The sequence below is a fragment of the Ostrinia furnacalis genome, unplaced genomic scaffold (genome assembly GCF_004193835.3).
Source record: "Ostrinia furnacalis isolate ACB-3 unplaced genomic scaffold, ASM419383v2 OfSCF0890, whole genome shotgun sequence".
Taxonomy (NCBI): domain Eukaryota; kingdom Metazoa; phylum Arthropoda; class Insecta; order Lepidoptera; family Crambidae; genus Ostrinia; species Ostrinia furnacalis.
In genome coordinates this window covers 81646-195211 of record NW_021131129.1, presented here as the reverse complement: position 1 = coordinate 195211, position 113566 = coordinate 81646, and the positions used below count along the sequence as shown (strand labels likewise).

The following is a 113566-nucleotide window of genomic DNA, read 5'->3' as shown; positions in this document are numbered from 1 at the left end:
CTAATCTAATGAATACGCATGATTAGGTATGTCTACCTACTAGAAATAATAAATTATGGTTTAATAACTCACAAGATCACTGAATGATAATGCTCAATAAGTGTATGTTATCAATGTAAAATCGCATCTTTTAAGACGCTAAAGTTGGACTTGATGTTAATAGTGACCACAAGTTACCTACTGAGGTAACAATGAACGGTGCTTTTTGTATGGAGTTTGACAGATTTTTTACGTTTGTTAAAGTTAAAGTAAAATGGTGCAACCCGTCCTCAGTGATTCATTTACTAAAGTCCAGGTTTGTGCGCAGGGACGATCTCTACTAGTTTAGTTTAGCCCCTGCATACTGCCAGTGAATTACGTTATTTGTTTGACAGCATTCTAATACTCAAGTAGGTAGAGGCCCTACACAGGCCTACTTAACGAATCGTCGATAGTTAGCTTAGAGGGAAATAAATGTTTAAGTGGTAGGTATATATACGAGTAGGGAAGGATAAGGATGAAATCTCTCTAACAAACTTGATAAATCAAATTAAAGGAAAACCATGAAATCTTAAATTATTTTTATTGTTTACAGAAAATTGTATGGTAGGTATGGTGGTGAATTTTCGAAAATTTTTAAAAAATCTTTGAATGCAGTTCACTTTCTTTTCAAAAGTAAAGGAATGTTTTCTTTAAGTAAAATTTTCTATCTACAGTATTAAGAGTAATTTCCCTCCAGGTGGCATTACAAAATGCCACCCTGTATAAGTAATCATAAAATGTAAAGGAATCAACAGGAAAACTAATATACTTAGTCCAATATACGTAAGTTACTGTCAATAGGATTATTGTTGAATCGAAAGTTTCCTTATTCCTATTTGAACATTGAACAGGCTACAAACCAGTAAACCTTTTGATCCAGGTAGAAGTTAGAATAGGCGGTGAATACAGGTTTTATTCCATAGGAAATCCAGGAATCTAAAAGCTAAATCCGTAAGTTACACATAAAGTAAATCTGCATTTTAACGTTGAATTTATAAATTAAAGCCAGTTCCGGTCTGGGGTTTTATTCTCTACTAGCTGACCCGGCGAACTTTGTTCCGCCTTAATGGCAATAAATAACGGGATAAAAAGTATCCTATGTCCTTCTCCTGGCTCTAAACTACCTCCCTGACAATTTTCAGCTAAATCGGTTCAGCCGTTCTTGAGTTATAAGCGAAGTAACTAACACGACTTTCTTTTATATATATAGAAGATTTGCATTACAATAAGTAGGTACATTATGCTTAAAAGGATTTTCCCGCTAATTCCCGTTCCCGTGGGAATTTCGGGAATTCCTTTCTTAGTGCACCTCTACGGTACGTAAGCTATGTCCCTTCCAAATTTCAAGTGCCTACGTTAGCCGTTTAGGCTGTGCGTTGAATGTCAGTCAGTTTCTCCTTTTATATATGTTACGGTTAATGTGATAAATTGAAAATTATTAATAATAACCGGTTATTATGAATAATTCCCGACAGTCGCGGTAAAAGTGATAAATTAATCACATTTAACAGTGATTATTTAATAATTCAGCCTTAGTACTAACAAATTTCATAAAAGAGAACAACATCTTGTGTAAGTGTTCGTGTACAGCCAAACTTTTGAACGTTTTGATATCATATATTAATATAATTTGACATAATGAGTTTGGAACGTTTCTTGCATAATATTACTTTTCCATGATGCCTATAACATAATGTTTTGATTTAAAGTGAAAAATAGGTTAAGGTGCGGCGGGGGTGGCCCTTGGGCCACCCCTAAGCCGCCTATTTAGTTTTATACAAACATAAATGACCTCATATTAATCACATTTACCAAATCATGCGGTAATTATTCATAATAACCGGCGATTATTCATAATTTTCACATTTATCACTTTGACCGTAACATATATATTTAGATTCGTAGAGGTATCGAAAATTGCATAGGTAGGTAGCTATATTGACATTGACTTTGTAATTTGGCGGGACGAGTTTGTGCAGCTTTGTGCAGTAGTTTGTTGGTGTCGTGCGGTTAGGTCGGGTGTTAGAACGTTAGTTTAAACAGTAACATTGTTTGGTTAACCTTTCGGAGCCAAAACATTTGGCTGGCGTTAAAATGGCGCTAAGGTAAGATAATTTAAATTTAGTACCTACTTTTTTATGCAGAACTAGGCACGTATTTAACTGCAATCGCACATGAAGTTAAGTGAGTTGCAGTCTAGGATTACATTTAAAGAGAGAAAACGACATTTTTTTTTGATGATGGACAACTCCAAAAGATTTGTTGCTTGTGAGTAAATTTTGTTATAAGTAGACAGATAAAAAAGTTTTGTTCACATTTGTGGTGCATCAGGTATCGGGCAGGGCTAACTGGTTTTAGGTATTTTTTTCCTTTTCTAAGCTCGTGCAAAATTATCGTGATGGAATAAGGTAGAGAGATGATTTTTGAATGTGAATAACATGCAGAATTTTTTTCGTAAAGGTAATTTTATTTCGAATTAGATTACCTATAGGTAAAATTATTGTGTACCTTAGGTACGACGATATCGTAAGTTGTGTCGTATTCAGTTTATTTAGGTATGCCTAACTCTGCCTAAATACCAGGTAGTCTGGTAGAGATGGCTCCCAAGCGTTAGTCGGCCATTTTCCTTCTGATTGGCAGTAGGTATTATACTTACTGTGTAATAAAGATAATAATTCTGTCTACCTATAAAAAAATCCTGTTTTCAATATCTAAGTCATTGTTATAACTAGAGATGAAACGGATATCCGGTAACTATCCGGTAGGCCGGATATCCGGCCTACATTTACTATTCGGCCGGATACCGGATAGTAACTCACTATCCGGCCGGATACCGGATATTAAAAAACTACGACAAGAAGAACGGTCACGCCCCATACAAAAAAAACCCAGACCCGACAGAAACGAGACATACCTCAGTTTTTTTGTCATGTCTTAATTAGTTAAATTATATATTTTTTATATTCGAAATCTATGTATAACACCAAAATATTACCCTTTGTTTTCGTGCAGGCGTTATACAAAAACTAATACAAAATGCCTATTTATCACCAAAATTGGTAAATGTATGTACCTAAATGTCTATTACAGCTGCTATGGAATGTATCTAGGTGACCTGGAGATACAGCTGGATTATACAGGATGGTTATACATATGGAACGATAAGTGGCTCACTCGATTATTTCTTAACTATACAAGATATTGAAAAACAAGTTACTGATTCTGAAAGTGCTTCACGAGCTCTTTCAAACGGTACCAATAATAGGTTACAGATTATGGAAGCTGGTAACATTGTATTTTTGGATTTTGTAACTTCTCGTTTCCACCCTGTATAATCCGGCTGTATCTTCTGGTCACTTAGATACATTCCATAGCAGCTGTAATAGACATTTAAGTACATACATTTACCAATTTTGGTGATAAATAGGCATTTTGTATTAGTTTTTGTATAACGCCTGCACGAAAACAAAGGGTAATATTTTGGTGTTATACATAGATTTCGAATATAAAAAATATATAATTTAACTAATTAAGACATGACAAAAAAACTGAGGTATGTCTCGATTCTGTCGGGCCTGGGTCACAGATGACCGTTCTTCTTTCCTATTAATAAAATGAAATAGGACATTAATCTTTGAAGTAAACATCAATAAAATGGCTTATAATAATGACGGCTTTTATTTAAAGTTCAAAAAGTTACAAAAAGCTATATTAAGCCTTTAAAAAAACTAATTTATTTTTCTGGGCTATTCACTCTAATGACGAATGCATATTAATAATCTGTTAAAGTCGAAATATTGTCAAATAAAATAGCCGATCTTTTTTTCACTGATGGTCTGATGTCATGAATGATGCAGTTCAGTCAGATTATGCAGCAAGTAATTAAACTAATTGAAATTTCGCTATTCAATCACACACTCACGATGGCAACCGAAATCGTCCGAATTGATCTGCCCCCTAGACAAGTGGCAAAATCTGACATTCTATTCGGACTGATTCGATTTTCGAAAAGTGTGACTAGTCTAGTCTACTAATAGACCCACTGATCGCGTTCGAAGCACCTGTGCGGCGCTAAACTCGTCAAGACATGTAACGAGACAATGGGCCAACTATCCGGCCGCCGGATATCCGGCTATCCGGCCTAGCAGCTGGCCGGATATCCGGTATCCGGTATCCGGCCAAACAACTATCCGTTTCATCTCTAGTTATAACTATGTATAAATTTTCAGCCTACAAAATGTCTGAAAAAGTAAAAGTTATCAAAAGTACGCCATACATTCAACGAACAAGATTCAGAACAGCCAAAACTCTTTTAGATGCGCTAAGTAGTTGTGAAGGTGACCTGTCTAGAATTTCAAGGCTATTCCTTTATTCATCTAGAATCTAGATATTCAAAAGCGCTAAACGTTTTTAACTTAGTAGTCTTGGTACTTACATTTTTTCCAAAAACTCCCTTTTATTTGCGAATTTTATTAATGTTGTAGAATCATATGTTATAGAAAACCATACATGTGCACCAGTAGGTAGGTATCTTTACTCAAACTATCTCATTGTTTTGAGTTACTTTTTTTTAGATGGCTATCCCTTGTGATTTATAAATAAGTAAAAAAAAAAGTACTGAAGCCAAATATATTATTTAGTTTACAGTAACGAAGGTTCTTAAAATCTGTCTTATTAAAATTTATTTTCATTAAACATTGTTTTATTTTGTAAGTATGGTCACCCTACAATCTATAGAAGTACGATGCGGCTAAACGTGGGCCGCCGTATTGAAGAACGTATCGCAATGACAATCCGCCTAAACGTTGAACCGCCGTATTACAAAACAGAGCTGTAATGTAAAATGCCTAGTGGTAATGTAAAACGGCGGATTATACAATCCGACTGCGACATATACATAATTTATAGAGATTATACATAATTTTGCGGTTGGTTCTGGTAGAATAGATAGAGTTCACTCCCACTCTACTTACCCTTGGATGTCGTAAAAGGTGACTGAGAAACATCAATCAAAATCAAAAATCAAAATCAAAAGTATTTATTCAGTTTAGACCACAAGTGGCACTTATGAACGTCAAAATATTATTATAGAAAATAATAAAAAAAGAAAAGGTAGCCCTTATGGGGCACTTTACATGTCTCCTTATCTTTTGGGCCCTACCAATCAATCAAAAATCAACATTAACTTATTGGTGGTTTCAAGTAAGTACTTACTTAACTACCTACATATTAATATTTAAAAAGAAACCTACCTAATAATGAGCGGCCGCAGCAAGTCATAGTCATAGTCATATATTCTATACTAAGTATGTAGCTTTTGCCCGCGGCTTCACCCGCGTGAAATTTAGTTTGTCACAGATCGTCATAAATTATAGCCTATAAGGCCTATAATTATGTTATTCTGGGTTATCTATACCTACTTATAATAAATCTGTAGAGAGGTCAATTCTGTACATGAAATATATTTTCAAAATAACTATCAGGGGATGATTAGTGATCGATACTGATGCCAAAAATGCAATCAGTAAAATTTTTGTCTGTCTGTCTGTCTGTATGTTCCTTATAGAAACAAAAACTACTCGACGGATTTTAACGAAACTTGGTACAATTATTCTTCAAACTCCTGGGCAGGCAAAAATATAAACCGCTTAAGTTAGACGCTTGAAATTTGGCATGCAGGTACCTTAGTAAACTTGAAGCTTAGTTACAACAGGATATTGCAAAATTCCCACGGACACGGGAGTTAGCGGGAAAAAACATTAGTATGAAAAAATCTAAACCGCGTAAGATAGATGAAGGGGGTAAAACGGGATCCACGCGTACGAAGTCGCGGGCGGCCGCTAGTAAACAATAATACTGTAAAGTTTCAACAAAATCCGTTCTGTAGTTTTTGCGTGACAAACATCCAGACTTCCAAACATCCAAACTTTCGCATTTATAATATTAGTAGGAAACAATAACAAATCTGAAACTAATTAGGAATTCACTTGCATCTTGCAAAAAACATTAAATACGTAAATTACCAGGAACATAGTTTTTCTAGAATGAGAGCAAAGCCGGCATTGTCATAGTTATTAGACTTCATAGTCACTAATTTGTTAACGGTTATTGTAGCGCTACATTTTAGCGGCTCTTTGGTGACGCTATGGCGCACCGCTGCCACTGCAAGCGATGATAGCGCTACTTTATTTTACACCTAGGTGCAATAAAAAGTGTTTTGTGGTAAAAGAGTGAGAAATTCCTCGATTAAGAGGTTCCGGGTTTAATTCTCATGTGTTATTCAAATTTATGTATGCGAGTCATTTCTACTAGTATCTTAATATGTAAGTCTAGATATTAGCACGTCACTACCTTGTTTAATATACCACGCAATCTTGTATACCCATTCTTATAAGATACACCATACAAGAATGCATGGTAAATTCAGTGAACTGCTCCTGAATCGAATGTACCTACTACTACTATTTCTATTTATTTATATTAACCGGCAGACAGTGGTGACTGAGTTTGTTGCGGCGCTTCTTCTCAGCACTTGCCAAATGTTGGTCTCGAAGCGCTGGTAGGGTAAAAAGATTATGAGACATGTAGAGGCTCCTTAAGAGCAAAATGACGATTTGTAAGAACTATTTATTAGTCCAAACAAATAAAGAAATTTTGACTTTGACTTTGACTTTGACATGTGGGACACATAATTTAGTTCACGAGTACCTCTATTATTTTTTACCTGTTTTGGAAAGGCGTTAAGTAACGTTTAGCCTAGGCGCAGTCCACCGACTATTAGTTGGCCGATAGTTGGGCCCGATTTTAATTTGTATGAAGAATCGTCCCATACCAAATCGGTGTAATGTGCGCACTTTCATACATCTCCATACTGATTAACAGCCCGACTCAACTACCGGCCGACAAAAATACGGTGGTCTGCGCCTAGGCTGAGTTTAAGATTGACGTTTTTACTTGTGTTCAACACGCGTGTGTAACTTATTATTAGAACTTATTAGGGTTTGAATTAGTTCTAATCGCTTCGCATGTGCAGTGTAGCACTACCTCTACTGACACATTAGTTTGTTTTAGATAACAAGTGACACTCGACCGGCGGCAGTCGCGACATGCTGCGAGCATGGCCACGAGCCGCCTGCGGGTCCTGTGGTCGCGTCTCGGTGAGGACATTGGACTTTTGTTTATTTACAAAACATAACAAACGCGTGCTTATGTTGTGTGCTAAAAAAATGTAAGACTTAACCTTGCTTGGTTTAATTAGATAGATCTATGTTTTATTATTCGTTATGCAGAACGAGGCAGGTATTTAACCGCAATCGCACTTGATGTTAAGTGAGATTCAGTCTAGGATGGTACATATCTGGCTATCTGCCCTGTAAGTGCCTATTCACTCTCACCTTGAAAAGGCCCGGATTAGGTATAGGTACGAGTAGTGTTCAGGAAAGTTTTTTATACGAGGAAGCTCTTGGCCTGTATCTCACCTGATGGTAAGTGATGATCAGGAAAGTTCAGGAAAGATTGCTAGCAGGAAGATAGCAAAATACCATGGTATATTTTTTGTGCTTTTGTTACAAATAGGTACGTGTTGATGAGCTAGGCTGTCTATCTACAAGTATAATAGTTACACGATTTAAAAATAGTGAGTGTAATGAATTAGGTAGGTACTCGTACGTACCTATAATACGAGTATGTAGCCAAAAACCCACGCAAACATTTTTAAACGTAGCAAAATACTTCACCTAAACTACATATTAATACAATTCCTTATATTTACAATCTATCTGCATAAAAGTACTAGTAAAAGGGGCCCACAGAGATCAATAACTATGCCCATTTAAACCGTGGCTATATCTACAGAAGTAGTGCTGTTGCCCATTTAGCCGATAATCCGGGCCTTTTCAAGGCGAGAGTGATTAGGCACTTACAGGGCAGATATGTACCATCTTAGACTGCATCTCTAACACCAGGTGCGATTGCGGTCAAATACCTGCCTTGTTATGCATAAAAAATAACAGCCTAGTTTCGACCAGTTCTCGACTGGAGACAACATCTTGTTTTGGCCAAAAATTCCTCAATATTGCAGGTCGTCGCTACCAACAGCTGATTCTGCTGCTGGTGGTGGTGACCGCTGCGTGCGTCCTGTCCCAAGCATGGTGGATCTCAAGGGTCACCAGCGCGCTGCTGCCGCCATACCCTCAGGGCCAAGACCTCCGGCATTACAGGAGAGATAGGAACTTGAAGCGGTACTTGGACAATATGTAAGTCTTGATGCTGAATTAAATTCAAATTCTTTATTAGATAGGGACTTTGCAGGGCATTTAAACACGTCGCAATAAAGCTTGATCTATCCCCACTTCGGGACAACCAATGATGGTTCTAAGACAACTATTTCCTGTGACTACTCAACCTTCACTGGTTGAGTTTCATTGAAGGCCAAACTGTAGATCCGGGGTAAACAGGATCTGCAGTGGTGGGAACTAGAGATGGAAGCAGTCCCAGGATTCATTCAATATAAGCTTCAAGACCTGGTCGCTATACTTAGAGGTGTAAAATGTGATGAAATAAAGAAGATAAAAATACCTGAAACATTATTTGTATTTATAGAAGATTATATAGATTATAGAAGATTATAGAAGCTTGGCAGCTTTTCAATCAATTAGAGTTAGCATCACGCTGTAAATACACTGATATCATGGCCGAAGATTGTTTTTTATTTGCATTCAAAAAGATATTTGTTTCAACCTTATGTTTTCCAGCCAGTTGCTGATAGAACCTTCGTCTTCCCACCACTCCTGTGAGGGAACCGAAGAGGTTCCCCTACTGGTGCTGGTCTCCAGTGCTCCCTCCAACCTGGACAGCAGGCAGGCAATCCGGCAGACCTGGGCGAGACATGTACCGACATTTTTCGTGATGGGCCTGGATGGGCCAGATGTGGATGAAAAGCTGGTAAGAGTCGAAGAAATTCTTCAGTTGTTCACACAATCTCCGTTAACATAGTTGAAAAGGAATGTAACATATTGGGACGGGTTTTTTTTGGTATAATGACGTAAAGTCAACGTCGGAATCACGAGAATCTACGAAATAAAACATCTGAAAAAAAATATCTTGTACACACGGCCACACTGTTAATTTCCGTTTTTGCTCTCGCTCTAATCATATGGCGATTCTTTGCGATTAGAACGAGATGACATGACTGGCAATGGGCAGTTAACACTGTTGCCGATAGTACATTCGCCAATATCGCCTTCCCCTGTTCCGTCTAGGGTTGCCAGGCGTCCGGCTTTAGCCGGACATGTTTGGCTTTTTAGGGTCTTGTCCGGCCAAATATTGCCTTGTCCGGCCTGTCCGGCTTTTGTTAGGCTTTTTATTTGGTTGCCGCGCCAGGCTAAAGTCGAGCCACAGAATCATATGAAGCGCCCGCATCAGGATGTTGGTTAACAACCGATGATGATAGTACTCACTCATGAGCTGACACTAATTGCACCCCCCCCCCGTCATATGTCCGGCTTTTAGGGTAAAATGTCCGGCCAAATGAAACACAAAGTCCGGCTTTTGTGATTTTGGACCTGGCAACCCTAGTTCCGTCTCGTTCTATCGCAAAGAATCACTATTTGATGAGAGCGAGAGCAGAAACGGATAGTTAACAGTGTGGCCGTGTGTACAAAGACCCACCTATCTAATTAAATAGAAAATTTGTCTTCAGGTAGACCCATCAAATTAAATTCACACCAGTTATCTCCAGGTAGACATCTATATCGAGGCGAAGCAGTACGGCGACATGCTGGTCTACGACTTCGCGGACAACTACCAGAATCTGACCCTTAAGACGGCTTTGATGCTGGAGTGGTCTTCGCGGCGCTGTCCGCAGGCGCAGGCGCTGTTCAAGACTGATGATGACGTGTTCGTCAACCCCTGGATGCTGGGGAAGGTGGTGAAGGAGCATGTGAATAGTCAGCTTATAGGTGAGACTTAGGGCTGTTTTTAGAGCAGACTGAAATTATTAAAATATCCAGCCTTGTTTTATTTTATTTTATTTATTTATTTAAGGCACAGCTACAGAGAACAAACAATAACAATACAATTAACTCAACAACATAGCACAATATTAAGTCTGAACTCCGATTAGAGCCAGGCACAAAAAAATTATTAAAAAATATTTGTGTAAAAATAATTACCTAATAAAATATTGTTTGATATAACCAATCAACGAATGAAACATTTATTACAGTGGTGGACATCACATAAAGACAAAAAAGTACCTATTTAAAACGAGTCGGGCTCGCGCACAAAGGGTTCCGTAGCAGCAAATATAACCAAAATTACAGTTAAATCAACCTATCTCAAAAACTATAAGAGATACTTTGATCAAACCAAAAATCGTTGAAAGAGTTAATTAGCATGCATCACCTCTATTTTTTTTAGAATTTTATACCCCGTAGTTATAAAAATAGAGGGGGGGGGACATACTTTTTACGACTTTGAGAGCTGATATCTCAAAAACCGTTCACTTTAAGAAAAATGTTTTTTAGAAAACTTTATATCATTTTAAAAGACCTTTCCATTGATACCCCACACGGGTATGTACATCGAAAAAAAATTTTCATCCCTCAGTTACATGTATGGGGGGCCCCACCCCCAATTCTTTTTTTTACTATTTAGTGTCATAATTTTGTAGCGGTTCATACAACACATATTCCCATCAAATTTCATCACTGTAGTACTTATAGTTTCCGAGTAAATCGGCTGTGACAGACGGACAGACGGACAGACGGACAGACGGACAGACGGACAGACGGACAGACGGACAGACGGACATGACGAAACTATAAGGGTTCCGTTTTTGCCATTTTGGCTACGGAACCCTAAAAACAAACCAACCGAATTGAGAACCTCCTCCTTTTGTTGAAGTCGGTTAATTAAAACACATGAATTTGTATTTATACGCGTGTAACAGAAGAAATAAATCGGTGAGAAATATAGTAATCGAGTGGGTAGTTAGTAGTTATAGCTGTGGTTATAGTAACTAGGACGTTTGTAGTAAAAGTTTCATATTTCTAGTACATACTAGTAGTGTTTCGTAGAGGTTTAAAAAGTATGTTGTAACTGAATTTCAACACTTTTTTCCCATAATTTTGCTGAATTCTGAAAAAAACTGATGAAATTTCATTTTTGTGAACTTATTCCAGGGTACAAGATCAACAACAGCCTGGTGCACCGGGACGAGTATACCAAGTGGTACCTGCCTCGCTGGCTGTACCCTGACGAGGTCATCCCGGAGTACCTCTCTGGGACGGGGTACATTATCAATGGTAAGATCTTTACTCATGATGAACATTCGATTTTGGCACTTATTCATTCATTACCTACCTACCTAATATCTTTTGGCATAGAGAGATAGTGACGAAATTTGTTTAGAATGGGTAAAAACTAAAATGGGAAGGAAACAGTGATAATTAAAAAAAATAGTTATTTTCTTAGTTCTTAGTCCCTTAATCTTCTGATTAATTTCGTTGCGGGTTCCAAGACAGTAACCCAGTCCCTGGGACTATTCAACCTTCCCTGGTTGGGTTTCATTGCAGGCCACGTTGTAGATCCTGGTTATATTATACAGGATTGCAGTGGTTGGGAGAGAATGAGAAGTGGAATTAGTCCCGTTTTAGCATAGATTGAGGATTACTTTAAAGAATAGCCTAGGGCTGAATAAAGTTTGCAATTGTAACCATTTTATTTATATTTTCAGGGGAATACATCGAAAGAATACTCAAAGCGGCGTACAAAGTACCTCTCATCAATTTAGAAGACGTTTACCTTACACACATCGTGGCAAAGAGGAGCCTGCATTTGACCCTCTCGCACGACCGAAGGCTGAGTCCCTACAAACCCTGGATCAGGTCTGCCTGTTCCTACTGGTCGCTGGCCACAGCCCATAGTTTAAGTCCTGACGAGGTCATATCCGCATGGTCTAGCATTTTACCTTTGATCAAGCAGTTCAAAAATGGCGACGATGTATGTAACCTCTTTAGGTTCCTCTCAAGTTATATGTTTTTATATTAATTTGTGTGTTATAGGTGAGATTATCATAGGATCTAAGGGTAATGTAATATGTGCTTTCAGGCACGTTTGTTTTAGGTTTGTAAACGAAGGCCATTATGCGTCAGGAACGTGTATTATGTTAGGTTAAGCAAATAGAAACCAGAAATCAATATTGTTGATGTATCTTTTTAATAAGTGTTTGTTGTGGAAGAACGGGGTCCCGTAGCACTAGTAGGTAGAATACTTAAAAGGAGACCTACCTAGCATAAGTATTAGTATACAAGAAATAAGATACAGATTACAGAGTAATTATTATTGAATTTTGCATTTGACCAACATTTCTAAGGTAACTGATAGAAGATTGTAGTCTAGTAGTTTTGAGTGGCATAATGTAACTAAAACTACAGAGTATAGAAGTGCTCCGTCAAGGCACTCGCAAAGTTAAGATTTTATCGGCACACATCCTTTATCTGATATTTTGACATTATTGTTTTGGATTTTATAGTCTTACTAGCTTTTGCCCGCGGCTTCACCCGCGTGAAATTTCGTTTGTCACAGATCGTCATAAATTATATCCTAAGATATGAGTTATAAACAATAATACTGTAAAGTTTCATCAAAATCCGTTCAGTAGTTTATGCGTGAAAGATTAACAAACATCCAAACTTTCGCAATAATAATATTAAGTACCTACCTACCTAGTAAGATATTTTCACTATTAAAGGACTCGAATCCTCGAGGGAGTAGTCATAGTCATAGATCTTTATTGCATCATGTTGGTAAAGTTGGTTAACCTATTAAATCGATTTAACTTGTCATATTATCTTTGTTCAATACCCAATGATTGGCGTTTTGTAGTTATGGGTTTACCAGTCGCATGTTTTGGTAAACTAGGATGTTTCAGTTAGGCCTAATGTAAAATTAACACGAATGTCCTTGGCTTGTTTAATTACATTCATTAATATGCACAAAGAGACCATAATAACATGTTTGATGTAGGCTGATCATTCCATTATTTGATAATTACAACATTATAATAACTCTTATTAATTAAAATGAAAGGTAGAGCGTATTAATAATTTCTTTCTAGATTAAGACTAGGCGCAGACCACCGATTTTTAGTTGGCCGATAGTTGGGTCCGATTTTAATTTGTATGAAGAATCGGCCAAATCGAATCGGCGTAATGTGCGCATAGGGTTTCTGATTTCTCGACTTATTTTTTTTCTCGAGTTTCGGGAATTCTCGAGGCCAAAGTCTCGAGTTTTCTCGGGTCTCGAGTTTTTTAATTAAAACTGTTGAAATCGGTTGAAATTAGGGCATGAATATCGGAATCTCGGAATCTCGTAATATCGGAATCTCGGACTGCGAGATCCGATATTTCAATTCCGATATTGAGCGACCCAATATCGTAATATCGGAATCAGATAAAAGTTTTAATTGAGATTTTAAACAAAGCGTTTAAACTTGCCACAACCTGCCATAAAGCCCAAAGTACATGATTGGCAAAGACCAATGATTTTCTCATGTCTCTCACCATCACTTTTTGTTCCACTGCAAATATTTTAAATCTTTACTATTTACGGTTAATTTAACTTGTTCTAAATCAATTTTAGCATTTGTCATAGGTACTTGGTCAACAAAGAACGACATCTCAACTCCCTTTCAAACATTAATTTTACTGGACATGGACCGTCAGTCTACTTTCTGCGTACTATGTGCCCTGCACATTGCCACTTCAGCTTGCTAATCCGTCGGGCTATGTCAGCGACCTTAGTTAGTTTACGGAGCTCCTCATTTCTGATTAGATCTCGTAAAGAAACACCAAGCTTATCCCTCTCCATAGCACGTTGTGCCCTATATTCAAAGGCCACGTTTTCGAGCCGTATATCATCACTGGTAACACACACTAATTGAAGACTTTCGTCTTCGTATTCGACGATTTACCTCTTTCTCGAAATTGCATCTAACTACCTAGCTGATCGTTTGTCCGAGATAGACATACTTACTTGTCAACAATCTCGAGAATCGAGCTCCTAACCGAAACTGGGTAAGGAGCAACATGGACATTCGACATAAGCTTCGTTTTTTCCATATTCATCCGAAGGCCTACCTGTTGGGAAACTCGATTAAGGTCTTCGAGCATTGTGATAAGGTCTTCCAACGGTTCTGCCTTAGTACGCAAAACAGACGGACGATGAGGCAGCAAGGTTCTGAAGTGGAGGCCACGTACCGGAAAGCGCAGCGTAGGACTCATAACCACAAGGTGGACCGACGACCTCATAAAGGTAGCAGGAAGGCGCTGGATGCAGGCCGCCACCAACCGGCCATTGTGAAAATCAGCATCGGAGCCTGTGTTCAGCAGTGGACGTCCTATGGCTGACATGATGATGATGATGGCTCGTGGTTTTGTGAGTTGTACATCGATAATCAAAAAGGAACAAATTACAAGCATATTTAAGTTTTTTACCACTCTTTAAAATTTTTGTAACACGTGATTGAATGACTCTAATTCGTTCCGCCAACATAAAACAGGGTAATAATGAAGGAGTAAAAAAGTTCGTTTGATATCTGTGATTTTACAAAAACACTTTAATTATTTGCTAGTCCATATAGGCTCATTATCAGTAACCATTCATTATCAGGTGATCCGTCTGCTCGTTTGCCTCTTGTCACATAAAAAACCAAATTAATGCAATGGATACCCATAACGTAAAAATAGTTTTAAAATACTTCAATTTTATGCTGTTTTGTACCAAATTAAAGATTTTGATTAAAATCATTATTTTATTGTAAACAATCCAGAATTCTTACGAATATAACCAAATATTAATTTTATAGCACATGAACTCAATTCCGATATTAATATCGGAATTCCGATATTGAGATCTAATATCGGAATCCAATATCGGAATTGAAAACCTTCCGATATTACATGCCCTAGTTGAAATTTAATAAAAACACGGGTTTTTATTAATGTTATAATGTGTCTGGGTTATAATCAATGATACTGTAAAGTTTCAACAAAATCCGTTCAGTAGTTTTTGCGTGAAAGAGTAACAAACATCCAGACATCCACACAAACTTTCGCATTTATAATATTAGTAGGATAATAATTATAACTTAGTAATTAACTAAAGGAACAAAAGTCACAAAGTCGCGTGTACTTTAAGGATTAATAACCATAAATATCTGGAGCTCCAATTGAATCACTTGTTTTCCAAAGAACACAAGTCCAAATTAATTGAAAAATTACGATAATAAACCTGCATTTACAAAAAAAAAACATTTAAATAAATTTTTAAACTTAAAGATAACGACTTGAATAAACGTATTTACGAGTACCTAAATTAACAGATAGTTAACAAAAAATTTTCAGTCTTTAAATCAGTCAGTTATACAAACATAATAAAATATAGCATACTCGTAGGTGATTATTATTAGTTTCGGTTAAGATCATTACTTGCAAATCAAATTAGTTAAAAAAAGGAAAGACTAGGCCAGTCTAAACGCAACATTAACCTATTAAATAATTAAAATCTTACTTTTGTCTAAGAAAATAGGCTTTCAAGAATATTAAAGCTTCAAAATCGAAACTCGAGAATTCTCGAGCTCCGGTAATTTTTTTCTCGTCTCGAATGAAGCCAAATTTCTCGAGTTTTCTCGAGTTCGAGAAAGCTCGAGCAGAAACCCTATGTGCGCACTTCCATACATGCTCATACTGATCAACTGCCCGACTAAACTATCGGCCGACGAAAAATCCGATGGTCTGCGCCTAGGCTAACGCCGCCGTTTCTCCGCTCGCCGGTCAGTATTCTGTGTATGAAACTCCATATTGCAATGCGCACTTATCCGTACCGTAACGTAAACACCTCGCCTCGCAATGGACAGCGCGCAAAAGGCGATACAGCGTTGATCCCTTTCCGAGTTGATAAGTCTGCTATGAGCTTTACTTGGTTCGCTGATGATAAGTTATTATATTCCAGAAAAATATCCAGTTTTGTTCAAATGTTATGTTCAATGGGAATGTAGGCACTAAATTGATTTTAAATGAAAATACTGTGTGTCTGGTGATAAAAATAGATGACATTATAACGAAAGCCAAAGACTTTAAAATCAGTACTAAAATATCTAAAATAAGTACTTAAGGCTTACTTATATAGGTTTAAGTATGAACAATTTAATTTTTTATTGATTAGTTAGTCTTATTCATTGATCGAGCATAAATCATGTGAATTGTAAACAATAATGTAAATAATAGTTACCAAGTTTTGTAATACATTACTATTTTTGTGATATTAGTTTTCATTTAACCGTCAAGCTTGATCTGCGTGATAACAGCCTTTTAAGTTGGTAAAGTCTTACCAAATCATACTACGGATTTTTGGATGCCCCTCCCCCTTTTAGTGAGATATCGTGAGATTTGCCTCGACGCCCTCCCTCCCTGTAATCTCACGTGAAATTTTCTAATTTTTAACACGCTTTTATTAGGTCATCGTGTATGTAACTATGTAATGGAATCTAAGAATCTGAATTACACGCACTTCTAATAATTCTTGTATCATCATGAAACTTTTCAATTATAAGTAGATTATAGATGACAACACAATATTATGGTACCATCGAGGTGGTCTGATGATGGGAAAGGAAGGTGGCCATAGGAACTCCTAAACGAAACGGCGGAATCGCATCGAGTTTGGGTATATTGGAATTATCTTTTCGAGCACTTTAGTGCTAGATGATGTCCAGGGTCCTGATGGTGGAGTCTGGCCTTTCAGTACAGTAATTAAAAGCGTGTTTTTAGTATTTTGACTATTAATTTTTTAATGTTTCTTACATTCCTTCTAGGTCCAAATTAACAGAAGATGGACGTAATTTGATTGTGTGGACCGAGTAGTATGATTATGTAGGCAGTCAGGTGCAGCGATAAGGATTATACGTTTTCTTATTTCATCCATTGACATTGTGTACCTCAGTCTTAGAACACAGAGATGTATTTGGTTATGTGTAACATTTTAGTAGTACAGTCGCGCATACTGCGACACTTTATACATGTCAAAAACAACTCCATAGAGCGATTTGTTCGTTCAGGGAAAGGTTGAAGGGCTCCTATCGCATGGACTGACCTAGTTTTTTTTATGCAGGACAATTTGACCGCAATCGTGCCTGGTGTTAAGTAAGATGCAGTCTAGGATGGTAAATATTATCTGCCCTGTAAGTGCCTATTCACTCTCGCCTTGAAAAGGCCTGGATTATAGTGTTCAGGAAAGATAGCAGCAGGCAGCGAGTTCCAGTCCCTAGCTGTTTTATAAAGGAGTCATCGAAACGCTTAGTGCGAGCTGGTGGAATGTCGACAATGTAGGTACGGTACGCTAACCTTCGTCTGGTTTCTCGGTGATGGAAGGGGGCTGGTGGAATTTCTTTGCGCAATTTCTTCGATCACCATCGTCGCTACAGGAGGCCTGCAGCAGCCTAGACGGGCTGCTCGCCTTCTGGGGGGATCTGGGGTGGTTGGAGTCGGAAGATAAACCACAAATCGCGCACAATGGCCCAATCATGTGGCTAAGTGCGGTATTCCATTGCCCTGCAAAACTAACTAACTAACTAACCTAATGCGATAGAATAAAATATTTTATGTAAAGCATTATTACAATGTTAGTACTTAGATAAGTTTAAAATCCACCCGGAAGCTCATTAGTGAGATAAACTTGATTAACGAATACACAGAGTTAGGGATATGATGTTTCTGTTTTTAATTAAAATGCCATACAATAACTAGTTGGTCATATAACAGTTGGTGGACCGACGATCTGGTTAAGGTCGCGGGAGGTGCCTGGATGCGAGCGGCGCAGGACCGGCCTTTATGGAAATCCTTGGGAGAGGCCTTTGTCCAGCAGTGGACGTCTTTCGGCTGAAACGAACGAACGAACGAACAATAACTAGCTCTACTTACTTTACTTCGATGAGTTCACCTTCAGTCGTTCCTATTGAGTTTTAACAGAACTTTATGGGTGACTCTCTCTATGGTGGCTCTTAAAATCAAAGATTCTACTATGCTAGTTTTTATTTCCGACTATGATACACAATATTACAGTTAGATTTACAACTAACCTCTCACTCTACATAAATTGTATTTAGAAAAACAAGGTACCCACTGAAACTCAGTGTTTGGCAGCTATGCCGTCAAGCTAATACTGAGTGGGGGACCTTTTTGGCAACTTCTTTTCCTGTTTGTTAAATTTCTAAATTGTCTGTGTATGTCTTTTGCTGAGTTATTTTCTTTCTTTCAAAAATCTAGAATATTCTAATTTTTCCCCTAAATCCGTCCCCGAACCTGCAAACAATGCATCAACGCTTGCATCCGAGCTTGAAGCTATAAAACGCGCACGCGCAGATGGTCAGCATCTCACTGCACCATGGAACTCAAGTGGATCGTGCTGGCTGCCCTCGTGCTCATCATGGTGTACCAGGTGGAAGCAGGTTCGTCTAATGTCTAGTTTGGCAAGGGCATCTCCAGTTTGGAAAATGAAGAAGTTGATGACAAACGGACACTATAGATCAGTTAAAACAGTTTTTATTTTTCGAACTTTATGTAGGTACAGTCTGCGTCAGATAAATCGTGAGACCCAAAGTGGCCAAGAAGTAGACAACATAACCTTATTCCTATTGTAACAAAGACGTGTTGCGAACTTTTGCTATTTTGGGTGTCAAGAACTATTTGACGCTCACTGTACTTACTAGAAAGAAATACTACCTACATGTAGGCTATAGCCTAAGCTGTTAAAAGTGTGATAAAAATTTTAATCATAAATTAATTTAGAGTAGGTATTTATCATTAAATATTTCTTTTAGTAAATAGAATTTAGTAAACTCGTAGAATAGAATGGTAATAATAAAGAGAATTTGAATTGTACATAATCATATCAAAATAACGATAAAGAAGTAGGTAATCATTTAACAAGTCAAATGATAATGTTCTCCGAGTTTTAAAATCGTTATTGTTATTGTGAGATTTGTGAACAACGAAAGAATGACAACTTTGATTAAAGGAATTGTTTAGCAATGTCACCTTAGATATACTATTTTTAACTACACAAACAATTTACAATGTAAACAACTTTAAAAAATCCTGACTGGATAGAAAAAAGATATTATTTAACAGTTTGAAAATAAAAACTAAAAAAAAATTATACTGTAGCAAGAGAGAATCAAGAATGAACATTGTTACGTGCGCTTAAAGTTTTTGTGGCAACGTTTTCCATTTCCGCGAGTGATATGAAACAAACATTCAGGCGTGGTTCTTTTCTTTATAGAAATTGAATCACGCCCAGACGTCTGGAGCCACAGAAGTAAAGATCACAGGAAAAAAGTTGGAAAACTCAGTGCGTGGGACAAAGTCTTCAAGAATTATTATTTAGACGACAAAAATACTGAAGAAGAGTCTGGTATGTACACACACATGTATAATACTAATCATATTTAAAAACACATTATTTTAATTGAAATAGCTAATGAAGTAATTCTTTTTCTAGTGGCACAACTTCAAAAAAAGTTTAAGAGCGAACGAGATTGCAACAACGAGAAAAATAAAAAGAGAACCGCTAGAAACATCGAAAATCACAAGAAAATTGTGATTTACGACATACTTTCACTTCTGACACCACTGTTCGCTACAAAGTCTGTTGATTTTCATGACGAAGCACCGGCCAACGTGATCTCACAAGAAGAAAATCATAACAAAAAGCCCGAAGACGGTCGAAGGGGTTTAAGATATGAAAATAACAAGACAGCTGATGAAGAATCGTTATTTGAAGTCCTAAGTAATAAGCTTCATAATGATATCGACAAAAAAGTAAGCAAGGCCAAAGAAGACAAAAAGATAGACCCTGCTAGGCATTTCTTGATGTCACTACTCGAAGACTTTGAAGCGATACCAAAAACGTTAAAAGTTGATGCTAAATTCGAGATCCTGTCGGTTTTGAGGAAGTATAATAAATACTATGAGAAATCATCTACCCCAATACCAGCTGTGTTGATTCCTTCCTATAGAAACCCAGAATCAACTGATTCTGATTCTTCTGTTCTATCGGACTTATTTTCCGATTAGCGATGATCACTAAAGAATTTTATTTTTTTAAATGTAACGTAAGTTTAATTTTTGTACTTTTTATATTCAATAAAATCTACCGCAAAGATTTGTCTTATTTGTTTAATCTTCTTTGCTATCTACAAAAGTCTTGTTCTTTGCAATCGTTTGTCAAGTATATCGTTCAAGTATTTTGTATACTTAGGGTGAGTTGCACCACCTAACTTTGACCATAACTTTAACGATAACCGGTGGTTTTTGTATGGAGTTTGACAGATTTTTGACGTTTGTCAAAGTTAAAGTAAGATGGTGCGACCCAGCCTTAGTGTATTAGGCAAAATAGATTTGTAACCCTCGCAAAAGTCATTGTAGCAAAATAAAGCTCAAAATTAAGAATAGGATAGGTATTTAATTTTTACTTGGTCTAACGCTGCTCCGAATTCCAAACTTTTTTAGACTTTTACTTCAACCACATCTGGCCGAAGGAAGATGAACTTGAGGAAAATGACCTTAAATGCGTTCCTGGTCGTACCATCATCAAGCTCATTGAAAAACCGGCTGAACCTGTGGAAGTAAACTCATCAGACGACGAGGATGAAGATTTCGGCAACGCTCTGCGGTCTCATATGAACACCAAGATCAAAGAGGATTACTGTAAAGTGTGTGTCTGCTCAGTGGAAGGCAAGGATGAGTACTGCAGCGGAAGACCAGCGATGAATGTCAATGAGTGCCTCAGGATGAGCACGTTGATGGAGCAGTTCCATAACAACGTGCCTTTCGACCACAAAAGGACTTTGGCGTACAGAATTAGGAGAGGTTCGTCTAGGATACAGGGCGGAATCGGTGTAGCTGAAATTTTCATGGCATTATGAAGTTTCAAAACCCTAAAAACGAGTTTCGTCAATATTATGAAATAAAGTTGTATTCAATAAGCTTGTCAATATTTTAGGCACATGTTGAGTGAGTCTATCTCAAATGTAAATTATATGTATTATACTCATGTACAAGTAGCTGTCAATGAAATAATTTTCAACTAAAACAGATTACCTATGGCACAACGATGAGATCCCGTACGAAGCGAAAGCGAAGTGCAGACGAGGAGTCTCTTACTACAGCAACTCTGTCACCGCAAACGACACCGACATTGACGTCGCGTCTGACGTCGAGTCTCTGCTAGACTACTCCAACAAAGACGTGTGCTTCTACTGCGTCTGCGCCGTCCACGGCCGAGGAGTTGGCTGCATCAAACGGGACACTTGGTTCTGCGAATACTACAGAACCATCAGAGAAGAGGACGCGTCCAGAGACATGTACACAAAGCTCTTCAATGAAGACAGGCCGACGTACTTTAGGCAGCTGTCGTGGAGACTGAGGAGGACGATGGACGATGGGCTGTACGACTTGAGGACAGCGGGTAGGGTGCCGCAGGGTTGCACTTTGGGGCCAGTTTTGTTTCTTGTTGCTTTTTGGGCTGTTTTAATCACATATACTTAGGTATTCGATAGCAATATTGTCTGTGATAGTGTTTTATAAGTTAGTGATATTTAGTGTACCTATGTGAATACATATTATAATTATAAAATGTGTCAGTGTGAAATAAATTTCTTGAAATGCTGCCAAGTCTTCAATATATCGCCTTCTGCAGCCAATCATGGTCACTTAATTTTGAAACTAAATTGATTTGTTCTGGAAGTTCATGTTCTCCTGGTAAATGAAGATTGGTTGTTGCAGGAGGCGATACGTTGTGCTGCAGCCACCCGGACGGCCACCGAAGAAACATCCACAGCAGCGTGAGGAGCAAGCTCAGGCAAATGAGAAGGAAGGTGCCGAAGGAGAATCTGTTAGGAGGTGGACCTGGTGGAGACTACGCTGATTTCGTCGTCAACAATGATTAGAAGTTGAAGCTGAGAAGAAGAGAGATGTTGATGATGAAGATTTCGAAATTTTGTTAAACTGAGAGAGATTAATGATTTTGTGGATCTTCAGATCAAAATCATTGTTTTGAAAAGCATATTGGAAATGATACGGCTTTCTCTTGTGTGTGAACGTGAAGAGTGATTGTTTTTATATTTTTTTACTCAAACAGTGTTGTTTCGAAATAAAGTGTTCAATCTGTAAAAGTGTTCGTGTCTACATTATTAATATTATTCGTCGTAGGCTATTATTTTGCACATACATTTTAAATTATTTTTAACCTTATTTATCACAGTTTAAATTGGCACATGCACATTACTTTCAGCTGCACCGAATTCACCATGAATGCACTCTTAGTATTTTTAAGTTATTTACGTAATTATAATTAGGTTAAGAAATACCAGCTTCATTCTGAGGTGAGTTTCAAGAATGTTTATTTCTAAATTTTATATTTTCATATTTCATGCAGGCCGCTACCAACCGGGTAACATGGAAAGCATTGGGGGAGGCCTATGTTCAGCAGTGGACGTCCTATAGCTGAGATGATGATGATGATATTTTCATGATTCAATTCATATGTAGAGAGCGATCACATGACATGCCTGTTAGTAGAGCCACCAACCTCAACGTATGAAGAAAAGCACCTTTGGGTTGTCGGAGGAATTTTTCAGACAGATGTCTTATCATTGAAGTCACAAGTCTCGTGTGATCGCTACTTTAACGAAAGTTCTTAGTTAAATTATTAAGAAAATTAAGTGTAACATGAATTATTATAAGTGTGTGTTGGTATTTCAGTGGGCAGCGACACCAATTACGACGAGTCGACGTCGTGTGTTCCTTTCATATCAGAATACACTGACTGTACTTCAGGTAAGAACATTGTTTTCCAATTTAAGTATGATTACCAATTTGTTCCTCATTTTCGTACTTACATAATGACAGTTTAACTTTCTCCAGTGTCTAACTTAGCCCTCAATGGTTAGGGTTTTTGGTGTTCATATGGATAATTTTTATTTTAAAGACTAATTGGGACTGAACAGTCGTTCCCATATTGATTTCGGGTCGTTAAGCTGACGACAGATAGTTGAGGTGCTTTCGAGTGAAAATCTCACAACGATAGACCATTCATTTTTAGAGATGAAGTAGATCTTTGTATTAAATTGTAGTTATTGGGTTGTAATAACCTACCTATGATTTCAGAGAACCGATGCAAAGGCTGTGTCAAATGCTTATGCCTGGCCGACGCCACATGGTCATGTACCGACGTCCAGGAGTGCCCCGAGAAAGAATCCGAGTACCAGCTCGAGGACTCTAGCATAGATGACGTGCTCAACGAGATCCAATACAGTTAGTATTTCCTTTGTTTTCTCAATGAGGGCTAGGTGTACTTAACAGTTGGAAACACTGGTGATTGAGTTGTGATTGACGTGACCCTACTCATCGTGGCGCCATCCTGGTTTTTTATTGGACAGTGGGCAAGAGGGAGAGGATAGTGAGTGCAAATGTTGGCGCATACTATACTCAACATCAAATAAACCGCACCTTCCGCGACGCGAACTTTAACGATTTTCTTCTGACACAATCATGGTACCCCAACAATATTGGTGTTATTTGAAAGCCCAATAAATATCCTTAAAGAAAAACACATTTAATTTCTTAATAAATGATTAACATATACCATAAATGTGACTTGAAAAAATACCTCACTTTGGGCCCACCTGTGGGATCAATTAGACCAATTTTTATGGTTATAAAACCAAATAATGATTTCACGTGTCCTTTTTAACAGATGGATAGCAATTAAACCCAACTTAACAGTTTTATAGCCATAAAAGTTGGCTCTAGCGTAACTACATATTTTTTGAAGAAGTGACTCTGGATTCTTCTAAAGACACATTTTTGGGGTAAAAACCTTTCCTTTAATGAAATGAAGGTTAGAACTAGGCTTTTAAATGGTACCAATATTGGTGGGAAGTGGGGATGCATACGTTTGAAAATGCTTGTCGCGGGAGGTGCGATTTATTTGACGTCGAGTGTAGTTGGCGCCACTATCTTCACCACTAGCATGTGACAGTGACCTTACTCTCAGCAGTGGTTCTTAACCTTTAAGTTATGAGACCATTTTACCAAATTTCTGTCTTGTCAGGGACCACCTCATAATCGGTCAAAACCAGTTTCACTGCAAAAATCAGTTAAAAGTGGTTTTGACCAAGGTGTGCAAGTGCACATCGTGGACCACTTGGAATGCCTCCAGGGACCACCAGTGGTCCGCGGACACCGGTTAAGAACCACTGCTCTACAGTGAAAGAAATGAAATCTTAATTATCTACCTAAAGAGAACTTGCGTCAATAGTATTGAATTTGATAAAGTACTTAGTGTAGGATAACATTGCTGATTTTGGAAACAAGTTCCATCAAAAGGACTTATTATATGAAAAGATATTATATCGAACATTCTTAAAATGTCTGAAAAATTAAATATGATGATATTTTTTACAGGAATGAGTAATAATTACAATCCGAATAACATGTATATTCCGGGAGCAGCCAAGGGTAACTCCAAGACATCCTTCGTGCCTCGTCCTCCAGAAAAGGATAGCGATCTTCTTTTAGGTAAGAAAGAAGATTCAAAACTATCTTCTGTTTTTACAATAATTCTGTGTATTATCGGGCACAGTTCCAGCTACGCAATTCCGGTCATGTCTTCTCGTTTTATCGCAAAGAATCATCATTTGATGAGAGCGAGAGAAAAATGGAAATGGGAAGCTGGAACTGTGGCCCACAGTATGCACTTACATTCTATACGTCACTGTCGCTGCACTCGCTGCTACAACCTTTTCTCTGTTACTGAACTTTAAAGGACTTTTTGAGATTTCACTAGTAAAATAAATTATGATTTAACTGCTTTCAGGTTATATCATTGCCGTTCCTAAATAAACCACGATGCACGCATTTTCTATAAAATACAGCACATATTGCACGAAAGTCTAATATTTCTTTCACTTCCCTTAAAACCTAAAGGAATATGGTAAGATTGTGTTTCTGATTATTATGAGAATAATTCTTTTAATTAATGAGGGTAAGGAATTTCAGGTTTTGGGCCAAAGAGTTTGGAGTCAAGCATAGCAAGTTTGTTGCGCAACAAAAGATCAATTGATAATGCTAACAATACGGATGCAGTCAAATTTTTTCACACTGTTGATGAAATAAATGAAGGTATGTAAATTTTATATGATCCTTTTGATATGAAGCTAAACTAGCCTGTAGTACTTGACAAATATGGTGATAATAACGAAGTTTCATTGTAATTAACTACTTAGTGATGTGAAAAAACACTGTCATTAAGACAATACTATTTGTGCATTGTGATACATTTCTATAAGCAAAATATTGTATATCTTTATGTATATTTTCAGATACTTTGAAGCTCGGGAATGTATCAGGGACTCTCCAAGCGCACAAAGTTGACGGCGTTATCTCTCCAAAAATATCTCGCAGGACCGGTGTGTTGAGTGACAATGTGTCTCAGAGTTCATTGCACATAGAGTACAACGAACCCAATGACCCTCATATTGCAGATAACAAAATAGATGCGGTCCAGCATGAAGACCAGTTCGAATCATTAAGTCATAACAAGATTCTCACAATAATCGGCAATCACACCCAAAAACAAAAGGATAAAGATCTGTCCAAGCTAGTCGTCAATGAGCTAAAATTCGGCCAAGAAATAATAGGAGATGAACACGCTAAAATCATGTCCAACATTACCTTCACACCAGAAAACGATACGCTTACAGCAATGGCTTTCATTGCTGGTAATCTTTTAAACAAACTTTGGAATATGGAGAGAGATTCTGGGGAAGATTCAGTGGAGACCGAAGTATTAAAACACGAAAAAATATCTGATTTACTAAATTTGTTTAAAGAACCATTGAATTTGAGACAAGAGAACTTCTTAAAAAGTGCTTTAGAACAATTATCAGAGGCTATTGATAAGGACAAGACTCTCAAAAATGTGACGCTCTGTGAGAAAATGGAAAAATCAAAGGGAATTTTAAGGGCAATAAATGGTTCAAACGAAGAGGGAACAACTGAAAAGCCTCATGATAGTGATAATGTTGACAATAAAGAACCTAGTTCAGAAAACAACTCTGAGGTTGCTACAGAAGCAATTACTAAGATAAATAATGTATTAAGTCTGATTAATAAGTTTCAAAAAGTTCAACAAAATTTGAATAATTTGAAACAGAAATCAAAAAGTAATAGTGGAAATGTCAAAAGAAAAGCTAATAAGACCAAAATACCTACGGAGCTAAGTTTATCAAAAGATGAAGCTTCATCACTAAATATTTTTGGTACAATTTTAGAAAAAATCACAAAACTATTGATGCCACCTAAAAAGAGTAAAAAAATGGCAAAAAACATACGGAACCAAAATGTTTTCAAAAACAACAACGAAATAGCAGCCACATTGAAACATCTGTATAATATTGATGTAGATGGTTCAGATTTGACATCTAAAGACAAACTTATATTTGATTATTTATCTACGGTAAAGAGAAACCCCAACTGTATTCTAGAACATTTAAAGGAAGGCAAACAGAGTCCTATAACCAAAACAGAAGGGGATATATTATTAAATCTCTCCGAATTTTTCAAAATTAAGTCTTTTGTTGATTTGCTGAAACTTCTTGAACCGGAAAATAAATCAAATGTACGGAGTTCCAACTTAACAACGACAAGTAAACCAGAAACCACCATCACCTCCGAAAGAACTACGACTAAAATTACTACTACAACTGAAATCTCGACGAAGCTAGCGAATACTAAACAGAAACTCAAAGCTCATCTCAAAAATATTATTGATGATTTGATTGAAATTCAAAATGCTAAAGGCCATCCTACAAATAACATAAGCATTGTAGATGCGTTACCTTGTATTTATAATATGCTCAATGCTGATCAAAATGTACAGAAAAAGTCATCGAAAAGCAAAGCAAGTACTGTATCACCAGTTGATAAAGTAACAGCGATATTTCATGCTTTGAAACAGGACCTGATGTCAACCCAAACTCGCAGAAGCAACGTCATAACCGGTGAAAGACCGAAATCAGCTGTCGTTTGGGAAAGAATTATCAAAAACTTTGATAACAAAAATAAACAGAGCGCTAGACGCCACTTAGAAATTCAAGAGCCCAAAACCTTTGAAGAACTTAAAAATCTAGTAGACAAAATTGAATCAACTTCAAAAACCTACAAAAATGATGCTTTAATGAACGGAGTGCCGCCATCAGAGCGATTAGTTTTGCTCAAAACTCTATCAGAAGATGTCAAACAATACATAAGTGTCCTAGAGGATATTGATAACTCTTTGTTCAACTTGGAAAATATACCTGTAGATAAGAAAACTGAATTGAAAGATTTTATAGACAATTCAGCAACAAATCTAAATCTGAACGAAAGAATTGCTAAAAATATTAATGAATTAAAAGTGAAAAGCAACACACAACAGGAAAGTTCGGCTAAAATAGTAAATAATCTTAAAGAAAAATATGTTCAGAAACACTCTATGAAACTTTTAGATATAAAACCATCGTATGAAAGGAAAAATGTTAAATTGTCTAGAGATTCTATCATTAACCAGTTGATCAAGAACCGAATGGAATTGTTCATCAAAATTAAAGAATCCAAAAACGTAGATCTTGAGAGTGATATGAATTATTCTATTGCTAAAAAGATTTTGGTGTATCTAGAGAGCGGTAATTATACTATAGCAAGAGAACTGTATAAAATCATTGTGTCCCAGAAACAGAAAACTAACGATCAGCCGCCAGCTGATAAGAAAACAGGTATTTGATTCATAACTTTGTTACAATAAAAATACTATATTGACACGACAAATGAGTCCCACCATGACGCGGTAATTTCCAGTGAATTGAATTTGTTAACAGGATTTCCATTTCTCATAACTCTAATATAGGTAGTTCTTCTCCAGGTAGACTTTCTCCATCATAATCTTACATAGAAAACATCGCTGCAGCCTGAATAATCTCTTAATTTCACATTTCAGTGCTAACGTCAGGCAGAAGGTCATCAATTCTCACCAAAGAGCCCGTGGTGCAGTTCCAAGAGCCAAGGGGCCAGAGTCAACTGCAGTGGCTCAACCAGGATATCTGGTTGAAGCAGCTTACTAACTTGAAGAACATGAGATCATAAAAGTTTTTGTATTTTTATACGTTTTTGATAAATGTTTTATAAGAATACCTTGTTTTATTGACCAGCGTCAGAATAATCCACACTAGCTACTCGTACCTATCTAAACGCCTAAATCCTACATTATTTGGGTGTTTGAAATAAGATGGCGGTTAAAGTTATAAATGGTTTAAGACCTATTAGGCCAGGTTTTCGATATATTTAGTGGACTGTATTTCTGCGGATGCCTAAACAGATGTCTAAATAAAGAACGCAGTTGTAAGCTTGCAAATACTGAACTAGGACGAAGAAAATCAAGAAAATAGCGACAGGAATGAAAGGGAAACATGTGCACTTATAAGCTTGCAAATACTGAACTGGGACGAAGAAAATCAAGAAAATGGCGATAGGAAATTTGGAAGGGCAACATGCACTTACCAATAATATCTTCGTCTGGTACTCTTCAGGTCTTGTCAGTCACAAATCACAAAGTAAACAAGGGCTGTAAGCACTTGACAAATTAGTGTACTTCAGACAGCTGTCTTGCACAAAATCGATAATATCGGTCACGCACAAAATAAGGATACGTCTGTCTCAGCGTAGGCGCAAAATTGTAAGAGGACGATGTCCGCTGTATGAGTTGCACTTTCGAAGACCGCGGCGAAAGATAAAGACGGCCATAGCAAAAGTGCACATGTTGGAAAGGAATGGGAGATGACAGGATTGAATTTTAAATACTTGCAAGCTTACCCTACAGTATTTTTATTTTTGTTAATAACCTGTCCTCGCAGACTGCAAACTTTTTATCGACCAATAGTTTGATCTTTAACGATTGTGTACAGTGCGATTGCAAAATTGTTACATAGTACTTCCTTAAACACGTCCTCTGTTTTAACATTCTAGTAAATAAAAATATCTTGCCTTTGTAGGTTAAGTTTAATGTTTAATTTGTATTTATTTATTTATTAATACAATCAAATAATGACGAGAAGAATCTAAGAATAAAGAAAGATCATCTATTGAGTCTTTCGGATATTGTTATCTGTCTTCATCGTTGTAGCAACCGACATTATTTTGTTTTTCTTATTAGATTCTGAAAACAAATGTAATGTTATTGGAACCACCAGTTTTTGTATTTTTTACATTAATTAATTACTTGCGGAAATGTATACTTACTTTTACTTTTCCTCTTTGCTGAATTTGCTCTTCCACCTCTCTGATTAGATTTAGCTTTGTGTTTGGTAGAGTTCATACCAGAACTAACCTTGCCTCTCAGGTATTTCGGCAAGATATTTTTTATGCGAGTTCCTAAGTTCTCTAAACCAAACACTGATCTTCTTTTTCTAGTAATATCTAGATTATTCTGCCACTTCTGCATCACACGTTCATATTCCATAAGTTTCTTCTTTGTCATTTCGTTTAGTTTTTTCTTTGCAAGTTGCTTAACTATTTCTGATTTAGGTACTTTTCTGTGTAATAGATTTATGATGTCTCTCTTAGAATTTTTCAGTAAATCCCTTATGTGTCTCAAAAAGGTTTCTTTTTTGTTCTGTTTGGTGACTGTGAAAACCTTAACAATTCCATTGTCTCTGTTATTAAACGATCTCAATTTAATAATTTCATTGATTTTGCCATGTATTGATTTCAAGTCGTTGTTGATTCTTAATATTTCGTGATCGCTAAGTTGGTCTGGCAATGCAATCATACGTCTGCTGTGAGCAAAGTCGATCAACGCAAGTGCATCTCTCATCTTGTTGATGTCCGAATCTAAGACAAACTGCAACAACTTCATGTGATGTAGCCGATCCCAAGGTGAGCTGTTAGAAATCTTTATCGTCATCTCCTTCCATTTGGAACCAATGTTCTTCAAGTCATTAGTTAAATTGTAATTAGAATCGTGAACTCTAAATCCTAAGACAGATAAATCTTTCAGCTTGTTATTTTTTATCACTCTCTTTATTATCTTTCTTGTTTTTATTGAGAGCGGAGCTAGAGCATTGCTTTGAGGCATATTCCGATCTATAAGTAGTAATATATTTATCAAATAGTTTTTAGCAAAGTTTTTAAACGTGTAGGCGTTACTATGTCTTCTTAGATCATAATCATCATTTAAAGATCTAAGCTTATGTTTCTTGTGAGTTTTCGTGTGGTTACGCATAAAATGTTTTATAGCATGTGTCAGTACTTTTAAGTCTTTAGGAAAATCTTCTTTGCCGGTTATTGTTTGAATACTTATAAGGTCTTTTATCACGACATAGATATCTTTTCTAAGTTTCTTTAGATAGTTGTCTAAAAGGTCGATTCCGGCTCTTGTTGCGACGTTATCAGTTTGAGGCACTATCTGTACATTATAAAAAGAAATGTATGAATTGCTGCCATTCTCAGCTTTTTCACTTTTGTTTAAAACTAAGTAATCACTGTTAGGGCCAAGGTTCAAAATTTCAATCAGTTTTTCTCTAACGTGTAGCAAGTCTTCCAACTCCTTTTGCTTTTCTTGTATAATAGAAGTTAAGGGGAGATAAACGTTATCTTTAAGTTCTATACTACTATTAGTGATATTAATTTTCTCAGTAATAGTGACGTTAAGATTATTTTCTGTCACTTGTTGAATGTCTCGTTTCATAAGATTAATTGCATTGAATTCATATACACTATCATTGTTTTCAAACCCTGTATCGTTTAGTAGATTTATTTTGATATCTGTCTCATTTAGATCTAAAATAAAAATGATATTGTAAATACAGAAAATAAATAATGGAATCTTTATATTTAATCAAATAATTTATACATACCGTTCCCTGTTGTCCCTATTCTTTTCCTGGCTAACTCAAGCAGATCTATCACAACTTTGGTGACAGCCTCTGTTGTGGTAGTTTCTTTGCCTTCTTCTATGGCATTTAGGATGTTTATGAATTGGTTTACTCCTCTCATTTCTCTAAAATCTTCAACTGTTATATTTAAATCGTCAAGTTTCATATAATCGTGTTCTAGAGTGTCGTCATGAGTTGTATTTAAAGGTTTTCTTCTGCTGTAGTTCTTGCCTTCGATAGCTACGTCGTGAAGTACATCGTCAAATACTACGTAATCTGGTACCATGTTTATAATTTCATTGTTCTTGCTTGTAGTGGTATCTGGAAATTAAGGAACGTGTTTGGTAATTGCATAGACATCATTGTTTTTTATACGTGTAATAACTCTACTTCATTATGTTGATTTTTTTTATATGATTCTTTATGACGATAATAAATAAATTAACGTTTTGTACCTTACCTTCGCTAACTGTAGTTAGTACATCAACTTTGCCTTCAGTAGTCCTGTCTACAACACTTGCTTCTGTTGTGATACTGCTTCTAGCATATTCTTTATATTTTAACGGTTGTACACCGTACAGCCATTCTGTTAGCTCTTCGAATGTTATCTTTTGTTTGGGAACTGAGGACGTGGAGGTATTCGTTATGGATCTTTTCAACCTAAATGAAGGGTTTCCATCTGGAAAAAGTAAGTTGGAATTAATTGGATAATCTATTTTACAATTTGCAAGTGTTCAAAGTAATGCAGACTACCTAAGTGCACTATTATTAGGTTGATGTAGTAGACCAGATGATTTTTGACCATTTTGCAAGGACTCGTTTAATGTTGATGATAAACATGATTTTTGTGTTACAGATGTTAAATATAGGGCTACAAAAAAATGGAAGAATCACTTTCGGGGAAGAAAGTTCCCTGCTTTACTCCAAGATTCTGCGTTGGTAAGCGATCCTTGAGTTCTGAGGGACTACACGGAAGGCCTATGTTCAACAGTGGGCTTTTAGAAGCTGATGATGATGATAATGATGTTGCTATGAAAGAACCAATAACAAATGTTTATTATACCTCCCCTTAAAGTCTCCACGGCGATGACAAGCGCGCGGTGGTCCACCTCCAGAGGCTGCTCGGGCCTACAGCGCCGCACCGAGCTGCAGTTCCACCGGCCGGCCTCGTCGCAGGCGCAGGAGTGGCAGCCCAGGCAGATGTTCTCTGGTTGTAGGGCAAATAGAAATGAAATTAAAGATAAAGATAAAGATACATTTATTTGTTCAAACATGTGTACATAAGGTGTTAAGTCAGCATTTAAAATGGTATCAACATGTCGTACCTACCTTTGCGGTGTACAAGTTAAATTAAAAATAAAATATCAATTACAATAATACTGCATAATCAATCAAATCAAATTAAAGTTAAAGTCAATGTTGCATAATCAGATTAAATGGAAAAAAAAATATTAAGAAGTAAATCAAAATTTGTCACTTAGGAAGTCCGTCAGATTATAATAACATTTTTCAATTAATAAATTTTTAACCTTCATTTTAAATTCATACAATTCTAATTTTTTTATTGTTAGGGGATGTTATTGTAAATTCTAGGTGCCATACATAATATAAATTGTTAAGTCTTTATTAAAGGACAATGTTCGTTCTCCATACATTGTTCGCCTAAGAACCAACAATTTTGACATATTACTACCCGAAAGCGAAATAATACGATTCTGTGTGTAAGAACAATGATTCCTGATGGACACTTGCCATAAAATTAATGATTAAGAATATTAAATCACAGCGATTTTATAATATGTCGTTTATGACAACATGGCGTCTAATGTATTGTGTGAATGTATGAACACCGATTCGCGAAAAATGTTTTGTATTGTCGTCACGCCGAGTCGCAGCCAAATAGTATAAAATAATAGAACAAGTTTTAGAAATACAACTCGGCATTCCACTTTTATAATATGCCCACATATTGCACGTAAATAAACAACATGAATCGTAGGTTGTTTCCACCCTTGTCATCTGACACATGAAATAAACTCCTATTGTATTATAGATATCGAAGCCGAATCGTATATATGTCAATATCTTTTTAGCTTTTAACGCAAATCTAGTCTTCAAAGCAGTTTAATCGATTTATTTTATTTTCAAAATCGATATTTTATTGTCTATGATGGCCGCAGGAACATCACTATACATGGACTCCCAGCAATAAAGTACGGTAATGCCTCGTACAGATTTTATCGGCAAAAATTATGGAACTTGATAGGTTTTAGACCATGCCACGCACCAAAACGTCCGGAAGTTGTAATAGTATTATAGAATAAACGTTAAAAGACTTATTTATTTAATTTTTCAATGCTTAAGTGTCCATTAGAATGAATGGGTGCTTAATGTATTAAAAAAAATAGAAAATAATTATGATGGGTTAATGTTTTTGGGCGGTTTTTAGGCGGTTTCTGACAATGTCCTTTAGACCAAGAACACTTAGGTTGGTAGGTATGCTGAGTTGCACCAACTTACTTTAACCGTAATTATAAAAATAACCCGTGGTTTATGTATGGAGTTTGACAGATTTAACTGTGATGATTCCCGCCTTAGGCAGTTCGATTTTTTCAAGTTATTTATAATTTTCAAATTAACTGTGACGTTTGTTAAAGTCAAAAGTATGATGGTACAACTCAGACTTAGGCCGCCTTCAAACCAGAGGCATGAGAAAGCACAGTTGTAGTGCCACTACCGTGACAACAGGCAAGCAGCAGTGGCGCTGCAACTGCCAACGTAAAAAAAAAACCTTAAAAGATTCTTTACATGAATATTCTTATCTTTTGGGCCCTACTTGGGTTTCGAGAAAAGAATGACGAGTTGTACAGCAGCCTAGCTGGTGAGATTGTTCCTTTATTATGTTTTTCTCTAATGTAAGTACTAACCTTTAGTGCAGTCTGTGTATTCGGAAATAAACGGCACACAGTCTTGAGAAGGGGCAAGGAGATTGGCTGCTGAAACACAAAATACCATCTATTAGAAGGGAGCATTGTAGCCACGGCCAGCCCATTTGTCCAGAAGTGGGACATTATAAACTTTCCAATATAAGTGTTGTTCCTACTTACATTGTTCAGCCATCCCCATCATCAAGGAGTCCACCTGGATCTTCAGTTCAGGGTTGGTGGACTCTGCAGGGCTTTCATCATCCACCAGCATTTCACTGGTGACAATATAGAACTCACATCTGTGGAGATATTGTCACTTAGGAGTTAAATTGTTTGATGGAGGAAATAATTAACCAATTTAGGATTCTTAATTAAAATTCGATCAACCAGTCATTATGGAAATCATTGTGAGAGGCTTACGTTCAGCAATGGACGTGCTATAGCTGAAATGATGAATGAAAATTCATATTTTAAGTTTTCAGTAAGAATCTTTCTGCCACTTACTCCCGAGTGAAACCGCGGGCAGTAACTAGTAAAAAATATAACACAAAATGTAGTGGTTCTATTGTATAGTATAGCTCTATAACAGTGCTTTGTAACGATGCCGTAACTCACGGGCACACTGTAAGCCTAAACTGCGATAAAGTTTGTTTGTACACCAGTAGCAGTGTTAGGCTTGATACACGTGACGAGAATGTATGGGAAACAGCGAAATATTAACTCTTCATAGGAAAATACTGACAGAAAGAAGTAAATACAGCCAGAGATGCATTAGAGTCTAATGATTTGACCATCATCATTATCATATGGGTCCACAGCTGGCAGTTCAAAAGAGAGATGACGATTTGTGCTTTGGACTCTTCCTACACAACAATATACATGTTTTGATTAATTTCGTTGTGGGTACCAAGACAGAAACAATCCTCCAGGACTACTAACCTTCACTGGCTGGCTATGAAGGAGTTGCAGTGGTGGAAAAGATAGATGAGATCAGTTCAGAGTCTTAGAAAGGCTTCCCTAAACTTGCCATGAAGATGTATTAGCTTTCCACTCTTGCCTTAGCTAGCAATTTTGAAACTTGATGCTCTAGCAGCTGTATTGTCTTTAGCATCTTCGAAAAAGAAACCAAAAGCACATCTAATGTACCACTTATAGCAAAAGTTTTGGACCTGGCTTGGTTCATGCTCAGACAGTCGTTCTCCCCGTAGCAGATTCTGCAGTCCTCGTCATCAGCTCTTCGGTTCGAGTCCGGTTTGAAGTATGTGAACACATCTTGCTGTGCCGCCACTGACACTAGAAACAAAGTTATACGTCATATAAAAAAAACATTATACAGGATACTTGGGCTAAGTTCTTTGGTTACTAGGGCTTCGTTCTGTGGCACTACTTAGCGCATTCTAGCAGTATATTCTCTATGTGTTGCAAAGCACCACAAGTTTTCACAAACAATGCTTGCTTAAGTGAAGCAGCAAATCGAATGCACAGCGTTTAATAGAGCTCTGTGATTGGTTTGTGTGTCACACTGTGCGTCCACGCGCACTGTGAGACCTCATAGTAATGTTTGTGAATACGGGCGTTAATCTGTATGAATATAAGCGACTATATCCACAGCACGAAGTTAAAACGCAACGTAATCTCTTCTAAAACTTACCGTAAACGGTCAAGCCAAGCACGGCAAGCGCGGCAGCCATGGCGAGTGAGGTGCGCGCGCGCCGCGATAGCGGCAGTCAACCGGGCACGGAGCGGACTTGGAGATGAAGGAAATACCAACCACATGGCAACCGCTTTATAGTGGGTAAACATGGCCAAACCCACAACTTCCCGATAGAAAATATGTCTGTTGGTCATGAGACACTCCTCAGATTAACGCTGAGTGACAGAAGTTAACAGTAACTGTAACCATAACCGGTGTTTTTTTTTATGGAGATTGGCACACTTTTAACGATTGTCAAAGTTAAAGTAAGTAAGATGGTGCAAGCCAGCCTTAAAGATTTCTGCAAGTGAAAATCAAGTTACGATGATTATTAGCTTTCACAAAATGTCGATCTCTCAATTGAAAATCTCTCCCAACTTTAAAGATTGATAATGATACAATAGTATTTGTTGTTCATGACTATTGATTCAGGATGTTTGTTGTTAGACATCCCAAATCCGGCTCTGGTGGGCAAACGTGAAATTTTTCAAATGTTTACAAACAGCGCGGCGGACGCGCGGCGGCAGCGCGCCACTCGCTCGGACGATGCTGATCCTGCTGGTGGTGCTGTGGCTGCTTGGGGTCCTGGCGAGAGGTGAGTGGTTCCAAGAGATCGGCGACAATCACTCAGGTGAGCGAGAGGTGTCCAGGAGACTTGGGGTTATCATTAGAGGCAAATGAGGAAAGTGGAATCAGGACACGTGTTGTAGTCGTTTGAGCAGAATGGCTTTCAGGAGAATTGGGGCAATTGCTCGTGGTGAGTGACGAGAGTGGCAACCAGGAGACTTACATAATTCGTTCGGACTATGCCGATCCTGCTGGTGGCGCGGCCACACGCTCTTTGGCCCGTTAGCTAGAGGTGAGTGGCTTCCAGGAGTGTTGGAGCGAACGCCGGAGGTGATTAAAATAAGGAGACGTCCGGTAATGGCTTGACACGAGCGAGTAAAGTGACATCTTGGAGTTTTTCAGCACTCACTCGGACTATACTGATCCTGCTGATGGTGCTGTGCTGCTCGAAATGTTGGAAGGGGTGAGAGGCTTCCAGTAGTGTGAGTGGCTCCAAGAGATCTACGCCAATTACTTAGGTAAGCGAGATAAGTGGCATCCAAAATATTTGCGGCGATTAGAGTGGCTTTCAAATCAGCAGACGTGAATGGGGTAATCGCTTGACACAGATGAGCAAACTGACATCCATGAGACATCCTGCTGGTGATGCTGTGGCTGCTCGGAGTCCTATTGGTGAGAGGTGAGTGAGAGTTACAGAATCGCTGGAGATAAGAAACGAGAGTGGATTGAAGAGCCTTGCAGTAATCCCTGGAGGAGAGTAAAAGTAAAAGAGTGGCTACAGGAGACTTGCAGCAGTTGTTCGAAGTGAGTGAGGATAGTGGTGGCAGGAGAGTTTAAGCAAATGGTACGAGGTGAGAGAGGAGGGTAGTGGCAGAAGACTTGCGGATTGCCGCACGTCTCCTACCACTACACTCGCTAGCTAGTAAGTAGGTAAGTAAGTAATAAAGTCTTTATTGTGTATGAAAAAAGGTTACAAGGGTTCTTATAAATAGCTATTGAGCTAGAGGCAAATGAAGTCAAGACTGGCATAATATATGGAGACTTGCGCCAATCACTCGAGGTGTGTGAGAGAGATACCAGGAGAAGGACTAACTGGAAGTCAGTCCTGAATGAGATATAACATTTTGGGAGCCGTTTTAGGGTTCCGTAGACCTGACAAGGAAATAGTCCCGTTAGCCCCTGGCCTCGTGGTAACCTAAATATGCTTGTGTTACGAGTGGGTTCACCACAATACTCGAACGGGCTGGGATTAAATCCGCGTTCCTCGGATCATAAGTCGCCCTGACCTTCACTATTCGTCTATCATCGCTAAAAGATCGTCCCGTTGCAAGAGAGGCATTATAAATCAACTAAAATTCTTTACGTAGTAGGTAATCTCATACTTCTTTAACCAATAACAAAAATGCATATCCGGCATACGAGTACGTCTGCCGTTTGCACGACCGCGTCAATTCGAAGAAGTAAATAGTAAACAATCTTGCCGTAGTGGTTGTTGTGCAACACCACATTGTATCTCGCGTCATCAGTTGTCATTGATTACAATGGTTGCATGTAAACAAATAAACAGATTACGATCGTACACTAAAATACTACGCTATGACCAAGTGAGAGCCGGAATTGAGTAGAGTTCTGTATGGCTGTACAATCTATCACCAAGGTTGAGTTACACCACCTTATTTTAACCGTAACAAAAACAATAATCCGTGCTCTTTGTATGCAGTTTGACAGATTTTGACGTTTGTGAAAGTTAAAGTAAGATGAATTAATTAACCATTTGTAAAGTACACCGGTGTAAAAAAACTTTTATAATAATTATTATTATCTGTAGTACAGATTCTGTACATCTTGAAGGACATTTTTATTTGGGGCAATAGGTACAGGGAATATAACTTATTCTTTTGGTAGTAGGTATGGAACCCAAGACGGAAGGAATTGCTATCTTCCAAATGTAGCGCTTTGTTCGTGCATTTACTTGTCCGAAGTTGCTATTATACCTACCTACTCTATATTTATTCAAGTAGGTACCTGTGTTTTATCTTGCCCCAGTAGCGGCGTAAGGGGGGGGCGGTGCCGCCCCGGGTGCCAACCTATGCTACGCCGCCACTGTCTTGCCCTTCTAATCGCAAACTGATAGCTTGGATATTAAAAGCTTTGCTTAAGTAACTGGTGCATGGTGGTGTGATAAACATGTATTCAATAACTCGTGTGTCTTTAAATCGATTGTCTTACAATTGACAATCAATTTGAATACTTTAAAATCGAGTAAACTGACAATGTTAGTAAAAAGTGCGGAAAACCGCGGGTGTTTTAGAAACAGATCACACAACTCAAAACAATAGCTACTTACAAATTGTTGGTTTTTCGTGACACAGTACCGGGTTCGATTCCCACGGCGGTGAAGAAACAATGTTTTGCGTAAGAATCCATTTAACGGATTATGTAGTAAAACTAGATTGAGGAAGTGATTGATTTTATTGAAGAAGCGTTTCGGATTGTGTAATAGTTGTTATAATTTAGAAAAGGAGGACAATTAGTCTGTTCTCGATCCTATTTTTAGGGTTCCGTAGCCAAAATGGCAAAAACGGAACCCTTATAGTTTCGTCATGTCCGTCTGTCCGTCTGTCCGTCTGTCCGTCTGTCCGTCTGTCCGTCTGTCCGTCTGTCACAGCCGATTTACTCGGAAACTATAAGTACTACAGTGATGAAATTTGATGGGAATATGTGTTGTATGAACCGCTACAAAATTATGACACTAAATAGTAAAAAAAAGAATTGGGGGTGGGGCCCCCCATACATGTAACTGAGGGATGAAAATTTTTTTTCGATGTACATACCCGTGTGGGGTATCAATGGAAAGGTCTTTTAAAATGATATAAAGTTTTCTAAAAAACATTTTTCTTAAAGTGAACGGTTTTTGAGATATCAGCTCTCAAAGTCGTAAAAAGTATGTCCCCCCCCCTCTATTTTTATAACTACGGGGTATAAAATTCTAAAAAAAATAGAGGTGATGCATGCTAATTAACTCTTTCAACGATTTTTGGTTTGATCAAAGTATCTCTTATAGTTTTTGAGATAGGTTGATTAAATTGACATAATAAGTTTATTATATTTGCTGCTACGGAACCCTTTGTGCGCGAGCCCGACTCGCACTTGGCCGGTTTTTTTTATTATGTGAACATCGTTATACATTTTTATAGTCGATTATCATCAAAAACACCAAATATTTAGTCGGTTTCGGGGCTGAAGAATAGTAGAGCACATTTCATCTTGTGCTATCGTTTGTCTGTTTATGAAATGTGTTACGGTGTGGAAAGGTTTCAGATTTAGACTGTAGTCTACTTTCGTACGATGTATGTATTTTGTGCCCCATGTGTTAACATAATAAGACTGAAAATATGCATAACAGTGACTTTGCTATTATACCTTACTTCACTACCTAGATTTCTGGGTCTGTTTAATTATGTGATTCCTGGTTAAATGTGAGATAGTCTACTTAGAACGGTACTGCAAGTAATAAAGGTACTATTACAGAAGGCCTGATTAAAAATGAGCTTCATTATTTCCAGATGACCCCCAAAAAGACAGCAGATACATGATAAAGCAGATCAGGTCGTGTCCCGACGTGGGATACTTCTTCAGGAGAGAGGGCAGCCCCAACGCCCTGGATGCCCTGTGCCACCTTTGCTTCTGCCAGGACGATGGCACTGCCGTCTGCTGGCCCCGGGAGAACAGGCGGTGTGATGCAGCGCATTACCAGCACGGCGTTGGAAAGAGGTGAGGGGAAGTTCCCACTTATTTCTTCCCACTTAGACGTGGGATACTTATTCAGGAGAGAAGGCAGCCCCAATGCGCTGGATGCCCTGTGCCACCTCTGCTTCTGCCAGGACGATGGCACTGCCGTCTGCTGGCCCTAGGCTGGCCCCGGGAGAACAGGCGGTGCGATGCGGCGCATTACCAGCACGGCGTTGGGAAGAGGTGAGGGGAAGTTCCCACTTATTTCTTCACAGGCGCGAGGGCAGCCCCAACGCGCTGGATACCATATGCCACCTCTGTTTCTGCCATGTTTCTTAGGGCACTCCGCCTGGCCACTGCAGAGAGTGTAGGCGAAATCCTCCATCTGATTGTGGTAAGTATATTATAGAGGTTTATGCTCCTACAGTAGAGACTTAGTAGCTTTTTCCGGCTTTGTCCGTGTGAATTTCGCTCTGTCACAGAAATACTTTGTTGCTCCCTTTAAAAATCGGGATAAAAAGATGTCTTTAATTGTAATGTATTGCTGCCAGTGCTTCTAAATCCTTAATGTTTCAGAGATGCAAGAGTCCGCCGCAGTCCCATAGGCCTGAGTGATATATTCTTCCGCGATGCAGCACGAGACTGTAAGCACGTTATAAAACAAAATATCTATTTTTTATATGTTTATATCTATTGGTAATAATGATTTGTTTCCAGTGTTCAACAAGCAAATGCCCGAAACTTGTAAGCCGTACGAAAGCACTTTCAGCGAGGGATGTCCACCGGGTATGTACCTAATAACAATCAGGGATTTGAATGAGAATTTCAGGCCATATAATAAAATTGGATACTTATTCATTAGATAATTCAATTTATACCTTGATCCTTTGATTTCATTTTAACTGAGTATCTACCTACATACTTTTGGATTAATTGTCGAAATATTCTTTAAGAATATCCACCACTGGTTTTTCTGATTTTAGCGGACTGGTGTACCGGCTGCACAGTGTGCGACTGCAACGCCAACGGCCGCTGGGACTGCCACATCCTCAGCTTCTGTCCCGACAGTAAGCATTCCTGGGATTACGCCCACAAGTTACGCGATTCTTTCAAATCAAAAAACTGCTCTTTGTGCAACGTTGAATCTTTTTTTGCAGAAAAAGATAAAAAAAAACTTAAGACGAGCAAAAAACGACTCAGGGATGGATCTCCTCCTAAAAGAACAACTGTCACAGCGTCCAAGTCTGTCACACCAAATAATAAAAACACTAAGAACCATCCGAAACGTACCCCCACACCTACCACTCCCAAAAAGCCGGCAGTCAACAAAAAGCAAGTGAAAAATAACGGTAAAATTTTACAAAAAGAAAAACAAAACAATGGATATACAAAACAAGTAAGAAAATGGACTCCCAACGCCACTAACACAATAGAGAAAAGAAGCAGTGCATCTCCAAAACCCTTGATTATAAACAAGGAAGTACCCAAGACACCAATTTTAGTAAATGTACCAAACTTAGAAGGGAAAAATGCTGAAATATTTACTCAAGAGGTGTATAAAAAAGTCGTCTTAGCCGTGGAAAAGATGTTAGAGAAAAGAATAGCGGCTGTGCCTAAACCAACAAAACCTACGGGCACACGGAGTCGAAAAATGGTGAAGAGGAGCACAAAGAATTTGAAAAATATAAAGAACGCAAAGAAAAAAGTTGACGGTCAGTTTAAGCCTGTCCCTACTAATAGAAAATATACGAAACCCATACGGCCAAAGAATAATAAGAAAAACGTTAAAAGGAAGTCACCAGTAAAATCTAATAAAAAAGTTGGGAACGGGAAACGTATCAAACGAGATATCAGTGAAAACAATACGACAGAAAAGCTAGTGATTGAATATAGCACCTTCAATAATACAGGTAAAACATTTTAATTGCGAGTAGTATTTCGTCTGTTTGCTCATTCTTAATAACTAATAACTGTTTGAAAGGGTTGCGATACAATTTTATGAATCATAATCACGCAAAAATAGTGGAGGAATGTTAAATCGTATGTTGAAAATATGAACACCACAATGTTGATAAGAGATCTTTGTAAACTCACTAGCATCACATTCTTTCATGATCATGGTATAAAACTTTAAGAGATCTTAGATTACTTGCTTACTTTACTTTGTAGCTCATTCATTTATAAATTGTTTTCTTTCAGACTTTACCGTCACAATTTTACCAAATGCAACTTCATCAGGAGTTGAAGAAACCGTGACTAATGTAACAGGGACGAATAACTATTACAAATACTCAATGATAACTCCATCGCTTTCAACTGCCACTGTAAATTCAGAAGAATACCAAATTGTGTATGCTTCAGAGAAAAATAAGACAACAGACTTCAATAGAACACATACGCACCAAAAAAGAGATAAAGAGAAACATTTCGATGAAATTCAAGCTGAAGTGTTAAATAATAATACCATTATCATAAAAAATAATACAATATCTGAAAAACCCAAATTTTCTCTTGAAAATGTTTCTTCTGACTTAAATGATTTGAAATTTAAGGAATGGTCTCAGATCAAATTGCTTAAACACAGAATTATGAGTGCAAAACAAGTTGGCATCAATGCTACAGTTAGTGGAAATAAGACGTCGAATTTCTCAAAAGCTTATGAAGACTCAGGTGTGAACCAACCTAAGGTTAAAGCAAAGGATATTGCACGAATAGTAAGCCCAACAACCAGAAAATACAATAGGAGTAAAGTTATCAACACGTCAAGATGTAACACAGCGAATTCAAAGAAACGAAGTCCTGAAAGTTTTAGAGAAAGATTTTATCATAAAATTGATGATCTGCAAAATGTCCTGAAAAGGCTGCTGAGTGAATTTCATAAGACGAATAAAACCAACATCAAGCCCAAACCGAGAAGATTTAGTGTAATAAAATATTTGAAGAGGTTTTTTACTAAAACATTCAAAAAATACAAAGGAAAAGGCAAAAATGGAAGCAAATATCAAAATGAGCTCAATGATCACATTGTAAATACAATCTGCGAAAGCTTTAGTGATTGCGACATGAGTCAAAAGAATAACATAAAACTGAGAAATAAACTAAGAGAGTTGAACAATGAATCGTATGTTATTATACGAACTATCAAGATAATAAAAGGATTACTGCATCTATTAGACGTTCCTTCTGAAAATATAATTGATGGTGATAAAAAATTGAATAGCCCTAAAGATAATTCAAATTTTAAAGAAGACATTCATAAACTAAATTCGGTTCTGAAAGATAAATATATAAACAACAATACTCCATTAACGTCGACTCAAATGACTCAGATAAAGTATATCAAAAACAATACTCAATTATTCGTGCAGTCAGTCAGTAGATTTGCAAATATACTGAATGAGATCATAACTATTTTGACAAAGAAACAAAACATCGAAGACAAGAGTAAACAGTCTTTCAAAACGGCTAAAAGAAGTTATGATAACATCAGGAAACTGAAAAATGATACCGACGGAGATTTTAAAAGACTGAAAGGTTTGCTAGTAAAATACAATTTGATTCAGAATACTTTTGTGCGTAAAATGTATAATCTATTGACGAAATTTGAGAAAGTACAAGAGAATAGTACAAAACCGAAGATGAATAAAGAAAACAAGTTGACGACAGCTACCATAGAGCGTTTTTCAAGGAACATTATCAATAACCTAAGGAAACTGAAGAATTTAGCAAAGATGCTAAATTCTAGAAGGAAGAAGAGGAACGCCATGAGAGATGACGATGCTATGGAGTATTTGTTGACTTTGATGGAGTATTTACTGAAACAAAACTATCCGTTAGATGCAGCACCAGGTGAGATTATTAGGTTTTATTTTATTATTTTTATCCAAAACTTATGAATTGATACAATATTACTGGGTTTATTAGAGAATAAATTTTATAATATTACTTAAATTTATCTTATGTTCTTCATATTTCAGTAAACGATGGCATTGATCTATTAATAGAGGCGATAAAAAGTGCACCAGATATCAAACCAATTAAGAAGAAAGTGTTACAATTGCCGGTTAACATCAGAATTTCTAGAACAACGGAGCCCATTCCCTATGGCATGTCCAAAATGGACACCTATTCAGACTCGAGAAAGGCTAGTGATGATAGTGCATACAATGACACCATATCAGATACGAGAGAGCATAGCAGTAATCAAGAAAAAGAAAGTGAGGATTTCAAATATCAGCCGGGTAAAAACATATTTGATAGTGGAGCAGCAGCAAATACTGAAGTTTACTACGAAAAAGGCGAGCCTTCAGCAACTCCAAAGAAATTGATGGATACTACAGTGCCAGGTGGTTTTGGTATCTTCGGAAACGTAGATGAAACTACGGAATATAACAAATTCAAAAAGCTTGAATCCATTGCTAAAGAAAGTAATAAGAAATTCGAATTGTTTAACAGTGATTTAGATGATGACGAAGTAGAAGTGTCTAGCACAACCGTGGTATCGAATCCAGAAACTGAGATGGATAATGCTGTCACTGTCACTATTCCACTGGAGACAACTGAAGGTAATGCTGATGATAGAAGTAAACAATACAACATCAACAGTGCAGATGTATCCGGGAATAGTGCTGGTGACAAACGGGTGGTCTTAGATTGGCTAGATGACGGCTATGAAGACAATAAAGAAGTGAGACAGACTAAAAACGTAACTGTTGCACAGACTGTACCACCAGTGATCACTACAACTAAAGCAGTTCACGTCGATAATGTTAGCACTTTGACGAAAGAAGCGAGTGATGAGGAAGAGAAAAAAAGAATGATGAAGATCAATGTTCATGATGTCATGTTTAAGAAACAAATGGATTTGCTGAATTCTCTGGATTATGGCACTGAAAGATCTGAAGCTGATGACACTGAGTCTAAAGAAGGTGATGAGAGGTACTCCGGCGATGTATTTCCTTCGTATTTTGCGTAACTATGTTACAAAACACACCTTATTGTTTACGTAATTGATCTTATTATCTAATTGGTAGATAACTCATACTTGTGTATACTTAGAAATAGTTGCTGTTTTGAAGAACGTGTGTTTTGATGTTGAGTGTGATGGCATGTCTTTTTGAAATTATGTGAATAGGCATACTATTAAAAAGACGGTATTAAATGCAAGATTTCAGAAAATCGGCACATGAAAAAATTGGATCCCCACGCAAAATTAAATTACGAGAGATCACTTCTTAAAAATCGGTTCGTACACTTACTAAATTGGTCAACTCTTTTACTGATAAAAAGTTGATCAGTTGCTCTACTATTTTCATTAGATAATATTAATTTAATTAAATTGCATTTATAAACTCTATAATATTGTCTGCTGAAAGATTGATTTAAGTGACATAATATTTATAATTACTTGTTTTCAGCGAAGTTTCATGTTATTTCATTATGTTTTAGTTTTATTTATTGTTAATTTAGATAATTTAATGTAGGAACCAAATAGCAAATTAGATTGTAGACTTGTACATATTGTTATTATCCCAGTAATTATAAGTATCACCAATAAACATAATTACAGTTTGTTTTATTTTTGATATTAGTAGATTAAGCACCTTTACTTTTCAAAGATATAACTAAAACCACTAAAACTATGATACTAAACAGCGGGAAGCACCAAGATGCTCGCAACTCAGGATTGATCGCTGTGAAAATCCTTGTGAGATTTTTTTGTCCAGCAGTGGACGGCTTTTAGCTTCAGCCAACGTTTGTTTTAACGTACGAACGAACGGTGGACAATTTAAAGTTTTTTACAATACAAAAAAAGTCAAGAATGAGAATGTCCAGACCTCTACACAATACCCTCAATGTTATTAATAATTTTAAGTGTTACTGAGTACTGTCGCCGCGCCGTAATTTAAAATAATGGCGAAAATAATAATGCGATACCCATGTTTGTAAAGTATAATGTTGTAATGGAATTCCAAGCTCCAATTACAGAATTTATCCGTTCATTTGTGCATTGTGGAAGCCAAGTGGTCGGCCTTGGCTCATATCAGCTAGCAGGTGTTCAGGCCGATCGTTTTGCTGTGGAGGTTTTCCACTTAAAACCGGGTCCTTTAAGACCGGGTCCCCAGCGCGGTTTTGCCCTACACAACCGACAAAAACTTTAAAACATTCAACAAAATTGCTTACAAAAATGTTGAATCTATACTAATAAATGCGAAAGTAACTCTGTCTGTCTTGCTTTCACGCCTAAACCACTGAACCGATTTTGATGAAATTTGGCATAGAGACAGTTTGAGTCTCGGGAAAGGACATAGTTTTTATCCCGGTTTTTTAAACAGGGACGCGCGCGATAAAGTTTTTCTGTGATAGACAAAATTCCACGCGGGCGAAGCCGCGGCTGGAAAGCTAGTGTGGACAATATGTTTTTGGTGACCGTGTAGGGCAAAACACGCGCTGGAGACCCGGCATAAGAAAACAAATTTCCAGTATTCAATTAAAATAATAAGCTAATCTAAGATTTAGTAGTTCTGAAATACAGCATGATAGACAGATTCGGTAAAGGTAGGACTAAAGAACTGTCAACTTTTTCAAAAGCTTGTAGAGCTCCTTTAAGCTAATTTTAAAAGGCAGTACTCAGGCACGGACTCAGGCCTTATTATCATTTAAATTGGATCAAGTTTTAAATGCAAGTACTAAATGCAATCACACGACACTGAGGCAATCTCCCAGCACGTCTTGACACGACACGCCCAGCAGGTATGAAATTTGGGATTTGATAGTGACTATGGGTTAGGTATGTAATCTGTGGATCTATTGAGGCGATTCCTGATTTATAGCCTGACCAGCCCCCCTAGACAAAACGCACTTTTTGATCGAATCGAAAATCGAATCCGTCAAAACTCCATACAAAAAAGGGGCTTTTCGACCACTTTTCGACTGGTTTGCGATTATAATTTGCACTTTGTCTAGACCCACTGGAACATAAAAACCCTGGCATAGAGGCGCGTCAATTGCATTTGATAGTGCAACACTGAGTACAGTCGTACCTGTGTTAAATTAATAGGCTAACTTTATGTATCAGGATTCAGGATTACGGGCTAATTTGATATTTTCATAAATTAACGAAAAAATATTATTATAGGTAACCTGGTTTAAATAAATTAAATGAAACCATCAATCGAGCTAGTAGGATTTATTTTATTATTCATCAATAATCAAATTCAGAACTTGAATATTCAACTGCAATGTCTGCTCATGAACGCTTCAAACTCGGTACTTCTTTCCCAATTCCATAAAATTCAACACTTAGAAAGTGACAAAAAATTTTAAAATAGGTAGTTGAAACAAACCACAGCTAATTTTCATAGTGGACTGTACTATACGATAAACATGTCAGTCAATTTGACAACCTTTGTCGGAAACATTATTCAATGAAAATATTGTCCGAACCCTTAGTATTTCTCTTCGACAAATACTTTAACACATTGTGAACCACTTTTCTTTCACGACTATAAAAAGATTTTAGCAATTTTATTCACAAAATCAATTGCGCAAATTTAAAATAAAGTTTGTTTACACTTTGACAGCAATAGACTGACATGCAAGGTGACATTTCAATTAAGTTTTCAGTTACTATTGCCATTAAAAGAAATTAGTACCATTAGTTTTCCGCAACATGGCGAGGGTTTTTATGTTCCTGGTCAGGCTTATAAAAATGAATATTGGAAAGATTTTTAAATTAGATAGGTAGGTATCTGTAGAAAATACTTTTTTCAAATTTTTAAAATTTTATTTTGAGAAGCATTTCAAACAAAATATGCAGAAAATGGCCAGTATTTGATTTTTATTAACTGTTTCTCGAACAAAAGTAAGTTGTATTATAGCCTGACCAGGAACATAAAAACCCTGGCATAGAGGCGCGTCAATTGCATTTGATAGTGCAACACTGAGTACAGTCGTACCTGTGTTAAATTAATAGGCTAACTTTATGTATCAGGATTCAGGATTACGGGCTAATTTGATATTTTCATAAATTAACAAAAAAATATGATTATAGGTAACCTGGTTTAAATAAATTAAATGAAACCATCAATCGAACTAGTAGGATTTATTTTATTATTCATCAATAATTATAATCAAATTCAGAACTTGAATATTCAACTGCAATGTCTGCTCATGAACGCTTCAAACTCGGTACTTCTTTCCCAATTCCATAAAATTCAACACTTAGAAAGTGACAAAAAACTTTAAAATAGGTAGTTGAAACAAACCACAGCTAATTTTCATAGTGGACTGTACTATACGATAAACATGTCAGTCAATTTGACAACCTTTGTCGGAAACATTATTCAATGAAAATATTGTCCGAACCCTTAGTATTTCTCTTCGACAAATACTTTAACACATTGTGAACCACTTTTCTTTCACGACTATAAAAAGATTTTAGCAATTTAATTCACAAAATCAATTGCGCACATTTAAAATAAAGTTTGTTTACACTTTGACAGCAATAGACTGACATGCAAGGTGACATGTCAATGAAGTTTTCAGTTACTGTTGCCATTAAAAGAAATTAGTACCATTAGTTTTCCGCAACATGGCGAGGGTTTTTATGTTCCTGGTCAGGCTATACAAGTAATTATGCAAAATGTAGATCAAGGAATGTTTTCATACATTAGGTATTATTTTTTAATGTCAAAGGAAGTACAAATATAGAGCCGAAAAAACTACCACTTACTTTACAAGGTGGTAATCGAAAACCAGTGCAACAAAATACTTTCCGGATTCTATACAATTACTGAGTGGCCTTCAGCATCCGTTGAATTAGCTATACCGATTTAATAAGTATGCCCCGCCATAGCAGCCTTTCGCGGCCCGCGCGTTTGACATTTCACTGCGTTTTCGCGCCAAAGCCGCGCGGGTTTGTGTATCCGAACGCGTTTTTGTTTTTTAATTCGCGATCGAAATTTGAATTTGGAAAGAGGGTTGACTGAAAAAAGTTTAGTTAGTTTTAATGGCCGCTGGTGTGATTTGGATTTTGTGATAATGTTTAGTGATTAATTTTTAATGTGAATTTATTGGACTTTTATTGCTGATTGGAGATTTTTCTGGTAAGTAACTTATTATCAAACTTTTATAGACATTCAGGTTGCTTTTGATTTAATGATAAAGGTCTTACATGATACGATACATAACCCACAGGACTAACATGGCTAGGTATTTAAATCACTAGGGCTAATTTTTTATTTTCATTTGTTATCAATATTATTTTAATCAATCTGACTATAGAAATTGATATTGCAAATCAATGTTCGTGCAATTTTTTCCTGAATGCCTCGATGCGAAGGAGGGTAAGTAATGTGTTTTGAGATATTTTATGTAGATTACAATTTTATTAATTACCACGATTAAACGTATTTTATAAGTAGTTAGGTATTATTCCTTTTACTCAAAATGAAAATAAAGGAGTTATAAGCATACCTAACACAAGATTTGTTCTGGAACGTAGGTAGCAAGTAGGTCTAGTTTAGGAATGTAGGTACCTACTATAGAGTGACCTGACATGTAAGTTTGTGAAATTTTCGCCAGTTTCTTGTAAATCTTAACATCCATCCATATGAAATTAGTATGTTAGTACATTACATACCTACTTACATTGTTATGCTTGAGTCAGGTGAACTTTACCGTATCTACATTTAATATTAGCATAGTTTTTATGCAATGCCGGTAGTTTCGAAAGGCTTTGTACTATGTATTTACAATTAATGAATGAATTCGTTGCCTTTAATGGCGGCTACGCTTTGTTTTTTCATTTTATTGTTTATTTCGAATTGTGTAAATGTAAATTAATGTGTACGATTTTACATTTCCTATCCTTCACATAATTATGTTTTAGACAGTTATTACTGGTATTGCATACCATACAAAATTTATTAGGGAAGACAAGATTGATACAGCAAAATTTAGGCGGTCTTATAGCTAGAAAGCAATATCTTCCAGACATTACAGTGGAGGACAGTTTTATTTCCATTCATTAAAGATTACTTAGATGTTTTCTATTTAATCGATAGATCATTATTACATTATCACCTGTCGAGAGTAGCTCATACACGTAAACTATTAACGAATATTTCAAGATGAGCTTTTGTAAAAAAGTTTAGATTTTTAGGTGCTTCGTTAGCAACCTCTACTCTAGTTTACTAAGCGAATTGTCGGACCTACTTGTCCGATGTAGTTACATATCTACCTAGTCTGTCAAGTGAGTTGTCGGACAAGTAGGTACTAGCACAAAATATAACAGAAGACAAATTCCATACTAAACGCGCTCGAGCCACGCACACATAGACACCGCTCCTAGCAAGACTGTCTTGGACGAATGCGAGAGCGACGTGGCGCGACAGACGTTCGCCACACGTTCGCTGTGGTTCGCTTGAGTCACGCGCCGGTCAACCGTCTGTAATATTATTTTGTTTTGCGAAATTGACGAAAATGAGTGAACAGAAAAAGTCGTATCATAATTGTTCGGTATTTGGTTGCTTAAACTCATTATTAAATACTGAATTTTCATTTTTTAAATTACCAGTTGATTCGGGTAGGTAAGTAAGTTATTTATTTGAATTTCAATTGAAATTTAAAGCCAACTCAATTACTAGGAATATCGAATTGTTTTAGAGAGGTTTTAGGAATTATTGGATAACTAGCTTTTGCCCGCGGCTTCACCCGCGTGAAATTTAGTTTGTCACAGATCGACATAAATTATAGCTTATCTGGGGGCACGGCAATGCCCCCGCCAAGTCGAGCGCGAAGCAAACACTGCCGTACCATCCTTTACTGGAACCATTTCGCCGCATTTTCAGGCCCCTATTTGAGAACCTCTGGATAAGACCAGAACGCAGAAATTTTCGTTATCTAGTAAGCTATAATCACATACTTTAAATCCAAAATTTCAAGTCTGTAGGTCATTTAGTTCCGAAGTTAAGCGAAAGCAAAGTTTCGCATTTACGACACTCACTCACTCACTGATGATCATCAAAATAGAACTAGTACTTCCCATTAACTCAGAGGGCTGAAATTTGGTACAGAGTTAGGGTTTAAAGGCCACATAAAGGGAAAACTATAAAAACTAGGAAAATCGAAGATCTGGAGTAACCACATTCATAATCAATACTACTCCGGCCCCGTGGTGTTCGCCTGTATCGCTCACCGCTAGATGGCGCTAGCGCTAGCAAGCGGTGTCCAGATTTTTTTCCTTTCTAGAGAAAGTCGTCGATTAAGTTGAATGTTGTGTAATTTGCATTTCGTTGATTTCGTTTATTATACTGTAAGGTTCGCTTAGGTTATGTTATAATTAAAAACAATCTGATTCGTTGTCCATTTTAAAGGTCGTTGAGTTTATTTGTGTTTAATATCGTAAAAAAATGTTGATAAACGACGACGTTAAATAATTTTGCCACGTTCCACAAAAAGAAGTGAAATCCCACCAAAAACATTCTGTAAAAAACTAGCCAAGTCTCGATGGAGCTGCTTGTTTATCTCTAAAAAGTAATGAAATCTAGACAAAGTCGTGCCAAGTCTATGGTTCCTTACTGCGATTTCTTTATTATTATAGTTAATGTTGTGTGACTTGGCCGTTGAACAATCTTTATTAAGATAATCATACATTATAAATACGCAGCTTTACTGAACCTACAATTGACTGGTTATTGTTGAATCAACGTTTTCCAAGTGGCAATTTTCCATCGTCAGTGGGTAGCGGTTCAGGCGACTGATTGGTGCAATGGTGTCATGGAGCACCTGGTTTTGTCACCCTTCAACGGCCAAGTCACACAACATTAACTATAATAATAAAGAAATCGCAGTAAGGAACCATAGACTTGGCACGACTTTGTCTAGATTTCATTACTTTTTAGAGATAAACAAGCAGCTCCATCGAGACTTGGCTAGTTTTTTACAGAATGTTTTTGGTGGGATATGTTATTCAGGGTTATAAACAATAATACTGTAAAGTTACATCAAAATCCGTTCAGTAGTTTTTGCGTGAAAGAGCAACAAACATCCAGACTCGCATTTATAATATTAGTTGGATAATAGTGTCAACCACTCAACTAAATACTACTTCCTTCTCGTGTATTTGTTTGCAAACTATTACTATTATAACGTACTAAATATAAATAAGTATACGTGGATATCTGTTATTGTCTTTCTTGCATAGTATTAAGAGTAACATTTTTCTATCATAACGAAATAAACACAACACATGACAAGAAGACAACCCTGGCGCGACGGCCGAGCGTGCGAGCGAGAGAGGTATGCAAAGCGAGGTACATACATGAGTTTACCTTCTGTTATATTTTGTGGTAGGTACTAGTTAGATAAAAAAAAGTAAGTAAATTAATTGATTGGTCATGAACTATCCGATTCTTATCTTCGATGATGATGAAGATGATGCATGATTAACTTTGAATAGCATGTTGACGTTGATTAATATCGCTACTAGCTTCTTAAAACGCCTTGGCAGTGTTTGCCCAAAAACTGTCCTTAGCCACCAACCGGTCTTATTGTGGTAGGGCGCCCACGCTTTATGCATATCGTGGACTGGCAGACCACCCACTCGGTTGACCGACGATCTGGTGAAGGTCGCGGGAAGCACCTGGATGCGGGCAGCGCAGGACCGGTCGTGAAAATCCGTGGGAAGCCTTTGTCCAGCAGTGGACGGAATCGGTTGAAACTATAATAAGACTGAAAATTATGGTTATGTAACAAATTGCAAATGTAGGATTTTATCAGGAGTTTCGTGACTTAAAAGGTTGCTTCATCATATTCGGAACCAACCTTCTTCCTAACCAGCGAAAAACTGCATCGAGTGGTCATTATATCAAATCAAAAATCATAAATCAAGCAACTGCACTCAGGAGGATTTGATGAGTGCTACTGACAACGCCACTCTTGTGGCAGAGTTTTGGGCTGACACTGTTTAGGTTTGTTGTCGACACGAAAAAAAAATACGTTGGACAATTAAAACAAAAGAAACTGTTAAATTAACTTGCAGATAAAAAAACTCATTCTTAAAAAGCACATTTAAGATTAGGTACTGTGACCATTAATTGATGTCATGATTTACTTTAATACAACTAAGTACATCTTGCGTCTTCAACAGTCCTGCAATTCTGTACACCGTGTGGTCACTGTACCATGGTGTGCTATACGAGTCCACAATAACATTATTGTCGGTCCTTACGCAATGAAAGCAAAGTGTAGCAGGTTGTGTTCTCGGGGTGGACCACTAAATTAAAGAAATGCCTTATTTGGGCGAAATATGTGACCATGTTTCAATGAAAGTATTTGCCAACAAAGTTTTTATCATTCGAGACTAGGGCTAGCACACTTATAACGTGTCTAGAGCTAATTATGTAGGAGTACCTTATCTATGAACTTTCCTGCCCCAGCGGCCGTCAGCTCTACGAGCTATGTGCCCCGCCCACTGCCACTTGATTTTAGCGATTCTGCGGTGCGGGCTATGTCAGTCACTCTGGTTCTCCTACGGCCGGAAGACGTAGCGTGGGCAGGCCTCCCACTAGGTGGACCGACGATCTGGTGAGGGTCGCGGGAGGTGCCTGGATGCGAGCGGCGCAGGACCGGACTTTGTGGAAATCCTTGGGGGAGGCCTTTGTCCAGCAGTGGACGTTTTTCGGCTGAAACGAGTACCTTATCTAAATATTAATCGAACCCACAACCGAGTTAAGTTGAGGCCGATATCAAAGTATATTTTCGATTTTTAGGGCCAAGACCACTTAAAATATTTCAGAAACTTGCCCACATTGCATCGCACCAACAAGGTTACATCGCGCGTGCATACGAGTACAATATAATAAGTAAATAATTGTATTATTATAGTAAACATTGCAACGGTTACGCGATCCTAAATATTTGTTTCACAATAAGTTGCCAAACGTCGCCTTGGCATTTTCGATGCATGTTGGAACTTGGAAGATGTTATTTTAATTTTGGTTAGTAAAGGTCAATGTTAGAATCATCGCTAGAGGCAGAATCATCATCATGAAAATGCTCAGCATGACTCAAAAGTAGAGTTTGTACACTAGCAACTAGATAAGTATTACTTGTAAACAAATATTTAAATTCAAAACAGCAGCTTATCTAAACTTTCTATACTATAATATTATATGCGAAAGTAACTCTGTCTGTCTGTCCGTCCGTCTGTCTGTCTGTCTGTCTGTCACGCTTTCACGCCTAAACCACTGAAGCGATTTTGATGAAATTTGGCATAGAGATAGTTTGAGTCCCGGGAAAGGACATAGGATAGTTTTTATCTCGGTTTTTGAAACAGGGACGCGCGCGATTAGCTTTTTCTGTGACAGACAAAAATCGCGCACGCGGGCGAAGCCGCGGGTGGAAAGCTAGTATGTCAATAAATTATTAAATTTGCCTACTTAACCAAAAATATAAAATATGTATTACAATTTTAACACTAAGTACTTATGTACCATCTCTTTCAAACTATGTAGTTTCTAGATTTGATTCACAGCCATCAAGACAGGTGAAATTAATTTCAAGATTTGAATACTTACATAACAAGTAAGTAATTCCTGTTATTCTCGATTTTAATTGCCCATCATATTGTGAATAAAAATTTTATTCCTCTTCATGATATAGACCGATGTCAGGGTGACTAGTTCTAGGTGACTGGTAAAGCATAAATAAAGTCTTACGCAAAATTTCAAAAAATTAAGGCTAGCTGTGCCTGTTCAATAAAGATTGCCATCTCGTCTCTACCTGCTGTTGTTACCGCCTCGAGCATTTCGTAGTTTTTCTCAATAATCTAAATAATAGCATGCAATTGGTCAATCAAACCGTCTGCGGTCTCGAAGGTAAAGTGCCGCAACCGGCCCTTAGAGCGTGAGAGATTATACGCCGCTTGCGCAGATTCGGGCAAAGAGTAACAGAAGGACAGAAGTGACTCTCCATTTACTCTACATCGTTTTCCTGAGGATAGGTAGGCATTAACTTTGCATAATGCTCCTATAGCTTATACTTGATAATTCAAGCCAATTTAACTTCAGAATGTTTTATACCAAGGTATTAAATGGCTTGCTATTATTAAATGAGTAGAGAACGAAGTTTGTATGTAAACTAATATTGAACCTCTGTAATAAACAGCATTCATCCAATTTATGTATCACCTATTGACCCTATCAATAGATCAACACAGCCTCCAGGCAATTACTAAGATTATTGTCTGTCATAAAATTATGCTCTACCTAATAATCTAAGTTCTTGACTTGCGTAGTATAATTATTATAATATCATTTTACATTAGAATAAGCGTCTGTATAATTCTGTGTTTTTAGGGTTCCATAGTCCTGACAAGGAACCCTTATAGTTTCGTCATGTACCCGTCTGTCTGTCTGTCCGGCCGAGGATTTGCTTGGAAACTATTGGCACTAGAGAGCTGTAATTTTGCGGAGGTTATTATAATGATGTTTGGTATTTTATTACTGTGTATGATACTGGTATTTTATTATTCTAGAGATTTTCGCATGGTTGGTTTGTGGCCAGTCTTTAGTCTTTGCCAAGATTTAGTATCGAGATCGATCGCCAGTGAACGGTTACGAAATCGATACGGATTCTAATAGTAACATTATACAATTGTGTTAACGTCTCGGTATCATTTATCAATTGACTTATTATAGACTAGCGGCCGCCCGCGACTTCGTACGCGTGGATCAAGTTTTACCCCCTTCATCTATCTTACGCGGTTTAGATTTTTTCATACAATTTTTTTTTCCGCTAACTCCTGTTCCGATGGGAATTTTGCAATATCCTGTTGTAACTAAGCTTTAAGTTTACTAAGGTACCTGCATGCCAAATTTCAAGCGTCTATATTACGCGGTTTAGATTTTTCATACAAATGTTTTTTCCCGCTAACTCCCGTTCCCGTGGGAATTTTGCAATATCCTGTTGTAACTAAGCTTTTAGTTTACTAAGGTACCTGCATGCCGAATTTCAAGCGTCTAACTTAAGCGGTTTAGATTTTTCATACAAAAGGATTTTCCCGCTAATTCCCGTTCCCGTGGGAATTCTTAAGTATCCTATAACCTGCCCAGGAGTAAGAAGAATAATTGTACCAAGTTTCGTTAAAATCCGTCCAGTAGTTTTTGTTTCTATAAGGAACATACAGACAGACAGACAGACAGACAGACAGACAGACCGACAGACAGACAGACAGACAAAAATTTTACTGATTGCATTTTTGGCATCAGTATCGATCACTAATCACCCCCTGATAGTTATTTTGAAAATATATTTCATGTACAGAATTGACCTCTCTACAGATTTATTATAAGTATAGATTAATTTACCAGATCAATTTAAATGGGACGTTCTCAATGACGTGAAAAATGCGATACAAATCTGAGTTAGTTGTAGAAAATAGTAAATATCTTATTATTAATTATTATTATTAAATATCTTCTTTGTCATTTTGTCTTGTACATTTTATAATAGTCCCGTTAACCCCTCGTGCTTGGTTAAAACGGTTGTGTTATGAGTGGGTTCAACGCGATAGACCAGCGGGGTTCGAACAAGCGTTCTTCGGATCTCAAGTCAAATTCAAATTATTTGATTGCATATCACATGAGTCGGCCAGCCTGACTGATACCTTTATATCTGGGCTATTATATTCCATGGGGCATATCTATAAACAGTACTGATACTGCCAGCAGCGATATAAGAACCGGTTGATCTGCGTTAATCGGACGACTCAGGCGCTCCCGTGACAATTGCGTAACGGCTCCGATCCGATTACCACATGAGTAAACACAGGTTAACAGGCTGTGGTATGCGGCAGTTAAGATAAGGTGGATTGGTTGGTGTCAGGGGTCAAGCGATTTTACTTTGACAGGCTTTCAGTTTCATTATAGTCTATCCAATATAGCTTGATTAGAATGACAGCTGCCATCAAAAGTAACGACATAACTTTGTAGTAGCGATCAATGAGAGCTAAATATTGGCGGACAAGAAATAATTCACGTCTGACCTACAAACAATATTTTCGACGACAGTGCTTCCAATAAAAATGTTAATTTCGTGTAAATGCAGCGTTAAATTACACCAATAAGTAGTAATTCGAAATTATAAAAATCAAGCTAGAGTATTAACGACGTCTCTACAAGGTTATCTCGAGTTACAAAAATGTTAGTGTAATTTCGTGTAAATGCAGCGTTAAATTACACCAATAAGTAGTAATTCGAAATTATAAAAATCAAGCTAGAGTATTAACGACGTCTCTACAAGGTTATCTCGAGTTACAAAAATGTTAGTGTTGGGACATATCGACAAATGTCATATTAAATTAAAACTAACTTTTTAACATATTTAACATTTTTTTTTCTAACTAATTTTTTAACATATTTAAGTCAAGTTATACGTTTTTCTAAATGTTCACTATTAAAGCCCAAAAAACATTTCATTCTTAAATAATCAAACATCGGAAATCAATCACCGGTAATTTTTTGGGGATTCATAGCACCGTTGCTCTAGAAGAGATGCCCACCGCCCTCTAGCGAGAGGAAAAAACCACTGAAGAACACTGATGATAATGACTACGACTTAGGTTGTCATGAATTTTAAATTTTACTGTCTTTCAATTTAAATCATAATTGTCATTTTTATGAATAAAGATTATGAAGAAAAATTGATTGCATTTTTTTATATCATTTTTTCGAAAACTTATCGATACATCTATGTGAACCGTACGAAACATACCCAGCACTAGTCACATTCGTTTGACAGCCGTCATTCTAATCAAGCTATGTTGGATAGACTATAGTACCTACTTGAGTTATAGGGTTCAGTACCCAAAGGGTGCCAACCAAGATTCTACCACTTTCCTTTATTATTTTAAAATGGCTCGTATGGCGGTAATTTACGAGACCATTATTATTTATCATTCTTAGGCTGAGTTGCACCACCTAACTTTGATCGTAACTATAACGATAACCGGTGCTTTTTGTATGGAGTTTGACAGATTTTTGACGTTTATCAAAGTTAAAGTAAGATGGTGGTGATGGCCTTAGAGTTAACTTTTACACATTTTGGAGTTTGACAAGATTAAGCCAAGCCACTCAGCCGATTATCGAAATTAGTCACCTTCGAAACTTCCAACGCACTTTCATTTGTACGCAACACTCTTGAATGTATCTGGGGGCACGGCAGTGCCCCCACCAAGTCGAGCAAAAAAGCGGCACGGCCGTACCATCCTTTTCTCGAAGCAATCCAAGCCATTTTCGACCGCCTGNTTGACAAGTATTGTTTTTGATGGTGTAAATTTTACTAAATGTCACTTGCAATAGTCTGTCCAGCGCTGTAGTGCTAGAAGTGTTTTCAATAGGCACTGCTATACAGGGTGTCTCAAAGTCAAACTATAGTTCTTGTTCCTATTTAAAATCTCAACAGAAAAGTGAACAGGCTATTTTATTTAATGATTAGTTTTGCAAAATTGCGAATGGTGAACCACAGTTTGAAGGTAGAGTCATGTATAGAAGGGTAATAAGGTGGGTACTCGTTACTTCGTGGTTGGGACGTGTAGAAGTGCTCTGAAAAGGGCGTACGTACTAATAAATAATATGAATTTGAGTTATTTAGGTAATTAGGTGACTTCAAACTAACGAAGTAGATAATACCTACCTGGTATACTTTATTATACTTTATTATGTGGATTACTGCAGAACATAAAAAGTAGATCAATTACTACGTGCGTATAAAATAGTATTACTATTACATCAATTAAAAATTTTATAAAAAAAAATAAAACCGACTCCAAAAAACCTACACTAAAAAGTAGAAAAATAATTACTAATTACCTACTTATTTATTAGGACGAATTATTAATATTTATGTAGGTATACCATGATTGATACTTCTGGAGTCGGTGCCAAGATTATGAAACATGTAAAGTTTGCCTGCACCGACTCCAAAAGTATCAATCATGGTATACCTACATAAATATTAATAATTCGTCCTAATAAATAAGTAGGTAATTAGTAATTATTAAAAAAAAAAAAAAAAAAAAAAAAAAAAAAAACATACGGGTCGAATTGAGAACCTCCTCCTTTTTTTGAAGTCGGTTGAAAATACATCGTTTTTACCGTTAAATAACTTTACGTGCGTTTATAAAAGCAATACTATTGCAGCAGTTAAAAATAAATCGTTTTTGCCTATAAATAACTTTAGAGATAATTCACAAAAACCAAAACTGGGACAAAGATTGGGCAAGGCAATTCGTTGCCACCCTGTATGGATAAGTTCTCGAGTTAACTCTCACGCGTCTACAACTGCACTACAATACGTTACAAAATTATCGCGTACGTTTTGCGTAAGTAATTCACACTTTATTCACAACGCGGCATTATGTGTTCCATGATTTTACGTTTTTTTGGAAACGTTATACGAGGGTAACCTGCAGCGTTTGGCACATGTTCTTATTTATTCATTTATTCACATGAAAAAGTCAGTCTTCGTGATGGTTGGTATGTCATAGTACCAGGCCTGTTCATGTCCGCGAGTTTACATCGAAAACAAAACACGCACGATTGCCCCCTACAAGAGTACTATTCGACAAGGCCTCACATACGAGCGAACATTGACTCACGCACGCGTATTCTTGTGTATGATGGAAAAAAATAAAGAAAATGGTGTACTAAATACTGTGCAGTATTTAATTGCCTAAATAATAATAAAAACACAGAATGTACTTTTTTAAGTTGCTTCAAGACACTGAGAGGTAAATAAGTAGTTAATATTATTCATGATAATTCATGCTAAATCATGTATTTCCTCCGCCATTTTCTGCAGATTGGCACCTCACGTCACATCATTTTACCGAAGTCAGCCCTATAGCTTCGGCGCAGTACCGATCACTGACGTTTGTCAACAAAACTTCTGACAAACTTGCTTGACTCTTGAGACAAGCTAAATTACACCATATTGTTAATGAAATTGAGCATAAATTTTTTTAAATACCTTCGCGAAGTAAAACTTCTGTACGTAGTACTTATTATTATTCTGTGATAGTACCTACGAGTACCTTAGTATTAAGTTGTTATTTAGTTCTCTATTTCGAACTCCTTTATTCTTCTGATTAAATTCTTCGCTAGCTCCAAGACAGTATAGTAAGGCTATCTCCCGCAAGGTTCCTAACCAACGCTGGTTAGGTTTAATTGGACTGTAGATCTTGGATTCTTGGCTAGTAGTTGCAGTGGTGGATTAATCTCGTATTTCAGCAAATGCCGTACTGCTCTTCGTCAAAACTTTTTTATTTTTTTATGCAGAATAAGGCAGGTATTTGACTGCATATCCTGATGTAAGTGAAATGCAGTCTAGGATGGTGCATACCTGCCCTGTAAATACCTATTAAAGAAAAGGCCCGGATTATAGTATTCGGGATATAAATACTGGCTATCCACAGGAGTTGCAGAGGCGGGAAAACGACCACCATCTGTAGATTAGACCTTTATCACTGCTGTCAAAACTTACCTCAATTCAAGCAGCATCTCAAAGTGGTCACCCCAGCGCCGGTTAAGATCGCAGGCATGTCGAAAACGTCAACAAAACTTAATAAAACATCGGCCGCGGTCAAGGGCGCGCCTTTCGTTTGAATATTCATGGCTGCTGTTTACAAAATATTTGCGTTATCGTGATTACTCGCAATGCTGAGAACCAGATGGATTTGGGAAAGATATGTTGATTATGATTGTTAACCTTTTATGGGGTTCTTTATCTCATATAATTGCCAAACTTCTCATAATAATATAAGGTCGATACTTAATTAATGACAATATTATGTTGTGACTTGTGTATTCAACCCTTATAGGGCTGAATCATCATTCATCATTATCGCCCGATTCCCATATTCAATCCTTGTCCAAATCCGGATTACAACTGTCAAATTGAATTCAGTTTTAGATTATATTTCCAAAATTTTCGATGCATTTACACTTTAATATTGTTTAAATAGTCTTATAAACAATATAAAAATGTAAAAACATCAAAAACCGCAGTTATTTTGGCCAAAAACATATTAAAATTTGACAGTTGACAATCCAAATCCGTATAATTTGGATTAGGATTGAATATAGAAATCCAGCATATATTAACCAACGGCATTCCACTGTTAAACATAGCTGTGGCATATTTTTTAAAATATGTAGTTGTAGGCCCATTCATTGTACGTAAGTATTCATATACTTCCCAAATATAGCTTGCCTTACGTCTACTATCTAATTTAGTAAGTGCACTGTATTTTTTGCTGTAAATATAACCAATAGAATATGTTTACATAAATTGCTGGTTGCCCATACCTACTTATAAACATTTAGTTTAGTTAGTGGCTACGAGAATCTAGACATTTTGCTTGAGGCTCACCATGGAGCCGCGCGGCGTCCAATATGACATTTTTTTCTCTCCATTAAATCATATCAAATCAAATCAAATCTGGCTGAATAGTGTCTTCTCGGTAAAAATGCGATAGCGCAACGAATCGCCAATGATTAACATGCTAAGTGGATTACCGGCGCGCGCGCACGGTGAGGCAACGTCATGCGTTGCTGGCTTGCACATTTGGGAACCTTCTAGAGCTCCTGGATTTCAGGCATTTGCAATCTGACTACATTGTGAAGGTTACATTACATTGTTGCATTAATTGGTTCAGGTATTTCTATTCGTATTCGTAAAACTTGAGCTATTTTAAAACCTCGTTCAAAACCTTGCAAATCTGGTTTTAGCAGGAACTTTACCTTGCTTTAATTTGCTTAATTTATTCAGATAATTTATGTAAGGAAATATTAATTTACAAAAACTAAAGCAAACTAACTTTTATAATGCGAATAGCTAAGGACTGGAATTCGCTGCCTGCTGCTGGCTTTCCGAACATAAGTTATTCGCCTCTTCAAGGCGGGAGTGAATAGGCACTTACAGGGCAGATATTAGATGTACCATACTAGATTGCATCTCACTTAACATTAGGTGTGGCATCATGAACACCTTTAAAAGTTGATCTTTCCTGATCTGGAGGGTTTCGGTTCGATTTCTAGACGATTAATCGAATTATCGAAGAATCACTTTTTGTGATTGTTCTGAGTTTAATTCCAACTGCAGAAACTCAAAATCGAACTGAACAAGATAATAACGAAGAAATGCGTGTAATTATTATGCGTGTTCCCAGAGAAGTTGCGTAATCGTGACATAACAACAAAACGTCTTATTACTGTGGTTGACAGAAAGATAGAGTCGGCATAACATGTTCCTTATTGATGGGAATGCAGTTTTTTTAAAGTTTTCTTAGTGATATAATATGTAGAACGTAGGTATACCTAACCCCCCTTATTAATAAAAGTTACACCATAGTTGAACCCTGTTTTAAAGTGACGTAAAAGTTACTCTACAACAGTGTTCATCTAGGGTGTAACTTTAAGGGGGAACGAGCACAAGCAGACAAGCATGTACCTATGTAAAGTTCGCAACATAACCATATTCCAATGAGGGTTTTCGCGAATGAAAGATCCGCTAGATGGCGGAACTTGGATGTGGGGTCTGACTGCTGCGTGATTGGTGGATTTTGACATATTATCTGTCAATGTCATGTCAAAATTAACCAATCATGCAGCATTTGGACCTCGCGTCTACGTATTGCCATCTGGCGGATTTTTCGTTCGCGAAAACCCTCTCATTAACAAAGACGTGTTGCGAACTTTTTGGCTACTTTGGGTGTCACGATTGACGATGACTGCACCATTTATCCGACTGCAGAATGTAGGGCAATGTTTGACAAGTTTCTTTGTGGCCGTCCTTGTGTCATGATGAAACTCCATAATTGAGATAATTCTGTATTTTTTCCAACTCTACGACAATTTAATTTCCCAATTCTCTGAAAATTATTTAAATGCATTATTACATTTCGCGTACCCTGTAATTGCTGCTTTTGATGACTTAATGTATCATTTGTTGACATTTAAAACCAATCCCATCAAAAACAATACTTGTCAAAAAAACCAAGTCTCGCAACTCAGTTGTTCTACGGTAAAAAGTTGTGAGATCCATGTAATACCAAGTCCAGGCCAGGAAATCTTTAACGTTTTACATAAATTATTGACTTGGCCATCGCACTAAATAATTTAATTTACACGTGTTTTTTTGACAAGTATTGTTTTTGATGGGATCTCATTTGTTTTTGTATTTTGTAGACAGCAGTTATGTATCTAGAAAACTGGACCGAAATTGAAAAATTTTACTCGACTTGGCGGTTGCACTACCGTGCCCCCAAATATTTTAGTTTTTCCTTGATTCATACACCAAACACTACTTATATTCCAAATTTGAAGCTTCTAGGTCTGCTAGAAGTGCCTTAGAGTTTTGATGATCGGTGAGTCAGTCAGTCAGTGAGTCAGTGAGTCAGTGAGTGACAAAATTAAGTAACTTTGACCCGTTGTAATTCTTAAACTACTGGTTCAAATTGAAGGTAATTTTAAATATACCGTGTCTTTACAATGCCTGCATAGCTAATGAAAATTCAGCCTTCTAGTTTTATCCACAACGAAGTTACAGGCGGTCGAAAATGGCCTGAATTGCTTCGAGAAAAGGATGGTACGGCCGTGCCGCTTTTTTGCTCGACTTGGTGGGGGCACTGCCGTGCCCCCAGATCTCGCGGTTGCATCACAGTTGATTGTTGGAAATCAATTCGCGACCACCGGGGCAACGAGAGTAAAAAACTGTCTGTCTGTCTGTGACATTGTTGGCTAGATCTAGCCCGTTTTAGTGTCTCATTGACAGTTTTTTACTGGATATAGAATGTTGAAATGGCTACTTTGCGAAATAGAAGCAATTAAATACAAATAAATAAACAAATAAGAATTTTAAAAAAAAGGAGATTGTCATCGAATTTTAATCTTCATAATTAGTTGTTGGCTTGTTTTCATGAAAGTAGCACTAAAACCAAAAATTCATTTATTAATTCTGCTATTAAAATAGCATATAAAATATTATTAAATTCGCTTTTGTAGTCTGGTGCAATAAAATTTGAAATAAGATATAAATTCGTGTTGTTGCAAAAGTGCAATTTTCCAAAAAAGGGAATTACCTATTTCAATTTCAGTAACTTATTGATTGTTACGAAAATTGGTACACAGAAATGTAATGAAATTTTAAGTTTACGTTAATTTATGCAAAATAAAAAAATACAAAGTATTTCAAATCGTTAAATATCTTATTGATCGATAACATCGCCTTTGGCAACTCTTCATAGAGCGCTTGACTGGCTTTAACCAACCGTGTAATTATCCAAATAATTAATATCAATTATATCCTCACACAATGTAGATAGATTCAGTTAGATTAATTTGAATTCCCTGTTATGCTTCAACCACACCAACGCGTTTTGATCGCCATCGCCGGCGCAATCACAGCGCGATCAAAGGCCAATCGCGTGAACTGTCATAGGTCGCTCGACCTGTCATCGGTCGCTCGACCTGTCATCGGTCGCTCGACCTGTCATCGGTCGCTCGACCTGTCATCGGTCGCTCGACCTGTCATCGGTCGCTCGACCTGTCATCGGTCGCGCGACCTGTCATCGGCCTTTGATCGCGCCGGCGATGGCGATCTGCACACGTTGGTGTGGTTGAAGCTTTATAGGGCCTCACAGTTTTAAAAATCCACCGTTCAATTGACATATTTAAAGGTCTAGCACCTAGTCATTGCGGTACGGGAGGGGTGACATTGACATATTAAGACGTGATAAAGCGTATAAATCTGAAGTCTCGCTCCTATATCTCAGGCACTGAGTCAGTTAGCCAGACCTATACTTTAAGAACTATCAGAAAGCGATTCGTTTGTAGATTTTAAATAGCAGGAAGCTTGGACATTATCTACTTGATGTCTACTTGTTGTTAAAACAAAAAATCTAATTTTACAGTTTATCTGAAAACTAATTAGCTTTTCAAAGTTAAACAAAGTGTTCTAAGACAAGTTATGTTCTGCAATATAATTGTGCCTTCGAGCACTATGTAAAAAGTTCTGTGATGAAAAATGCTTCTCAGCTCTGGCTCATTTATTGTCCCGTAGCAGTGGTAGGGTTAATAAATACTGGGACGTGTGAGTCGATCCAGCGCCTGATATCTAGAAAATGGTAAAAAATACATGGACATTTTATACAAAGGGGGTGGGCAAGGGCATACTGTACCTTGCTATCGTGTACACGTTTATGTAAGAGCAAAATAAAAGGTTTGCACACATCCTTCAGTTATCTGTGTAACGCGCAGTTCCTGTGTTACGACCGGCTGGACAGATGTTGATAGAGACTACTTTGATGCGCTTACTCCACTTCCGGAATGCATTATAATTACTTAATTTGTTTACTACTGCTAAACTATTGCTAGAAACGGCATTAAAATCCGCGCTAGTTTAATTGATCTAAGAGCACCTCACAGCGACAAAGATTTTGTTTTGAACTGTGTCGTTTCAGCCAAATGACGTCCACTGCTGGACAAAGGCGAACTCAAGGATTTTGGTTGGTTGGTTTATGTCACAGGTGTAGATGGTACTTATTATTATTTTGGCCTAGAGTGTTCTGCAGATAATCTCAGTACGTGTGTGTATGACTGATGACTGACTGACACAAATTGGGAGTTTAATACTGGAAATAATGTTGGAAAGTAAAGAAGTCCTGGAGTAAAACCAAAACCAAGGAAAACCGCGTGCATAGGCTAGTACTTCCAATGAAATATATTTTGTATTCCAAAAGTACGAATAGAATCAATATCAATTGGCCATGATACAAGTTTCATTCTTTTTGGATTGATTTGACTCTATGATTTGACAGCATTGTGGTTTTTTGCTGTGACGGAGGTGATTGATTTGTTATGTCATAATGCAATAAATAGTGGGTCAATGATTAATATTATTATCGATATTATTATGTAACAAGCTTGAATTAATTGATTGAAAAATACCATTTGGTCTGTAACTAAATTACAATGGGATCGACAAAAGCACTTATTAACGGTAGTATTTATGTTTTAACAACTTAACTCTGATTTATTTTAAACCCTAAGGCCGCTCGAGGATTTTTCATGGTAGAAGCTCAGAGTAGAAGATGGTATAAGCAATCGAGGTCCCCAATTATTCCATCAGAATGTAGAGCCTCATCGAAGTTCTTATTTTTTGCATGTTCAACTGAAATTATAACCATGGTGTCAAACTTCGTAAACCCCATGCTGCTTCATGAGCATTTAACCTAGAGATTAGTAACTAGTATTTATTATTTTAATGTTCTGTCTTTTGTTTCAGATGGATACAATAAAATGTATCATCGGGTAAGACGAAAAATGAGACTTGTCGTATGTGCCATATTACTTTTAGTTCCAAGTTCACCAGCTCATGACAACACAGCGCTGCCGACTCAAAGCACAGAACCGGTCGACGACAACTATGAGAACAATATCATAGACTTTGATGAAGAATACTCTGTGAAATTCAACAAACGATATGGAGCCATACCCTGGAATTCTAATAATCAGAAGTACTCCAAAGAATCCCACAGATACACGATTGTCAATGAACAGAAGAAGAATAACAACCAAAATGAAACTGAGATACATAACATGAATGAAAACCTACAAATTATTAGTGAAACCACTGAAGCAGATTTTAGTGTAATACCATTAGAACTTGTTAGTACAACTGAGAATTATTTAGTTAGTATTTTAGAAAGTACCACTGATCCTGATTTGTCTGTTATACCTCTATCGACTACTGTAAGAAATGTGCCAAATGTGCAAATAAATCTAACAGTCACGTTGCCTTCTTCGACACAAGATACTGAAACCACATACACTACGGAAAGCATTCCAACTACTTCTGATAGTAATATAAATATTACAACAGTTATAGTACAAACCACGACGTCTTCTAACTTTAGTACGACTACTAATGAACCAAAACTATTAAATGAAACTTCAGATGAGTCTAGTATAAGTACAGAAAGTCCTTCTACTACAACAAGTGTCATTACTACAGGAACAGATTTTGACTTTGAAACTTCAGCTACTTCTGTTGACACAGAAAGCACAACTGAAAAAGTGAATGTTACAACAGAAATAACAAAATCCAATGTAACACTAGAAGCAGGAAATGTAACAATAGCCAAAACAAATCTAACTTTGACAGTTAACGTAACTAACGCAAACGCAACAATAGCAAATCAAACCGATGCTCTGAAAGTAAATTCGACTAAGGAACCTCGATTCAACATAGACAGCATAGAAGTGGACGAAAAAGACGTGCCAATCTTCACTGAGCTTGACTCAGAAGATGAGGAAGTTCCAGAAGATTATTACGATGGAAAAGACGTGATTCCTACAACAGCCCCCAAGACTAACGCTATATCGGTGTTAGTAGGTCTAGCTGGGAGTGTGGTGGAGAGTATGGTTGAATCAGTGGCGGAGAGGGTCGTCCCGAAGGGGATATTCGATTTGTTCAAGAGGATGCAGAAACAGAACGAGCAGCTGGAAGCAGAGAGGCTGAGGAGCCGAGAGGAGAATGGTGGATTGGGTATGTAAATAAAAAGTAAATTATTTCTTAGTAAGTTCAAGAAGTATGAAAAGACAAGAATCATGGGTACATGTTGTGCACTCTATATGAATAAATCTTGTCGTCATGCCTTAAACTTGAGAGTAGGCATAATGGAACTTGCAAACTTAACTTATTTATTGCTCTTTTGAAATTAAATTTACTAGCATCTCACAGAGTTGTAAATCTTTAGTTCATGTTGTTGAAACTTGGACATTGGACATGAAATATTCTTACGTAACTTGAAAACTGAACAATCATTAAAATTCAAAATTAAATACAATCTTTCATATTTGGGAATTCAAATTCAAATAGTTTATTCAGTACATTGGCCCTTTCTAGGGCACTTATACACGTCCCAAAATAAAGATACTCTTAACTTACAGTCTCCCAAATGGAAATTCAGAATTATTTAGTATTTCAGACCTTTAAAAAAAAACCAACATTATTCTTCTGCGAGTTGTCATAAAAATCTTTGTCTCAATTTCCTGGATTTTGTCCTGGACTAGTTTGGTTCAAAGAAATAATTATTTAAACTTATTTTAATAGTGTAGTATGTTTAATCAATATTTTCAAAGATAATCTAACATTAACATGTACGTAACGTACAACCGGCGCTTTAGTTCGATGGCCGGTTTTGATAATGCACTGTGACATAACGCGGTATTGTCACGGATTACGTAATAAGGCCGGAGACACGACTGCGATTTGTCGCGAAGGAAATGAAGATTTGTTATGATAGTAGGTAATGTCAATAAGATTGTAAAGTGTCTTTCGAGGCATGAAATGTTGTCTCTTATTTCACTGGACAATTACATGAATTAGCATTTAATTACTTATCGAACACATTAAATACTTACGCGATTGATTTATTTTATACACCGAGATTCGTCTTGAGATGATTTTATTTAGCTACGTATTGTATAAAGCTTCCTTGTCGACGTGTCGCCGGCCTAACCACAAATCATAATTTTAACGATCTACGCGACCGTTTTCAAGAGTGTCTCTGCATAGTTGTGGGAAACAGGCTTTGACGCCTATAAAATATTGTGTTTAAATGCGTTTATGATTGCTCATATTGTTGATTTGTCATTCAGTCTGATGATGATCATCAGCGTTTATTAACCTTTTTTGTCAACGGACCCCTTAGGAAATCAAGTTCAATTTTAATACGATTACGACGCAGCAATACGATTACGACTTTTATTGAAAATACTGACTGAGTTTCTTGCGCTGCTTCTTCTCAGCACTGGCCCTTTTATTGTCCCGAACTGGGACGTGTAAAAGTTTTTTTTTTAATCCACAATGAGGAAGCTCATGGCCTGTATCTCACCTGATGGTAAGTGATGATCAGGCCGAAGGTGGAAGCGAGCTTCACCCGGAATCCTCAACCACGGAGGAACTGGCTATCTTACTTCTAACTGCCGGAACACAACAATGCTGTTAACATTGTTGTTATGGCGACAGACTTAGGTAAGATGGTGGTAGCTAGCCAGGCGGACTTAGGACAAGCCCTACCACCAACCAAAACGAACAGAAAAATATGCCCCCACTGGGAATCGAACCCGGGACCTCTGCGTCTAAAGCAGGTGGTCTTACCACTAGGCCGCAGAGGTGGTTGGTGCTTTTTAAAAGCCTATTTGCAAAAATAAATAATGAGTTTTATGAGTTTTAGACTTTTATGAGTTTTTTGGTGGCATTTATTTATGATTGTTAAAAATAGTCCATCCATAGATAAGGTTGCAGACCTCCATACATAAGCTCACGGACACCCAAAGATCCACAGACCACAGGATAAGAGACGCTGCTCTATATCTTACAGGTCAACTCGGTCGAGGTATCCTGAAGAGCATCTCCTCAGGGCTGAGCAAACCCTTCACCCAGTTAATGGCGGGTGCCCGGGACATCGGCTCCTTAGACAGTGACCGGGGCTTCGTCAGCAGCCTGGCCTCAGGGGTCACTAGCGTCGCTAACGTCGCCAACTCCTTGTCAGATGCATTCAAGGATAGAGTGCAAGCTATTTATCCAGGTGAGCTGGTTGTGGTATCCCTTCCATTACTCAGCTCATGGCGGTTACCCGGGACATCGGCTCTTTAGACAGCGACCGCGGGTTCGTCAGCAGTCCGGCTTCAGGGGTCACAAGTGTCGCTAACGTCGCCAACTCCTTGTCAGATGCCTTCAAGGATAGAGTGCAAGCTATTTATCCAGGTGAGCTGATTGTGGTATCCCTTCCTTTACTCAGCTCATGGCGGTTACCCAGGACATCGGCTCTTTAGACAGCGACCGGGGGTTCGTCAGCAGTCCGGCTTCAGGGGTCACAAGTGTCGCTAACGTCGCCAACTCCTTGTCAGATGCCTTCAAGGATAGAGTGCAAGCTATTTATCCAGGTGAGCTGATTGTGGTGTTTCTTCCTTTACCCAGCTCATGGTGGGTGCCCGGGACATCGGCTCCTTGGACAGCGACCGGGGGTTCGTCAGCAGCCTGGCTTCTGGAGTCACCAGCTTCGCCAACTCCTTGTCAGATGCCTTCAAGGATAAAGTGCAGGCTACTTACCTGGGTGAGCTGGTTGTGGTATTATAATCATTATTTCAGCCAGTGGCAGTGAACTGATGAAAATAAGCCTCCAAGGAACTTGTAAAATTACGATCTCCTGCTTTTACTACACAGTCACTGCCTTCTTTTTGAGCTCATTGGTCCTTGATTTACCTCCTCGAGAACTCATTTACTCCACTTACAATCCAACAGATATTAGTATCCTTGAGGTAATTTATTTAGATTTTAGCAACTCATAAGCAGTAGATGGACTACTCTTGGATGGATATCCATAAGAGATTTTTCCTTCCTTCGTCTTCATTCAAAGCTTTTCTTTTTACTCGTGTCGTGATTTGATGATTTTATTTGATCTATGGCTTTATAACAATGTTATCGATATCCCAAGCTCTGAAGCATACCTGTTCTATGCAGGAACGGTGTGTTTACTCGTGTCGTGATTTGATGATTTTATTTGATCTATGGCTTTTTAACAATGTTATCGATATCCCAAGCTCTGAAGCTTACCTGTTCAATGCAGGAACTGTCTGGTGCGGAGACGGCCACTCCGCCACGGCGCGCTCGGGCGAACTAGGCCTGTTCTTCTTCACGGACACCTGCTGCCGCCAGCACGACGCCTGCAAGATCTACATCAAGGCCGGCGACACCAAGTACGGGCTCACCAACACTGGACTGTTCACCAGGTATGGCAGGAAACCATTTACGAATGATAATATCGATTGAAGATAGAATTTTCATAATTCTCCACCACTTAAGGAGAAGAAACGGTTCTTCAAAGTGACCCGTCCCTGCTTCGTACAGGTACAATGTATTATACTTTAAACTCATGAATTACTCTATCTTTTTAAAAAACCACATCAAAATCCGTGGTATAGTTTTAAAAATAGGGACAGACAGACAGCGAAGCGACTTTGTTTTATATTAAGTAGTGATGTATCAATTGCATAACCATAATTTATAGTGCACTTGACCGCCCCTTATCTAATATCTGCATCATTTCAAACGCACATGCCGACGCGCAACTTACGTCACAAGTTGCCGTATAGATGGTAGATCCAGTTCTGCGTGGATGTTTAGTTAACCAGCTTTTAGCCAATCACAAACCGTATTTGGTAAGTGATGGTATCTTTGCAGTCAGGTCAAGTTGAATTGAATTAAGTAATGATACATGTTACAAAAATATTTATAAGATGTGCAAGAAACATCTGATTTGAAAGATTGTTCAATTTAATTAATTGGGTGTAGAGGTCAGTTTTAAAGCTTTATATGACTTTGTAGACCAGCGGTTAAAGAGTTAACTAACGGTTTAAGTTTAGTGCTGAAAACACATCGGTTGTGGTTTTCTGTCAGTATGGACTTATTGTGATAAAGTCAAAGTCAAAGTCAAAATTTCTTTATTTGTTTAGACTAATAAATAGTTCTTACAAATCGTCATTTTGCTCTTAAGGAGCCTCTACATGTCTCATAATCTTTTTACCCTACCAGCGCTTCGAGACCAACATTTGGCAAGTGCTGAGAAGAAGCGCCGCAACAAACTCAGTCACCACTGTCTGCCGGTTAATATAAATAAATAGAAAAAGCAGGTAGTAGGTACATTTGATTCAGGAGAAGAATAAGATATAATAACCCTCCTTCTGGCGCAGTCGGGTAATAAGAAATGAAATTATAACTATACCAAATCTTAGCACAGATGTTCTAAATTGAAGATCTGTTTCCTGACCCCCTCAGGAATCGAGCCTGCGATCAAGGCTCGACTATCAGTCACGTTTGTAGTAGATATTGCGCGACCGGTGTCACGGAGAGAAAATATCCGGAGGTGTCGCAAGCGGCGAGATTCGGCTAGGTTTTAGAAATCGTGGAAAATCTAAAATAATAGTACTAGCTAGCTGTAGGTCAGGTTCGTCGATAAATATTGTGTAGGCATTCTTCAGGAAAATTACGTAGTTAAACCCGGGATTTATAATGTAACTGGAGTCTGAGAGGACTATGTAGGTTGAGGGACTGTTTCTTAGCTCTATTTTGGTTAAATCACTTTAAAAACCAGTTCAATATACTGTTTTTGTATTACTTTATGAGCTACCATCTATTTAGGTTAATGAGACTAAAGGCTTAGGAGTATATCTCACATAGAACTAGGATGTGCGCCGCGATAAGCGGTTATCATGCCATTTTATCGATTTTGCCCATACATTTTGACGTCAATAAAGTATATGCGCGCATCCTAGCCCGGCTGCATGGTGTTAACAAACCAATTTATCACTCTTTTAATGAAAGACAACTGAAAAAAAACCTTCGTTATCAACATTGATTAATCTTTTATCTGGATTTCCGCTCTTGTGGTAAAACAAAACGAAGACTACCCGCAAAATACCGTGAAAAAACGCAACCGCAATGACCGCAATACGCGTGTCAAAGTGCGCACGAGTTGATTTACTACAGACCTCTTTATTTCCTTACTCATAGAGATCACTTTCTCTTGGCTTGGATTTCAAGTCAGATTGGAATTCGTAAAATTAGTAATAGACTTTATTTCTTGGTGATGAAAGTTGACAGTCTGTCTTCCATGTCAGCAGACTTAAGAAATTGAAACGGATGAATACAAGAATTCATATGCGTTCGCAATGGACACTAAGATGAAAGTCATAGAGTTGAAACTGATAAAAAACGTGGAATGCAGCATTGTGATACGCATCGGTTCATTTGCCTAATGGCGCAGGTACACTATGCGCGAAATTGATCGAGACAGATAGTGTAAACACGTATTTCAGTTCGTTTCGCCGTACTTCACCCATACTTCGGTGTGGCTGTTCGATTAATTTCCCGCATAGTGTACCCGAGCCATAACAGTTGCAGCGAGTGGTAGGCGTGGCGTGCATTGGTGGATCAATTTGTGTTTCTTCTACTATAGTGTGGGCTTAGATTAATAAAGCCTAGATAGATAGTCAGTGCACGAAAGGTGAGGCAGTTTTTAGGAAGCCGGCACGGCTTACCCGTAAACGTCACATGAACTGTCAAAGTGAAAAAATGGTAAACACGTCCGACGAATTTTAATTAATTAAAACGGTTTGTGCTGTGAAAGGGTGTCTAAAATACATCAGAAAAACGAAAGAAAGTGACCAGTGTTACATTTCATAAGTAAGTACTACAATTCGACGCGTATTTTGCTTGAATTTGGCTTTCAAAAATTAAATACGGGAATGATACCAGTAACAAGGAAATTTATTTCCCAATTGTTCGCCGTACAAATACACTTCCTTTTTTATGAAATCGAGACTTTTAAGTCGATTTATCTTATTGTTATTAGGTAGGTACTTTGAATTCAATAAATAAGTAAGTGCATGATGCGTTTTGTTTTTGTTAATTATAAAATAATTAAAAACGTATTAAAAATTTCCCTACTTTCGGGAAAATCGCCTTCACTGTCTACACTACCCAACAAAATTGACACTAATGACATAAGATTTTTGCCTCACTCTTGACGAAGCGTTTGTATGAAGACTATCCATCTAGGTTTTATTAATCTAAGAGTGTGGGTCAAAACAGAGGTTATAACCCAGTGCCAGATAGTGTAAGTTTTAATTACAAATTATCGATTTAACATGTAATGTTTTACGTTGAATTCAATACATTTGATGGATTCTTTTTTGTAATTTCTCGTTTTGCAAGAAGTCAACAATACTCACTTTTACTTTTAATTTAAATGCAAAAGAATCGGGCTCAATGTCATAAGTTTCGTCAACTTTAGCTACAATGATGCCAAAGTCATTATAAATGTAAAATTATATTATTTACAATGCATTTATCCAGCGAATTATCACATTTCCCCTTCCGACGCTGTAACTCCGGTAAGAACCGGTGTTATCCAACCGGTGACCGGTAGGAAGCGGTTTCGTTGTCGCCGGGGAATGGATCCTAGCAATTTGAATTAACGGTCCTATGTAATAGGTTTAGTAATCATTTGAACAATTTTGGACGCCGCGGTTTGCGTAGAATTACTAGCCAAGCATAAGCGTCCCCTGACTACGAAACTTGGATAAATGTAGGTACTGCCATTCTTAAGGGCTCCATCAGAATTGGGTATTTCACACAAAACAATAGGTGCCAGCAACAATACATACAGATCCCCAGCTATTTTTGTACCGCCATCATGGTGGTGTCTAGATAATAGTGACTGAAGATACAATTAACTATTTGTTGGTGAACTCCAAGAGAGTTTAGAGGTTGGAAGGGAGCTGTAGTTCCAATTATTTACCGATCAATTTGGTTGCAGGTATTGTAATTTCGATAGGGTTAGCTTTTAGAGTCAGGACTAATCTAGCCTTTAAAGTTTCAATTTTATATGGCGATTTCCTAATTCATCTCTTCATAAACCCAATTCACAATTAGCTTTTAGCAATTCATTCAATATTATTTAAATACTCGTGTATTTTAAATTATTAATGTCATAACAATTAGATATATAGTTTTTATTAATTGTACAACTTTTAAATACTCGTATATTTTAAATAATTTAATGTCATAACAATTATACAGTTTTTATTAATTATACAATTCTTTCAACAGAGTCTTGTGCTGCATATTACAGATATTATGTTTAAAATGTGCTAACTAGCAGCCAGACTGTCCTGCGATGTTAGATAATCCGTTGCGTAAACGCTGCGCGGGCGCACGCCATAACGGATCCTGGATGCAGCAGAACCAATCCATATTGTACAGACGAGATCACATCAGGGATTTTTCAAATCCTCCAATTTTTTACTTGGTAAGTAGGAGACTCATGTTGTGTTCCTGCGGTTAAAACATAATGACCTGATACTACAAAATCGTTTGTATAAGAAGTACTATATAACCCATACCATTTTTAGCCCATACCATACCATTTTTAGGTTTCTCTAGAGTAGAGGGTGTATTTGTCACGTCGAAATGTCAGCGAAGCTTGCTGCAGAAATTATGATCCGTGATATTTCTATAATCCGTGTTCCGTCACATGTTATTTGTTCATAAGATGCCCCTGTTGCTTTTTACTGTTTCTCCATATCTTCGTATTTATTTATTTATATTAGGGAAACAAACAATTTTGATATAGGTACAGACAAATAATCACACAAAAAATAGGACAGAAATCAGCAAAGTTCCCACAGTTAAAATTAATACAGAGTGTATCTACGAATGATTTCAAATGATTCGATACAACTATTTCTTTCTATTAGGGAAATACGTCAAACAACACGAGCCCACTGTACACGATGCTTGAGAAGATTTGAACTTCTTACTGGTTTGACTGGATATTGATTCCTGGGATACAGGTCAGCGTGTTGCAGACTTGCAGTGGACGTTGCTGCGCGTATCAAATGTCTATCACTGGATTATTGTGCCCTATAATTTATTATAAGGCGCATGATTAGTATAGCGGGAAAGAAATGTCACTGACGAACTGAAAACAATTTTATCGGGAAATGACAGGATTTAATTAACGTTGTGGCTTATTTATGAGACATAAGAATCACATGCTTAATCCGCCCTTATACGAATTCGTTCATTCGTTTCAGCCAAATGACGTCAAATGCTGGACAAAGGCCTTCAATGTTTTTCACAATGCATGGTCCTGCGCTGCCCGCATCCAGGCTCTTCCGAATACGAGTTGCTTTAAGCTTTGTTAAAGCATTTACTGCGCAAAGTTCACAACTCATGTCCCTTTTGTTATGTTAGTAGCTCCTCAAACGTCCCTCAAAACACTTCTTCCTTTCCTCAAGCCATTTCAGGCTTCTCAAACATTCATACACGTATGGTTAAGCTACAAACCCTATATCATGTTCCTCAAACGTGCCACTGATCAACCCATGTGTCTTCAAGTAACAAAATCGGATGCATGCAGGTCACACTACATTTGCGACAAGCAGTTATACATTCAGTGCAAAAAATGCTTGATTGTTGCTCCACAAATGTCGTTGTTGCTCGTTGTTCTTAATCCAAAATCCAGTTGCACATGCTGTTCAAGACTTCAAGCTTCCTATATGAATAGTACCACCTACATCAAACGCCACAGAGATCACCTTATTATTGGTTCCTCACAGGTCTCCCCATAGTTATTTAATTTTTAGCGTTAAGAGTCGCATCTCAAACCAATTTGAAAATTATAAATAACTTAAATAAATCGAACTGCCTAAGGCGGAAATTGAACTCATGACCTTCCGCTTGCCGGGCGACTGCTCTTCCAGCTGTTTAAGGGTAGGTATACCCAACATTGATGAAAAAAACGCTGACCGTAACAGCGTATTACACTTGAAAATTTCGACAGGTTCATCCAGTGTCTAAGTAGCTCAGTTAGAAGAGCAGTCGCCCGGCATGCGGAAGGTCGTGGGCTCAATTCCCGCCTTAGGCAGTTCGATTTTTCAAGTTATTTATAATTTTCAAATTAGGTCTCCCCATATTCTCAAGCCACCAATCTTCTTGCAGGTCGCACTGCAGCTGCGACATGCAGTTCCGCGAGTGTCTGCGGCGCACCAACTCGCTGGTGTCGGCGCAGATCGGCCTGACGTACTTCAACGTGCTGGGCCCGCAGTGCTTCAGGAAGGCGCATCCTATCGTCAAGTGCGTGAGGAGGACCAGGTGAGACATCGGACATCTTCCCTATTACACTATTAGAAAGACCTCAGTGAGAAGCCACAAGGTGCGGTGCGGCGCCGCAATACGGCACCGTCTCGCTCAATCGAAGTGCGGTGTGACTTCATTCTCATTTCAATCTTCAACTGAAACATTGTAAACGCTTTATTGTAAAGTAATTAATCCCAGTATATCTTCAAAGTCGCCTGATTTACCCGTGTTGATCCATACACACAAGAAGATTAGGAGTCACAGACAATAGCTAAAGCCTGGTCCGTAAGCACGTAGAATTTTGTCCAATGATCCCAAGCTACCCATCCTTATCGCTCGCGCGTAATTATGTTGCTATCGCGCTCGCACACTCACTGCGGGCGCCGGTCGCACAGTCGCGACAGCAATATAATTACGCGCGAGCGATAAGGATGGGTAGCTTGGGGTCATTGGACAAAATTCTACGTGCTCACGGACCAGGCTTTAGAAATTAGAAGCCTAGGAACACACTCTGAACACGCAAACATTGGTGTCAGTCATCAGCCAGTATGGTGCTTGTATGCAAACTCCTTTGGTCTTTGGTAAATTAGAGAGGGCCGTCCTCCTGCGATGAAGATTAGATGTCCTGGATGATAATGATGATGATGGATGGTCAGCTAAATGAAGAGCCTTGGGAGTCTGACATGTCTTGTACCTGAGCTACCAAAAAGCTACTAAGTCGATTCAATTTATATGTATGTTGCACCTAGGGGAATTGAACCTGGGACCTCCAACTCTACCCTTGAGCTCGTAATCTTTCAAATCCCACTAATGAAAATTATAGTAGTTTCTCGCTTTACTCCAAAAGTGTATCAAACTCATAGAAATTTCATGTATTTCAGGATAACAGGTCAGAAATGCGAGGAGTATCAGCTGGACTACACCAAGCCGAAGATGTGGCAGTGGTTCGACAACGAGACCTTCTGAGTGGCGCCATTTACCTCACATTCGAGGCTAAATTGGTGTTTTTTGTACATACCTTACTTTTTTATTTTGTTCTACAAAGAACCGACTAAGGTAATCGTTGCAGCGCAAGAATCTTCTGTGAAGAATATTCTGTGACGTAAAAAGAATAAAATATCAACCCTTTGTTCAGTGCAGGACAGATATCGAGATTATATTAAAGCTAAATGATAATAAACTTACAAAATCTAATAGCCTATCCGCTGAATTACGAATCTCTCCAATACTGAATCTGCTCTACACCGAACAAAGAGAGAAAAACCTGCTTAAATGTTCCATGGAGATTTTTTTAAATATTTGCTGTGACTTTCAAGTGTGAAGACACTGGCGACATCTATTGGCAGACAGGTAATTGTGAAAGTACAATCGCGTTCATAACGCTTATCATTTTGTGATTTATTTATCAAATTATACGTATTCGTCATATTTATGACGAGTAGTTGAAGTTGCTGAAATATTTTTACAGTGTTCGTGTATATTTTTTCAGAACCGTTGTTCTAAATAGTTACGTAATATTTAAATTGCAGTATCAATTAATATGATACGTTCATATATTTTTCTACTATTTTGATTAGTTCTTACTAAACCAACGAAAATATTTTTGACCATAAACTTTTCGATTCGTGTTAAATTATTTTATATAATTGGAAAAGAAATTGGAAGGAAAAACGTAGTCATTTTCGTTTTGAACTTAAAATTCCAGATTATTTTGAGGTGTTCTATAAATACTCAAAGGTATCATATATTTTATTGTAGGTACATAATATTTACTTCTAAACAACAAAGTTACCATACACCATTAAAAAGATAAATTATATTTTACATAGTTAGGATTTTACATAAAATTATTTTTCCATAAGATTTTATTGAAATAAAGCAATATTTTGTTACTTAACTATGAATATTTTTATTTCAACAGGACTATCTACGTTCAAACTGTGGGTGAACTACGAAATAAAACAACAATATTAATTAATTTATTTCTTTTATAAGAAAACATCAGAATATATTTCGAAATGTCACATTTAACAACAAATAAACTATCATTATTTACCATTATGGTACACATTGAAAATAAATTCTAATACAAAAACTAAATTGAACCAAATTACCTGGATATCCAGACGATCTACGCTGTTTTATAATTTCATTGATATTTTTTATTTACTGTGCGCAAAAATTTTTCAGAAAAATTGTGTATAATAGATATGTCAATATTAGTATAATATTCAAAATGATATTCCGATGGACACAGTCAGTTGGCAGATATAAATATGATTTGACTATTATAATATTAATATGAAGATGCTTGAATGCGATTAGACAGGACAAGCCGAGTGACAGGGTTACTGTAATATTACGTTCAAAATGTGTACAGTTTCAAAAACATGTTCACGGCTGTTCATGAACCATCTTTTTTACGTCATATTTATGGCACATGAACATAAATTTAATGTGAATTCATCTACAATGCTATACTACAATGTAGCTTATAATGTTGTAGAATTATATTGAGCTGTTGCCGATACTTTTCGATGTAAATTCATTATTATTATAAACAGTATAATATGGGTCTTGTTTTGCACAGTTGATTACAATTTTACAATACTACAAGTCAATCTAATTTAATAACACATAAAATCTTCAGAAAATTCTTATTTCATAAAATCACACCAATAATGATGATGATTCGAATGGACACACCATATCTTTGCGATTCCTTGCAATATCGTTTCACTGATGGTTAGTTATGATAAATATAAAATTCTACGGTAAGCTACGCCTACTAAATTCTATGAAATCTATGGCCCTATCAAATATATAGATATATTGCTTAACATGGTCCAAAGGGATTATAATTAGGCGTGAACTTATGTTAGGTTCAGACTTGGGGACCTGCAATTATTATAATAATGAAGTGGAACATGACTGGCTGATTCTACCGCCCAAGTCTTGTATGAACACTTTGGTAAAGCATGCAAGGGGAGGGGAGGAAACAGCAGTAGATTTAGTTATACTGAAGATATACTGCAAATTCCTTTTATTTAATCTTATTATGCATTTTTCGTTCAAACAATATTCTGAGAGTATTTCATGGAAAAATGTGATTTTCTGTTCTTTCCTAGGCAGATAAATTTTGCTACAAATAGCAGCTGATTCGTGAAGCTAAGGCATGACTTTATGTGGCTATTATTATGAACCTTCTTATTTTTTCAAACATTTTATTGTCTCATCCCTGAAATATCTACATTTCTCACTAGATTTCTGTTTGTTTCGTTTAAAAAAAAAACTAATTTGACTAAAATGTGCATGAATAGTTGCAAAATATACATTCAAGCCTCTGCCAGAGCTGGCGTGACTGCAGCGCGACGTCAACGTGACGAGACGTTTACTATATCATTTAATAGTCACGCTGAGCTATTTTACTATAGACGGACACTCCTTTACAGCTGTCGATTTGTATAGAAACGTGGCATCGCATTCACGTCGAGCTGCTACTAAGCTGTATATAAAAGTATTTTTTAATGTGTATGATTGATTATTATTTATATATCGTATAAAAAGTAAATATACATAATTTCAATAAGTTCTTTAACGGCTGATGGTGTTTGCATAACCTTTTTATTTATATTTTTCTTATCAAGCCACTTATATATTTTTCAATGTATATTTTTTTAATATACCTTCATAAATGATTAACCAACTAAGGTCTACTGCTGATAGAAGGCTAGGGCTAGGTATTCCAGGATAGTCCAAGGGCTAAGTGAAATTGGTGTTTTATATTGGACCCTGGGATTTAATAAATACTTAAATGCTCTCCGAAGGAATATTCGAAGTTTTACATAATAATATAAGTATGATTTATACAATTAATGTTGGAGGCAGTTTGAATTATTAAACTTCAATAAATAAAAAAAAATACGAACAAGTTTAGCGGAGAAGTGAAAAAATAATTAACATTATATGTACAGTTTCTAACAAACTTATATGATTTCTTCAATTTTTTTCTTATTTTTTAAACTCAAAAAAAATGTGTTGTATTTTTTTTTCAAACGGTTAAATTGAAATTAATGAATAAACAAGTTTTCGCGAAAATATTACTTCGTAGTTAGCAAATAACCAAACTGCCCGAACGTATACACTAACGTCGATAATGATCTAATGTTAACATCAAATAGAGAAGATAAAATACACCTATTTATCAGCTAATAATTCATATAATATACTAATAATGTAAACACTAATTATATTTATATAATATGTTCTAGCGTCTATCCAATCGCTTCAATATAAAACAATGACACTAATAAAATAAGGCAAACAGGTTTTTTTCGGAGGGATTAAATAATTATATTCCGTCTCTAAATATGAGGCACTGAAATTGAAATAATTTTCATTTAAACCAATATTACGTCTAAAGGCATTATTCCTACAAAATAACGAAACATTTTATGGGATTTAACAAAAGAAACATCTACGCATTACGTCTTTTGAGATATAAGGTTCGTTTGTATATAATTTTGTTATGTATTTGGCAATCTCATTATTGGATGGACTCAATTTTTGTTCCATACTTCAAATCCTGCCTTTTATATTGCCTTTTTGTTTCAAGCTCACTTCTCACTATTCTTGCCTCATCTTGTTTTAGCTAATATAAACATACATACTAATGTTTTACCTCGCAGGGCTACTTTAAATGGACTCTTCTGTTTGTTGATTTTTTGATAATAAATAGCTCGTGATGTTAATAAAATTGCAGATGTGCAGATTATCTGTATAAATCAAATGAACGGATAGATGTGAAAAGCATTTGATGATGGCTAAAGTATGTATATAGTGTTGCGAAAATATAGCTTTGAAGAGCCCTGCGAGATAAGGTACATACTAACCTTACACACTGATAATTGCCTTTCTTTATATTAGCTGCCCATACCCGTACACTCTAATTATAATTTCGCAAGCTACTTGGCTCTATCCCACTTCTACTTTAGTGCTACGAGCCTGTTGATTTATCTTCAAAGGGATCTTTCTGACACAGTTCCAATATTTTTTTGCAATGTTGCTTAGTAAGTCCATTTTTGAATACTAATATACAAAGTTCTATCTATATAAGTTGCAGCACTAATATATCTTTGTTTAAACAAACTTAAATGAAAATAATAATATGAGCTTACTATAAATATCTAATTCGTTTCGCTCAAATGTCGAAGCTGTGGACCCAATTGGTGTTTTATTAATTTAATTTGAAGAAGAATATAAGTACATTGAAGACTTTACTATTAAAGGAGTGTCAATTTTATGTTGCAACTTGGTAAAGACGTTAAAATACTACTGCTGAATGGTATACTTAAGATAAATAAAATAGTGCTATATTTTTGTGCAAACAATAGTTTCTAGAATAACAAAAAAGTAAATGCATAATATTGAGACCGTAGAAACGTTAGATCATCTTACTAAATCGAATATACAATACTGAATCATACAATCACTATAGTGTCCAATTCATGTAATATACATCATATACCTATAATTAATAATAATATCATTCCAACACACGCAAAACAATACTTTTCTGCTATTATCTTATAATAATTGTGAAATCAATAACGAAATGCTACATTTTGTGAGATTACTTATGTAAATATGAATGGATGAATAAATTATAAAAATACTAATATGTCTTATAAAATGTAGAACTACTTACACGTAGGTTTAGGAGACACATAGGGATCACATATATTTTGTTACAATGTATCCTTTTGTTATACAATAGTAATAATATAAGTTCTTATTATAAAAGCAATTACACCTACAAAAATCATGCCGATCCTATTACAATAATAATACCGTTCATTTTCATATAACACATTTCCCATTTTAACGCATTTGAAAACGTCTTTCACGCACATTACATTATAAAAGTATTTTCAATGCTCAAAAATCATTACAATACAAATAATCATAGTTTATTTGGCATAGTTTTAAATGACTATTTATAATTTTAATTAAATACTGTTTTTAAACGTGAATTAAAATTCGTGTGTAGTGTTAAATACTATCGTACGTCAATTTTCAAAAAATGGCGCTGACTTTAATAAATAAAAGCTGTCAAGCTAACATTACAATAAAAAAAAATACATTTGACTTATAAACCCAGTTACATTTCGGGACTAAATAAATTTATCGTATAAATAATTTATTATTTTATCATACTTTTTATTCTCGCCGACCCGTCATTTCCCCCGGTTTTGGCTGAAAGCAGAAAGCTATTCTACTACTACAAATGAAAGTATAGGCATAGAAAAGCAGATGTGCATTGAATTATGTAATTATTTGACCCAACCCTAACTTATTCATGGCAAAAAACTGTTAGACGTATTTTGATATTGACTGTACCACCACTAGTGTTTTATTAGATTTTTTTAAATGAAATCCAAGGTCATGATGGGGTCTAAAATTCTTTGATATAAAATGATTATCTACCTTCTTATTATTGATATTGTTGATCGAAGTTATCTATTACATTAATGCCAAAATAAGTTCTTGAAAGCTGCTAGCAACTACTTCTAAATAGTTTTTTAGTTTAAAAAAATCTGTTATGATATTCATATTTAGTGTAGATATTTTATATATTTTTTAGTAAGTTCCTTCTTATTATAGAAATATAATTGGCTTAAAAATATTATGGACTTAATATTTTTGGCTTGACATTCACAAAAAATATTGCTTAAAATATTTCTATGACCACTAAACATGAATGTTGTTACGAACTGAGATATTACGTTATCATAAAGTAATTTAATCGATTACTATAATTTTCGATAAAATTTTCGAAATTAAATGCGAGATTTGAAAACAGAAAGCAATGCCGGTGTAGGATAACAAGTAGGTAATGAATGCATAGCAGAGAAGCTATTAGCGTATCTTCTTAGAAAGTAGATGGTTGCCTGGTGCTTGGTATCTGACGCCTGGTGTCTGGTTCCTCGTGTCTGGCCTGGTGTCTGATGTCTGATACTTGATGATTAGTATGGTGTCTGACACCGCGAACCTGATATCTGTTACGTAGTATCTGAAGCATGGCGTTTGGCCTGGTATCAGACGCCTAGTGCTTAACACCTGATGGCTGACACCTGATGTCTGATGCCTGGTGCCTGACGCCTGATGGCTGACACCTGATTTCTGACGCCTGGTGCCTGACGCCTGATGGCTAACACCTGATTTCTGACGCCTGGTGCCTGACGCCTGATGTCTGACGCCTGATGTCTGACACCAGATGCCTACGAGTAGCTGACAGCGCAGTCGAAGAAGGGGAAGCACGCGACGGGGTCGGCGGGCGCGTGTTACAGCACGTGCAGGTTCTCGCACGACTTGGACTTGGAGTCGCGCGCCCACACGCGGCCTAATAGGCCTCGTACCTGGAAACGTGTGGAGCTTGTGTTACACATCTATTTTTAGTAGGGTATGAAGGTTAGGGCGGTAAGCTATTTATAACTCTTAGAATAGAGGCTGTAGAGGTAGAAATTTTCTTGTAACAAAAACATGAAAGCAAACTGCACATTTACTGTACTGACAGCTGATGGGCTCTTCTCCAGGCCATTTATCTCACATAACATTTATTATTACATCTGTGCAAGCGTAGTCTCAGATTTTGCTGTCTGGGCTAGTCTGGAGAGGAAACTCGAGGAAACCTTTTAAAAAATCGGTATGTCTAATTAAATAGGAGCGATTATACCTTCATAAGCGGTCAAGCTGTAACTTCTGGCTACACAGAAGTTGAGGGAGAACTACGAGGTGGGAACAGTCCCGTACACAGTAGTTGCAGTGGAAACGAGATGGAAAAAGCCTCGTACCTTGACGCTAGCGGAGAGCCGAGTCCGCTTGCGGGGCGAGCACCATTCTAGTTCGAGTTGTTGAGGAGGAACAACAGGTCGTAATAGTCCCATACCTTGACGCTAGCGGAGAGCCGGGTCCGCTTCCTTGGCGTGCTGGCAGCGGAGACGGTAGCTGGCGGCGCGGGCGGCGGCGTCTCGGTCTCAAGCGGAGAGCGGGCGCGCGTGCGGTTCTTGCGGGAACTGCTGCGCTTCCTGGAAGAGTTTGCGGCTTGATTACTAAGTATTACTACACTATATCCCACTTGGTGGACAGTCAACCTAGTGACTGGTCGCAGGATGCACCTGGACCGGACTTTGTGAAATACTAACATTTTTGGGTTCGATTTCCACCTTAGGCAGGTCGATTTTTTCAAGTTATTTTTCATTTAGTTTGAGATGCGCCTAAGAAACGAAATCTTTATTCATCATCATCATCATCATTTCAGCCACAGGACGTCCACTAAATCTTTATTATTATATTATTAATTGCTTGTATTTATACATAAAATATCAAGACACAATGAAGAGTCTAGTAAGGGCGCAACAAAATATTTACAAAACAAGCACTTTTATTTTAATTTTCAAGTGGATCTCCAATGTTTTGAAAGGCTGAACATCAGCGCTGAGTATGCTAAAAATAAAAACCTAAAGAATAATGTCTGCAAAATGTAACAACAATGCTTTCTTCAGAAATTCTTCATTCATAACACCATTCAGAAAGCTTCTGAATTTTGTATCGAATAAACTATTTAATTCAGTAATTTATAACAATACAAGAGCCCTCGCAACCACAAATTCGGGCAGATAAAACCCTCGAGCACTAGGTATTATTCCACAAAATTATTCTACCTCAAGTTCAATCCACGTTGTATCAACCCAGAGCACTCTTTAGCAATTTCGATCCGAATTACTCGATGGCAAATATCCGCTACGCACCGTGTTGAGGACCCTTCGTTGTGTACACTTTGGAAGGACGATTTACAACATACGACCAAAGTTTTAAGCCACGTGGTTTCGGCACAGAAGAAAACCACTTCTAATCTTCTGTGGATGTTGTAAAAGGCTACTAAGGGGCAAGATTGCGAACATCAGGCCAGTCAGTTGGGGTATGTAGGGCAAATTCTCCATTTCCCCCCAAAATGACTTGATTATAATGACTAAGTTTTAAAGCTGCAAATAAGCTTTTATAAAGCGCTTTTACACGATCAAGAAGACCGTACCCAGAATAACATATAACATTTTATGACGATCTGATCAAACGTAATTTCACGCTGGTTTAAGCCGAGGGCAAAAGATAGTGTATAATCTATATCTATATACAACGTGTCCCAAAATTCAAGGATAAGCCGGCGCCGCAGGATGGACATAGTCATGACTACTTTAGGAAAAATAAGAAAAAAAATCTATCTCAATTATTTTTTAAGTTACACAATAAATTATGAAANAAATGACACCGACATCAAGGTTCATCAATTTAAGTTTAAAATAATAGGCAGTGTAATGTATGAAGAAAGAGCTTCTATTCTGTATCTACCTATGCCCGTGTATTTTTGATCGGTGTCAAATCGGAGTTTTTGGTGCGGGGTACGCGGGTGTTGCTCGCGGCGTGAAGGTCAAACGCCCAAGGTCATTGAGGACTCTAATCGCCTTAATGATTCAATAAGGTAACATCTATCGTGTGAATTACAACTGGGGTCACCCTGGTGGTGTTAGATTTGATGAGCCCATGGCCCATGCCTTAACGACGTGCCATGTATTCAATACTTTTGAAAATTATAATGCATGCTTTAGCATGTTATAGACATTGTACTGGGGCAATGTCTTTAACTTTTTCGAAATCTGAGTATTTTAAAATTAAAGTACTTTTGGAAGTCCTTCATAATAAATATTTTTTTAATTATAAGATTAAGTTAAAAATGCCTAGTTCAAAACGATTGATGTACCTAACAGTAAAATGACTGTTGATTTGTGCACATTCACTCTGAATTCATGTAGATAAAGTAAGCGTCAACAAACGGTAACAAACAGGCGAGAACTGCGTATCTCATAGCATTATACAGGGTGTTAGGTAAATGGGTATATGAGCCGACACTAGCCCATGCTAACATGGGCATATAAATGGTATGGTGAAGTCAGAAATTTGATATCATCATTTTATTTTTTTAAATTTTCATACAAAATAAATTTTATAACATCCGATTTGTATGAAAATTAAAATAATTAAAATGAAGATATCAATTTTCTGACTTCACCATACCATTTATACAACGTGTCCCAAAATTCAAGGATAAGCCGGCGCCGCAGGGTGGACCTAGTCATGACTGCTTTAGGAAAAATAAGAAAAAAAATCTATCTCAATTATTTTTTAAGTTACACAATAAATTATGAAATTCGTCGAAAATTGACACCCCTTATGATATTTTACATTACCACGACTACAATTTTTCGAATACTTCCGTTTTTTTGTTTGTATCGGCAACTTAAGTAGTGCTGCTGTCCACCCCAATTCTTAAAACCCTCAGAATCCTTGCAGTTTTTACACAAAAGTTAATCAAAATATGATATTTCCTTAAAATTTTGTACGATTTTTACTTACACTCCACTTTGACTCGTCTTTTTGTAAAAAAACAGTATGAACACTACTGCGGCAAGTTTTTTATAAAGTTGACGCAACTATCCAAGATTCCAAAATGGTATAATACACTATGAAAACTAGTCGCAAAAAGATATGCGTACCATTTTTACAAGCACTTCGCTTGTTAGTTAGTATGGGATAAATCTTGCAACTGAATTTAAAACCAGTTCTCCTTAACCAATTGAGCTGAAATTTGGTATACTTGTGTAAGTACGATGACAATGCAATATTATGGTACCATTGAGCTGGATGGAGTATGGAGGTGGCCATAAGAACTCTTAACGAAACGGCGAAATTACATCTAGTTTGGGTTCGTTGGACTTGTCTTTTCGAGCACTTTAGTGCTAGATGATGTTCAGGGTCCTGATGATGAAGTCAAGAGGTGGCAGGAGCTGGCCATAGGAACTCCTAAACGAAACGGCGGAAGCTTATCGAGTTTGGGTTCGTTGGATTTGTCTTCCCGAGCACTTAGGCCATGAGATTGAGAAACAACTAAAAAGCTTAAAATAAAGTTGTAATAAAAAAAACTTATTTAAAAACAAGCTTGACTTCGTTTGAAAATTATAATTGACTTCATCATCAGGACCCTGGACATCATCTAGCACTAAAGTGCTCGAAAACACAAATCCAACGAACCCAAACTCGATAAGCTTCCGCCGTTTCGTTTAGGAGTTCCTATGGCCAGCTCCTGCCACCTCTTGACTTCATCATCAGGACCCTGAACATCATCTAGCACTAAAGTGCTCGAAAAGACAAGTCCAACGAACCCAAACTAGATGTAATTCCGCCGTTTCGTTAAGAGTTCTTATGGCCACCTCCATACTCCATCCAGCTCAATGGTACCATAATATTGCATTGTCATCGTACTTACACAAGTATACCAAATTTCAGCTCAATTGGTTAAGGAGAACTGGTTTTAAATTCAGTTGCAAGATTTATCCCATACTAACTAACAAGCGAAGTGCTTGTAAAAATGGTACGCATATCTTTTTTGCGACTAGTTTTCTTAGAGTATTATACCATTTCGGAATCTTGGATAGTTGCGTCAACTTTATAAAAAACTTGCCGCAGTAGTGTTCATACTGTTTTTTTACAAAACGACGAGTCAAAGTGGAGTGTAAGTAAAAATCGTTCAAAATTTTAAGGAAATATCATATTTTGATTAACTTTTGTGTAAAAACTGCAAGGATTCTGAGGGTTTTAAGAATTGGGGTGGACAGCAGCACTACTTAAGTTGCCGATACAAACAAAAAAAGTTAAGTATTTGAAAAATTGTAGTCGTGGTAATGTAAAATATCATAAGGGGTGTCAATTTTCGACGAATTTCATAATTTATTGTGTAACTTAAAAAATAATTGAGATAGATTTTTTTTCTTATTTTTCCTAAAGCAGTCATGACTAGGTCCACCCTGCGGCGCCGGCTTATCCTTGAATTTTGGGACACGTTGTATGCCCATGTTAACATGGGCTAGTGTCGGCTCATATACCCATTTACCTAACACCCTGTATGTATGAAACTTTCTTCGAAATGACGCTCCATGCAAATGCGCCGCTTTACAATATAAATAAGATGCTATCATAATAAAACCATACAACTTTTCGTTGTGATGACATAATCTCAAAATATGCAAAAATATTATTGAAGAAATCAATGAAAAAATTAAACGACCCTCCCTAAACTTATATTAATTTGATTACTTATACCCCACTAAGTTTTATCTAGTTTTATTTTCTACTCATGTATTTAGTTACAACAATTTAGTAATCAGCTACTAGACCTTGAAATTATCAGTTTGTGTCTTTTAAATTAATTTTTAAAGAGCTTTTTGCCTCAAAAAGTATGAGTTATGAAAACCTTGCGTTTACAACCCCAACAGTTTTTGTTAATATTTGGCTTGTAAACTTACAAAGGCAAAGAAAAATGATCACGGAGGTAGTGATAAAAACCTACCAAGCATACTTTGGTATAAAACTTCCATAAAAGAATAAATATTGGGGGTCCAATATCGTCTGCAAGTCTTATGTAGACTGCTATACTGGAGTCAAGCAGGACGTAAAGGACTTCAATTTGGAAGGCCAAAGTTATGAACTGAGCTTTCTAATCACTTAAATTATCAAAAGTCAGCCAAATTAATGTCTTTTACATCCTGAAACGTCCGTTTGAATACGGAAAAAATAAATTCGATTGACCGCAAATCCGTACTCTTACAAAAGACACTGTATTTGTAAACCACATAACAAAAATTTAATCTGAAGCATGGCTAAGCTTTCTTTTAGTAGTCAAACAATACTTGGGGAGGCATAGAGCACCAGACTTTTCAGAATTGGTTGCTAAATTGTTTTAAAAATTTCACACATAAGGAGCTTATTTGAGTATTAATTCATTTTTTTACAATAGCCATTTGGACAGTTTCTCACATAATCTGGGTGATTAGTGAGGAATAAGCAGAACGGTTCCACCAGAACATCAGGATAGTGGAAGAAAGATATCCAAGGTCAATGGGACCGCCAGATGATGGCTGATTACTGTTTACATAATTATGGAATTTTCCTGACCAAAACCATAACATAAAAGCTTACAGAAAAAGCTTTTGTAGATTTTTTTCTATTATTTGATGTAAAGCAATTATATTTTAATTTTTATATTGTTCTTAAATAGGATCTTAGTGTAATTTTTTAATACAGATTGGTATTTTTATTTAGTTTTTTTTTTTCATTTAAATAGTTAATAGCATTTATCTCAAGATCTAGAGTCAATTTGACAAATCTAATAATGTTCTAGTATTCAGCACACTAGTCGCATACAGAATTGACTCTAAACTACCATGCCGCAAAATGACTGTTCCCCAGTGTTATCAGTCATTCTATGATTAATTCTTCATAGTCCAAAACCTTAGACATTATTATTAACTTATGCAAGCACAAATCATATGTTTTATCCTCCTATATTCTTTTAAATTGTAACAAACATACAAAAAAATATAAAAATAGTTTTTTGGCTCTAAATATTATAAGATGTTATCTTAGCTAATTTTAATACATAATTCTATTGATAATATTACTTATAATTATTTATTATAATACATATTCAAAGAAAAATATTGAGTGAGACAAATCAACTCATAACTAATTTACTTTGATCTAGGTGAGACATATTTTATTACTCCAGTTCAAAATTCAACTCCTTAGAAAAGAACAGTAATTAAGAAAACATAAACAGTCTTTAGGTAAAACAATATGTAATTTATTTCCTAAATGTGTTAGATGCTATGTAACATATCATTGTGAAAAAATATGATGGCAATACTTAAAGTAAGTAATACATATTATTATGATATATTAAAATATAATAATATAACATGTTTCATATAATAATAATTTCAATTATTGAAAAGACACTTAAACATGTTGTCCAACTGCAAAATTTATATTTTTTTCTAGAAATGCTGTTAAATACAATTAATATTCATTATTTATCATTGTTAAAACTACAATACTGAAATTAATACCATTCAACTACCTACTTATCAAAAAATTCAACAACTATTAAAACTATTAAGATGATGTATGTAACATTTTGGTTTAGTGTAGATTAGGCTGTCTCAATGACTCCCGGTTTTCATTCTTAGCATGCTTCTTGAGCAAATCCATTATTTCATTATCAAATTCACTTGGAGTTGGTTTCTTTTCTACAATCCAGTGGAATATGTCCCAGTCGTTGCTGGGAGAATTGATTAAGCGATCATACATCATAGTCTGCTCTTCATTAAATCCATCCAGGAATTTCTTTGCAAATGTACTCAGTAGAAGATCATTTTCAAGCATTCCTCTTTTGCGAGATTGATAATGAAGTCTGAAATAAATATTGAATTTGTTAAAAATGTATCTAACTCTTGTCGAGGTAACGTCAAAGCAGCGTGCAAGTTTTCCGCAACATACAAACCTTGCCTTGCGTTTTTGTAAAGTTTGTGGCTTGTTGATGTCGTAAACAGGAATTTCCATGTACGTCGTATCCATCGTTGTGTTTGAAGCACTGCTCATACGCACAGCGTTGGGTGCTGATTGTACTTTTTGCAAAACATTCAACACCTGAAAATAGCGGAGGCATACTGTTTAAGAATCGTTAAGAAACAAAAATCATTTTACTAATTTGTGAAATACATACCGTTCGTAGACGATACATGATGAATATAAGTCCTTTCCTTTACTTACTACAACTCCTACAAGTCGTATTACGAGTTATTTTTGTTTTGCAGAAATCGCGAAAAATTTCATCGAAGGAAACAGGAAAATCGAGATTTTTGACAATTATGACATGACATTGACATTGACGTTTGTTTCTTTTTCAAATATTTTCAAGCTTTGAGACAATGGTCTTAGTCTTTAGTTTAATCACATCATTTCACTCAGATGGCGCTTTCGTTGACAAATAGTTTGTATAGGTCTACCAGAATCTCATGGCAAACAAAAATATTGGAAAAGTGTGTTTTTCATATGGCAATTGTCTATATCGCAAAGTGCAAACCAATCGAAAAATGGTCCTTTTTTTGTATGAAGTTATAACGGATTCGATTTTCGAATCGATCAAAAATGCAACTTGTCTAGGGGAGCAGGTTTCAGTACAAATAAAGTATCACATCTTTACTGAAAGTTGAAACTGTAGGGAAAGAGGATGTGCAAACCGCACGAAGCCATAACTGCACAAAAAAAGTTGCAATGTGCATTTGCAATCTGTGGTCGTGTTACCATAGCAACGGCAAATGACAGTTGTGTACAAACAAGTTTTCATCGTTGGTTTCTTTCTAAAAACTTATTTCATCATTTTAAAGTAATGGTATCGATTATTTTGTGTCTATACGTATATGAATTATGCTAGATTGATGTACTGGTGAATTTCGTTGCATAGAAACATGGCACGCGTTCGTGAATTAGTTTTACACACTGCAGGTACGTGCAAGCCAAAATGTAATGTCTCATCATTCCTATTTCTCAATTGCCGATTGCAAATGATAGTTTTTAAGGATCATGCCTGCTGGTACCGCTTACCAAAACGCCTACAGGCTGGATCATTCTCACTTTCTTCGTTTGCGACTTAGCGGTTAGAACTGTTATTTCATTATAAGTACTTAAAGTTTTCTTAGAAATCAGTTAAATCATTATAATCCTCAAATCCTGCCTAATCACTTAAAGAATTAATATTTTTATTAATATTTCCTCAACTTAATACATAAACAAAAAGTGTTTGATGCCTTGTTCCTTTTTTCAGAACATTATTACAACACCACAAATTTGAATTTGAATCCAAAATCAGAGGAATGTCTCTCAGAATTTATACATCATCCTCAGACTTTAGTGCTTCAAGCCTTGATTCAAGATAATACTATACTTCTATTTACTAAGGTTTGAGTAACATTCTAGGATATTTGTGTCTTAGTTTGTTCAGATTTTCTTTGATATTTTTGTAATGTAAATATTTTAAATTAAAATCTTTTTATGTACTGGTTTTAGATGGTGAATGATAAGCAAAAGTCTATTATCTTCTATAAGCCGGCTGCATTAGACCTAGCTGCAGATGACGCAGTCAACAGTATAAACATTATTACACTTTCAAATAATGTGGCTGAATCTTTGTATCATATTCTGAAACAAATATACTCCCCACTTTTAGCCAATGTAAGTAATTTAATGAACACCATAGTGGTAGTAAGTAAAGTTAGTGAATGAACACAGTAGTGAATTTCAACTTATGTTCACTGATATCACTGATCTGTAAAACTAAACTTTATATTTCAGAATAATGATCTAATTTCAAACAAACTGCACAAGAATCTTGCCGATTTAGAGTCCAATTTAAGAATAATCACACAAGGGAAAGGCAGTGATAATACTGGTAGTTATACTTTGTACACTTTTTCATTTGATATTTAAATAATAAGAAAAAGTAATAAGATCATAATGATAAATAATTTTAACTTATATTTCAGTAATATTGTCTGTTGATGATGAAATAGAATATTGGAGATCAGTAGTAGATAAAAGGGATGCCAGTAAAAAAGAAAAGGAAGGGGCATCTGCTTTTCTTGATCTCTTTGAAGACATATCTGAAGAGCTAAGGTATTATTTAGTTATTATTACAGAAAACTTTCAATTAAAAAACTTACTATTTATCTTAATGGTATTCTGTCTTGGATTTCAGATCAATGCTTGCAAGTAATATGTCTGAAACTAGGGAGGCAGTTGAAAATGTTGGAGGACTTTTAGATGATGTGTGGAGGCTGTCTACCTTTCCTTACACTCAAGAAAGAATGATACACATGTTTGATGTAATTGGTGAGTTGAAATATTGTTTCGTGTTTAAGGTAGCATTCATATCTTGGCAGTTGCGAATAAGCCACGCCCCAACTGCCCAATGTTGCGTAGGCGCCGCTAAACCGTTTTAAAATTCTTATTTTTTAGTTCAATACTAATTAAAGTGTATTTATTTCAGCATATTTCATTTGTTCAATTGTTCAGAAAGCCTTTCCATCTGTTGATTTGTGGAAGGTAAAAGAAGGGATCAAAGAAATCGAAATATTAAATATTCTCATGGAAAGTTTGAAAGTAATTCAAACTTGGATCAGTGCCTGTAAATCACTTACAGAAACATACTGGCCGAATTATGCTCTACACATTTGGAGTGGAAAACCTTATATTCCAGCTTATTGTGTAAACTTTGAAAAAAGACTAAAAGAGGTTTGTTCCTTGATAATTCTTTAAGTTAATCACATTGTTTTACTTAACTCTAGCGTATGCTGTTGAATAATTCATTTACAGATTCATGAAATAAGATCTACTTACACCCAACTCAATAAGTTGCTAACAAATTATGAGAAGGATGAGCTAAAAATTCAATATTTATTTGAACCTTTTGAAAGTAAGTAATAATATTGTATTTTCACTATACATACATGTGTTTATTTTACCAATTTTTACCTTCTAAATATCATACAATGGCTAAACAGAAAAAGTATTTAGCAATTTTTTCATTTTTTTTATAGATATCAATGTGTGGATTTGTAATGGACAAAATCAAGCATGGGAAACAGCGATTTCAAGATTTTCTTCGAGTTTACGTCCAGCCGAAACAAAAATTGCTGAGAAACTTAAGCCTAGATTGCATAACACGTCATCTAAACAGGTAAATCGAACCCGATAGACAGATTATTCAGAAGTATTTTAAACAGTAAGTAGGCACTTTGAAATCTTAAACCATTAATTATAATGTTTGTTATATCTTTTCAGATGCTTTATGAGTTTATGAGATACAAAGCACTAATAGATAGACCTTTAGTAAAACAGGCACTAAATAATGAACTTGAAACATTCGTTTCTTCTCTACTTTCTATGGTAAAAGCAATAAAAAATCAACTGGATTCTGAGGATATTGATGTCCAAATGTATCAACCACCAGAAATGTCACTTGTAGTACAACAAATACAATGGGCTAAGCAGACAGAAGCTAAAGTAATTTTTTAAATATTATTTTTGTCTTTTTAGATATTTTATTATGATTTGAAATTAATTACAATGTTTAAATACATTGTACATGCAGGTTAAAGATATTCGTACTTGTGCCGACAAATACCTCGTTGGTTTCGACGGAACCCCTGAGCTTGTCAAACTGGCGGATCAGGTACTAAAAGACCTGAAAACACTGTACACCCAACTCCACGAAGAGTGGTCCCGAGATTTACAGGTAAATTATTATAACCAATGTTTGTAATGTTCACACCACAAGACCCAACCCCAGGATATTGGGCAAACGATTCGAATCGAAGATGATAGTTTATCCTATATGTAGACAGTAACTGGCCCGTGGTCGTCACCCGAGAACTTTTTTGCCCCAGCGACCGTCAGCTCTACGAGCTATGTGCTTCGCTCACTGCTACTTGATTTTAGAAATTCTGTGAGCTATGCAAGTCACTTAGGTTTTCCTGCAGATCTCCTTATTTCTGTTTCGATCACTTCTTCACACGTGTAAATGAACCTGATTTTAATTCGATTGTATTTTATAGGCGCAGGTCAAAAACGGCTCTCTTCAGCTGTCGTCGGACGAGCCGGTGGTGCAGTTCAGTGGCGACAGCCAGCTTATGGTGGTGCGATACGACGGGCGCGCCACGCGACTGGAGCGCGAGGCGCGCGCGCTTCGAGCCCTGGCGTTGCCGCCGCCGCCGCCAGCCGCCGCCGCGTTAGACCAGCTTGGACGCGCGTTATGTCACGCTCAACGCCTGCATCAGGTGGGTATAGAAAGGAGAAGCAGGTGCAGCACTACCACCAGTGTTACTACCCGCCCAGCTCGTGGGACTATAGGCTGCGTCCACCTCCGCTGTATTCGCACCGCGTTAGATCAGCTCGGACGCGCATTATGTCACGCTCAACGCTTGCACCAGGTATAGAAAGGAGATGTGGGTGTAGCACTATGATTAGCTGCGGCGCCTGATGTTGCCCGCTCAAATCGTGCAGAAGCCCGCGCCTGCCTACTCTGTGTTCCAGACTCCGCGCGCAAATAGGTACGAATATGAAGTTCAGCGGCGAAAGCCAGCTCATGGTGGTGCGCTACGACGGGCGCGCCACGCGGCTGGAGCGCGAGGCGCGCGCGCTTCGAGCCCTGGCGTTGCCGCCGCCGCCGCCAGCCGCCGCCGCGCTAGACCAGCTCGGACGCGCGTTATGTCACGCGCAACGCCTGCACCAGGTATAGAAAGGAGATGTGGGTGTAGCCCTATGATGAGCTGCGGCGCCTGATGTTGCCCGCTCAAATCGTGGACAGAGGCCCGCGCCCGCCTTCGCTGTATTCGCAAACATCGCGCGCAAGTAGGTACGTATATGAAGTTCAGCGAGGTCAGCCAGCTCATGGTGGTGCGCTACGACGGGCGCGCCACGCGGCTGGAGCGCGAGGCGCGCGCGCTTCGAGCCCTGGCGTTGCCGCCGCCGCCGCCAGCCGCCGCCGCGTTAGACCAGCTTGGACGCGCGTTGTGTCACGCGCAGCGCCTGCACCAGGTATAGAAAGGAGATGTGGGTGTAGCACTATGATTAGCTGCGGCGCCTGATGTTGCCCGCTCAACTCGTGGACAGAAGCCCGCGCCCGCTTCCGCTATATTCGCAGACATCGCGCACTTACAGTACGTATATTATTATGGAGTTTAGTAGCGTCAGCCAGCTCATGGTGGTGCGCTACGACGGGCGCGCCACGCGGTTGGAGCGCGAGGCGCGCGCGCTGCGAGCCCTGGCACTGCCGCCGCCGCCGCCAGCCGCCGCCGCGCTAGACCAGCTTGGACGCGCGTTATGTCACGCTCAACGTCTGCACCAGGTATAGAAAGGAGCTAGATGTGGGTGTAGCACTATGATTAGCTGCGGCGCCTGATGTCGCTACCCGCTCAGCTTATGGGGCTGCAACACGCGCCCGCCTCCGCTGTATTCGCAGACAGAGCGCGCAAAAAGGCACGTATATGGAATTCAGTGGGGTCAGCCAGCTCATGGTGGTGCGCTACGACAGGCGCGACTGCTTCTTCTCAGCACTGACCCATTTATTGTCCCAAAGCAGTGGTAGGATTAAAGTAATATTGGGAACTTGGGGAGTGTAAAAGCACTTTTCAAAAGCCTTTTTGCAGAAAATAAATTACTTTTATGAGTTTGGTTGGTCTTCAATCCACTGAGCCTTTTGGTTGGGCCATTGAATTTTACGCACGGATACAGATAAGTACAGGCCCCGGCACATGTGAGGAATGTTTTGATGCTGTTTCCATTATAAAAAAAGGTATTCACATAGAAGTATCTTTGGCACGGCAGTGAAACGGTGCAGGGATGTATTTTATTACATCGTTAAAATGTTAGTGAGATTTCAGACCTGCACCTTACGCGTTCTATTCTCCCGTCAGGTGGCGTCCTTCCACAACACGCTAGGCGAGCGGATGATCCCGTCGACGCGGCCGATGATGCTGCAGGCTGCCATGGACCTGTCGCGGCTGGTGCGCGACCAGAAGGCGGCCTACTGGAACGACACCGACCACCTCGCCAAGTACACTGACGACTTGAAGAGAATCGTGCTCAAACTCGAGTCTCAGGTAAATAAACGATTATATGGTGATAATAGTGCTTTTACTCGCACGTTTCGAATCGCGCGATCGTTTGGTACTGAGGTTTATACATTCTATCCACATGCAGTCGCACTTTTTGCTGTCCGATTACTGCTGACTGCTTAGACTGAATGACTTGCAAAATTAAACAGTAGCAGCGATACTGACCTTTTTGACCCCCGACGGAAAGAGGGGTGTTTCTCTTACTGATTGTGAGTACAGTCAGCGTCAAATAGTTTGTGACACCCAAAGTGGCCAAATAGTTGACAACACGACCTTATTCCAATTGTAACAAAGACGTGTTACGAACTTTTAGGCTATTTTGGGTGTCACGAACTATTTGACGCTGACTGTATACTTGTAATTAATGTGTGTAATATCTTAATTGCATGATTATTGTTGATTCCAGAATACCTATTTAACCAATCAGCACATTGCAATAAGAAACATTGTCGAAAGTTTACTGGACACTGAACTTTTAGCGCAACAATCCGAATGGAAAAAGAAAATAAAAGATATCAGAGATATTATTGAGAAGGTAAATGATAATTATAACTTTTCTAAATCTAGAGATAGTGTGTTTCAGTGTTGATATTCTTATTATTACCTATTTCAGGTAGAAGCAAACGGTTACAAGAATACAGAATCGTGGCGCACCCACTGGGACTGGCAACTGTATAAAGTGCTGGAATGTCAGTACATCAAAACGTTGCTCTCCCTTCACAAACATTTTCCGCATGTCAAAGTTGACTTGGTCCTTCGGTAAGTTTATGAACTCTATATAAGCTTAACGTGCGATTAGATAAGACCAGGTTTTACGTGACAGGATAAAAACAAGAATGTATGATGCAATTTCAGATTTTGTTATCATCGGTGTTATTACCGGTCAACAAAAATGTGTGATGTAATTTCAGATCTTATCATCGTCAGTTAAATTTAGCTGTATTGTATTTTATTAACCGACTCGAAATACACGGAATGTTGTGGTTCGAACCTTGCGGACGATTATTGTGGTGAACCCACTCGTAACACAAACATATTAGCTTAGTGCGAGGGGTTATAAGGGACTATTAGTGATTTGTACAATGCAAAAAGTGCCTCCAATAGCTAGTAAATAGGGTTCAAAATAATTCGCAGGGGTCACATGGTGCGCGCTTAGTGCGAGGGGTTATAAGGGACTATTAGTGATTTGTGCAATGCAAACAGTGCCTCCAATAGCTAGTAAATAGGTTTGAAAATAATTCGCAGGGGTCACATGGTGCGCGCTTAGTGCGAGGGGTTATAAGGGACTATTAGTGATTTGTGCAATGCAAACAGTGCCTCCAATAGCTAGTAAATAGGGTTCAAAATAATTCGCAGGGGTCACATGGTGCGCGCTTAGTGCGAGGGGTTATAAGGGACTATTAGTGATTTGTGCAATGCAAACAGTGCCTCCAATAGCTAGTAAATAGGGTTCAAAATAATTCGCAGGGGTCACATGGTGCGCGTGCAGCCGCCTATGGAGGAAGTGAGGGCGCAGCACTACCACCAGCTGCGGCGCCTGGTGTCGCTGCCCGCTCAGCTTGTGGGGCTGCAGCCCGCGCCCGCCTCCGCTAACGCTGCCGCTTCTGCTGTGTTCGGAGACATTGTGCGCAAGTACGTATATGAAGTGGAGCATTTAGCCATGTATTCATTAGGAAACATTTGTTGATAAACACTGTTATTAAACTGTTCATAAACAATGAGTGGAGAGCAAGTGTGGACGGCCAAGTTTCAGAAACCTGTGTTTATGGTAAACTTGTTTCATACTAGTCATAAACAGTTTATCAACAAATGTTGCCTGTAAGTATTCATTACATGACTTTAGACTTTTCGCTGCCATCGCAACTTGTGGACTGCAGACTACACTCGCCTCCGTTATTTTTGTAGACATACCTAGTGCAAGTACGTATGAAATCATGTGGTTTTTGACTTTTTACTGCGACAACCACTACAGGTGTCGCTTCGCTGCCGTCACAACATGTAGGCTGCGCCCGCTTCCGCTATTTGGAGGCGTAGTGTATTAGTAGACACCCGGTGTCGCTGCCGGCTTAACAAATTGTAGCATCGAGAAAAAGTCAAAAGTTTAGCCGTGAAAAGGTTTTTTATCTCCAATGGTCTTTAAAAATATTACACGGCGTCGTTGACGTCGTCAGTCAGCAACGAGCAACACCACAATATTTCAGTCATGCATTCCTATCGTCTATACATCATCAGAACTCGCTGATCCCAAATGCAACATTAGTAACTGAGTTTCTTGCGCTATTTCTTGTCAGTACTGGCCCATATTATTGTCTTGATCAGTGGTAGGGTTGATTGGGGACGTGTAAAATGCTCTTTGAGGGTCTTTTTCAGAAAATGGTGGTGTTTGCAGTTCGCTCCTTTATTAATTAGTCGATAATTTTTCTTTTGTCACTTTGTTTACTAATTTTTATGTAAATTTATATTTTTCACAACAAAATAATGGTTTGCCCAACTTTATGTGTATATTTAACTGTGGAAACTTAATTGCTTTATGTGTTGTCTTACTGCACCTAAGTTAAATTATATTGTAACTGTATGTTTCCCAAAAATAAATAAATAAATAAAATAAATGAGTTTTTAACATATTCCAGACACAGCTGGCTCGGCAACAAAGCGGTGCAGCAGCTTGAAGCGGCGCTGCTATCTCTAGAGCGCACTTGCCGCGACTGGACGCGGCGGCTGGCGCTGGCGTGCGCGCGAGACATTCCAACACTGTGCGCTCAGCTAACGGAGCCCGCGCAGTTTGAGGACAACTTCAAGGCCTGCAAAGCTTATGGCCAGGCCGTGGCCAAGATGACCTTGTGAGTAGTATTAGTTGGGAGACTGACCGCGAGCCGTGAACGCGAATGCTTGCATTTTAGTGGGTATCAAAAGATTTTTTTTTACTTAAGGCGTGTCCGTTCCTGAACATTGTATGCATTCTTGAACAGTATTTAGATTAGGTGGATTAGCTATTGTCTTTACCTAATCTGACCCATCTCTAAAAATGATCCGCAAACGAACGCGGGGGATGTTTTCTACAAACTCCAGCAAATACGATTCATGTGTATTTGCTCGAAAAAATATTTAGGCCACGCCCATATTTGTGTTTTCAAACAATTTTCTGTTCAAAACATGGCGTAGCGAACACTTAATAATACTACTTAATAACTGTTTATCAACATTTTAATTAATAAACAACAATTTGATGTTTAATATTATATATAAATAATCCAGATGCTTCAAATCTATGACATATGAACAACATAGTTTATAAAGTTTCCGCATTTCTTTTAATAATAAGTTAATTTACTCCAGCGAGGACGAAAAGATCGAATGGATATCAGTCGGCACGGCTTCTCTCCGACGCGAGGTTGAAGCGTGCGCGCGCAGCTTATGGGCCAACCTGGCGGCCGCATTACAAAACAGCGCGCGCGCCGACGCTGCCGCTTTAGACGCCTTCGTGGCGCGCGCGTCGCAGGCGCTGCAAGGACAAACCGCGCCAAAGAACGCTCGGGAGTTGGCCGAGATCAGTGCGGTACAGCAGGCGCTGCGGAATAATATGCCAGAGGTAGGCTTCTGTGTATAGAACGATTGACAGAGTTGCATGTTATATTAGAAGTTCTTCGCTCTCAGTGGCACTGCAGGCCAGTGCACGTGCCGACGCTGCCGCTTTAGACGCCTTCGTGGCGCGCGCGTCCCAGGCGCTGCAAGGACAAACCGCGCCAAAGAACGCTCGGGAGTTGGCCGAGATCAGTGCGGTACAGCAGGCGCTGAGGAACAATATGCCTGAGGTAGGCTTTCTGTGTATAGCACGATTGACAGAGTTGCATGTTATATTAGAAGTTCTTCGCTCTCAGTGGCACTGCAGGCCAGTGCACGTGCCGACGCTGCCGCTTTAGACGCCTTCGTGGCGCGAGCGTCGCAGGCGCTGCAAGGACAAACCGCGCCCAAGAACGCTCGGGAGCTGGCTGAGATCAGCGCTATACAGCAGGCGCTGCGGAATAATATGCCAGAGGTAGGCTTCTGTGTATAGCACGATTGACAGAGTTGCATGTTATATTAGAAGTTCTTCGCTCTCAGTGGCACTGCAGGCCAGTGCACGTGCCGACGCTGCCGCTTTAGACGCCTTCGTGGCGCGCGCGTCGCAGGCGCTGCAAGGACAAACCGCACCTAAGAACGCCCGGAAGCTGGCTGAAATCAGCGAGGTGCAGCAAGCGTTGAGGAACAATATGCCTGAGGTAAGCGTCTATGTGTAACATAATATATGTATCCCACCAAAAACATTCTGTAAAAAACTAGCCAAGTCTCGATGGAGCTGCTTGTTTATCTCTAAAAAGTAATGAAATCTAGACAAAGTCGTGCCAAGTCTATGGTTCCTTACTGCGATTTCTTTATTATTATAGTTAATGTTGTGTGACTTGGCCGTTGAAGGGTGACAAAACCAGGTGCTCCATGACACCATTGCACCAATCAGTCGCCTGAACCGCTACCCACTGACGATGGAAAATTGCCACTTGGAAAACGTTGATTCAACAATAACCAGTCAATTGTAGGTTCAGTAAAGCTGCGTATTTATAATGTATGATTATCTTAATAAAGATTGTTCAACGGCCAAGTCACACAACATTAACTATAATAATAAAGAAATCGCAGTAAGGAACCATAGACTTGGCACGACTTTGTCTAGATTTCATTACTTTTTAGAGATAAACAAGCAGCTCCATCGAGACTTGGCTAGTTTTTTACAGAATGTTTTTGGTGGGATAGTGAGTGAGTGTCGTAAATGCGAAACTTTGCTTTCGCTTAACTTCGGAACTAAATGACCTACAGACTTGAAATTTTGGATTTAAAGTATGTGATTATAGCTTACTAGATGACGAAAATTTCTGCGTTCTGGTCTTATCCAGAGGTTCTCAAATAGGGGCCTGAAAATGCGGCGAAATGGTTCCAGTAAAGGATGGTACGGCAGTGTTTGCTTCGCGCTCGACTTGGCGGGGGCACTGCCGTGCCCCCAGATTAGTAGTCGATCGGTGGAGGCGACCCTACAAGAAAGCGCGCGCACATGTAGCCGCTTTAGACGCCTTTGTGACACGCGCGGCGCAAGCGCTGCAGGGACAAACCGCGCCTAAGAATGCTTAACAACAAATATTTTTATTTCGTAGATGGAGAAAACAGTAGAAGCCCTAAAACGCAAAAGTCACATGCTCCGCACGTGGGGCGGGGATGCATCAGCTGACGGCAGCATCAAGGAGTGGCATAAAGTCCGCGAGCTCATGCTGAGCCAGCAGCAAATGTTTGAACATCAGGTACGTCAACATTTCTTCTCATATATTGCTTCTAGTTAACGCTATGATTCAGTTAGATTTCTTACAATAATAAATTATTTATTCGATGACTTCATTATTACACACTCAACATCAAATAAATCGCACCTTCCGCGACGCGAACTTTAAAGATTTTCTTCTGACACAATCATGGTGCCCCAACAATATTGGTGTTATTTGAAAGCCCAATAAATGAAAGATAAACACATTTATTTTTTTATAAACAATTAACAGGTACCATAAATATAAATATAAATATTGTAAATTAATTGTAATTATTGTAACCATAAGTATCGATGTAGAACTGCAACAGCATCAACACAAACCTTAGTGGTTTCCTGAATGCTGTCAAAACAAATTTTGTCTGTAATTCTTTTTATTTGGTAAATAAATGAAAAAAAATGTGACTTGAAAAAAAAAACAAATCATGATATAACGTGTCCTCTTTAACAGATGGATAGCTTTTAATGTTGATTTTTTTTCGATTTCAAAAATCACAATGTTTGAATGATTTACTATTTCATTTGTAATTTTTAGGCCGAAATAGTGAAATCCAGTATGAGCGGTGAATGGGAGAATCTAAACACAAGCGTAGAAGCGTGGATGTCTCGTTGGGACCAGAATAAGCCGCGACTGGAAGAGACGCGCGGCGCGAGTTATTCAGAAATGGCCGACAGGTGTCGCTCTGTGTTCGAAGCACACGCGACCTGGGAGAAATTCGTCACTGATAGGGATATTCTCATGTAATTATACCTTAACTGTAACTTACTGTTACTTTCGTCGGCCGTTTAGTGTAGTGGTTCGGAACGGACTACTATGCGGAGAGGTCCCGGGTTCGATTCCCGGCCGGGCAGGGCCGTGTTACTATGTATCATGTATGTAATTAAAAAGTATATAAGTAGTATATCCTAGAGATGTGTAACTCGGATACACTATATCCGTTAAGCCCATAACACAAGCATATTAGCTGCTTACTTTGGAGCTAGATGGCGCTGTGCGAAAAAAATATATTTTAATTATTAAGGCGCTCCGAGACCGTAATAAATAAATAGTGTGTAATACTTTAAAATAACATTTAATTTATTTATTAATTTGTTGATGATTGCAGTAAAGAATGTGAGAAATTCGACATGAAACTGGAACCAACCAAGATGTGGGCAGAAGCTGAAAAACTTATGACGGAGTACGTGAACGTTTGGACCGTACTAAAAGATTACAACGAAGGTTTGCAAGCAAAATTGTGTTTTTATTTCTTATTTTGAATGATTTTGTAACAAAAACAATGATATTTTTTTAGAGTTTGATGCCATTTCTGAACAAGAATGGATAGTGTTCCAAAAGAAACTGCATCTGTTAGATGAGTTTGTATCGAAATGGAGTGATAAATTGGAACCATTCACTGTTGTCACCCTTTTCATTCAGCAAGATCTTGAAAGATATTCCGTAAGTTTTTCATTAAAAATGATTTTATTTAAAAAACATGTAAGTAATATTTACTAACCAAGGTAAACTATTGAATTTGTTAAATATTACCAAATTATAATTGATAAAATCGGACGAGCGAATTATCCCTTGAATCTTAAACGATATTTGGGCGGGGTCATGCGCAAAAAAATATGATTATCATTTGTGTTCAATGTTTATTAACTTAAAAATTTACATAAATCAGGATTTATCGACACTGCTCAAGTATCTTCGTGGGTCAGACTTCACTGAACGTCACTGGCGAGAGGTTTTTAGTCTGTTAGAAATGGAATATAAGAAACCAGACACCCTCCAAGTGAAAGATTTTTTGGCCGTGGCTTTGAATATCAAAAAGCAAATTAAAGCGCTGCAGGTATGAACAATTTCTGATAAGTATGGTATTGAATAGGTCAAGCTATTTTCCAAAATGATCGATATTTTTGTAAATCTGCATCATAGGGTTGTTATTCTGCTATCTAATAATACATAAAAGTTTGATAGTAACAACTAACACAATTTAAGATACATACAAGTAGATACAGTAATTCTTTATTTCCATTGTATCCACTCTCTCTCTCCATCCCAGGATTTTGGGCTACCGATTCGAATTCTATTTCATTTAGAATCAAACTGTAACAACTCATCGCACGACATGCCAAAGATTAACAGAACTAAATTCTCATTGCTGCATCAAAATTCGTCGGGCCAAATAACCGGCATTAACGCGAATGAAATATTGTAGAAAATCTGCACAACGGCATCAAGTGAGGCAGCAGTTCGGAGCGCTCTGAACGAGCTAGAGCTGTGGTTTGCGGGCGCTCGCCTCGCGATCACCTACTACAACGACAAGTCTAAGCGGCCCACGCCCATTGTGAAGGACTTCAAAGATATACTGGCTAAGGTAATTTTGTACTAATAAATACATAGACTAAATAGTAACACGGTCCGTAGCGCCCTCAACTAGCTTGAGCTGTGGTTCGCGGGTGCTCGCTTCGCGGACTTTCTGAATCACATTTTACATTGTTTACTTTTTTTATGTAATTGAAGCTTTTTGTTCTTGGCTTTTGCTCTGAGGGTCCAACGATTTAGAGCGCTTTCACATTAGGGCGTTAGTAGCGCGACTGCAGCGCGTCCGTCGCGCATTTGTCGCGCTGCTAAATCGCCTAAATGTGAAAGCGCTCTTAACTTTCCTCTGGTACTGAAACAGCTTTCAGTGGTTTCTTATTATGAGCGGTCAAACTATTACGACTAGGGTACACATGTGACAGGCTAGATAGCAATTCTGTCAAGTACCAATTTTTGAGACCAATAAATGGAGTTGGTAAAAAAGTGACGTGAAATCTATGAGAGCGCCATTTTGACTACTCTTAAAAAGTATATCTATTTGCTAGTGCTGATATTACTCTATTTCGTGGGTATAGATCGAGGAGCAGCAGTGGATAGTGGGTTCGGTGTCGGGCGGCGGCGGCGGCGACGCCTGCGCCGCTTGGGAGTCTCGACTGCGCGCCGCGCGCACCCTTGTGCGGGCTGCTCACCACGCACAGCGCAGGTCAGTACATAAAATTTACACACATAGTAATGATTCACATAGTAATAGTAATGCCGCCATTACACTGAGCGCGAAACTGCTCGAAACAGGTAGTGCAAAAAGAGGCACTTCATTTCGTTTCGCCGTGCGTCGTTCGTGCGGTTTCCGTATATTTCGATTTTCGCGCTTAGTGTACAGTGGATATAACACAAACAACATACACACACTGCAGCGGGATTAGGGTTACCGGCTGGTAAAATAAAAACTGTCAAAATGCCTGATTGATCTAAAAGTAGTACTTTTACACTTAACTTATCTTAGACGCTCACTCACGGCCACGATGTATTTACTACCTAATAATTACAGTAATACGTGTAAAATGTAACAAATTCGCTTGGTTCTAATTTTCAATACCAGAAATCAAGGATGCCACAGCCGGAATCGGAACTTTTTTCTGCTATTTACTCTGGGAGATGCATCCAGATGCGACCGCTAAAATTCATCCCTCGGTACCTCGTAACCCAGTCTGTATTATACTGTAATTATAACTTTCTTGAGCTAAACTTAAGAAATTGCTTAGGTAATCGATTGTTTTACTTCACTTTACGACGCTTCGCTTACTTCAAGGTCACTTTAAACTTTCAATGCAAGTCAAATCATTCAAAGTTCATACTTAGTCTACTTAAATCCATATTATTTTAAGCAAACTCACAAAATCACGTTAATTAAAACTGCATATATGTATGTATAAGGAATTTGTACTCAATTTGTCATGTCATACAAACTTCCCGAAATACAATGCATTTTGTAATAGCAAAGAAACGATTTGCTTTGCCCATTACATGTGTCCAACAGATGTGTAAGCTATTTTAGCGGCCCGGACGACGCGGCACTCGGTTCCTATTTACTCATTTGAGTCATTTGTTTTATTTTTAATCTAATCTATCTATGAGTGCATAAGCATTATCGACGTAGTAATTGGTGTTTTTGACATTAATTATATTTTATACTTTTGTTCACCAGTAGGTAATCTAATTTCTGAACTTTAGCTATTTGTTATTCTGGTGTATAAACAATTATGTAAAGTTTCATCAAAATCAGTTCAGTAGATTTTGCGTGAAAGAGTAAGAAACATATATCCACACAAACTTTCGCATTTATAAAAATTAGTAGGATAACGGAACTGCGCTGCGCGCTACTCGTACCTAATGTTATACTTTTCAATGGGATTCCCCTTGCTTAGTCCGTTGTCACATTTCAGCCATATTCAGCGAAATAAGAAACTTGCATACCTAAACATCTTTAACTTGTTTTATAGCCTGACCAGGAACATAAAAACCCTGGCATAGAGGCGCGTCAATTGCATTTGATAGTGCAACACTGAGTACAGTCGTACCTGTGTTAAATTAATAGGCTAACTTTATGTATCAGGATTCAGGATTACGGGCTAATTTGATATTTTCCTAAATTAACGAAAAAATATTATTATAAGTAACCTGGTTTAAATAAATTAAATGAAACCATCAATCGAGCTAGTAGGATTTATTTTATTATTCATCAATAATCAAATTCAGAACTTTTTTTTTTTTTATGCATAACAAGGCAGGTATTTGACCACAATCGCACCTGATGTTAAGTGGGATGCGGTCTAGGATGGTACATATCTGCCCTGTAAGTGCCTATTCACTCTCGCCTTGAAAAGGCCCGGATTATAGTTTTCGGGAAAGACAGCAGCAGGCAACGAATTCCAGTCCCTAGCTGTTCGCATTATAAAAGAGTCATCGAAACGCTTAGTGCGAGCTGGTGGAATGTCAACAATATAGGGATGGTACGCTAACCTGCGTCTGGTTCCCCGATGATGGAAGGGGGCTGGTGGAATTAATTCATGTAATTCTTTCGCACATTCTCCGAAGTGTAGCCTGTAGAAAACCGATAGGGATGCTACCTTACGGCGATGGTCAAGTTCCTGGAGCGCCGCTTCAACAAGGGTAGGGCTGTCGATAAGTCTTCTGGCACGCCTTTCCACCGAATCCAAAGCAGCCAAATGTTTCTTGGCAGAGCCGTCCCAGAGGTGGCAGCAGTATTCCATGCAAGGTCGGATCTGTGCTTTATAAAGCTGCAGCCTTTGCTTCTTGGAGAAGTACTGCCTTGCCCTCGAGAGGATACCAAGCTTTTTGGCAGCAGTTTATATATAGCAGCACTTGAATATTCAACTGCAATATTTGCTCATGAACGCTTCAAACTCGGTACTTCTTTCCCAATTCCATAAAATTCAACACTTAGAAAGTGACAATTTTTTTTTAAAATAGGTAGTTGAAACAAACCATAGCTAATTTTCATAGTGGACTGTACTATGCGATAAACATGTCAGTCAATTTGGCAACCTTTGTCGGAAACATAATTCAATGAAAATATTATCCGAACCCTTAGTATTTCTCTTCGACAAATACTTTAACACATTGTGAACCACTTTTCTTTCACGACTATAAAAAGATTTTAGCAATTTAATTCACAAAATCAATTGCTCACATTTAAAATAAAGTTTGTTTACACTTTGACAGCAATAGACTGACATGCAAGGTGACATGTCAATGAAGTTTTCAGTTACTGTTGCCATTAAGGCGATTAGAGTCCTCAATGACCTTGGGCGTTTGACCTTTACGCCACGCGCAACACCCGCGTACCCCGCACGAAAACTCCGATTTGACACCGATAAAAAATACACGGGCATAAGTAGATACAGAATAGAAGCTCTTTCTTCATACATTACTGCCTATTATTTTAAACTTGAATTGATGAACCTTGATGTCGGTTTCATTTAAATCAGGCGTGAAGGTATTTAATAAAATTAACAAAATCCATGAACATTTTGTACGGGATATTTTTTTTTATTATATTTGATTTTTTTGTAAATTTTCTAATATTTTTGTCGGTTCAGCCGTTCTCGAATTTTGAACAAACCCGACTTTATTACAAACTGTTATTAAGCTTGCAATTAATGATTTATGTAGGTAACTACATAAATGTTTGTTCGGGTGGAATCTTGCAAGCTGAATTAATTACATTCCTGACGACAACCTACAGTTGTTGTGTTCCCAGCGGTTCCATAGTGCTGTTAACATGCGAAAATGCACTGCCTGAAAGAATCACACAACCTATTCCGACTACACATGACTAGCTGCGCTTATGAATCGCTGGAAAGGGGTATCTTTGTTCAACAATTACGTCAAAACTAATGAACGTAGACTAATGAATTTACATTTGTTTTGTAGAATAGCTCAAATACTAATACATAATACAATGCAAAGAAAACATACTTTAACGACCTGGTTTTACTTGTGTTGGAAGAAAACTGAAAAAGAAGTGAAAAAAGTCATGTTTACTTCCTCAAAATGTAATCAAAACTTGTGTCTGTTTTCTACTTCTACTAATAAATAATTTTATTGACTATTGCATGATATAAAATATTTGCTTATTAGTGTTAAGTTTCCCTTGTTTTTAAAGGAAGAGATGAAAACTAAAAATTAAAAACTTAAATCCTTGTAAGTTTTCGAGAAATGGGTCAAGCCCCAAATTTGAAGTATTTTCATCGATAAAATTGTCTATAGATCATGTCGGTACGTTTCATGGTTAGGTAATTTAGGGAAGTTTATTTGCACTTAACATGAAAAATATGGTATCAATGTACTGTGTACCTATGCACCTTCAGTGGCAACAACAAGGTCTAGTGAGTACCTATAGTCTACTAAAGGCATGAAATAGATTAATTTTCACAAAAAATTAAAACCAACTCCAAAACGAATCACCAAAACGTAGGCTGCCACCGACTCCGAAAATATCAATCATGATATACTTACGGGCTAATTTTGTAATCAGTATCCAAATTTTTTAATAAGCTCTATAAAAAAATATCAATATCACTTTATATTAATTATTTTTAATTGTGGTTTTTTCGCGAATAAACATATTGAAAATCTAATTCTAAATGGCCCATTTGCGCCGAGCCTAAGTATGAAAAATATAAATTGTTTTCTTCACGTAAATCGATTAAGTTACTGATTCTGACTCGCTCCTAATTTGGATACTGATTGCAAAGGCCTAGTAAATAAATAACGTAATAATTTTTCTACGTTTACTTATCTAGTGCAGTTGTTTTGGAGTCGATTTTAGTTTTATTACACTAATAGATTCTATTTAGGTAGATAATAGCGTTCAAGCGCGTCATAATTCAATCGTATCGTCTGACTGCAGGTACTCTATGAACCACTCTGACATATAATCTATTGTCGAACAAAAGCTGGGTTGCACCATCTTATTTTAAATTTGACAAAAGTCAAAAATCTGTCAAACTCCATACAAAAAAACACCGGTTATCGCCAAAGCTACGGTCAAAGTTAGTTCACGTCAGGTGGTGCAACTCAGCCAAAGAAAAAATTCATTTTGATCGCTAATGTCAGTTTGCAGCGAGTGACACAACCTCCCCGTCTGAAGGCCAGCGGCCGACTGCCGCCCGCACCCCGCGAAGGCCCCCTCAACAGGAAAACGTTCGGAATTTATCAAAAGTAAAATTTATGAATGAAAGTAATATTCGATTGAAAAACGCAACGTGTCATTTAAAGATTAAAGAATTCCTAATCTATTCGTGCAAAAATCTTTTAAATTAACATAGCCGTTTGGGAGGAGTAGGGAATTTAAGTAAAAAATCGATGTCCCGTATTTATTTTTTTAATCCAAAACAAAGAGACGTAGCGAAAATTCAAACGTCACAAATGTAGTCCTTGAACTGTTGTATAACATATATTTTTTTCAACTATTTCTGTCCAGCAGTAAAAGAGGAGTAGGCTTTACAAAATGCCCATTTGACGCGGATTGAGGACTCTAATCGCCTTAAAAGAAATTAGTACCATTAGTTTTCCGCAACATGGCGAGGGTTTTTATGTTCCTGGTCGGGCTATAAATATGATATTAAAACATTTCCAGTTCTTCACGTGAAATTGTCATTGACATAATGATAATAAGCAAAATGATATGTGAAAACATATTTTACTTATAGAAAATTACTATAAGTCTAAAGTCCTTTATTTACACAAAGCTGAGTTGCACCACCTAACTTTGACCGTAACTATGACGATACCCGTTGTTTTTTGTATGGAATTTGACAGATTTTTGACGTTTGTCAAAGTTAAAGTAAGATGGTGTAACGCAGCATAAGACTAAATAAACACTTTTCTAAAATTAAATGCGTTATAGTCTTTACTCAAAACTATTTCAACTTTCATAGAAGCTTTGTAGTCACTAACTTATACATTCCTATTCATTACGATAACGTAAACATAATGACTAGACTATGATGTAATCCTAACGAAGTTGGCGTTGCTAGTTAAAATAGTTCGTAAGTAAGCTCAAGCTGAGTAGATTAAAATGCTAGCTTGGGACGGTTATTCTGATAACACGAGGCCAGTGACCTGAGTTCATCTTGTCACATCATCCCAAATTAGCCAACAGGCTGTAAAGATAATACAAAAACCAACAAACTTTAAAGCTGCTTTCGAAGGTTTGTTTAAATAACAAATGCTTTTCATTGATAAATAAATGTAGTGGCTTGCAGATGCGTAACGCGTAGTGATGAATAAAGGTAGTTCATTATGGTCATTAACTTACTGTGACAAGAATGAGTTTTACCGAAACAATAACAGGCTGAATTTCAACTATTTAGTAATAAATGAAGACGGCAGACGGTCATTGTTCTATGGCGGTTCACTTGCTGGAATCTGCAACTTTGAACACACTAAAAATTGGCTAATTAAAGCGCAGTCTTTTTCAAGGTTTCTTTATGAAGTCAATGTTATTTTTTATGTATCAATATAATTAGTTTGGTGCGTGATGAACAGTAGAGTAGTTATTTAAAGGTTTCATTGCCCTATAAAATCCTAGCACGCCACCTATTGACGTGGTCCAATTTATTATAGCAGATTAACGATCTTTTTCAAGAAAACATGGTGGCATTCTGTAGGTACGCATTATATTTTTTACTTCCATGGGATTACATATTAGCACAGAATAATAATAAGTACTGTACAGAAGTTTTACTTCGCGAAGGTATTTAAAAAACTGTATGCTCAATGTCATTAACAATATGGTGTAATTTAGCCTGTCTCAAGAGTCAAGCACCATTTTGTTGACAAACGTCAGTGATCGGCACTACGCCGAAGCTAATAGGGCTGACTTCGGTAAAATGATGTGACGCGAGGTGCCAAACTGCGGAAAATGGCGGAGGAAATACATGATTTAGCATGAATTATCATGAATAATATTAACTACTTATTTAACTCTCAGTGCCTTGAGGCAACTTAAAAAAGTACATTCTGTGTTTTTATTATTATTTAGGCAGCTAAATACTGCACAGTATTTAGTACACCATTTTCTTTATTTTCTTCCATCATACACAAGAATACGCGTGCGTGAGTCAATGTTCGCTCGTATGTGAGGCCTTGTCGAATAGTATCCTGTAGGTGGGCCATCGTGCGTGTTTTGTTTTCGATGTAAACTCGCGGAGATGAACAGGCCTGATATTAGTGATAATAATCAATAGGTTCTATGCAATTGTCGGAATCTATTTAATCCGAATAATGAAATTTTACGACAAACTTCTTGAAAGAGCGTGTTTCTCCTAATACAAGTTTAATTGTTAATTACTTAAAAAGGAGAACACTAATCACTGTAATGCTATAACTTGTAGTAAATAAAAACATTTTGTAAAGCGCGTTTTATGTCAGTACCGTTTTAGATCGTTCACGTTCGCCTCCACCCTTCCCAGCTTCCTTGTGGAACTACATACTTACTATTTTAGTATGCCATGTACCTATTTCTGTATTACTTACTACCTACTCTCTATCAAATTAGTTACGTAATTTACTTCCCACTGTCTAATATCATGACAATTAGTTTACAAAAACACTTTTGATATCACTTTTCAAATACCTATTTAGTACCTACTAAAACAAATTACTGCGATACTCAGCAACAGCGTGATGAACAGATCGGTATCCGAGTCAAGTGTTTATCGTGTCTGAACTTTGACACCTTAACCGCCTTTTGTGAATGAACCCTTATCGATACCAAAGCGTTCATTCACAGAGGTGGTGACGCACGAGTTACTAAGATTTTTGTAAATTCTGCATTCTTGGTAATGCTTAGGCACACAACCGGTTAGTAGATAGTGGGTCTATCTGAAAGTTGTTGTTCCTTATTTTATTATTAAGTTTGTCATGATAGTTCCATTCTTGCATGCATATAGCCACCCTGTAAATGAGTATCTATGATTTACCAATACCTACTCAGATGTTAATTTCGATTGAGAACCTTTCAAGAACAAACACTTGATAATTCTCATGATACGAGGGGCGGCTGAAAATTTCGCGGCCTAAGGTACTTAGCGATGAGTAATTAGCTTGTTACTCATATCACTAGTTGCGACACTCAGTAGTATTATAAAAAGCAATCACTAATTAAGTTTGCACTGATAGTTCAATTTCTATCGAACAAATGACATCACCATGTCCGCCGAATCTGGAGATTTGCGGAATTTCGACACCGCGCGCCGCGGACATAATTCCTCGTAAAGAAGGAAAATAGACCGAAAGACATTTTTGAAGAGATGTCATTGGTTCTTCAGGATTCTGGACCTTCATATACTATGGTTAAAAAATGGGCCCGACTATTTCAACACGGACGAGAGACCTGTGAAAACGACCCCCGCCCTGTCACGATACTGAGTGAAGGAAACGTTCAAAAGTCGAAAAAATCGTTCCGGCTGACCAAAGAATTAAATCGTGGCAGATAGCTGAAGAATATTTCTTTA

The 113566-nt window shown here is 37.5% G+C and overlaps 7 protein-coding genes across 9 annotated transcripts; 5 read left to right on the top strand and 2 right to left on the bottom strand.

Annotated features, from left to right (window-relative positions):
* Window positions 1-888: 888 nt before the first annotated feature.
* LOC114350421 (beta-1,3-galactosyltransferase 1) lies at window positions 889-12612 on the top strand. 2 transcript variants are annotated; one of them, XM_028301225.1, is made up of 7 exons: window positions 889-972; window positions 7093-7178; window positions 8102-8276; window positions 8775-8964; window positions 9761-9980; window positions 11205-11327; window positions 11759-12612. In XM_028301225.1, exons 2-7 carry the CDS (start codon window positions 7139-7141, stop codon window positions 12070-12072), a joined length of 1062 nt encoding a protein of 353 aa, XP_028157026.1. In that variant the 5' UTR covers window positions 889-972; window positions 7093-7138; the 3' UTR covers window positions 12073-12612. The 2 variants fall into 2 exon arrangements, with proteins under 2 accessions (XP_028157026.1, XP_028157025.1); XM_028301224.1 differs by lacking the exon at window positions 889-972 and adding an exon at window positions 2045-2126.
* Window positions 12613-18472: 5860 nt separating this feature from the next.
* Window positions 18473-28265, top strand: LOC114350429 (uncharacterized). The gene is made up of 8 exons (XM_028301241.1): window positions 18473-18529; window positions 20592-20951; window positions 22845-22919; window positions 23250-23396; window positions 24549-24662; window positions 25143-25265; window positions 25466-27898; window positions 28120-28265. The coding sequence occupies exons 1-8, from the start codon at window positions 18508-18510 to the stop codon at window positions 28263-28265; spliced, it is 3420 nt and encodes a 1139-aa protein (XP_028157042.1). The 5' UTR covers window positions 18473-18507.
* A 950-nt stretch (window positions 28266-29215) lies between these two features.
* LOC114350428 (uncharacterized) lies at window positions 29216-35669 on the bottom strand. The gene is made up of 9 exons (XM_028301240.1): window positions 35630-35669; window positions 35148-35271; window positions 34159-34277; window positions 33979-34044; window positions 32115-32258; window positions 31512-31730; window positions 31034-31372; window positions 29506-30956; window positions 29216-29236 (listed from the first exon to the last, which is right to left on the bottom strand). Exons 1-9 carry the CDS (start codon window positions 35667-35669, stop codon window positions 29216-29218), a joined length of 2523 nt encoding a protein of 840 aa, XP_028157041.1.
* Window positions 35670-36220: 551 nt separating this feature from the next.
* LOC114350427 (uncharacterized) lies at window positions 36221-44945 on the top strand. Its single transcript, XM_028301239.1, has 8 exons — window positions 36221-36266; window positions 39805-40012; window positions 40547-40614; window positions 40688-40756; window positions 40954-41037; window positions 41128-41682; window positions 42170-43819; window positions 43948-44945. The coding sequence occupies exons 2-8, from the start codon at window positions 39831-39833 to the stop codon at window positions 44943-44945; spliced, it is 3606 nt and encodes a 1201-aa protein (XP_028157040.1). The 5' UTR covers window positions 36221-36266; window positions 39805-39830.
* Window positions 44946-48877: 3932 nt separating this feature from the next.
* LOC114350435 (uncharacterized) lies at window positions 48878-78403 on the top strand. Of its 2 annotated transcripts, none has more exons than XM_028301247.1 (6): window positions 48878-49077; window positions 66320-67582; window positions 69423-69629; window positions 70671-70833; window positions 76607-76759; window positions 77626-78403. In XM_028301247.1, exons 2-6 carry the CDS (start codon window positions 66334-66336, stop codon window positions 77708-77710), a joined length of 1857 nt encoding a protein of 618 aa, XP_028157048.1. In that variant the 5' UTR covers window positions 48878-49077; window positions 66320-66333; the 3' UTR covers window positions 77711-78403. The 2 variants fall into 2 exon arrangements, with proteins under 2 accessions (XP_028157048.1, XP_028157047.1); XM_028301246.1 differs by lacking the exon at window positions 48878-49077 and adding an exon at window positions 65942-66034.
* A 12291-nt stretch (window positions 78404-90694) lies between these two features.
* On the bottom strand, window positions 90695-91569 carry LOC114350417 (succinate dehydrogenase assembly factor 2-B, mitochondrial). The gene is made up of 3 exons (XM_028301219.1): window positions 91419-91569; window positions 91197-91342; window positions 90695-91106 (listed from the first exon to the last, which is right to left on the bottom strand). Exons 1-3 carry the CDS (start codon window positions 91434-91436, stop codon window positions 90836-90838), a joined length of 435 nt encoding a protein of 144 aa, XP_028157020.1. The 5' UTR covers window positions 91437-91569; the 3' UTR covers window positions 90695-90835.
* Window positions 91570-92014: 445 nt separating this feature from the next.
* LOC114350436 (cytoplasmic dynein 2 heavy chain 1-like) lies at window positions 92015-106029 on the top strand. Its single transcript, XM_028301248.1, has 25 exons — window positions 92015-92200; window positions 92520-92653; window positions 92762-92926; window positions 93047-93143; window positions 93238-93367; window positions 93450-93583; window positions 93741-93985; window positions 94067-94166; window positions 94291-94430; window positions 94535-94756; window positions 94845-94988; window positions 95308-95529; window positions 97168-97353; window positions 97775-97903; window positions 97982-98127; window positions 98836-99000; window positions 99999-100208; window positions 100705-100957; window positions 102552-102695; window positions 103251-103456; window positions 103822-103937; window positions 104011-104156; window positions 104383-104550; window positions 104920-105078; window positions 105599-106029. Exons 1-25 carry the CDS (start codon window positions 92164-92166, stop codon window positions 105944-105946), a joined length of 4146 nt encoding a protein of 1381 aa, XP_028157049.1. The 5' UTR covers window positions 92015-92163; the 3' UTR covers window positions 105947-106029.
* Window positions 106030-113566: the final 7537 nt, after the last annotated feature.

What these genes read in the sequence shown, in the direction of transcription:
- LOC114350421 (XM_028301225.1), top strand. Translation starts at nt 7,139, where the DNA reads ATGGCCACGAGCCGCCTGCGGGTCCTGTGGTCGCGTCTCG. An exon ending in TGTGAATAGTCAGCTTATAG is followed by an intron (nt 9,981 to 11,204) that starts GTGAGACTTAGG and finishes AACTTATTCCAG; the next exon opens with GGTACAAGATCAACAACAGC. An exon ending in GACGGGGTACATTATCAATG is followed by an intron (nt 11,328 to 11,758) that starts GTAAGATCTTTA and finishes TTATATTTTCAG; the next exon opens with GGGAATACATCGAAAGAATA.
- LOC114350429 (XM_028301241.1), top strand. Translation starts at nt 18,508, where the DNA reads ATGGTGTACCAGGTGGAAGCAG. An exon ending in ATACACTGACTGTACTTCAG is followed by an intron (nt 22,920 to 23,249) that starts GTAAGAACATTG and finishes CTATGATTTCAG; the next exon opens with AGAACCGATGCAAAGGCTGT. An exon ending in GGATAGCGATCTTCTTTTAG is followed by an intron (nt 24,663 to 25,142) that starts GTAAGAAAGAAG and finishes AAGGAATTTCAG; the next exon opens with GTTTTGGGCCAAAGAGTTTG.
- LOC114350428 (XM_028301240.1), bottom strand. Translation starts at nt 35,669, where the DNA reads ATGGCTGCCGCGCTTGCCGTGCTTGGCTTGACCGTTTACG. An exon ending in GATGGGGATGGCTGAACAAT is followed by an intron (nt 34,045 to 34,158) that starts GTAAGTAGGAAC and finishes GTGTTTCAGCAG; the next exon opens with CCAATCTCCTTGCCCCTTCT. An exon ending in CGAAATACCTGAGAGGCAAG is followed by an intron (nt 29,237 to 29,505) that starts GTTAGTTCTGGT and finishes CTTTATTCTTAG; the next exon opens with ATTCTTCTCGTCATTATTTG.
- LOC114350427 (XM_028301239.1), top strand. Translation starts at nt 39,831, where the DNA reads ATGATAAAGCAGATCAGGTCGTGTCCCGACGTGGGATACTTCTTCAGG. An exon ending in CAGCACGGCGTTGGAAAGAG is followed by an intron (nt 40,013 to 40,546) that starts GTGAGGGGAAGT and finishes TTAATGTTTCAG; the next exon opens with AGATGCAAGAGTCCGCCGCA. An exon ending in CCTCAGCTTCTGTCCCGACA is followed by an intron (nt 41,038 to 41,127) that starts GTAAGCATTCCT and finishes CTTTTTTTGCAG; the next exon opens with AAAAAGATAAAAAAAAACTT.
- LOC114350435 (XM_028301246.1), top strand. Translation starts at nt 66,007, where the DNA reads ATGGGATCGACAAAAGCACTTATTAACG. An exon ending in AGAGGAGAATGGTGGATTGG is followed by an intron (nt 67,583 to 69,422) that starts GTATGTAAATAA and finishes TATATCTTACAG; the next exon opens with GTCAACTCGGTCGAGGTATC. An exon ending in AACACTGGACTGTTCACCAG is followed by an intron (nt 70,834 to 76,606) that starts GTATGGCAGGAA and finishes ATCTTCTTGCAG; the next exon opens with GTCGCACTGCAGCTGCGACA.
- LOC114350417 (XM_028301219.1), bottom strand. An exon ending in TTACAAAAACGCAAGGCAAG is followed by an intron (nt 91,107 to 91,196) that starts GTTTGTATGTTG and finishes TATTTATTTCAG; the next exon opens with ACTTCATTATCAATCTCGCA.
- LOC114350436 (XM_028301248.1), top strand. Translation starts at nt 92,164, where the DNA reads ATGGCACGCGTTCGTGAATTAGTTTTACACACTGCAG. An exon ending in CTAAGCAGACAGAAGCTAAA is followed by an intron (nt 94,757 to 94,844) that starts GTAATTTTTTAA and finishes TTGTACATGCAG; the next exon opens with GTTAAAGATATTCGTACTTG. An exon ending in AGCAAATTAAAGCGCTGCAG is followed by an intron (nt 104,551 to 104,919) that starts GTATGAACAATT and finishes GAAATATTGTAG; the next exon opens with AAAATCTGCACAACGGCATC.